This window comes from Panthera onca, chromosome C2 (assembly GCF_046562875.1).
Source record: "Panthera onca isolate mPanOnc1 chromosome C2, mPanOnc1 haplotype 2, whole genome shotgun sequence".
Classification (NCBI taxonomy): Eukaryota; Metazoa; Chordata; class Mammalia; order Carnivora; family Felidae; genus Panthera; species Panthera onca.
The window spans coordinates 85,179,211-85,323,389 of NC_138347.1; the positions used below are offsets into that span (position 1 = coordinate 85,179,211).

General features: G+C 40.5%; 3 long non-coding RNA genes and 1 pseudogene across 7 annotated transcripts in view; 3 read left to right on the forward strand and 1 right to left on the reverse strand.

The window, feature by feature from the left end:
• Positions 1-11,240, forward strand: part of LOC132682735 (uncharacterized) — an 11,689-nt gene extending 449 nt beyond the window's left edge. The window contains exons 2-3 of the long non-coding RNA XR_009611838.2: positions 8,775-8,916; positions 10,745-11,240. This is a non-coding gene — a long non-coding RNA (uncharacterized LOC132682735). The remainder of the gene's footprint in view (positions 1-8,774; positions 8,917-10,744) is intronic.
• Positions 11,241-26,759: 15,519 nt separating this feature from the next.
• LOC132683424 (uncharacterized) lies at positions 26,760-52,652 on the forward strand. Of its 2 annotated transcripts, none has more exons than XR_009612224.2 (4): positions 26,760-26,929; positions 28,445-28,490; positions 38,989-39,161; positions 52,314-52,652. It is a non-coding gene; the product is annotated as an uncharacterized LOC132683424 (long non-coding RNA). The 2 variants fall into 2 exon arrangements; XR_009612223.2 differs by lacking the exon at positions 52,314-52,652 and adding an exon at positions 46,410-46,489.
• On the reverse strand, positions 39,138-93,495 carry LOC132683425 (uncharacterized). Of its 4 annotated transcripts, none has more exons than XR_013557969.1 (6): positions 93,408-93,485; positions 92,439-92,574; positions 91,284-91,356; positions 71,618-71,759; positions 47,784-47,915; positions 46,464-46,540 (listed from the first exon to the last, which is right to left on the reverse strand). It is a non-coding gene; the product is annotated as an uncharacterized LOC132683425 (long non-coding RNA). The 4 variants fall into 4 exon arrangements; XR_009612225.2 differs by having other exon boundaries at positions 92,439-92,659; XR_013557968.2 differs by lacking the exons at positions 46,464-46,540; positions 47,784-47,915; positions 92,439-92,574 and adding exons at positions 39,138-40,419; positions 43,731-43,941 and having other exon boundaries at positions 93,408-93,495.
• On the forward strand, positions 41,066-42,680 carry LOC132683423 (glyceraldehyde-3-phosphate dehydrogenase pseudogene; annotated as a pseudogene).
• Positions 93,496-144,179: the final 50,684 nt, after the last annotated feature.

Below are 144,179 nucleotides of genomic sequence, written 5' to 3' on the forward strand. Positions count from 1 at the left end.
GAAAACGTATCTGTTTTCTTTTAATAATAACAAAATACCCTGTGAGATTTCACATCCTTGATTTCTCACTTGAAGAATCATTTGGGATACATCTAGGTTTTTTTTTTTTCTTCTTAAGATTAAATTCTTTAAAAGCAAATTAGCTTTTAATATGAATCTTATGACTCAGCATAAGAAAGCTCTAGCCACATTATAGTTGTGGAAATTTTTCAAGAATAAACTATTCTCAGAAATAGAAATGATGCAAACGTGAGCTTTTAGATAAAAGTCTATAATGGCTCTTTGGCAAGACTCTCTACTGGATTCTAACGGGCCAAAGAGGATAAGTAAAATGTTACCTAGTCCCTACCAGATACCAGGTACTCTCTCATAAACATGGGTCATTCCGACCATAGAGTAAATCTATGACAAAGACATTATTATTTCCAGTTCATAGATAGAAATACTGAAGGTAAATGATTTGTCAAAATTGCACTGCTGAGAAAGTGCTGTGACGAGGATGTAAAATTTGGTTTTCTGACTCAAAATTTGGTATTCTTTCCACTACACTGTGACACCCCTTGGACATGAATATTAAGTATTCTAGTGGTTGTTTTTAAAATGAGAATTACTTGAGTCTGCACTTTCCCATATCCTACTCCAGATACAAGCTTTAAAGATTAAACTATAATACAGAAAAGGTGTTTCCCCTAATAAAGGGGACTTCTTTTAAATCCCCCTTTAAAATAATGTGGCATATCCATAAATAAGCAAGGAAATAATTTTTTTTTAATTAATGAAAGTTTATAAGTTGTCTTAAAACAAAATGGGAGGGGCGCCTGGGTGGCTCAGTCGGTTGAGCAGCCGACCTCAGCTCAGGTCATGATCTCACGGCCCGTGAGTTCGAGCCCCGCGTCGGGCTCTGGGCTGACAGCTCGGAGCCTGGAGCCTATTTCGGATTCTGTGTCTCCCTCTCTCTGACCCTCCCCCATTCATGCTCTGTCTCTCTCTGTCTCAAAAATAAATAAACGTTAAAAAAAAAAAATGGGATTACATATTATCTGTGAATCATGAGAATGCTAGAGGAGGTTCCCAAAATGCTATCCCAAATGAAATATCATTTTAGAGTATTACCAAGAATCCTAATGCCAAGAACTTTGGAGAGACCCTGTCCCTTTAGTTTTTTGTTGTTGTTGTTGTTGGTTTGTTTGTTCGTTTGTTTTTTTTTTAGCATACACCTTTGAGATAAATATACCAATGCAATAAATGTTGACCAAAGTATCTTGGCTTTGCACTTATGGTTTGCCATAAAATCAAAGATAAATTCTAATGAACTGTGCAGAGGAATGACCTCATAACTAGGTAGGTAATGATACGGTCAATGGCAAAACACACAGTCCTCAGCCAGAGCTCAGGCTTAAAGTGACATCTTATTCCTTTGTTCCATATGTTTATTTTTAAAATTTCTTAAAGACTATTAAAGGAAGTAAATTAATATCCTTAAATATTCATTGGCTCAAAGGAATGGCAGTTTATGATCCACTAATATGTTTGCGTTGGTTTGAACAATACAAATAAAAGGCAGAATGTTCTACCTTGTCAACCATAGAATTTGCATGTTGTCTGGGGTTGTATCTAAGTGCAAAAGTAAAGGGTATTTGAAAATAATCGATACTCTTTAGAATATGAGTGAGGGTAGATTTAGTTGGGTTTGTGGAGAAAATGTATCCAGGAAAGAAATATTAGTAACAGGCACTCAGAAAGCAAACTGTGGTGCCTCTGTTATGACATTTTAAACATATATTTCAGAAGCGGGTTTAAACCGTTTAAACCAAGGCTCAAGTGTAACTAATATATTCCCTGATGAGGTTGGTTCATCAGCTGTCTCGTTGCCCTGGGTCTTAACTCCTCCCACAGATTTCACAGTTTGTGTGTATCAGGTTTAGTCATTTATCTAGTGAAGCAGTTATCATATTCCACCCTTCCATGGCTAATCATGGCATAAGCAGTTAGCACTTTTCATCTTCAAAGCTCTTAACAGCAGTTAATTAATATAAACAACCCCCTTAGGAGATAAATTAATCACACTATAACAGTTCCCATTTTACCAATTGAGAAGCTGAGGTAAAGAGGCTAAGTAATTGGCCCAAAGCCATCAAGAAAACAATATCTGAAGACGGTGGTGGCCTGAGGAGCCCTGAGATCTCAAACTTTAATAAAATGTTTGCTTCTCTCATTAGTCTTCTGTATATCGGGTAAAATGCAATGTAGCCAATAGCTCTCTCCAGATGTCACAATGAAAATGGGGTGTTTTGCTACCTACAATAAGAGCATCAGCTTGATTCTGCACAGTATCAACTAAATGGTCTTAAAGAAGCTAAGAATATCATCATCGCCAAATCCCAGTCTTCAGGTAGAATTTTACCTTCTGCTTCTGTGATCCTATCAAATCCGATCAAAGATCTGATCCCCAGATCCCCATGGCCAATATGTATCGTGACAAACATCTGGTCTCAGAAATCAAATGAAAAGGAAACTGAAAGCAGTGGGTCATTTGCCCACACCTTCAAATGGCTTACATTGAATGAAATTTGTACTGACTTAGCTAACCTCCCTAGATGTACTAACATTGTTTAGAGTTTAGATCAGATCACACTGGATAATTCCCAATAAACAGTATATACTTAATTCACTCTGTTCAATGTACAGTTCAATGTATAATTTAATTGACTAGCATCGGCCCGGTGAATGGGACACTTAAGATGTTCTTTTTTCTCACTGTTCACTGACTCACAAAATGAACATTTATTTTTCATTTCCTCTTCTAATAAAAAGAAATCTTGAAATATCTGAAGCTGTTCTTGGATATATATGAAACAAAATATTCATGGAAATTTATTCTTAAGGTAAAAAAATAAATTTGGGGTATACCCTACTAAAATTACTATAAATCTTACTCATAATTGACAATCATGACTCTTCCCAATTATTACTCTAAGTGGAACTGTGTGGATCCATGCTTGTATTAATCAATTCATTTGTTAGCCAGAATCATGGTCTTCTCCCTCCTTCTTTGGAAACGTAGGATATGGATAATGAGGATCTCATTTGAAACAAACAAAAAGTACCACATAGGCTTTTGTAAACATATTTTGTTCTAAAAACAAACACTGTACCCAGTCTTATTAGCACCTAATGCAAAAACAAATTTTTAAGAAAGAAAACATTTTAAAAACCATCCTAGAGAAGCTGGGGTAAAGATGTATGGGAACACTGTACCATCATTGCAATGTTTCTCTAAACTTAAAATTAGTCTAAAATTTAAAAAAAAAAAAATTTTTTTTAAAAGACAATGTAAAACTGTGTGGTAGTCTGAAAACTAGCCACCCAAAGATATCCACAACTGAGTGTTACTTTATTTGGTGGGGAGGGGTGACGTGCTCTCAGAGAGTATGATTAAGGATCTTGAAATAGGAAGATTATCATAGATATCTGGGTAGACCCTAAATTTGATCAGATATATTCTTATAAGAAAGAGGCAGAAGAATTTTATAGACAGGAGAATATGGTGTGAAGACAGAGCAGAGAGAGATTTGGAGATGTCGACCTTGAAGACTGAAGTGATAACAGCCATAAGCCAAGGAGTACTGCAGCCATTGGAAGCTGGAAGAGATAAGGAACACATTCGCCCTGAAAGTCTCCGAAAGGAGTGAACCATGCTGACACCTTGACTTCTGTCCAGTGATACTGATTTTAACTTCTGGCCTATAGAACTGTGAGAAAATACCTTTCTGAGTTGTTTTAAGCCACCAGGTTGTGGTGATTTGGTAGAGCAGCCACAGGAAACTAGTATGATTGGCAAAAAATAGAAAAGAGCCAACTGCAGAAGAAATACAGATAGCCAATAAGCATATGAAAGATATTCAATGTTACTAATAATTAAACAATTAAAGCAATTAATTGGGGTGCCTGGGTGGCTCAGTCAGTTGAGCATCTGACTTTGGCTCAGGTCATGATCTCATGGTTCGTGGATTCATGTGCTGCGTCAAACTCTGTGCTGACAGCTCAGAGCCTGGAGGCTGCTTTGGATTCTGTCTGTCTGTCTGTCTCTCTCTCTCTTTCTCTCTCTCTCTCTTTCTCTCTTTCTCTCTCACTTTGCTGCTCCCTTGCTCAGGCCCTGTCTCTCTCTGTTAAAATGAATAATGTTAAAATGAATGAATGTTAAAAAAAATTTAAAAAAAAAACAGTTAACTTACCTGTTTTCTATCAGATCATGAAATTAAAGGGATTGAGAATGTTTTAAGTCCCCTGGTGCAGTTTTTACCAAAGATATCAAAACACCCAATGAACTATCAATATAGACTAGCCAAGGTCTTACAAGCGAATACACTTTACTTTCTTCAGGAAAACATGGTATCTTCAAAATAAATCTCAAGGAGTGAGCGAATAATGGACATTTGACTTTTGCTTTATAAAAAATGTTTCATTACATAAAATTTAAAATATATACAATAGTGGAGGGTTCTTATGATCAATCTTGTTTCATCTATGCCCCTTCTGGTCTCTCCCAACCTAGATCATTTTAAACAAAATACAGGCATAATATAATATTTCAGTATATATCTCTGCCTAGAGATACTCATATTAATAGATATATATTTTATAAATTTCTATGTAATTCATATGTATAATTTATATATATATTACGTATTCATATATAATTAATATATATGTGCATCTACCTTTATTTCTTCTGTTTGGTACTTTGGTGGAATTCTCTTTCCCTTTTCCTTCATTTTTCCAGAATTAGGAATTTTACACCAGGATGTCTTAAGAAATAAAAGCAAGAGAAAAGACTTTCCTATGAGAGTCAAAAGATTCCAAAGTCTAATTCTCTTACACCATACGGGAAAGAGACGCATATGTTTGTTAAGGTGTGTGGAAGAGAGTGTGTGAGCATATCCTACATTGCTCCTCTTGGGTCTTGATCTATCAACATTTTCTCCTTATCTTCAGCCTCTCCTCTACTTCTTTGCTACTCTCAGAAACATGTGTAAGATGCTTTCAGCCCCCCCGCCCAACACACACACACCAAAAACAAATACCTCATCTGATTCCACAGCTTCTCTAGCCATCATTTCATTCCTACTCAAACAAATATCATTAAAGAACAGATCACGATTGTCCTCATTTTCATCTCCCATTGACTTTGCAACACAAAGCACTGAAACCCCTCTCACTGGTAAATGTTCATCAAATGAAAGGATGTGACAGAAAAGAAAGCACACTTGGCCCCTGTCCTCATTTTTCTGTGGCCTACTTGCCCTTAAGTCTTGATCCCCTGGGCAAATTTTGGGGAATGAATCTCTAAGCACTCTCTTCCCACTGTTCTTCACTGTCTCCTTTTGTTCCCTAAACTCTACTCTCAAAAGATTTCAGATGAGCCCTGGATTGACTGAGATTGAAAAACAATGGCTCATGTTCATTCTTCCTCCAGAAATCAAATCTCAGTGTGGCAGGTCAGTGAGATAAGAACGGAAGATGGCTATTTCTTTCTCGATATCTTTAAGATTGATATGGAAGGATCCTTTAGGTCTCTAGTGGTTCCTAAAATTGTCAGGACTGTTCAAGCTATATTCATTTATCTGCCAGGCACAGACAGAGCCAGGTTCCCTAACAAGCCATTCAAACCTTCAGGAAGGGCTAATTTCTCAGCATATCTGAATCTTCAAGCTCTAAGTAGAGTGAGCAAAAACATAAATGAAACAATAACAAAATGTTGAGTCACTCCAAAGATACTATTTGTATTTTGGACTTAAACTAAAATAAACTGGAAGTGTTTATCTGTTGCCAATGATAAAGTTTAAAGTAACAAAAATGATTGCTGAAGAATTAGATGATAATGCAATGTATTAAAATCTAGGTTTTTCCCAGTCAGCAAGAGATTACCTATTGCAAGTAGGAGAAAGTGAATGAAAAGGTAAAACCTGAATATTGATATTTAAAAAGACACCCTTGAGTGTTTGAAAGTAGTCAGTAATGACAAAGAAAATGTCTTCATATATAAATAGCAACTAGAGAAGTTATCACATGAAATAGTACATGTAAACTCTGACCATGCACATGTGTGCACATATACACATACATGTTCACCAATCTTGGAGGTCAAAAATTTTGCTAGAGAATATGACTTAAGTTTTGATACCTAACTAGGCTATTATTTTAGCTGATATATTTCAGAAGTTGATATAAGAGAATATAATTATTGACCTATATGGTCTTTATAGTAAAATGAAGTTTTCTTTTTGAGTGAGAGGATTATATACACAACTTGAGGCAGAAAGACAGAAAATCAAAGAAAATGAGAAGGAAGCTTAGTCATTCATCTCAGGACAGACCCAAGATAATTGTAAGCTCAGTGAGGACAGAATCTGTGTTTCTCTTGCTAACTTTAATGACCTCAGCAGTTGATAAATGGGTGAATGAATAAACTCCCATTTCCCATCTTACCCAATTCCCGCTTGATCAGAAGAGAGATGATAAGAACCAGAAATGGAGCAATTAAGGTACAAGTAGAGAAGAAAGATTGGAATTGAGAAATGTTGTCACCTGCTAGTCTCAACTGAGACTAGTAATTGTAGTAACAGCAAATATGCTGTCCAGTGATTGCGAGAACATGGAGTCAACAAGAGTAGTTGATCCTTTTTAAAAGTATAGATGTGGGGCGCCTGGGTGGCTCAGTCGGTTGGGCGACTGACTTCGGCTCAGGTCATGATCTCGCAGTCCGTGAGTTCGAGCCCCGCATTGGGCTCTGTGCTGACAGCTCAGAGCCTGGAGCCTGTTTCAGATTCTGTGTCTCCCTCTCTGACCCTCCCCCGTTCATGCTCTGTCTCAAAAATAAATAAACGTAAAAAATAAAAATTAAAAAAAATTTTAAAAAAAAGTATAGATGTGAAGGAAAAGAAAGGAAAGCAAAGGGAAGGGAAGAGCTGAGGTGGTGGCTGGAGAAGGTGCTGGATCAAGGAAGAGTTTCACTGGCTTGTTTAGAAGGAGTAGACACAAGGGCAAAGGTAAAGGGGAATGATTTCTGAGGAACCAGACCAGTGGTGGGTCCTACCCACACACATTTATATAGCTTAGAAAAGACACAATTTGATTGAAAGACCAGTGGAAGAAGAATCTAAAGGACCCTGTGCTAGCCCTGCCTTTAGTATTCATTTCCAAGTGGGCGAGCTTGGACAGGCCACTTGAGCTCTCTGAACCTCAGATTTATATCTATGCAGTATGAAGATGAGAAAATATGTAATTGGTTCATCAGAAGTTGACCAAGAGGAAAAGGGTTTAAGGAAACCCAGCACAGGAAGACTCACAAGGCACTGTTACAATGCATTTGAGGGGAACTGCTTGTGAGCTATCACCAATGACTATGTTTCTTGGGTAGGCCAGCGATTTCTGAGGTGGACAGAACCGCAGACCCAACCTGTCTTAGTAGGCCCATTATTCACTGCATCATTGGCACTGACTTGGCTGAGCAGGCCTCTATGGGAACTCCATTGTCTAAGCCAGAAAGAACAAACTGGGTCCTGTGCTTGGTCCTTTTGTATCAACATTTAACAATCAGCCAGTTAATAAAGTCTCAAAGATTAGTATCAGTTTGAAAGGGAAAATGCACACAAAACAATTAATTAAGAGCATTAAAACAAATGCATTGCTGAGGATGGCACTGGATCCAGGAGACAAAATGGGTTAAAAAAAATTTTTTTAAAGGAATGCTCTAATTGAAAACTGGCAGCAGCAGAAGACACAGTATAGTTAAAACAGTATCTTATCAGAAAATTAGCAAAATGTAATTTTTATTGGGTTTTACAGATGTTATTTTTAACCACATCAAAAATCCCACCTCATGGCTATTGGCACAAATTGTCATAATTACTATAATTTGAAGTCTGAGCGATGGAATGGCTGCTGAGATAGTTATCTCATCCCCAGACTAAGTCTGCATTAGTTGAGCAGCCAGAAGAAGGAGCTCATGTTTTTGTACTTGGTCTGGACTTCATTTGTGTCCTTTATCCAATCTCATTCTTAGGAATATTGAAGAATAATTTTTTTTTCTACCTGAAACACTGGAGAAAATCAGGAGGTTAATATTAAGAGTGCTGAGGTCACCTTTAATTAACATACCAATCACCTCACCTCCAATCTGCAAGTAAAGTGTTGTATTTTATTCTATTTTTACATTTCCTGGTGAACTCTATCATAGTTAATGCATATACTAAATTCTGGGCATAATTATTCAACTACCTACATAAGCATGGCTAATAATGCCAAACTAAGAAAAAAGAGCTTTTAATATCCCTAATACCAATTTAACACATGTCTTTGCTACTTCGGGAGTAAAAATATGACTATACATGTCCAAAATACATGTAACTTATAAAATTAGGAAACAAGATCAAGAAATTTGTTAGAGGAAATGCTGTGGATAACTTATATCCACAGATTCACATGCCAGATCAAAGAATAAAAACAGTTATGACTGTGCTATAATTTCGATTTGGGTTAGATTGGCAGAGGGCCTAAGAGACTCAGCTGATATAAAGAGAGGAATCTCAATAAGAGAACAAAGCTGATCAGACTTAAGGAAATACTTTGAAACAAGAAAGGAAAGGAAAGGTTAACATGCTATTTTAACGATCGGCCAATGCTGAGTCATCTCATTGTTATTTTAGATCATAGAACATTTTCAAAATGATTTCTTTCAAACTCTCAGCCATAGTTTATCTGACTTATTATAGGAAGAAGGGACCTGGATTACATTCATACATTCGACAGATATTATGTGCTGGTCCTGCTGTAGGCCCTGAACAGTTGTGAGCAAAGAGTACATACAGTAGAGTCACACAGACAGAAATAAAACAGACAACAGACACGTAAAAAGTAAGTATGTAATATAATGACACGTAGTATACATGTCTTGCAGGAAAGTCAAGCAGGGTAAGGCAATGAAGAGTGATAGAAGGGTGGCAGTTTAGACAGAAAAGCCCCCATCCCCACCCTGAATAGGGTGATAGATGGGCAGAGACTTGAAAAGTGATGGAGGAATTTGGGTGGATCTGTGGAGCAAGGGCATTCCAGACAGAAGAAATAGCGAGTGCAAAGACCCTGACATAGGAACATGTTAGGATAGAGTAGCAGGAGATGAGATGGGAGAGAGGCCTTGCGGGCCATGGCAGGGACTTTAGGTTTCGTTTTAAGTACAGTGGGAAGCCCAAGGAGAGTTTTGAGCAGTGGAGTAATGCAATCTGACTAAAGCTAAAAAGTGATTCTGCCACTGGGTAGAGAGTAAGAGTGAAAGTCACAAGAACAGTGGTGAGGCTGTTGTACAGCTAGCCAAAGGATAATAGTGGCTTTAGACCATCATGGTACTCATGAAGGGGGCAAGAAGTGTCAGATTCAGAATGTATGTTGGATATTGTACGAACAGGGTTTGCTAAAGACTGGATGCAAGGGACGAGAGAAAGAGAATAATGTGAAATGACTCCTAGGTTTTTGGCTGAGAAAATGAATGAATGTAATGCCATTCATTGGAATGGGGAAGACTTGAAAAATATGGGCTCCGGATATTGAGATGGGAATCGAAAATTAAACTTTAGTCATGTTAAATGTGAGATGCCCATTAGATGACAAGTAGATAATTAAATATATGGTCCTGAGTCCAGGAGGAAGTTTGGGCCAGAGTTATAAATTTGGAAGCCATTAGCTTATAGATGTTATTGAAAGCCGTGAGACTGGGTGCAGCTAACCAGAGAGTGTATGGATAGAAAGGAGAATCAAAACTGAGATTAGAAAAGGGGGAGAATTCCTCAAAAGGAACTGACAGAGATTACTTGACCTCTATGGGATCTTTTCAACACAAATTAAAATGAAACAAGCTGGCTTTGAATAGATAAAGGGATGGTGGTTAGGGGCTCACAGTAGACTACAATCTGGATTTAGTTATCAGTAGAATACTCGCCTTGTTGTTGTTACTTCTATTTTTATACAAAGTGAGATACTGTATAAATGAGTATGTGGAGTGCGATTTTGAGGTACTTTTCCTTTACAGTAAATACTATTGAGTAAGTCTGATTCTGATGCAAGTGATCTAAGGATCTTATTTTAAGAAAGGTGGGACAATTAAGGGGAAAAATTAGCAGATTTGTATGTAAGTCCTAAAAGTAAATGCTAAAAACTAATGAGTTTTTTTGCTCTAACAATTATAGGCTAGAGGAGTCATTAAGTTTTTAAAGGACTGCACTAGATTGGTACTAAATGAAGAATCTGTGTTTTCACTGAGAATCATGCAGTAAAGAAAAGGCAAAATCACTCTAAGAAATATTTGGGTTAACTATCTAAAACATGTTCTGATGTAAGAGTTATGAGTTACAAAAATAAAGACCATTGAGAGTCTTGAAAGAATTTAAAGGAAATGGACAAAGAACTCATCCAAGCAAAAAGTTTATAGAATTACTTGAAATGAATTTGATACCTTTAGAATATTCTACTTGCATTTGCCAAGCAGAATTACATTTATTTTTCTGCTAGATACAAATTAAATTGTAAGGAATCATTTGAGATGGGAATCAGTTGTAGTCACACCTCTATCTTCTAGAAAACAGATTTCTGTAAACATTAAACATTCAGCTTAAACATTCAGAATGAAAATGAGTCTGGAGTTTTGATTGTTTCTTTGGTTTTCTTGTCTGTTTGTTTGTTTTTTAATTAGGCTTTCTCTATCAGGAGAGAAGAAAAGGTAAACGAGTAATTGAAAATTTGAAAAACAAACATTAATGAAACTAACCAGAAAGATGCCATAAGATGGAATGGGAGTTGTTGGCTTCCACATTGTGAGGAAAGGATGGTGATTGCTCTGAAAACCAGGACATTTGGCACAAGAGCCAACAATTGCTTAAACTAAAAAGAAGAGAAAAGAGAAACAAAGGGACCATCGGAAGTAGCAGAGTGTAGTATAAGTACCTGGCATTAAACTTTTAATTGCATCCAACTCAAATGACATCCATCTTGAATAAACATATAGCTAGCTGTATGATAAAGCTACTAGCAAAACAACCATCTAAGGAATGGGCCTGCCCCCACCCATGAAGTTCCCTCCTTCAGAAAGCCCTGGGTGACCTACAGAACTGACCACCCAAGTGACCCCACTTCCCCCTTCCTGTGCCCTAAGTCCCACTCTTATGCTTCAAACTAGCCAATAGAGAACCCCTGGGTGGCTCAGTCAGTTGAGCATCAGACTCTTGATTTTGGCTCAAGTCATGATCCCAGGATGGTGAGACTGAGCATGGCTCAGTGCAGGGCTGGAGCCTGCTTAAGATTCTCTCTCTCTCTTTCTCTCTCTCTCTCTCCCCCTATGCCCCTCCCTTGCTCGTGCGTGTGCATGTGCTCTCTCTCAAATAAAAATTGATGATAGATAGATAGATAGATAGATAGACGGATAGACGGATGGATAGATAGATAGATAAACAAACTAGCCAATAGAGTGTACCTGTGAAACCTGAGACTGCTACCTTGGGGCCCTGCTAAAGGCAGAGCCCTGGGTCCAAGCTTTCTCTCTTTCTCTACCCCAGACTTCACTGTGCAATCCTTGGGTGTGTCTTATACCTTCCAGGACTTGTGAATAATAAATCTCATTCCTCAAAGTTCCTTCATGGTTTTTACTGAAATGCATCCTGCAACCACAAGGGCCTGTGAGGAACATGTCTGTGGGGGCTGGCTACCAGAAATACAGGTCTGGCAAGTGCCTCGGACATTTCTAGCCATAGCATCACTATCAAAAGGCTGAGACCGACATAACACAGAGATGAAGGTCAATTAAAGCATTGAGGAGCAGACACCCTGCTGTTAGGAGTTACCTCAACGGACCCCACAGGATTCTTCGATAACTCTAGAGATCTGGCACCAAGAGCCCATCTCATCCCAGGAGCTTGTAGAGGGCACACAGACCCGAGGCAGCTCGGCCGTGTACTGTGAGTCTGACGGACACATATTTGCAGGGTTTACAAACATTTTTGGCCTGTGGTGACAAGTCTAAGTAATTAAAAATGTTATGATTATTATTCACTATAAACTCTGTTTACGAAGGTAAGGAAATGTATGGTCTATTCACAAATGGCTTCCATCTCATGGTAAGAATCTACCGGCTATACATGAGACATAGTGTAAGGCATTGGAAATACAAAGATGAGCAGGACAGTCTCAACTCACACAGAGTTTACAGTTAATGGAAGGGGAGGAGAAAGGAGGCTGATAAGGACAGATGAGTAAAACAGATGCTTACAATACAAAATGGTGTGCGGTCACAAAAAAGGGAGCATAAACTCTGACTGTGGCTGGCAGAGAGATTAGGGAAAGCTTTCCAGAAAAGGCAATGTTGAGTTGAGCCTTGAATGATAAATAGGAGTGCTCAGGGTGAAAAACAATTTAAAGATTTGAACTTCAGCTATTTGGAAACAATCCATTTTTTGAAAACACCTCGTTCCCCCAATTGCACTAAATAACAGATTTTATTTTATGTAAGTCAATTCAAGTGAACATCCTGCAACTTTTATTATCATAGCAAAGTTCAGAATATTGAATCAACTTTGAAATTTAATCAACCATCTATAGCAGGCAGGTAATTACATACTAGAAATTATAAGTTTTTGTTCAATATAGGTAGAGTGAAATGCTTTGGCTTAGGGGAAAGGTACTATCAAAACAAGTTATCCTCAGGTTTACTATGAGTCAGGATTCTAATTGGGTAATATTTAGGGAACAGAAGTTATGCTTCATGTTTCATATTTTAATTTCTAATGAAACTAAGAACAAAATGCAGAGAAATGTAAACTTTTTCAAATCTCAGAGGTATGCTGTTTTTTGTTCTGTATTCTAATCTCTTTACCAGTTATCAGTTAAAGAAGATTGACTGACTGCCCCATTTTTCTTTTTTAATCTGGTTTACATGAGCTCAGAAATAAATAAAATAACACAAAGGAATTGTCCAATAAATTATGACTAATGAATTAGAAAGTGCTATTTGGTGCTTTGTGAACATTTCAAAATATTGTAAGCCTTTTTCCTCATTAAGATATCCCCCCCCCCCAAAACAAAAACAAAGAAAGAAAGAAAGAGAGAGAGAAAAAGAAGAACTTCACTGTAGAAGCATGAAATATGATAACTAATAAGAACAATTATAATCATTTTCTTTAGAATACAGCAACTATGAATGACACATGTAAATAGCTCCAATATATTCATTTAATATTACTGATAATTAACGTGAGCACTAAATTAGAATTGCCTTTATCAGCCCAAGTTGTAAAGCATTGCAACAGCTTAGAGATTACTAGGGGAGCTTGATACGTGGGTGAGGAATATACCAGACTGCTGATAATGAAGAAGTGTAGAGACTTTTAATTCTGTAAGTAAATAGAATGTTTTTAAGCATCGGACATCATCAAAATTTAGCTGAATTAATTGGTAAACACATCCTGCATGTTTGCCTAAATCCTTTTATTCCCTGAAGGAGCTAAATACCTTTCCTCATTTGCATCTGTTGGAATACAGAATTGTCCTAATTTTGAAATTCGAGCAAGCCCCACAAAATGCATTGGGAGTGATTTCTGTAGTGATTTTGCACAGTTTTACAAAGTGATAAAGTGATCTTCTGGATACACTTCTGGATACACTTCTTTATCTTTCTTTCCCAGATACTATCAGAAAAATGAACAAGATTTTTTTAGCTTAGGAAAAGTTGCTAAAAAACAAGTTATCCCGCAGCTCCCTTTGAAAACCTTTTCTCTTGCACTCAAAATAATATGAATTCAGAACAATCTGAAATGAAGTAAAACAGGACAGAAACTGACTTTGTGATATATCTAAAAGCTGCAAATGTACGTATTTTAAACAACTTAAGCTGACAAAAATGCTCACATCTGAACAGTGGTAGAATATTTGCTATAATCTGCTTACACCAGGTGCTCAATTAATGCTGAATGAAGGAGGTCCCATGGGATTTGTTTTAAGAGAAACTTGAATGAGGAGAGAAAAGTTCTGAATCTGACCACTTATTATTTCTTGAGGTAAAATAATGTTTTGTGCGTTTGCCATTTTAATATCACACAAATCAAAATACTTATTTTCCTTCCTCTAATACCAGCTTACGTCAAACCATCATCACCTCACTCCTCAGTGACTAAAACAGGAATGGTGGTCTTCCTGTCCCATTTCTTTCCCCCCACCCTGCTGCTCCCATCCATTTTCCATTCTATATGCTGACTGACCTTTCTAAAAGCTTTCCATGTCCCTGCATTCCCTTGGGTAAATCTCAAAGCATTCAAGACACTCCACACTGTGTCCATAACCAACCTCTCCAGCCTCCTTCATCTCTGCAACTGAAGCACCCACTTCTTGGTGTTCCAGCCATATTCTACCGCATGCAGTTTTTCTACACACCATGCTCTCACCCCAGGAACTTTGCACATGTTGTTCCCTCTTTTGGGAGGTTTTACTCTCTCTCCACTCTTGGCCTTCCATCCTTCCATCTGGCTTACTCCTACTTGTCTTGGAGATTTTCGTTGAGATATCATCTACTCTGAGAATCTTCCTTGACAGCTCCTCTCTTTCTAGACTAGATTAGTGATTTGCCACCCTGTGCTTTCATGTAACTAATGACTCAACATGGTGGCTTGTTTGTTATTACCTCTTAATAAATTCAAAGAATTTGTTACATCTAATGTGATGCCTGGCACATAGCAGGCACTCAAGAAATATTCTGTGAGCGAATTAGGGACCTTTGAAATGAGTAGTCTTCTTTGATGAAGGTGATGTAGCAATAACTTCTATTGTAAATGATAATACAGTAAAAAGAAAGTATACCAAAAATTGAGACCTGAATCAGGTAAGTGAAAGCACTTTAGAAAATACAAAGCACTAGTTATATATTATCATTATCATCATAATTCTCAAATGCCTAGATTGCCGTTTTGACTCTGCCACATTCCTGCTCAAGAGCCCCCAGCACCTTCACTCTCTTACCACCTCTCCACATACACCCACCCCCCTTCACCTTCCACAGTGTTTCTCAAAGTGTGGCTGTGTAAAGTGGTAATCAATCTCATGGTCATTTGCTCCAGGGGAACTTCTTTCCCCAGTCTTAGACCATGTGCTCTGGATGCTGCTAACTCTGCCTTGGGACCACAGACATAGAGCTTGTGACTCTAACAAGGCCAACGAGCACCTTGCATTCTCATAACCAGTGGACATGGTGCGTGAGGCTCCCTAAACTGTGATTAAGCCAGTCTAGTAAGGGTGACCTCAGAATCTCTGCAGGGAATACTGAAGCAAACATGGCCATGCTCATCTGCTGTGTCAACCAGGCAGCAAACAACTATAGGAGTTACCAGCAGCCATCTTGCAATTGTTAGCGAAGCATCCTAGGATGAAGCCAATACGTCTATCAGCAAACAGAGACATGAAAGTGTCTGGTCCTTGGGGTATTCTCAAGCTGCTGATGCATGCCTCAGTTGACACTACAACTATCCATCATAACCAAAAATCAGAAAGATGTAGTTCTGCATCTTGACACGGAATGTGACGCTTCTGGGTTTCTCCTCCTCGAAAATGGATTTTATTTTAACATTTATGTATTTTGAGAGTGAGAGAACAGGGGAGGGAGAGAGATTCAGAATCCCAAGCAGGCTCCGTGCTGTCAGTACAGAGCTTGACACAGGGCTCTATCTCATGGTTTGTGAGATCACGACCTGAGCCGAAATCAGCAATCTGATGCTCAACTGACTGAACCACCCAGGAGGCCCTGGAAAGTGGATTTTAAAACGTTTTTTTTTTTCTTCCTTATAATAATGCTTTGAAAAATAATTAAAAGTTAAGTCCATATTCAATTAGTGCTAACAAAACAATAAATCAAATTTATAAAAACAGTATTGAGATCTTTATAAGTGAAGGGTTTTATTAGCTCAAAATACTATTGAAGTAGAATTACCATCATTGATTTACTAGTCACCTGACTTCTAGTTCAGCTGCAGGTCTCCAATGTTATTAAAATATTAAGTTAATGCACAGGAAATACATTTTCTACAAAATCAGTATCTAAGGAGAGAAAATAAAGTCCATGTGATCAAGGAAGAGCAACATTAAGAAGGATGTTACTGTTAAAATTCCAGGCCAACTCTTCTACTAAATCTTTCAAAAATGTTGTTGGATCTACAGTTTTGGTCAGATCCAGGTTAACACAAACTTGTCAGAATTGCTTTCTTCAGAAGTAAGCAGTTAGATCAGGAAATAAACCACAAAAATTCCTTAATTGCTAGTCATCTAAGTAAGGTCTTATACTTTGGCTGAAACAGTAAACCGAAGGAAAAAAATACCTAGCAATCTTTTGGGGGTATTTTTTTTTCCACTCAAGCTAAGAAAAACACCCTAACTAGCAAAGGGGTCAAAAAGAATAGAGAGGCGATAGCTCTTCAAACCTTCCTTTCTAGGTAGAATTAGCCATTTAAGCTTTGTCCACATTAGCATTAAGCTAGCAAGTCTAGAAAGTGACTTAACTCCTATCACTTTGCCAGTGTGTTTATTTAATATTAATCCCATGTGTTTTAGGAATTGGTCTGAACCGAGTTATATTGGAATTGCCTCCAAAAAGGCTTAATCATGCCTCAGGAGCATCTTAAGCTATTTATTATAATAATTTATTATTTGTTTAAAATTTATAACGAATTCATTTATAATGGGTTCTCATTTACAGAAAGTCAATGTATCATTAGCTGGTTGACTGTGGGCCACTTCTTGTGTGTGCTCTTGGTATGGACAACTAATACCCAGTCCTAGACAAGATAACTCTTCTAGAGAATTTCAGATAAGTAATTTGTATTTAATGAGTTCATGGTTCAGACACAATCATCAACGGGATCAATCAGTTAACAAATAGAGACTAAAAATGACAATAATAAAGATACCGTTTATTACTTCCTACAGGAAGACTGGAGAGGGACTTTCCATAGTGTTAAGGTTCGAATTAAAATATCCTTACACAGTAGGAATAATACAGCTATACAGCTATCCCTTGTGGGAGAGCCAACACACAGACTTCAGCTCGCTATTATTGGCTTTTCTGTTTGGTAGGACTTGTTTCTTTGCTTTCCTTTTATAATGTGTATAATAATGTGCATTTAGATGCATGAAAAAATTAGCATAGTAATTCAATATTAGTATAGAATTTGAAATTAGCATAGAATTTCAAGCATAACTCTCGAGGAATTATTGATAAACCTGGAACTTTCTAAAGATAAAATCTTCTAGGAGGAAACCTACTCGTTGAATACATGATGGAAAAGAGGCAGGGAGGCACAGAGGAGAACGTGACACCCCTTTGCTAGCCACAGAGGCTTCCCAGCTGCAAAGGTGTTTGAGTGGCTCAGGAAGGTCATAGGAATCCTCTGATCTATACAGCTGCTCCTCTGAGATGGAGCATGCCAAATGACCACGGGTATTCTATGACAGCAGTTGGTGACTGAGTATCGGATATGATTTCTCTCTATGATGCATTAATCCTCAGGTGTGTACATAATCATCCTGCTTATCGTACAGTCCAAGTTTTTGTCGCATTAGAGACACTATAGGTACACTATCTGATTTCTCCATGGATGCTTTGCTGCCGGGGGATAACAGTGCCAGGGGCTACATAATGTCCAAGCTTTAAGGCATCATTTTCTCCAGCCGAGTGTTGACTGTTCCAACAGAGGCAGGAGTGGACTAGGAAACTTTTGAATGCTTAAGATGACCGTGTCTTTCAGCCACTCTCCTTTGTGCCCAGACTTCTCCAGGATAAGAGCATTTACCCTTCTGTGCCACCATGCTACTCTTGCTTGGCAAATAATCAATAGACAAGCATCAACCAACTCCAGGGGAAGCCTCTTCTGCTGCAAAGAAAAAATCTCTTCCTTTAAGTTTCCTCACCTCTATTTCAATGCCAGGCAAGAGTTTCACTGCATACACTTGGGTATCATTCCTAACAAAGACTACTTCCCATATGAATAAGCATATCTCTAAGTTGCAATAAGATGCAGTTTTTCAAAGCCCTTCTTATCAGGGCACTTGGTGTTGGAACTCTGGCATCATTAATAAAACAAAATATGTCTTGTGAATGAAAACCATTGCATACGTAAATATGCAATCTGCTACAAGAGAAGCTTTTTATGAGTTTATTTTCTACAAAACTTTTCAGTTAAAACCCCCAACCCTCCCCCCCCCCCCCACTGCCACATAAATTTAAGCTATGGGAGGTTTGTAGCATGCTGGAAGTATGAGGAATCTCACTGATCCTGCAGTCCATCGGCACAGAAACCCAGGTGTCCTTTGCTGCCCCTAGTCTGCAAGAGAGAACCCCGAGGCCTTGGCAGGGCCCTGAACCCACCAGCCAGAGCTGCTCTGCATTTATATCACATATGCCTTGCTCTTCTGGAGGGGATTTATCGGTTTTAAAAGGGCTTTTGCTGCTGCCTAAGAAAGACTTAAAGTAAAAAATTTATTTCCGCTAATGATCAGGATGACACTCTAATTTTCTGTAGGCAACTGAGGCCCTGGAAGGTGAGGTGACTTGCCCCAGAGTCTCCCCATTAATAAATGACAGAAACTTCCTGACTTCACCTGTTACTCTCCCCCTGATACTGTGACCAATCATTTTGTTCACAACTCACCTTTCTACATATCTCAAGTTTTTATTTAAAAACATTTCTTTCTGGTTCTGTTGAGCTGTAACTAGCATACAGCACTCTGTGCAGCACAATGACTTGACTTATGTGTGCTATGAAATGATTACCAAAATAAGTTTGGTTAACATCCATCATCTCATAACGTGTATCTCAGTCTTAAGCCGTCTTTGGCTTCCTGGACCTCATGGGTTTATGACCCTATATTTTTATATGAAGCTTAAAGGCACTAAAGGATCCCAAGGGCAACCTCCCCCTCATGTTTGCAGTCTTAAAATTATCAAAGGCAAATGCTTCCAGATGGAGCAGTTACTTCTAACATCCCTTGGCTGAGGAATGCGCACGTAGTCAATCAAAGTCACTGGCAAGAAGGAAAGTGTGCCTCCGATGTGCCCTGGCTTTTTGACAACAGGTGTATCATAGCAATAGCATTTACAACCAAACCTTTTGACAAATGACTGCTGGAGGTCTCATATCTCAGAACTGGTTTTGAAAGGACAAACCCCTTATGAGCCAGTCCTTGACAAACTGGACCCTTTGGACAGTTGTCTCTATCACACCAATCCAAATGAACTTGTTGCTGGTCCCAGAGCCCACACACCAGGCATTGTTAAGGCCATTCCTTGTGATCCCGTCTAGATCTTCAAGGCTCGGGTTCCTGGCATCCCAACCCTCCTGTAAGTTTCCCTGTGCTCCCGGACTGGGAGTGGTATCTTCCTGTTCTCACTCCATATGTACCACTCAGGTTTTTGACCACATTCTAATGACACTAGTAAAAAATAGCAATAACAACAATTAACGTGCATTTAGCACTTACTATGTGCCAGAGACAATAACTCTTCCAAGTAGGTATTATCCCTATTTTGTACATGATGAAATGAAGCCCAGTGAGAACAAGAAATTTGCACAAAGGGCAAGCAGACAATAAATGACAGAATGGGTGTTTGAACTCAGAATTCTGTAGCCTGAGCTTGTACCATTAGGCTGTGCATCATTGTCTCTGCCTTGGGTTACAAACTACCCAAAGATGTAATCATTTTCTTATTTATCTCCGGTCACCATGATTTCTCATGCAGCCATGAACAGAATGGGGCCCCACTAAGGATATGTCGTCGTAAGAGTCAGGGAGACCATGCTCTAAAAACACAAAATCCCTCAACACTGGAAACCACTGGCTACACACACAGACACCTCCAGTCACACTCAGCATTTGGCTCTTTCTGCAGTGTCTGCAACAGCTTGGCAGTTCTAATATCTGAAGGATTAGTGCTGATCTACACTGATTGCTCACACCTGCAATTCAAACTAACCCCTGTTCCGCTTTGTGCAATCAGCCATGCCCAGGTAAGACCATCAGCTTCCCAAATGACAGGCAAACAGAGACCCACCTGACAGGTCTGACCAGACACCTGTGAGATCTGCAAAGTAGGAAGGAAGGGGGAAGGGAAGGTGGAATTACAAAATTAAAGCACCGAATGTAAACGGTAAAAGAATGAGTGCTCCGTTTACTTCGCAGAAAGATTAGAAACTCTGTAGACTGAAAACATCAAAGGTCCCCAGCTCATGAATGCAGGGCAGTAACTGGCAATGGAATTTTTACAGGCACTAAGATCCGATATTTATGGTTTTATGTATAGGAAGCCTTAGAGAAGTCAGATAGACCTTAGATTATCAAAAGTGCCAAACATAATGGTGCTTTGATTTTCAATGCTGCCTCCTAACCAGGGAACTCTGCGTGCATTTGCTAACATTGTCCTGATAATCCTCATAAGGTCCCCTTCTGGAGGTCAGGGGTGTCGATGGGAAAATGCAGTCTGTGCAGGACTAGGACGACTCGCTCAGAGCATCGTAACAGAGCCAGAAAGATGCATTGTTCTTGATGAAAAGGGTCCAATTTTGTCAACTACATTTTCCATTCTGAATTTCTCCTCTTTGTTTTCAAGATGTAATAGCCAAAAGAAAAATGTGTGCTGTAGATATACATAAACATACGTCTGTATGAATGTATGTACACGTATGTTTGTTTTAATAGTCGCAGTCGCAGAAATAAAAGCCACATCCCCATTTATCACGTTCTTATCTTTGGTAATCCATATTGCCTTCTCAAGGGAATGGTAGTTCAATCCTGAGTGACTGGACTAGTTCCAATTACAACCACAAATAATTGGATTTTGGTTTATTTCCTTCTTTTTATACGTGTCAGATTTTTGCAATATAAGTTTCACTAAATTTGTTTGCACTGTATGACTAACCTTTTTTAAGGTGTAAATGAAGAAATATCAGAAAAGCAAAGCAGCAGGCCTGGTTTGATTTTAAAGGCATTCTATTCCAGGGGCACCTGGATGGCTCAGTAGGTTGAGCATTCGACTTCAGCTCAGGTCACGATCTCATGGCTCATGGGTTTGAGCCCCGCACCAGGTCTCAGCTGTTGGTGTGGCGTCTGCCTCAGGTCCTCTGTCCCCCGTCTCTCTACCCCTCACCTGCTCTCTCACTCTCTCTCTCTCTCAGAAATAAACATTTTTAAAAACCCAGTTTTTTTAAAAGGCTTTTTTTTCCAAATAGAGCCAAATATAGAAAATATACATCACAATATCCCCCATGATAAGTCACCATTTCTCCTGCTGCTGCTGATAATTAACAAAGCATTGAACCAGGGAAATTTTTCTTAATTCAAAGTTTAGTTTGGTGTTTGTTGAGGTCTATAAGCTTAGAAACATCAAGGTTATGATTTCTCCTTAGGAAAAGTTAGTGACAACTTGGGGCACCAGTCCTGGAAGTGACTTCCACTCCCCCAAAAATCATTCCACTGACTTTCATTAAAGGCAAAATGATGCAGGGGCATCTGGGGTGGCTCAGTCAGTTGAGCGTCCAACTGTAGCTCAGGTCATGATCTCATGGTTTGAGGCGTGGAGCCCCACATCAGGCTCATTGCAAAGCCCTCTTCCAATCCTCGGTCCCCCTCTCTCTGCCCCTCCCCTACTCACATTCTCTCAAAAATAAACATTCAAAAAAAAAAAAAAAGATAAAATGATGCAACAAATAAGCAGGATCTTCTCATGCTCTTATCAGTTTTTATCTTCAGAGCAGTTACATGCCCTATCTGGTGATATTTGTTAAATGTTATCATTACTTTAGCCAGATAGTCAAAGTTGGCTCATGGGGATATATTTGAACTTGAGTGGTTTCAGGTTCCAGTAAGAATGCCAAAGCTTGGCTCTAGTAACACACTCCCTTCTGGCCAAGCCCTGAGCCAATCCGGATGATGGTAGAAACTGCTTTGGGGTTGTGGGTTTGTCTCAACCCAAGAGAGTAAAATCTAGGGCTTTTTAACTGTGGCACATCACACCAGACAAAACGGTAGGGTGGAGCGTCTGAAAGCTGAGTCTCCCATGTCTCTCTCTGACATACCTATTTCTATTAAGCAAAGGAAGAAAAGAGGCTCAGGGAGCCAAGCCACCAGCCTGGCACCTTATGATAGAAGAAGCCACTGAGAACACAGGCACTTCATCTTCTTGTACTCTGTTGATTATTATTATTATTATTATTATTACCACCCCTGGGTTAGTTCAAGAAAGAACAATTCGAAATTACCACCAGTCGCTACGTGTATGAAGCGAGCCAAACACCATAATAGATACCTTACATATGATCTCATTTCATTTCAAAAGTTGGCATAGAGGTGTGGTTAAGAGCATAGGCTCTGGTCCCAAGACTTCCTGGGTTTAAATTCTGCCTCAACTGCTTCTTAGGTGTTTAACCTTAAGCAAACTCTCCATGTCTCAGTTACCACTTCTGTGAGAGAAAACCAACTCTTGTGAGGTTTCTTTGAGAACTAAATGATATAAACTTGTGACATAGTTAGCATAGTGTTTGGCTGGCATATGGTAAGCACTCAATACAAGTTAGATATTATTTTAAGCCTTAGCACCATTTCACAAATGAAAAGATTGAGACTAAGCTTGGGTTACTCGGATGGTTTTCAAAGTTGGGCCTCTGGGCACTTGCTACAAGTGGAAATTCCTGACCCCACCCAACACTAAATCAGAAACTTTGGGACAAGTCCCTGTAATCTGTATGCATATAGCCCTCTCTAGGGGATTCTAATGCATGCTAAAATTTGAGAACAAATGGATAAATCAACTTGCCCAAAGCTATACAGCTTTTATCTAAGCAATAAAACCAAGGTTTAGTCTGATCTAAAGGCCTATATGCTTTCCACTAGGCGTGCTATAAATTCAGTCCCAGACAAGAATCGTGTGCTGTGCCCCCATGTCTTGACCACATATTAGTGTCCTCCTTTCTCCATACTCACAAAAGTGGTTTCTACTTTGTCAATGCAGCAGCCCCGGTCTTAGCTCTGCTACAAGAGCCTTCTGTTTCCTTTCCCCAAATTCAGAGCTTTCATAGAGTAGTAAAATCCTGGGGGTGGTGAGAGCCAGGATAAAACATTGTACTGTGGTCAGAAAAATTCAAATTCTTGATTGGTGACATTTTTACCCAGAAATTTTAAATCTGATTTACACAAAAAATGAGGTAATTTGTATATAATTTTTCCTCCCCCCTCTCCCAAATTGAAAAGGGCACAGGATTGTAAATTTACAAATTAGTCTAGTTCTCTCTCTCTCTCTCTCTCTCTCTCAACTTTGCTATGGCAAGTATGGAGGTTGAGACAAAGGTCCCACTGAAGTCAAGAATACCACCAGGCACTGTGGGCAGGTAGACTCAATCCACATCTGCCATCTCAATCCTGAAGGAATCAGATCAGACAGTATGATTTTAAGAAGGAAGAGAAGTATTAGTAAATAAAAACAGCATTGGATGCAACTTTGTGCTATTCTTTCTGAGATAACAATAACCTGGACAAAAATTCTCTTCCTTGAATCATCATTCTGTCTCTTCGCTTTCGTTGGAAATGATGAAACATTGCCACACTAACACACACTTCATCTTCTGGACACGATTGCTCTTTGTTGGTTTGACCTACAGTGGGAGCTGGATGCTCTCTTTTCGTGCATAACAGTTGCAATTGTCTTCCCTTACTAGATCCTGATCCCAATGTTCAGAGGACTTTGGAGAATAGCTTAGCAATGAAGCTTACGAAAGAATAAGATCCCTTGAACAGGAACAACTAGAGTGTTGTGTAAAGTTTCATCGTGAAAATAAAGAGCACAACAAGCCCACTTTACCTTTTGGTTGAAATTTCCATCACCACCTCCATTTCCTCAGGAGTCATTGTCTTTCCAGTTTACCATTTTACCTTTGCCTAAACTCATAGATCTGATCTTCCTTGAAACCACCAAATGATGTCCCAAGTCTTTGAAAGATAACAACCCATGGTCCAGTGTGTGGTTCAGATACCAAGCCCCACGGCCAAGTCCCCTTCACACAGAGAAAGGCTAATTTCTTCACATTTTTTTTCTGGCTGACTTCCTTCTGCTGCCTCAGTAGAAAAACGCACCCATTCAGAAAAAGCAAATTCTGTTGGATCAGGTCACGTTCTGGGGCCCAAGTTTAATCCTCTGACAGGAATATTTTAACTGATAAAAAGAACCATCCATTAGGTGAAAGACCCTTACAAAGAAACCGCCCCAATACACAGCGTGTCCTAGACCAGCTACCATCAGGTTAGGCATTCCTTCTGGACTTGGGATCAACAGGAATGGACCTGATGTCAAGATCAAATCCCACGGCAGGGCACAGTGAGTACCACCAGCCTACTCTCTGGATATAGCTGATAGGGAGTGCTAGCATCATTTCTGATTCAACCATTAGTGATTCTGAAACTGCTGCAAACGCACGTTGGTTTGGGATATGGTACTAAATGTTCTTAGTTTTATACGGTGGGCAGAAGCCGGGTGAGATGAACAGGGATGTATACACGCTATGGAATGAAAGCCAGAAGAGCAAAGTACTTGCCTTCAATGGAGGAGACACGCTTATCATCCTGAAGCTTGATGTTGAGCCCCAAACTGAAAAGATGGCATGCTCTGCTAGAAACCCAGCAAGCCACAGGCCCCCGAGACCTGCTCGGTTCCATATCCACATATCAAATCTGAGAGGAAAATCTAGGTGATTCTTTCCTCTGGGGTGAGGGGGAGGAGGTGGGGGGCCCTAAGGTGTATGGCCAGATACCAGAAGTTACTGAAAATATCTCCCCTGTTAACCCAGGTGAGAGCTGAAGCCAGAGGGTTTTTGTTTTATGGTGTGTGTGTTATCGGACAATATCTAAAAAGTGAAATACCTATAGTTGCTTAACTAAGGTCCCTGTTGTAACATTCCAAGTGACAACGAAAGTTACTTTGCATTTTAAAATAACTAAGTACAAATAAAATTCAAGCTTAAAAACAACTATTGCCACGTAAGAAATGTCATAATTAACTGCCACTTGGTCACCAAAACTTCCTACTGATTTCTTCCCAAAGTCATAACTTTAGAGAGGTAACTAATCCCCTCAAAAAACTACTGTAGACATGTCTTACTCCCAGAGTCCACATATCTTCCCAATTAATTTAGGCGAAGGGTCTTATCCACTTTATCCTCCTCCTCCACTTACTGCACACAGCCTTCTTTTGTTACTAAAGGATTCCTGAATAGAATCGTCTATTCTGTGACCTTACAAAATTCAGATGTGCTGTTATGTTCTAGTCTCACAGTGACTGTCCCCAGATTTGGGGTGCCCTATTTCCTGTTTAGTTTCTGACACTGTCTACCTTCCTTACAGAGCTGATTAATCTCGGGTGCCTGGAATGAAGGCCATGAGGTCATGTAATATTAAGGCACCAAGAAAACTTCAATAAGTGGTTTAATGTATTTGCAGTGGCCAAAATTAGAACGGCTTCCTTTTCCTTTGATTTGACAGACTATTTTTGTGCTACAATTTACAGTTCTTCCCCCTCTAACAACTTGAGTTAATTTCTACTCTGCAAAAAGTCAGAAGCAAAGAAGCTAGAGCAAAGCTATGGATTGAGATAGATCTGGGTAGGTAAAAGTGCAACAGCAAAGAAAGGCAGAGTCCCTTTCTGGCTGTTTCTAGTGACTGAGGCACCCCTGGGTTATGAGCATCCTAGCAATGGCAACTAGAGAACTGAAGAGATGTGGAGACATGTTCCCCAGTGGTGACAGTGGGGAGAGGCCCAGGAGTGGACTTCCAAGATGTAGGATAAAAGAAGAACCAGAGGCTGTGATGACCAATAAGCTTCTCCTCCTGCCAGAGCTAGTTAATGTGCTATATAACCTTTCCAGTACCCTGGAAATAAGGCCTTTTTTTTGGAATGTGCATTATACATGCATGCCTTTTTTTATATACAATAAAATGTTTTTAGATTATACCATTCAAAATTACAAGCATTGGGGCGCTTGGGTGGTTCGGTCGGTTAAGCATCTGACTTCTGTTCAGGTCACGATCTCGCCCTTCCTGTGTTCGAGCCCCATGTCAGGCTCTGTGCTGACAGCTCAGAGCCTGGAGCCTGCTTCAGATTTTGTGGCTCCCTCTCTCTCTGCCCCTCCCCCACTCATGGCTTTGTCTCTGTCTCTCTAAAACTTTCTTTCCTTTCATTGAGGAAGTGACAGTCAAAGGCAGGTGTATCATGACACTAATGAGGTTTGAGCTCCAGGACCCCTCATTTGCACAGGCCCCTTCGAAGGCTCTGGGAGCGGCCCTGGTAGTGTTCACGTGGTCATGTGCTTTGGGCAATTTCGAAAAAAGATATCTAATCTTGATCAGTTAACACCCTGGTGTCTTTCCACTCTGACCTCCTTTCTGTCATGCTTCTCCTTGTTTCATTCAGCTGGCCTTAGAGTACGTGTATTTTTGAGATCCAGTTAAGGGGAAGTTAATCTGGGGAAATATTTTGTTTCATTTTAATAGGCTGTATTTATATGGTTTGGTGGCCATCACAGTATAAAGAGGGGCTTCCCAGTTGATGCCTACCACTACTGTGCTGACTCACCCCGCATCACAAAGCAAAGTTACAAGGCAGATATTGTTACATGAATGTGTCTTGCAGCAGCTGGCCCCAGCATTACCTGTGCAATGGAGGAGTAACACAGTTTCAAATTTATTAAACTAGAACGTGGCCTGTGGGAAATTTTCGATTGTCAAACGTGTAAAATTGTGAGCGGAGGATGTGCTTCCCTTTGAGGTCTCCTCGAAATGAACATTCCCTCCCATCAGCAATATACTTGACAAGGTATGGTGGGAAATGTTTGGGTTCTGTGTTTGGCAGATGTGTTTGGGTTTGAATCTTCTCTTTTTGATATTTATAAACCTCAGTTTACTCTCCTGTAAGAAAGGAATAATAATATCTTTCCGAGTTACGATGGGAATAGCTACCGTTGAACACTTTGTCTGCCAGGCACTGGGCTTTACAACAACTCTGTGCGGTAGATACTGTTATTCCCATTTTACAGACGAAGTTATCCAAGGTCATACAGTAAGTGGGAGGTGGCCTCCATATCTACCAGACTCTTCCATGAGGATACAAGATAGCATATGGAATGTTTCTAGCATAAACCAGGCAGAGTCATCATCCAATAAATGGTAGGGATTGTTATGAAACCCACCACAGATCTCTCTCCCTTCTGACTGTCTATTGTAGCAACAAGCTCAACTTCAGAGCTTGCAGAACAGAGCTTGCAGAACAGAGCTTGTCTCTGTTCCTTTCTCCTACATGGTTCCTTTCTCCGCTAGCAGAAGGCTTTATGTTCTTAATTATTACTCTTAGCCAATCTATCTTATTTTTGAAATTAGATAATAAATTATTTTAAAAATACAAAAACACTATTATACCACATTACTAAAACTATTATGATTGTTGATATATTCACTAACATTCTCTACATGTTCTAAAGTTTTGTTATAAATCATTTGTATGCATGCATCATTTAAAATATTACATGTTTTCTAGACCTGCAATGATATTTTATAATTGACATTTCCTGAGTCACTACATAGCCTTTAGTCTTATTAAAAGTCTTTCTTCAACCAGAATACACTATTCAAATTTTGTAATTTGTGAAAAGGACATAACATACCATGCAGAGTGTTTCTCTATTTCTGTTCAGGCAGTCACTCATTCAACCAATATTTACTATTTACCATGTGCCAGATATTGTCCTCAGTTTTTAAAACTTGTTTGTACATGCAATTGTTATATAATTGTATTCAAGGTTTAAATATAAGTATATATGTTTTATATATATGTTTTTTAAAACACCATTGGTTTTTTTTTTCATTGTTTTAAAACATTTTTCAGGTCTTCATAATTATCACTTTTGGTGGCTGTATAATGTTCCATTAAAAATATCTGCCATACTATGCCACTTATTAAACTATTCTTGGACATTTAAATAATGCATTACAATTGGAAAGAATGCTATAGTGAATATCTTCATACATAAAACTCTTCTCATCTGTTGGATTATTTCTTTACATTAAATTCCTTTAAGTCAGGGGACTGAACTTTTTTTGTTTGTTTGTTTTGGACAGCTATTGTCTTCCAAAGGACTTTAAGAATTCACGTTTTCATCAAATGTAAAGATATTGCAAACACTTGCATATTGTTACTTTAAAAATGTTTATTAGCACATATAAAATAGTGCCTCCTTCTTCTGTAGCTTTGCATTTCTCTAATAATTTGTGAGGTTAAACATTTTTCTACTTCTTTTTAAAACAAGTTTATTAACTCTTAAATTGTCTACCACAGGGCTGTGTTAAGAGGACCAACACCAACAGTAACATGGATCAACACAGTGAGTGATAAGTACTGAATTAGGTCCACGTGGTGAATCTTCATATGAAGATTGTGATGGGGACCATGATGGGGAGAGTGTGAGTTGGAAAGGCTGTCCAAACCTGGGTTCATATCCTTCTTCTTCACTTGCCTGTTGGGAAAACCTGGACTTCAAGTCCATTGTGTATAAGATTGCACGAACAGTATAAAACATCAAAGGTTGTGATGAGGCTTAGGTAACTCTGAGGCAGAGACTGTATCCTTAGCACACAGCACAGTGCCTAACATGCAGTAGGTGCCCGATAAATATGTAAGCTCGGTTAAGCCCTGATAACACAGAAGTCCCCAGTAAACGCTAAACCTTAAGATATTTTCCCTGATCTCCTGGAACTAATAACCTGGATATGACAATAAGATATAAGAATAAAATCATAAGTTCTTTATGCAGATATTTTCACAGGGAAGGCTTTCCATATAGAAAGAGTGCATGCTAGGAGAGTGCAGAGGACTCTTGATAGAAGTGAGACAAGAATAATCAACATGACTTGGTTTATCAAAAAGGTGGGAATGTCCAGAATAGCCATATCCATAGGGAATAGACTGTGAAGTAATTGTTGCCAGAGACGGGGGAAGGGGGAACGAAAACCAGCTGCTAATGGGTATGGGATTTCTTTGGGGAGTAAAGAAAATATTATACACTTAAATAGTGGTGATAGTGGTACAACTTAGTAAATATACATAAAATCACTAAATTGTGCATTTCAAAGGGGTGAATTTTATATGTGAATCACATCTAAAGAAAAAAATTAGAAGTATATTCTTTTCTGTGGCTTATAATTTAGAACCCATGCCAATTAAGCAAATTCTAAGGGAAGGTTAAATAAGGAATTTATTCAAAGGCTCTAATATTTCACTTTTGCATGTGACTCAGCCCCAAATTCAGAAACTAGGAGAGTGGTTGAATAAATTTTGGTACCAATTGCCCCTATCATCAAGAAGAAACTGTAAACATGTCTTGTTATGCTTTCCTACCCCAAATTAGCTACTCGTTTCCTTGAATTAAAAAGTATAAAGATCACTATTTTCAATGAGCCTGGGTCCGTTTAATGCTTAACAGTGTCTTAGGAGTTGCTGAGAGCATATCATAGCAGAGGGCAACAGATCACAGCACCTTGATATTATTCACATAAAAGCTGATAATTCCTTGGGTAAAAATGGTAGAGATGCCTTTACAAGGTCCCTTAACTACTCAATCAGAAAGCAAAAGAAGGCAGTTGAAGGTCGGACCACCACCAGCCTAACTATGTTTCTACTTTATAATTACCTTTTTTTCTGATGCTACCTTTTAAAATATCTTAGGTTACCTTTCTCTTCCTTCAAAATGTCTGAACAAATAATTTATTACTGCATAATTTAGTTATTTCAGTATGAAATGGTCAGAGAATGGGTATCTGTGATATTGCAATTTTATAATTAGACATACATATTTGGTTCTTGACACAGAGCTCCTAAAACCCATGGCATTTCATAAGTGAGGACAGTGACAAAGGTACCTTTTGTTATATTAATGAAGGGACTTTTGGACTGCCCTGTGAATTAGGGCTCGTTGCCTGTGGAATCAACCCTGTGATTCCAGGGTTACATCTTTTAGTCCCATCCCCCCACCCCCGACCTCCAGGAGGGGGGAGGGGCTGGAGATCGAGTTCAATCACCAAAGGCCAATGACTTAATCAATCATGCCTGTGTAATGAGGGAGGCCTCCATAAAAATCCAAAAGGACTGGGTTCGAAGAGCTTCCGGGTGTGTGAACCCATGGCAGTTTGGGGTGGGTGACTTGCTCTGGAAGGACACGGAAGCTCTAAGCTTTTTTTCCGAACCTCGTCCTGTAGGTCTTTCCATCTGGCTGCTCCTGAGTTGTACCTTTCTTGATAAAGTGGTAACCTAGTAAGTAAAATGTTTTTGACTTCTATGAGCAGCTCCAGCAAATTAATCAAAACCAAGGAGGGGGGACACCTGGGTGGCTCAGTCGGTGAAGCGTTCCACTTCCGCTCAGGTCAGGATCTTCCGGTTCGTGAGATCAAGCCCTGCATCAGGCTCTGTGCTGACAGCTGAGAGCCCAGAGCCTGCTTCAGATTCTGTCTCCCTCTCTCTCTGCCTCTCCCTCACTTGTGCACTCTCTCTCTCTCAAAAATAAATATTAAAATAAAATAGAATGAAAAAATGAGGGTGTCATGGGAACCTCTGAGTCTGTCAGAAGCAAAAGTAGCAAGCCTAGACTTGCCAAAAGCTATGCGAAGTGGAGGGCAGTCTTGTGGGACTATCTCTGTAGAGACAGCATGAGAAACCTATTGAGTTGAATTGTAGGATGCCTAGCGGGTGTTGGAGCATTGCTTGGTGTGAGGGGAAAAATTCACACGTTGGAACTAGGTGCAGAACCCTTAGTGTCATATGCCCAAAACAACTACACATAGTCTAATCGTATATTAATTGGTATTAACCAATAGCATTTTTCTGCTGAAAATTCAAAAGAGATTTATTTTAGCTGTATCTGTTCCAAAATGTAATAAGTTTATGTGAACAATCACGTGAAGAACATAATTGCATGATATACACACAGTACCGTGTATCAGACACGGCGGCAAACATCGGACTGCAATGTGTTAAGTGTCAATTTATCCTAAAGTTGTTCGGTAATAAGTGAAAAATGTGATTTGGTTCCTTGTGTGGTTTCTTTCGCTGCACGTTCTCCAGCTGTTACTTGCTTGATGGCACTCAGAATACCTGGCTAGACACTCTCGAAGTTATAAGTCAAACATGGAGGAATCAGTCTGGCTTGCGTTTCCTGCTTGAGCCAACAGGAAGTAAAAATTAGTCCTCTGCTGTTTTGTCCTATTTAAAGGTTAAAAAAAAAATCCTATATGTGGGAAGCAACCAAAAGCCTTCTGCTAAAACAACTGATAAAACCTACACAATAAGTAATGACTTAAAATGTTAAATGGATTTTGTCCCCTTAACAAACTCAGAGTAGTTTAATACTAAAGTGCATGTATCAGAGAGGAATAAACACGTGCTCAGTTGAATCTGAGGGTTGATAAAGGGTCCAAACTGGTAGAGAAAAAATATCCATATTGCCCTGTTTCCACTTTATTGCAGTCCATAAGATTCCTCAAAAAATTAAAAATAAACTACCCTACGACCCAGCAATTGCACTACTAGGTATTTATCCAAGGGATACGGGTATGCTGTTTCGAAGGGGCAAATGCACCCCAATGTTTATAGCAGTGCTATCAACAATAGCCAAAGTATGGAAAGAGCCCAAATGTCCATCGATGGATGAATGGATAAAGAAGATGTGGTATATATATGCAATGGAGTATTAGTCAGCAACCAAAAAGAATGAAATCTTGCTATTTGCAACTACATGGATGGAACTAGAGGGTATTATGCTAAGCGAAATTAGTCAGAGAAAGACAAATATCATATGATTTCACTCATATAAGGACTTTAGGACACAGAACAGACAAACACAAGAGAAGGGAAGCAAAAATAATATAAAAACAGGGAGGGGACAAAAACATAAGAGACTCTTAAATATGGAGAATAAACAGAGGGTTGCTGGAGGGGTTGTGGGAAGGGGGGTTGGGCTAAATGGGCAACAGGCATTAAGGAATCTATTCCTGAAATCACTGTTGCACCACATGCTAACTAACCTGGATGTAAATTAAACAATAAATAAATTTAAAAATATATTGTAGGCCATAGGAGATTATAGTGAATGTTCCTTTTAGTGGAAGTTTCTTTCAACTCTTGCTACTTAACAAAAGGAAGCTTACCTCTAAGAAGCCAAGATTTGGGAAAGGTTTGTCTGCTCACATCAAGACCCCCTCCCCTTGTTTTATTCTTATTTTTCTGTCTTTGAACACTCAGAAGCTCTACTCCCTGTCCAACACACTAAGAATGAAATGGTCTTAAGTAAGATCAGAAAGCTCTGGAAGCCAGGTCACTGATACCAGGCATTGGTTCCAGAAATGAATGGATGTGGTTCTCAGAGGGAAGTTACCCCAAGTTTGAGCTATTCTAGAACAGTCATTTCTAGACTGGCATTTCTCCTAGCAAAACCTAACCTTTGAATGGAGAGAGATTGTTCCCATCTGTCCCCACCTGTTCTTTCACTTCCCATCTCCTCTTCCACATCTTGAAAGCCGTGGCTGGGAAAAAAACCTCAAAAAAAGGGGAAGTCTTCAGAGTAAGGAAACCCTTCCAGTTTGCTTTTTTTCCTGAATGGCTGAGTTGGTATGGGAAGAGAAAAAGAAAACAACAAAACTGTCCTATTCAATTAAAGAGCTAAGGATTTAAACACTGGCTCAGTTCATTTGTCCCTGAATAAATTACTAAACCCCTCGGGCCTCGGGTTCCTGATCTATTAAATGGGCATAAAATATACGTCCTTGCTGGTTTACCCTGAAGAAAGTATCTGACACATAAGTGCTTAATAAATGGTGTTGGCCTTCCTGTGTGTTCTGGGAGGTGCTTTAGGCTGTGGCTGGGAGGAAAGGGAGGTTTGCCTCTAGCCTCTGCCCAATCACGGTGCCAGATGAATGTCCTGGGTGATTCCAAAGGCAGTTTCAGTTCATTAGGCACACCTTGTGAAAGGGGTTCACAAGAGCTCAATTAAAAATGTCAGATGATACCAGCTTGTTCAGGGATCTCTCCATAACACTTTGAGGGGTTCCTTTAAATCAGGACATTATAAAAATACTAGAGGATTTTTACGATGGACAAATTCACACTGTAGAACAAAGTATACCCAATTTTGAAATAAACTTAGATATAACTATATATATAATTATATCTGCAATTCATATTTTTATTATAATTCAGCCTTTACTGATACAAAGATGGCAAAAATGAAATGAGATGAAAAACTGTATAATCAGTAGGTGAAAGTAGAACAAAAATGTAAATCACGGTGGAGCAGCATCCCCAGCCACATGCTCACACTTCCGATTTTAGAGAATTGTAACGTTGCCAGTTTGAGCGAGGCCCCCTTAACAATCCCACAGTCCGGCCAATCGCCTGAAGCATGTCATCACTTTAGATGCACGTGAAGATTACAGTCACTTGTTTCCTGATTACCCAGGTCACTTTTTAAAAGCATTTTAGGGGCGCCTGGGTGGCGCAGTCGGTTAAGCGTCCGACTTCAGCCAGGTCACGATCTCGCGGTCCGTGAGTTCGAGCCCCGCGTCAGGCTCTGGGCTGATGGCTCAGAGCCTGGAGCCTGATTCCGATTCTGTGTCTCCCTCTCTCTCTGCCCCTCCCCCGTTCATGCTCTGTCTCTCTCTGTCCCAAAAAAAAATAAATAAAAAACGTTGAAAAGCATTTTATTTACTTTTTTGTATACATACCCGCCTATAAAGATAAATTGATATAAATGGCACCATACACATGCGTCTTCAGTCCCTTTCTTCTCTTACATTATGGCCTGTGCCAGCCCTTGTCTCCCGCCCACTTTGCTCAACAAAATAACTTAGGTTAGCAACTCCATCTATCCTTCTATGAATGAGACCACCTTACACAAAATCCAAAGATGCCCTGGTCTCTACAGCTTCAGCCTAATCTTTCTCCACCTTCTACATCAAGAACTAAGTTGTATGATGTTCGACATGCTACTAGAAAGATAAACCAATATACCGTAGAACTATTTTCAAAAGCGAAGTTGAGATAGATGGACTTATCAGTCTTTGGTTAAGCTTGGTGCTTTGCACGTAGCACGTTGTCAGTAAAACCTTGATTCTGGAACTATTTCTAGTTTTTACTTGTTCCCCCCCCACCCCCCTTCTTGGTACCACTCTGTCTACAAGGATGAATTTTCAGAGGTTTCTGGGTAAAAATTTTAGCCAAGACATATGTATGTTTTGGGGGGGTGGACACATAACACCCTGAAGGTCAAAGGAAAGAGTGGAGGCAGGGTGCGATTGGCCACCGTGAATGGATGTTTGAGTTACCAAGAAAAATGGGCTAGAGGTTCCATCCAACACCTGCAAACCAATTGCCACGTATTAATGTCTCAGTTGACATCAAAGATCTTATTTAGTGCCTTATTTTGCTTAGTGTCATAAGAAAAGTCCCAGCAAAAAGGGGTGCCTGGGTGGCTCAGTCAGTTAAGCGTCCGACTTCGGCTCAGGTCATGATCTCGCGGTCCGTGAGTTCGAGCCCCGCGTCAGGCTCTGTGCTGACAGCTCAGAGCCTGGAGCCTGTTTCAGATTCTGTGTCTCCCTCTCTCTCTGACCCTCCCCCGTTCATGCTCTGTCTCTCTCTGTCTCAAAAAAATAAATAAACGTTAAAAAAAAATTTTTTTTTTAAAAAAAGAAAAGTCCCAGCAAAGTAATGAGCCCCTCAAGTCTCCTGCTTCATATCTTTTTTAAAAAACCATTTCTTGTTTTTGTTAACATTTATAAAAGAAATAAAGATGGAGTGTGCAGACAGGGGACACAGAATCCAAAGCAGCCTCTGTCAGCACAGAGTCCGATGCAGGGCTCAAACCCACGAACCGTGAAATCATGACCTGAGCCAAAGTTGGTCCCTTAACTGACTAAGCCACCCAGGTGCCCCTCCCACTTCACATCTTAAAGCTTCTTCTTAGGGTCTCCTTTCCTCTCTGAGGTTGCCAGGGCCCAGAAGGTCTCTCCTCATTCCCCATTAAAACTGCTTCAAAGAAAAAACCAGAGGGACACATTCACACTAATATCATATCATAAATGAATAATAAGAGAACTTCAACATACATACCAGTATTGTTTGCGATTTTATAAAAACCAAAGCATTATTTTTAAAAAGAAAAATCCAATAGGGTAGTTTTCAAGCATAATAGAAACACAGGAAGAAGTCCTGCAGAGCCTTTCTAGCACTCCTGAGTGCATACATAAGCCTCCATAGAAGGTGGCCCTGAGAAACCATTACGAAGAGCACAGGGCTAGAGTCAAGAAAAGCTGCGGGCGTGATTCCAGCTCAGCCATGCACCAGACACTGGAACTTAACAAGTCACTTCACTGTCTAGGCCCCAGTTTCCTCATTTGTAAAGTGAAGGTCTTGAACTAGATCACTTCGAAGTCACTTCCAGCTCCAACATGCTGGGATTCTAGGATTATAATGGCCCTTTTGAGTGGACCACATTATCTGGATTTAAAAGAGATAGCATGCTTGCCATGATACCATAAAGGACTTCTTGGCAAATCCAGAATGGAAAGCTTCTTTTCTGCACGGAACCCACCCCTCCACCCCCTCCCACCCTTAAGGTGGAGAGCATGACTCAAGGAAAATTTGAACTCCAGTTCAACACAAGTATTGATCAATGACGTGCTATCTCATAAGACTGTTCCACTTGTTCTCAGTTTTCTGTCTATAAAAACAAAGGTTACACTAATGACAGGGTGATCTTTTTAAATATGAAAAGCTGACCATGCCACCCCCTGCTCATCACCTACTGTAGCAAACACTGTCAGTTGCCAACTCAGCAGCCATTTGTCCTGTTCCCCCTACTTTTTCTCAGAGGCCCAAATTTGTTCCAGTATTCTCTACCTGGCCATGTACTTCAGAAGAAGTGGGTCTGTCCCCTCCAGGGTGTGAGTCCAGGTTGGTCTGAGCCAGTCATGGTGGTTGCATTCCCCTTGCCAGTGAATGGTTTAGGGTTGGGCATGTAATGCAGTTTTGGCCACTGAGGCATGAGGATTAGTCTGTCAGGGGATCATCTTAAGAAAGATTTTCCTCCCTGATTAGAAAGACACAGATCAAGTCAGAAAGCAAACAAACAAACCTCTCTTCCTCTTTGGTCATCTTGCGATCCAAAGAAGCAGCAGTCTGAGGATAAAGGACCATACCAAGAATGGCAGAGCAAAAAAGTGGAAAGAGCCTAGGTCCTTAATGACAGAGTTGAGCCACTGAATTCAGCCATCTTAGAACCTCCCTGCCTTTGAGCACATTATATATGCTAATCAATGTTCTTCAGTGTTTAAGTCAGTAGTGTTGGAGGTTTCCATTCGTGCAGATGAACACATGCTAATACATCTACAGTGCAAAACTAGCATATAGTTTTTGATACACAAAGCCCTTCATGATCTAATTGCCTCATCTCAGTCACCATCCATGAGGCTCTAGTCACCCTAGCCTTTGCCTAGCATGCCCACCTCCAAATTGTGCACCCTCATAAACACCACTACTCATCTTTCAAGTTCCAACAAAAGTATCTCCTCCTTTTTAAAATTTTGCTTAACTTCCTCGGGCAGGCCCTGCTGTACCGATTTCCAACAGTGTATCGTACATGCCTCCATTACATTGTTACCATTTGCATGCCAGTCGACCACACTAGATTGTGAACTTCTTGAGGGCAGGGGCCTCCAGGGCTTGTTTCTCTTATATTACCAGTCCCTGAGCGTATTTCTGTCTCATGGGCATGCTGAATGAATATAACACCTGACTTTACCTATCATTTTAGGAATAGAGCTCACCCTTAATTTGGAAAGTTTAATTCCTGTCTATCTCAGTGTGGGCCTTGCCCCAACTCAAATGCACAGAGGTCTGAGTAATTGAAATGTCTGAGACAACATAACCACCAGTTCCTGAGACCTTCACAGACTATGAGTGGTGGCTCTGGAGTTAGTTATGTTTGACAGTCTGACAATCAATCATGTTCTCTTCATTAAAAGAAATGAACAATGGAGGGAAATGTGCCCACTCCATTTGGGGAGTACAAAAATCCTATCCTATAACTCAGCTTCGAGATGAAGAAGTGCTAAGGCATAGCGAGCTACCTCGGTGATCCATCCAGCGTGAGGACATCAGGGCAGGCTAATATTTTAGAGTGACCAAAATTCGTATGGAGGAAATGTGGAACAGGGAGACTTCAGACCACAAATCCAAAACCTAAATCGGTTGAGCTTAAGCTTTCCTCTATGTTGAGAAACTGCCTCGCGGAGATCGGACACCATCTTCCACACCAGCCTGCGCTCTGCTGTTCTCTGTCCCCTCCACACACACCACACATATACGAACGTTGGGCGCTACCTACCATTCAACGTCTTTCTGTAAATAGCAGCAGCTCCACTGAGTAACGATTTAAAAGTTCACATCTGCCCAGGGGTAAAACAAATGACACACCCTGCAATGCACAAGATAAGCCAGAGAACTGGAACACGCAATTTCAGCAATTCCCTATTCAGGCCCAAAGCATTCTTTTGGGAATGCAGATCACCTTTAGCGGGACAGGGGGCGAACAATTACACTAGGGGTGCGATGACTCGTTTAAACAGCATAATTCAAATATCTTATTCATGTTGCAATATAATCGAACTCCTGAGGGGTTGCTACACTCCTCGAAGGAAAGAAAAAAAAAAGTGATAAAGGAGAAAATGCAGAGCAATGACATGGCGGGGTAAGCAGGTACCGGAGGCTGAAGGGAGTCAGGGTGAGCGGGATGCTGGCTGCCCACTAGCCTTCACGGAACAAATAGGGAAATTCCCGGAGTTGTGGGGCCCCACTGACCGCTTACACTGTCTATGGGAAAAACATGAATGCTAGTCCAGAGTCATTCGATCATCAAAACGTGCTGAGTACCTACTATGCGCTAGCATCGGGGGTGCAAAGAGAAGACAAAATTCCTCCCCCGGAAATAGCTCTCCCAATAGTAGGGAAGATAGACAAAACAGCGTGGCCAGCGCTAGAACAGAGAGGGAGAAAAGACACTTGCTGGGAGACAGTGAATTCTAGCTGAGAGTGCTAACGCAGGCCTCACAGGATGCGTGCTTAAAATGCCTTGAAAGAGGAGTAAGAAGGGTCTCTCCTGGGCCTACACAAGGCTCACAAACAAGGTAATGTGTCAAACGACAAGTTGCTGGGAGTAGTCTGGAGTGTGTGTGTCAGATACACACAGAAGGGCAGGGTGAGGGGCCGCGTTTACATCTAGGCCCAGGTCCAACCTGTCTTATTTCCCCCCCTGGCTGCTCCTGACTCACTCTCACATCCCTAAACACCACTCCCAGGCCTTTCTGGGCCTTCCCTCCTGAACACGTGCCCTGCCGTCCATCTCCAATTTCCCTCACCCTGTTCCCTTCTCTGCCTGGACATTTCATCTCTGTGTGAAGCCTCCCCATATCCTTGGGCAGAGCAAGGTGCTTGTCCCTCTGTCCCTCTGCCCACCTCCTTTTGGCCACTTGGTAGGATGGACTATGTTTCTACTTTAAAAAGGCATAGACACAGTCCCTGCCTTCAGGGAGTTTGGGAACCAAAAGCCCTGAAACACAGAGCAAGACACAAGCCACAAGTGCAGGCCCCAGTGCCCAGATGACCACCACAAGCTGAGCTGGCTTGTTATGACAAAGGTGCAGGGACCGAGGGCCATATCCTTAAGAGAGCTCCACTCTGCCCATGGCCCTCAATCAACCCTTTTGATTCCAGTATCTCTCACTGCATTGTCTCAATCCATGACCTCAATTTTGTTTCATCCCTTTACTCCTCCATTTCAGAGATTGCTCTGTTCTTCTCCTGCCCCACAACCAGCTGTCCAGAAACAACATGATAACAAGTAAGAGCACAAGCTGTGACTTCACCCAGAGCTAGACTTGCCTCCCAGCTGCAGCAACCCAATGACTTGCTGTGAATTGAAGGAGATGACAGCATTTAACTGCTCCAAGACATGGTAAGCACTCAACAATCCACAACTCCCGTGGCTGTTGATTAGCCTTGGGGTCATCCATCATTGCATCCACCTCCAAGCTTCATACCTACTGTCTTTTGAGTTCCGACAATTTTCTCCCCTCCCTCTCCTCTCCAACCTATCCCTTATCCTTCAGCAAGAGTGACAGATCCTATATAACTGTAGGACCTCACAAGCTTCATAGAGGAGGTGGCTTGGATGATGGGTCTAAAAGACAAGTAGCCTTGGGATCTGTGGATCTGACAAGAAGAGGGCATACCAGAAAGTGGGAAATGGTGAATAAAGACAGAGACAGGAAAGTATGTATCTAGAGTTCTTGTAGAGGAATGTAGGGTCTCTGGTTTGGCTGGATGGTGGGGTCAATGCCAGAGATATTAGAGGTCAAGATAGACAGAGGCTGGGACCATCATCTGCAGTTTCGGGGAAACCACAAGCATGGATTTGTGGGGGTAGGGGAGGGGGGAGCAGGCTGAAGGGTGACTGTATATGAGATGCATTGGGAAGAAAGAGACCCAAGATACAGGTCACTCCTCAGGGGTGACCCTCGTGTCATACAAAACACACAAAATCGGAAGCCCTGAGCTCCAAGATCTGCAACCAATGAAGTAAGCCATCTTGGGACTTCAGTTGGCTCATCGGCAAAATGAAAAGCTGGACTTTCCTGTGGAGTTACCCAAGTTCAAATACCAGCCTGACCACTTATCAGAACAAAAAGATCTTAGGTAAAGTCTTGAATATTTTGATGTCTTCATTTCCCTCATCTGTAAAATGATGGCAAGGGCCCTACTTTCCTTATGGTGCTGCTGCAAAGACAAAGCATAGACAACCATATTGGCATGAGATAGGAACTTAAAAAGGAAAAGATCTGACTGTTAAAAGTCCTTCCAGCTTAAAAAGAAAAAAAAAAAAAAAGATTCACAGTCCCTCCTATGACAGTCCTATCCTATTCAGAAAAAATCCTGGAACCTAATCTGGGCTAGTCTGGGGTACAACATGAAAATTTCCTTCTGATCCATTAAAAAAAAAAATTGCATCCTTAATGATCCTTTCCAGATTGTCTTCAGAAAATGAAAATGTATAATTAGGAAGTTAGAAAAGCAATTGTAAAAGTCTTGGAAATAATAAAACTCAGTTAAGCCTTTGATTTCTAACTCAGACTTGGCCTGCATTTAGAAGAGGAAGGGCTATCCAACAGGTATGCAGGCACACCGCTTGTGTCTTCCCGTGACTCATGGAGGCTCTGGAAAGCAAACAGACCACAAAACTATAACCAAGTGCTTGCTCAAGTCCACCAAACCTTATATGTCCCCAAGTTTGTCTGTGACAGGTCAGTTTTGACCCCTTCCAGAATCTGAGGACCAAAAAGATGATCTATTTCAAGACTCTGACCAAGAAGGTCCTGTTTCAGTTCTTAAAAAAAAAAAAAAATCCCAAGAGTAAAAAAAAAAAAATTACCAAGTGTTACTAGTCCTATTCCACCCTTCACATACCTTGCACTTACTTACCCACCATTAGGAAAACATTTATCACACTAGCGGGTTTCTAGATGTCTGTCTCCCCAGAGACTGAACATAAGGATATGTCTACTTCATGTTTCATTCCCAGTGCCTCCTGTATGACCGTCACCATACCTACTATATTTTCAACACCTGTGATCCAGGGCAGCCTGAAACCACAGTGCATATTCTTGCAATTACACCTACCGCATCCCAAAGGACTGAAGGAAAAAATACCCGGAATACATGAGCGAATGAGCATTCACATCCCATGCCATTCTTTCCACCCCAGATACCCTTTCCTTTCATTTTTGAGACTTCTCAAGTCTCCTCTGGAAGACACTTCCTTATTGATCCCCACTCACTTCTGACTGTGTCTCGCCACCGTGCCTCTCTCAGCAGTTAGCACTCAATGCGTGTTAGAGGAATTCTCACCTCTTTCACTCTGAAGCAGTGTGCTACATTGAGTAGGCTCTCTCTGAGCTTTGCCCTTTTGGCTCTCCTTCTACTTCATCTACTCAAAAAGTCCCCACTTCTTAAGCCTCCTTCTTCCTGCCCTCCTTTCCCACAGATGAAACATCTTTGAGGTGGACAGAGCAGGGCACAGGTCAGAGATTCTCACCTGACTATTCATCACAATCATCTACAGAGGTTAAAAAATAACAGACGGGGGCTCTCTGCGCCTCCCCATTCAATAGACAGCAGCGTCTTCGTGTGCAGTGCCAGCTGCATCCTCCAGACATGATGGTGGAGGTCAGAGTGAACGGATTTGACCTTATTGGGTACCTTGTTACCACGGCTGCTTTTAAATCTGGCAAAGTAAATATTGTCATCCCAAATGACTTCTTTGTTGACCTCAACTACATGGTCTATGTGTTCCAGTATGATTTCACCCATGACAAATTCAATGGCACAGTCAAAGCTGAGAATGTGGAACCCGTCATCAACAGAAAGCCCATCTCCGTCTTCTAAGAGAAAGTTCCCAACAACATCATGGGGTGATGCTCGTGCCGCATATGTTGTGGAGTCTGCTGGTGTCTTCACTACCATGGAGGAAGCTGGAGCTCACTTGAAGGGTAGAGCTAAGAGGGTCATCATCTCTGCCCATCCTGCTGATGCCCTCATGCTTGTGATGGGCGTGAGCCATGAGAAGTATGACAACTCTCTCAAGATTGTCAGCAATGCCTCCTGTACCACCAACTGCTTGGACCCTCAGGCCAAGGTCATCCATGGCAACTCTGGCACCGTGGAGGGACTCATGACCACAGTCCATGCCATCAGTGCCACCCAGCAGGAAGGACTGTCAATGGCCCCTCTGGGAAGCTGTGGTGTGATGACTGAGGAGGGGCCCAGAACGGCATCCCTGCTTCTACTGGCACCGCCATGGCTGTGGGCAAGATCATCCTTGAGCTGAATGGGAAGCTCACTGACATGGCTTTCCATGCCTCCACCCTCAACATGTCAGTTGTGGATCAGACCTGCCACCTGGAGAAAGATGCCAAATACAATGACGTCAAGAGATGGTGGAGCAGGCATCGGAGGGCTCCCTCAAGGGCGTCCTGGGCTACACTGGCCAGGTTGTCTCTTGCAACTTCAACAGTGACACCCACTCTTCCACCTTTGATGCCGGGGCTGCATTGCCCTCAATGGCCACTTTGTCAAGTTCATTTCCTGGTATAATAATGAATTTGGCTAAGGGGACTGGGTGGTAGATTTTGTGGTCCAGATGGCCTCCAAAGAGTAAGAGCCCCCTGGATCACCAGTCCCAGCAAGAGTAAGAGGAAAAGAGAAGCCCTCAGCTGCTGGAGAGTCCTTGCCCCAACCCTTCCCCTCACACACTGAGAATATCCTGACCTCTATATGGTTTCCATCCCAGACCCCTTGATAAAGGGGAGGGGCTTGGGGAGACCTGCCTTGTCATGTGCCATTAATAAATACCCAGCCAAAAAGAGAGAGAGAGAGAGAGAGAGGAAAATAACAGATGGGCATGTGAGATCATTGCTTTCTAGAAGGAAACAGATCACAAGTCACTGTTGGAAGTGTTTGTCTGTGGAAGGAAGGACTGAAAGCTGGATGGAAGGGGCAGACACTTTCTTTTCTGTACTGTGAATTTTTACTTTGGGCATGCATGTCATTTAATTTTCTTAAAAATGGAAAAAACAGATCCTCAAGGTCTGTTCCCAGATACGATTATTTAGTATATCCAGGAAAGGGCCTCGGCATCGGTATTTTATTTAAAATTTGGGTGATTTTGATGCAAAGGCAGAATTGGGGCCCAAGGGAGAGAAAGAGGGTGTATATGTGTTGTGTAGGTGTGAATGCACATGTGATTCTGTGTGGCAGGGAGGGGGTTGGGGGCAGGATTCCACAACTGAAAAATTCCTTCAATATTCCTTGCCTAGAAGTTTCTTCAGCCTTCTCCCCAGAAGCCAGATGAGACAGTGGGCTCAATTGCTTCCCCCTTAGGAAAGGCCAGAATGAAGCTTGCTCCCTATTGGAGGGCGAGTAGTGAATGGTGACAAGCATGGACTCAGGAGCCAGGCAACCCATGTTTAAGTCCTGGCCCTAACTGTGCATCCAGGAACTTCTCTCTGCCTTCGTGTCCTCATTTAGTGTTGTGTGAACATGACACATGTTGCTATATCCAGAGTACTTAGAGCCAGGCCTGGCATGGGAAAAGCACGGTGCAATCACTATTAGCACAAACAGGTGACAGGTGAGCCCCTTCGTTATCATGAAAGTTGAAGCGGGTCACCCCCTTCGTCATCTGTGCCCCTGTGGTGCCTTATTGCTGGCCCCGTGGAATCACACCATAATGCCATTGTTTGGTCACATGCCTGTCTGCATTACTGGGATGTTACTGCCCTAAGGGAGACCCTGCTGCCCCTTTAATATTTTGTTGTCCCTTGGACATAGAGCAGTGGCCTTTGAGTGCCTGTAAAGCAGCCAAGGAAGTAGCCACTTAGTTACAAAGCTCCAGCATCCCTTTCTTCCAGAAAGCCATTCTTGACCTAGCTGAGTTTAACTATCTCCTGCTCTCTGTCCATGGACTCACCTCCTGGTAGCATGTCAACATTTCACCACCTTAGGCTGAGATTCCATCTCTCTTTCCAGGTGAGGGCTCCTTGGCGATAAGCCTTTTCTTCTCCTGTGTTACACACTTCCAGATTTCAGTGCATTTCTTGGCATACAGCAGGAGTGCAATAAATGTCTGTTGAGTCAGACTGCTGTTCTCATCTGACCCCAGCTGACACTCTCTGTGACCCCTACAGAAAGCAACCAAGGTGTTAACTTGATGTATAGTCTCCATATCAATGTGGGTGGGGTGGGGTGGGGTGGGGTGGGGTGGAGGTAGAAGGTGGGTTTCTCTCCACGAGAAGCATTTTTTTAGTAAACAGTCTGCAGATACTTGAAAAAGAGGAACATGTTGTGCCCTGGTTCTAAAATCCTAGGTAATTATACTTCATCGGCAGCCTGGCCCTTTGTTCTTTACCAAAACTGCATAGGAATAATCTTGCCATACTATTGCTACTATTAATAATGTGTAGACCTTATCACATTACAAACTGTATTATGAAAATTGAGTGCCAACACAGGGGAAAACTGATAGGACAAAGCTACCTCATTCTGTTGATAAGGGAGCAGACTTCCTTCGGACCGAAGTTAGGTCCCTTCTGGGCATGGGAACAAACTGCAGCCTCCTCAGCCCCAACCCCCTCCGTCTGCTCTGCTCGCACCAATCAAAGGGATCAGTGAGGACTTTGTGCCAAGTGCTGCCTCCTGAAGAACCCCCTATGCCTGCACCATGGCCAGCAGTTTGCATTCAGAGCAACAAGCAGGCCTTTCAAAACACAGGGACACAGCCCAATCCACACAGTGTTCGCTTTGTATAAGGACGTCTTCCTGTACTTTCCACTTCAGTCTCCCAGACCACACCTGTAAATAGGGTGCCGTCCTCACTTTTGTGTCTCACCCTCCTCCTGTGTGAACTGTAAATTCTTCTAAGCCGAGAATGGGCGGGGGAGGGGGAGAACCCTCTCGCTAGATTCGCCCCTCTTCCTCCTTGGGGTTGCCCAGGGCTCCTTGGGAGGGCCTTGACTCCTTCGGATTGTGGTGCTCTGTGAGCATTCAACGTACAGCATTGCATCAGCAGGAAGGAGAAGGTTTCCACCTACAGTTCATTAAACACAGTTTTGCCGTGCACATCCTCCATTAGGAAGTAGAGCATCCAAGTCCAGCAATCTGCCGAAGGACACTGAGGAAAGTACCTCCTCAGGGCTTACTTTTGCCTACAAAAACCAAAAGAGGTCTGAGCCCAAAAAGGATGTGGTGTAACTTCCTAAAATCACCTCCTATTCTTTTTGGGAAAAGACTTGCCCAGAGACCCAAACTGATTTTCCTTATTTCAAATGCAAATTGCACACACACACACACAGGCACACACAGAGACACACACTGTGAGAGTTTTTATGAGGTAAATGGTGGTGTCGTGATCGTCCAAGTTCAGCACCACTTTTTAACTTTCCATCACCAGGCCTTATCTTTCCAGAAAACAGATGAAAAGGTCTGAGGGAGGGAGGTGATCATAGAGATGGGAATGGCTTTTATTAGAAGAGTGTTTTCCCAGACCTTAACTAAACCTCATCCACTTTTGTCAGTCAGGGCCGACAGTTGAGAGCAATATTAGAGGAGGTAATTGCATGTATCAGTCAACAGCTTTTGTCCTGCAGCCGCTGAGAATTACAGTAAAACGGGCACAGGAAAACAGCATACTGGATTAAAGGCAAAAAAGATCTTTCTCCAGTTTCTCTCTACTCACCAGCTGTTATGTTCGGCTGTAGAGACAGAAGCAGCAATAATATCTGGGGGAAATCTAGCCTACCACAGTCTGGTTTTTTTTTTTCTCCTTCTGTTTTTCCTCCGCCTTAAACGTGATTAAGCTTCGACTTTAAAGAGAAACTTTCTCAAAAAGCATTCTATCTCACCATAGCAACTAAGCTATTGACCCTATATGAATTTTTCCCCCCATTCAAGTATATGAGCACATGTAAACCTGAACCTTCTACCATTGCTTAGACTGACTATAAAACAACCACCTCCAAGTTTTTGATATCACTTACTAACAGGGCCCAGTAGTTGCTTAAATAAACAGTTGGCAAGACACAGGTACGTACGTGGATGAAAAGTTCACATAGGGGTCCGAAATTCACCCCCCTGAAATGCCTACGCCTATACACCAGGCACAAATCCCCACAAGAGAAGTGTGGTTGTCACCAGGTCCCTGGTGCTGCGGACATCACACACTGGCCCCCATACCCCAATACTAAAGGAACTTTAGGAACTTTCTCTCAACCAGAGAAAATAACCAAGTCTGTCCAAAAGCAGCCAGAGACTTTGGACACAAAAGAGGAACTCTTAGGGCCGAGGTGGCGACGGTACCTTAGAGGGGGAACCGGCTGAGCTGGGAAGGACAGAGACCAACTCCAGCAGGATAGCAGTGGTCCCAGGTCATTACTGAGTGTGTTAGTGAAACCAGGGGCAGCGCTGAGTTTGGCCAGCTCCACCATGACTCTGGCAAAGGTCAATTGGGATATGGGTGTGGCGGGCCACAATAAAGTTGTTGTTATTAATGAACTTGATCCTTAGATACTTTAAATCCTATAGCCACGATTGATTTCAGATGCAACAGTAAACACGCCTTTTTTTTCTTAATTTTTTTTTACTTTACTTACAGGTCAGAAACTGAGGTTTAGAGAAGTAAAGCAACTCAGCCAAGTTAACATAACCAGTGAATAATACAGGCAGGATTCAAATCCAGCTCTGTCGTTCACAAAGCCGTGCTCATGCCGCCACAACTTCTTCTCCCTGGGGAGGGGGCACGTCCAGCAATAGTTGAGTATGGATGCCGGGGATGAGGGGAGCTATAGGATAAACCTGTAGCATTTTCCTGGGACATCAAACCCGTTCAAATATTAGTGAGTGTCAAATGGAACAGGAGGAGTAAGGTGGTGGGGGATTAAGTAATTGCATTAATCAATATTTTATAGCATTTTTCACATTAAATCCAATGGCTGTATTAGGGAGCAAGATGCAATATTGCTATTTTTAAAAAAGATTGAATAGGTAATGAATTAATATGATTCAAATTCAAACACTATAAATAGTACAAAGTGGAAAGTTTCTCCCTCCCTTATCCCCAAGCCCCCAATTCCCAATTCCCTACTCACTAGGCAAATTATTACCTATTTTAGGCATATGCATATACATATATCATATATATATGTATATATATATATATATATATGATAGCAAGTATATATATAGTAATTTTTTTTTCTTTTTTAAGCAAATAGTAGCCCACTAGACATGTTTTTCTGCACACTGCTCTTTTTCATTAAACAGGAAACCTTGGAGTTCATATCTATAAACAACTCCCTCATTCTTGTTGACAGCTGTTAGTATTTCATTAAATTGATGCCTCATTATTTATTTAACCAATCCTATTAGTGGACTCTCAGAATGTTCTGAAACTTTGCTACTACAAACAATGCCTCAATTAATAATCCTTTACATGGATCGTTTCACACATTTGAGAATATGTATGTGGGATGCATTGCCACAAGTAGAGCTGCTAGGTCAAAGGCATTTGCATTTACATTTTGACAGATATTAACAAATTTCTTTCTCTGGAAGTTGTACCAATTGGCAGAAAGCCATTTCTCAGTATTATCAAACTCTTTTCAGTTTGCCAATCTGACAGGTGAAAAATGAAATTTCACTGTTGTTGTAATTTGCATTTTTCTTCCTATGGGTGGGGCTGAGTAGCTTTTCCATGTCCTTAAAAGCCATTTCTCTTTTAGTGTCTGCAAACTGTCCATATCCTTTGCCTACTTTTTATAGGGTTTGGGGCTTTTTTTCATTGGCTTGCAGAGTTCTTTTTAGAGTACAGAAACCGTCCCTTTGTCGGAGACTTGAGCCGCACAGTTTCCCCTCACCCACCAGTCTGCCTTCTCCCGTCAGTTTCCACTGAGAAACCCAGCCCCACAGTGGCAGCATGGCACTGGCAGCCTGACTGTCCCCATGCTGACCCATGTTGACCCATCTGCACCTGAACTCTCCTGAAATCTACTTGTGGCCTTGCCAAGCTCCCATCCACATCTTGGGTTCATCCCCCAGGGCCTGTTCTTGTCCAACGGATGTCCAAGTCACCATGATCTGGCTATTGCATCTCCAAGCTCCTCTGAAGAGGTGAGGAAGTAAGAGAACGGTGAGAGCTGGTGCATATTCTCAACACCAGACCCCTACCAGGATCTCTACAGGCCACTGTGTCTTCTCCACTAAGCATGTAAAGTGCCTTGATAATAATAATCGCTCTCACGTATTGAACGTTTACTGTGTGCCAAGCACCAATTGAAGCACTTTACATCTATTTCCTCATTTCATCTTCAAAATGTCTCAAGAAGGTATTATTATCATCAACCTCTTCTACAGATGACAACACAAGTGACAGAAATGTTAAATAATTTGCCATGGGTCATATAATGCCAATATGAAGCCAGGACTGAAAGTCAGCTATATATCAACCTAACCCAACCCTGAAATTGCTGTAATCTTCAGCAGATATCCTGGCCACCACTCAGGTTACATATATCACATGCACGTACACACATATACACACACTGTAATACAGGGAAATCTCACTAATATTTTATGAGATTAACAAACACTTTATCCTAGTACCAACATGATATGAGGTCCTGTGGGCTTACATAAGCAAATTAAAGATGTTTGGGGCCTTAGCTTGCCTAGTTTTAACCGAAAGTCACGTAAGTTGTACAAAAATCTAAGGAAGTATCCAACTTTCCAAGAATCAAGGAAATAATATCTAGGAAAAGATGGCTTAAGAATTATGACAGGGGCTGGTCCCATGGGTCTACTTGGAAGTGATGCTGTGTTACTGAAACTTACACAACTCTCATATCCAAGGTAGAAGGTCATCCCAACCCTCAGCACATGCAAATGAAAAATCTTCCTACAATAAGTTGCTTAGGGATGCCTACTTCCACCTTATAGTTCCAAGGCCTAGGGCTATAAAACCAAACTTCCCCAACTCAAACCCACATCTCAAAGCCAAATATCCTGGGAGAGACACCAGAGTGACTCATTTGGCTATGTCTCTGCCATGCCAGATGAGGCCAGCTCATGTCTGTGCTCTGCCCCCCTCTGCCTCATTCCCTCGATGTGACCACAAGGGAAACAATGATCCGGTTGCATCTTCATCTTGACAGTATCAATGCAGCCCAAAAGGACAACTTCTACGCCATCTACCTCGGACAGCTGTGGCTAAAGGACACAGTCAATCCCCTGACTGAGTGAGTCTATGCAGGAACTGGTAAAACACGACTCTCTTGCGCTAGTTCTGTAAGGGATTCCAGCCAGTGTATATGTTTAACTATACAGTCAGATTTTGGACACCCCAGCTCAAATAATCCAGATGGCAATCTAATCCAATTTTTAGTTCCTCTACCCATATTCCTTTTGATCGGTTGACTGTTAATTCATCCCTTGGACTGAAAGATAATCTATTCATTTATCATCCCCAAAACATTCTGAGTCCCTGTTGTGCTATAGGCACTAAAAATAAAAGGATCACACAAAAAAGTTCTTAATTATAAGGAACTTATTGTCTATTAAGTTACAGGAATTAAACTATTAAAAATTAAAAAACTATTAAAATTAAACTATTAAAAAAACTATTAAAAGCAATTGCAATGCTAGGGAACTTCTGTTTGGATGGAAGTAAGAGTCCACGGGATGACCCTCAAGAGCTGAAACCAGGCAAGATGGCAAAGGATAGCCAGGGGAAGCGATGACTGAGCTAAGGCACTGGCAGGTCTAGAGGTAGTAGGGAAAATAATCCAAGTAGAGGTGCACCGTGAGCAGAGGCCTGGAGATGAGAAAGCCATCACTCACTTGAGAGGCGACAGAAGTGAAGTATGACTGCAACCAGAAGGGCTAAGTTTGTAAACATGAGCAGGGGCCGGCTGTGAAAGGCCTTGCATGCTTTGCCAAAAGTGTCTGACCGAAGGTGGGGATAACCACAGAAATAAGTGTATTAAGCAGAAGCATGGTACAACCACAGCAAAGCTGTTCAGGGGGTTAGTCATTTCATCATAGATTGTAAATGACTGTTGAGGCTTAACTGGTTAGTGTTTCAATAAGAGACAAAATCTTCAGCAAAAGAATGAGTCCCAGTGTAGAACTAGGAGAAATCAAATGAAATTGGTGTTGGTGGGCTAAGTGCCCAGATGTGAGAGACCCCATTGGTCTTTCCCAAATCACGCTAAACGATATCTACCATTTCTTTCATTAGCACAAAATTTCACACACACACACACACACACACACACGCACACACACATGCAATATCACTTATACATCAGATTATTCATTATAGTATTAGTTATCACAAGATTGAAAACCTAAATATTTATCAGTTTGGGACTGTTTAAATAAATTATGGTAAATATATATATTAATTGTATATATATATATATATATATATACACACATATACATATATATATATATAATGGAATACCATGAAGCTATAAAAAAGGCTGAGGGAACTCATTATTTACTATGTAAAAAGAGCTTCAAGATAAAGTATTGAGCAGAAAATGCAGAACAGTGCATATACTACACTATCATTTTTCCCTGAAAGGTACTGGGAGCAAGTGGAAGGGAAATACATATGTATTTTTGTGTGCGTGCATAAAACAACCCTGGAAGGAGACACAAGAAAACAATAATATTTGGTGGCCAGTAGGAAGTGGGTAGCCAGGGGAAGGAGGCTTCACTATATTCCTCTTTTGTTCCTAAATGTATTTCCTATTCAAAACCGTCCCTGTCCTTGAATAGCTCACGGCCCAAACTGATAAACACACGTACAACAGGCAAGAGCTCATTAAAAATATCTAATAGGCTATTAAAAAAAATATCTAATAGGCTATAACACAAAGGTAAGAGAGGGGTTAAACAAATACTTGGTCCTGGGCCAAGAAAAATACAATTGGAAAAGATCATATTCCTCCTATTTCAGCCAACGTTTCTGTTGAACATTTCTCAATTGTTCTCCAGGCCCACATCTTGCAGGCGTATCTTTACACCTGCGTAAGTTCAATCATGACTGAACACCCAGGGAGCTTTTTCCCCAGTCCCCTCACCTTACAGATGTGGAAACTGAAGTACAGCAGGGTGAAGGTGCTGGCTTCAAGCCAGGTGGGTGGTTGGCAATGTCCTACGTGAACCCATCATGGTGTCCCTTCCATTGGCAGACACTGACACTACAAGCACAGAGCCAGCGATGTTGGCTGAAACACAATTTGGTCTGTGGAGATTCCACTTGCCAAATCTCTTTGGGGACCCTGAATAAACTGTGTGCCCACCAGGAAGTGAGATGCCACCTCCTCTCCCCTCAGCAGGGGCAAAGGTCAGCAAACTTGTCCAAGGAAGACAGAAGGCATCCTTTCCTGGGGAGTGTTCTTCAGTATCTGAGCTCACTTGGTCCTGGCCACCTCGTTAGACCAGCCCCCAAATCTTGGAACCTGTAGTTCGGTTTTTGTGCAGAACAGAACATGATCCTCTGTGCAGTTAACAAACTGAAATCTCAGCATTAAGTTGCAAATCTTGCTTTAAATGAAACAAAAGAATGGTCCATCAACTCATCATCCCCAAGCTTCAGCCTTTAATGTCTTGATAACAGTAGAGTGATCTGCTCTCATTTGCAAATCCGCACACACCCTGGCAGGCAGCCTATGAGCCCGGTTCAGCACCTTGTGGCTTCAGAAACAGACCAGGGCTTAGCCTGAGGCAGCTGGAGTCCTTAGGGATTTCAGAGCCCTGACTTGCTCACATTTCTTTCCTTTTTCCACAGAAGTGCTCTTCCTGTCCAGGACCTTTCCTTGCTCTTGAAACTCCACACAGTTAACCGTTGATCTCCCCTCTGCCCTCCTCATCAGCCTCTTTATTCTTCTTGCTCCTTCCTCTGAGCTTTCCAGCAGCAACCCCATCCTAAAAATAGCTCCCCCCCCCCTTCATCCTGCCTGCTGATTCATGGTCTTTCATGATCTTCCACAGTGCTCTTCCTTTTTTCCTTTCATTTCTAGGTGCCTTTAGAGTATGAGGGGGAAATCTCACTTCAGCAATTTAAAAATAAAACAATCATAATGTAAATCGCAAAAGTGGTGAATATTTACTGAGCATTTACTTTGTACCAGGCACTGAGCTAAATGTGTGTGTGTGTGTGTGTGTGTGTGTGTGTGTGTGTTTGTATCCAGCATGCATGATCTCAGAATAAAAACATCTTCTGAGCTATTTTTGTCTAGAAACAGAATATGATTGGTTTCATACTGTCTACTCTCTAAGATGACAATAATCGATTGTGTTACCATCTGACTGCTTTCAAGTAGCCCCTCATTGTGTGACAGCCACACTCGAACAAACCATCTGGCTGTATGATGCTTGCACTGTAGCCAGAAATGTAGCTCCCTCCCTCCCGGGGAGGGAGCCATGAGACAGAGCTGCATCAATTTTATTCTTATGCTACAAAAACTCAGATTTCAACATCTCTCACCAGAACCACATCACTCCTGCTTGACATGCTACCTCAGTTTGAAGCTACTCAACATGACAACCCAACAGCCTCAGTCTGTCTGAAGAGTTTGGAAAAGAAATGAGTGTGAAGATGAGCTTTGAAAATCTCTCACTTCTACCTACAAAGATTTTATCAAATGTAACTGCCTGGGTTGGGGACTTGGATAATATCTTCCTCATAAGGAAATTCCACTAGAACTAAATATCTAAATAACTCATGGAACTTGTGACACTATATTTTCTATGCACCAATTGTCACTTTTAAATTACTCAGTTGAACGTTTAGCTTATTCATCCTATTAAGATAGAATGGGAACCAGCCTCCCTTCCTCAACTCTTTCCCCCCTCTAACTGGTCTTCCTTCCACATGCTGTCAGAGTGGTATGACCAATAAAAATACTTGAGTGGAATTAGTAAACAGACATACGATCGCTTACTTATTTTGCCCACTGATATATTCCAAGATAAATGAATTAATCAGTGGTCAGGAAAAGCATATTAAAACAGGAAGTTCATTATTGCTTATCAATTTACATCTTTGGTTTTGTTTATTAATGATTCTTCCCAGTGCTGGCAGGGATGTGGTCAACCGAGAGCATCCTTATATTCTTGACAAGAGAATTTGACAACACGGTTTTTTGAAAAGCCTTCCTACTCTTTTGTTCCTAGGAATTAACCTTAATAGCCTAAATATTGGACAGATAAAAGAGTTTTATATAGAAAATGTTTTTCAAATCTGAAAATATGAAAAGTTCAGCGATCATGAAATGTGTAGTAATGGTGGTACAGCCACTCAACGAAATCGTATGCAGTTACCAAAAATGATTACTAAATTTATATAATGACGAGTGGAAAAAGTAACAAAACATGCACATTGTGATGAATACCTATGTCAAACATTCAGAGACACATGCAGAAAAATGCTAACAAGAGAAACTTGGCTTCCCAATCCTGGCTTCCCAGATTGTAAATTGTGTAAAGTTACGTGGGTTCATCTCTGTTGACCGATTTCCTCATATTAACTATAATGTGATGATAAATTTAATAACAACAACAAAATAGCTGATGCCTTAGGAGTGCTGTAGGGAGGTAAATGAGTGCTGTGGCTGACAACATAAGCAGCGAACAGATAAGCTTACTATACCGATTACTATAAGGGTGATGGAACTGTGGTGCTCTTTGTTTTCTAAATCCTCAGTGACGTGCTAATAGTACACACATCAGGATGGGGATCTATTTATCTTTCTCCTCTCTCCCTGGGAGAAATGCCTGGATCTGGATGACTTCAGCCATGGTGCTATTGTCCTCTCCTTCCTAGAAATTCCTATAGAGCTTCCTGCTTGAAGCTATTGCTTGGCAGTGTTTTTATGCTGCCTGGAGTTCTTCATTACATTTTATATGTACATAATGATCCCTGACTCCCCACAACGTGGCTCTTAGGAATATGGCATTTTAGGTACCTCCTTATGGACCCTTTGGCACAGAACCTAATGTGCCACAAGCTAATTTGATTTTTAAAATATGTTGATTTGACAATCACACAGATAGAAGCATGCATATTGCCCATAATTTCAACATTAGTTCTTTTTCCATTTCTTCCTTAATCATATTTTATTTCCATAGTCACACAGGAGCTAAAGAAACAAATAAATGCTGGCGTGGTTTTCCTTGATTTATATTTCACATCCACTTAGTTTTACAGCTCAGCAGAACCTGAAGTTAGTCTTGTTTCTAAGATTCATTCTGTATCTTTCCTGCACAGAAATAAATAATCTAGGCCAATGGTAATTAATTCCTAGAAAAAAAGATGTACCCAGTGGAAAGCTGGAGGATAGGCCATATAGGACTTCTAGGAGGGAACCCTTTGGAGGGTAGGATTCCCTTCAATGATTTGAATGATGCTCTCCATCCAAAGGTAGGTATTTCTGCTTAAAGGTTTTTGTGATGCTATTTCCCTAGGGCAAGAGCCCTGTAAGCAAATACCTTTAACTGTGCCAGCTCCTTTTTTGTTTTCCGCAATTAGCTTATCTCCAATCATATAAACACACACATGATGACTGTCTTCGGTTATGGAGGTAAGACAGGAAAAAATAGGTTACTTTAGCTTTTAGAGTTGGTTTGAGGACAAACCAGATTAAAGCTTATATGGATATACAAAATAATAAGCAAATGCTGTTGTGTGCTTTCCTTAAATTATTTTATTACAAAGAACATATTAATTATAATAGAAGCAAACTTGGACTCTGTGGGTTTCGAAAAAAAATTCCTTTGTAGCATCACGGCAGGATTTCCCACCATTTCACTCTTTATGATGAAATTAACTCCCCATGGTTGGTCAGCAGGATAATCTAATTTTAGCCAATCAGCTTGGGAGCTGCCGTTGACCTCACAAAGGGAGAGAAAAGTATCTGCAGTCATAGCAACCACCCGCTCAGCTCTGATCATCTCTGGACTCTTCCGCTTAATGACAGACACCGGCTTGCTTCTTAGATGATTAATCTTTTCCCCTGTGAACCTCCTTGAATACATTAGCCAAACAAGTCTGATAAATTTGTTTATCCCAAGACAATCATTAGAAAATTACCTGCAAAAGTAATTCTCACTAGAGCAGTTTGTGAATGGAAAGCCATATGGCAGATGAGAACAGAAATAAGCAATAAAATCTCTTGCTGTACGTTGCAACAGGTCAGGAAAGTTTTTCCTCTTTAAAGTTTATCATTTTACATTAAATCACTAAGTACAGCAGTGTAAAGCCCATTTTATATGAGCAAAAGAACCTTCTATCCAGTCAGTAGCTGTTCCTCCAACATCGCACCTAATAGGTGTTGGGTTCCAGGGATGGCCTTCTGAATCTGAGCTATCTGTGCCATTCTCAATCCCACAGTTCAGTGAGAGGAGGCACACGTGTAAATACACCATAAGGGCCCTAACAGAGACAAAACAGAGAACTCTGAGAGCATTGAGAAGGAGGGGATAATTCTTTGTTTTTCCAGAGTCAACAAAGAGTGCCGTGGCTATGACTTTCAAGTTTGCCAACGAAGGATGAGCAAGATTTTTCCAAAATGGAAGAATATTCTAGGCAAAGAGAACAACATTTGAAAGACATGGACTTACGGACAACTGTGATAAACTCCTGGGCAGCAAAATGCCTGGGGCAGCTGGATACTGGCCACATCTCCTTCCAGGAAGTGAGATGGGAAGTGTGAGCTGGGACAAGATGGCCAGTACTTTGTAAGGTGGCATGAGCACATTTATAGGGCTTCAAGAAGGCTAGACAATAAGGATGGATGGGAAGGGCCAATCTGGAAGCTCCTTCTAAAAATTTTTTTTAATGTTTATTTGTTTTAGAGAGAGAGAGAGAGAGAGAGAGAGAGAGAGTGAAAGCAGGGGAGGGGCAGAGAGAGAGGGAGACACAGAATCCAAAGCAGGCTCCAGGCTCTGAGCTGTCAGCACAGAGCCGGATGTGGGGTTCAAACCCATGAACCATGAGATCATGACTTGAGCTAAAGTTGGGTGCTCAACCGACGGAGCCACCCGGGCACCCCTGGAAGCTCCTTCTGAGATTGAATTGAGAGAATGTAATTGTTGTCCTATCCTTGGTAATGCTCTTCACTTGTGGAAAGAATGAGAAGACAGTGAGGGTTTGTTGCAGCCACACAGCCAAATGGGCCATTTCCTATGCAGTCACTGGTTCTGCTACTAAAGGGTCAGTTTGATGAGTGGGAGAGAGGGCAGGGTCTCCATTTGGTTGAGTGGTTTAAAATGAGAGAATGTGTTTAAAACAGCTGATGAGACAACACAGTGGTCATAAATGTGGGCATAGCCTAATTGACCCTACAGACTTTTACAAATCAACATTCGACTAACCTCGCCCGAACCTGGGGTCAGGCAGGAGACGGCCGGATGGCAACCCAGGCAGTCTGAGTGCAGATGCGGACTCTAGCAGCGGCAAGACAATCAGGCCCGTGCCAGAGGTTCCAGAGCAACACTCGGGTTCCATTAAGACAGCTTCGGAAATACAGACTGGATTGAAAGACATCATGTAGCTGGGCCCCTCACTGATAATGTTCTTCAAAGCCATTCAGGAATCCCAGCAGAAAATGTGCTCCAAGCCCAGACCAAGGCCCTGGGCCAGAGGGCTTCTACGTCTACAGGTCTGTCTGGGGATCCCAGTTCTGGCCTCCGATTCTCTCATGTCTTCTAAGATGAGTGTTGCTCACCCAACTCCACGAGAGCCTCAAAAAAGAAGCCCTTCAGTAAGCTGAGGAATCAGTATTGCCTGTATTTTCCAAATAATCAGTAGTGAGCATGTTATTAGGTTTCTTAACATAAATGTATCTTCTAAAAAACAAAAATTATAAATCAAGCGACCTCAAATGCTATTCTCTATAATAGCAAATACACAGCTAGTTGAACATAAATGACCACAAGTGCTTACTGAGCACCTGCTCAGAACTAGGCCTGTGCCGAGCCCTTCACAGACCCTGAGTCATTTAATCCTCACAGGGACCCCAGACAAAAAGAAGCTCTGTGAGTTTCTCCTGTTTTTTATGGGGAAATGGCGTTGGAAGTGTACATCTTAAAAAAAAAAAAAGAACAAAAAAACACGTGTAAATGCAATTCTACTTTTAGATAGCCTCTTCTTTAAAAAAGGAACGAAAACTTTATTGATTCAAGATTTAAAGAGAATATTGCCTTGAAGCTATTATTAAAACATATATGTATATATATTTTATATGTATATACAGATGCATATATAAGTATTATATATGTACATATGTATATATTAATATACATGTATTATTATATATAATATATTATATATATATATATATATATATGTATGTATATATATATATGTAATATGTTCTGAGCACCTGTATGCCAGGCTCTGGAATACAAGGAGAAACGAGTGATATGATGGAGGAGGCACAAGACAACTAGTATAAGATGGTATGATACGTGCCTTAACAGTGGGTTGTGCAGGGGCACCGGGGTGGCTCAGTCAGTTAAATGCCTGACTCTGGCCCAGGTCACCATCCCACGGTTTGTGAGTTCGAGCCCCATGTCCACCTCTATGCTGACAGCTCAGAGCCTGGAGCCTGCTTTGGATTCTGTGTCTCTCTCTATCTCTCTCTGCCCCTCTCCCATTCCCTCTCTCTCTCTCAAAAATAAATAAACATTAAAAAATTAAAAAACAAAAAAGAGTGGGCTGTACAGAGTAGTACAGGAGCATAGAGGAGGCAGAAATCAGCCTGTGAGTGCCTTGTTTGAGCAAAAGCTGCCCTTCACTGAGCACCAGGCTCCACACTCCAGACGTGACAAACAGCACTTCATTTACATGGCCTGATGACCTCGGGGGCGCTGTTTTCCCCTGACAGTTTGTAGCTACAGAATATAGAGCTTAGAGGTTAGGGATCTTATCCAAAGTCCCAAGATCATTAAATGATATTTCTAGGATTTGAGCCCTCATCTGTAGTATTCCAAGCTTTGGGTGCATTTCACTACGTTGTAAATCACACGAATACACTCTACGCCCATCTCGCAAGCTCAAGTTCTTTATACCTGGACCATCAACTTGCATTCAGAGGCAAACTCCCACGTTCACACCTCAAGGGCTCTTCCCTAAATTTGCTTCATTTATTCCTCAGTTTCCTTGTTTCTTTTATTCTCCTTGAAAGCAGACCAAGAGACAGTATTTTCCCAAGGTCCAGGGCACAGAATGCTGCTTCATGAAAAACCCTGTGTTTCAATTCCAAATGACACAGGCTACATGTTTAATTTTTTTTTCCTTGGATCTCTTCAGACCCTGGAGATTTGCTGGAGATACATTCTTTCTCTCTCTCTCTCTCTTTAATGCTGCAAGTCCATAGTCTACCTTTTTACAAAGGAGTTCTCCATCGATAATAACAGGTCCTCTATTAATTTTCCCCCTCTGAAACCCACATGATTAGAACTATTGACCTTAATCTTAACTCTGTAAAGGTAACGCAATGGATTTAAAACCCCAGGCAAAAAGACAGCAATAAGGACCTACATGAGGGTAGGAGGCCTCATCATTTAACCCAGGATTGCTGTAAACTCTGAGGAACATAAAGCCAAAAACCCTAGACCTTTCATACAAACCTTTTCCATTTACTTTCTTGCTTTAGCCCAGAGGGAAATGACCTTTAGGACAAATCTGTCCAGGCAGAAACCCTGAGTGTCTCATGGCAGGTGTGCATCCTCACACATCCTCCCCTTCATGTTCATGCAAAAGTGTCCGTGGGGACAATTACAAGGCCCTGCAGGGCCTGGGACACCCCATGGAGATGCAATGTTCCAGGGAACAGAGCCAGGATATTTTGGTTCTAAGGCAGAGTCCACTGGTTAGATCCAATGGTCAGAAGTACCTGGACAGAGTTCTGATCACCTGGAGACAATTGGCTGAGAGCTTCTGCCAAGCATGCTGCGGTCCAGAAAGGATGACTATTTTCATAACAATGAACTAGAGAAAAAACGAGAAGCCAGGACAGAAACCCAGACACATCACACACTGTAGCGCTAGAACAATCTACTATCTGCTGTTCTCTCACCTCCAAGGCTTCTTCTTCATCATGTTGCGTACCAGTGACAGAAGAATTCTTTCACGCCCCTGCTCAAGAACCTACTATAGCTTCCTGTTGCCTCTTATTACTGCGGTGATCATACATCCTCATTTGCTACAGTCTTGGCTTACACTTGTTATCCTCGTGTAATTACTAATGGCCTCTCCTACCATCCTCAATAGTGTTCCAATTTGAACAATCAGTTATGTGGTCACTGTATCTCCTGACTACTTCATACTCCTCTGCCCACTTTACCATCTTCTGTTATGCTCTGTAGACTTCAAATCATTTTGTATTTATAGTGACACATTTCAGGGATTAGATTGGACCCACCATTATAACTTGGTGCTCCCTTCAACACAGAGTGGAACTACGTGCTGCCCTGTCTGTGCTGAGCCATGGTTCCTAAGCATTTCAGTCAATTACACATTTAGTAAGGTACATGTGCCAGTATGCACAAACTAGTTTTTGGAGCTAACTTTGACTTTAAACACAAGTGTGTTAGAATCCTGACTGTGCAACTTACAAGCTGTGCGATCACAAACAGGTAACATACATACATACATACATACATATACTCTGTGGACCAGATTTTCCTCATCTATGAATATATATGAATACAGGCATTATCACAGAACCTAACTTGGAGGGTTAGTCATAAGCTTTAGGTGCAAAGATGCAGGTACAGTGCTTAACATATACATGCTGGCTGAAGGTGGAGGTCACCATCACCACTCCCACTGCTTGCTCAGCACAGGCTGCCGGACAGGTGATGGTTGCACAACATAGTGTTAGCACTTGCAGCAGTGATAACACTGCGCATCCCAAACACGATTTGAGACCTATCTGCTGAATGATTGTGTCTTAGTAAGGTTTGATATATCAGGGGAGTGCTCTTGGCAGAAAGGGAGTAAAGGATGAAATACAGAGTGTATGGAGAGGAGGGAGGAGAAGAACGCAAGAATGTGATCTCAGCTTCAGATGAGCTTCAGTCGGAGCCCATGAAAAAGCTCTGGAGCACAAAGCACATCACAAAGTGGTTTCCAGCTTGAACAAAGGGGCCGGCCTTTTGTACCCCATGCATAATGGTCATTAGCCAAGGTCTCGAGGGCTGTATCCTCCCGGGGAATGAATGCAGCTGAGGGATGCAGCTGGCAAAGTGGATGCTACCGTGGGGACCAGCAGCATCCATTCATTTGTGATTCCCACTCAGACCTACATACGCTCCACTACGCCTAGACAACCTCTGGGAGACTTTGGAGGCTGTGCATTTAATACGTGTGACTGAAGGCAAGTCACTTAATTTCTCTAAGACTCAGTTCCTTTATCTGCAAAATGAGGCTGGTAATGCTTAATATTGTAGGTTATTCTCAGGATTTAGAAAGAACACATTCTTAATCCTGGCAATAAATGGGATGGAACTGCACATCTTTTTCTCACAGCCAGATTTTTCTTTGTTCATTATGCACGGAATCTAGGTTCCTCACTTACATGCCTTTGCTCATGCTCCCTCACCGCTCCCTGCAGAAAGCAGTGCCTGATCACATACACGCAACACATGCTTACAACCTTCCCCTCAAATTGCATCCCCCCCCAAAATAACCTCCAATGTATCCTCTACTTCAAATTTCCATATCCAAATTCTTCCTCCTCCCTCAGCCTCATCCACTTCCTCAAGTTTACACTGTTCTTGCCCTTCTCTGAAATCCCTTTTCACTTAATTCCATATAACTTAACATTTCATTGATTTCTAATTGTTTGGTATTTGTTTGGTCTCTTCCAACCAGATTTTAAATATCTACTCCTCCATCCCCACTCCAGAACTCAGGCATCCAGGGCGAGGCATCTAGTGGGGATTCAATTTACCCTTTTGGTTCAATTAAGAAATTTGGAAATTTCAACTCTCAGGATTCTCAAAGCTAGCAAAATTCTTCCCTCTGATCTAGAGGTGCTCGGCTGACACCCCAGAACAATAGTGCATGTAAAATGAATGATAATGGCTTCCCTGTAATTTAGCTCACAGATGAATCTTAGGTGAGATTTTTCTATTGGGTTCTAACAGTCGCTGAAAATTGGTGCCCTAGGAGGTGCAAAGTGGAATGCCCAACACAGCTCTGATTATCAACTGCAGCTGATGCATGCATCACAATAATGGCAGGCCTAGACCGCTCTTAGCATTTGAAATCTTTGAATAAATCAAACCTCGAGTATTTAACAAGTGCGGGTGTGTCCTGATTTATGCAATAGGTGTGTTTCTGAAGAGCTGATTTATGCAAATTGAAATTTGGGGGGGCGAGGGGATCAAATTATAATTGAAATTCCCTTGGAGTACTCTCTAATTGATGGCATCACACTACTGGGAATTTTTCCTATAAATGATTACCATTCACTTATTTAGTTTTAACACAGCATTTTTGGTCTTTTCAAGTCAAGATATACATATATTTTCCCTCTCAGACATTTAGGGAAATAAAATATAAAAGCCACCATGATTCAGTACTATTTTTTGCTCATCTCCCCTCCCTCCTCCCATATGAAATAGGTTATTTTATTTGTTTATTTTAAAGTACCACCCATTTTAGGGGCGCCTGGGTGACTCAGTCGGCTAAACGTCTGACTCCTGATTTCAGCTCAGGTCATGATCTCATGATTTTAGGAGTTTGAGCCCTGAGTAGGGCTCTGTGCTGGCAGTGTGGAGTCTGCTTGGGATTTTCCCTCTCTCCCTATCTCTCTGCCCCTTCCCTGCTCATGCTCTCTCTCCCTTTCAAAATAAATAAATAAACCTAAAAAAATAAAATAAAATGCCACCAATTTTTATGTCATAATCTACATTTTAAAGATGAGGAAATGAAATTCGAAGAGGTTAAATTTAGAGTTACACTGTACATTAGTTTGTTAGGGCCACCATCACAAAGTACCATGGGCTGGTTGGCTAAACAACACAAATGTATTTTTTCACAGCTCTGGAAGCTAAAGTCTGAGATCAAGTTGCTGGAGGGGCTGGTTTCTTCTGAGGCCTCTCTCCTTGGCTTCTAGATTGCCTTCCTCCCCTTGTGTCTCCACGTGGTCTTCCCTCTGAGCCTGTAGGTGTGCTAATCTCTTCTTCTAAAGACATCAGTCACATTGGATTGGGGACCACCCTAACGACCTAATTTAACTTTAAATATCTCTTTAAAGACCTTATCTCCAAATTCAGTCACATTCTGAGGTACTGGGGATAGTACTATAATTTCAGGATACACAAGTCAGCCCATGACACACAGCCAACGGGAGAAGAGCTCAGATTAGAACCCAGCTACTCAAAGGTTTAAACCAAGGTTCTCTCTCACTACTTTCTGTGTAAGGTATCAGGTAAATATCAGGTTTCACTTACATTCCTACGTTCCATCTACAGCATTTCTGTTATAGTACAATGTATGTGTAATTGAAGAAAACCTTGTTTTCTGCAAAATTGCACGTGAAAAATAACAGACTTGGGGCATCTGGGTGGCTCAGTCAGTTAAGCGTCCAACTTTGGCTCAGGTCATGATCTCACCGTTTGTGAGTTCGAGCACCGCATCGGGCTCTGTGCTGACAGCTCAGAGCCTGGAGCCTGTTTCAGATTCTGTGTCTCCCTCTCTCTCTCTGATCCTCCCCTGCTCGTGCTGTCTCTCTGTCTCTCAAAAAAAAGAAAAAAATTTAATTTTTTTTTTTAAAAAGAAAAAAAGAAAAATAACAGACTTTATGCGGGAAATAAGGTTAGGCAGACCCCTCAAAAACTGTAGAGCTTTGTATCAGAGCACTAATAAAAACATTAATGGTCCTTTAAAAATCCTTAGCAGTTAAATCTCTATTAGCATTAGCACCTAGTCTCAAATCAGTCTCCATCATCTGCAGCCTTAAACCTCAGAGTTTGGGTGTCCTCTTCCTTTACGATATATGTATCAAATAACATTTGCTTCCAATAGAGACCACTTTCATCAAAATTTAAAAATCTGATCCTGAGTGCAGTCTTCATAAAGATGGTGTCCTCATACTCCTCTTAATCTTGTTTATATGTACCCTATTCCTGGGGACCAGTGAACTATGAGGGCATCCTAATCTGTGAAGTCCACACATGATTCTATGGCCCAGAACCAGTGAAATGGTCATTATTATACTAATAGCTACTATTTCCCAAGCACACACCTGGCAGACCCTGAGAGAGGTCTCTTACACGTCAATAATCCTCATGGCAACTCTTCAAAGCAGGTATTTTTATCTTCACTTTTCAGCCAAGGAAACTGAGGCTAATAAAAGTTATGGGACTTCTTCAAAAACACAGAGACACCCAACAGTCTAGTTCAGGAATTGTTCCAGAACATTACTTGTTCAAAATCCTTTGCCTGTTCCACACTTTCACAGGTAAGTTGGCCTGTTGGATGTAGGTCCGACCATTCATTCAACCAGCCACCAGTTTTAGTTAACTATAAGAATCATCCCCATCCTTACTACTTTCCTCCTCCAAAGTGAACACTCTAATCAAAATGTTCTTTCTGACCATTGTAACACGGGGTGACTTGACTTTTCAAAAGGAAACAGAGTAACTGAGATGGTCCATCCACATTTCCCACGAACTGTTGCCATGCCCAACTCCCAACCCCTCCTTTAGGCTTTGATTTTTTCTTTTTTTAACCTAAACCCATAACTTTATAGTACTCTTTTTTAATTTTCATCATGTTAATTTAAACCCATAGTTCCAGGAATTGGGTATCTTTTTACACTTGTCATCTGTTTCCCTCCCAATCTGGACTTCTCTGCAAATGTGATGAATATTATATATGCCCTCATTTAAGTCATTAATAGACACTGAACAGAACAGGATCAAGGTTAAGACCCTTTCATCTTCTAAAGAATCTCTCTCCATAATCACAGAGACATGCTGTTAATCCAACCAACTTTTCTGCCATCCAGGTTTTTAATGACAGACTGTATCATCTTGAGGAGAATAAGGTAACAGCTTGTCAATGTATTTGGTTCTTCTGTATTTGGTTCTGACAACTAATAACTCAGCTTTTCCATTAGGTGCTTAGAAATCATTAGATTTCTAATTTTTTTCAATTCTTGCCCAGGATCAGCATTATAAGTTCGTAGCTCAACAGTTTCTCCTTTCGTTAACAGCAACAGCATGTGCTCCATTTCTTGTCTCCTGGCCCCACTCCTGGCAACATCTCCTTAAGTTCTGTCAGAATGGATTGGTAGTCACATCTGTAGATCTAGTGATCATCCTGCATATTATCACTCAAAAATTGAGGCACAAATCTACTTAAAGGCATGGACTTGTTTAAACTTTTTATCCTATCCTAAGTCATGTGTTCTGTCTAGAATATTTACCCTACATTTTTGAATCTGAATACTATATTCTTTAATAAGGAAGAAAAGCGTTTATTTTATCTGTCTTCTTTCCACCTTCTATTAATATTACAGTTGAACTTTTAACAATGTAAGGGTTAGGGAGGCCAACACCATCTCCCAACCCCTCCCCGCCACAGTCAAAAATCCACATATAACATTTGACTCCCTTAACTACTAATAGGCTACTGTCAGCCAGAAACCTTACCAATAACATAAAGAGTCGATTAACACATATTTTGTATGTTATGCGTATTATATACTGTATTCTTACAATAACACAAGCTAGAGAAGACATGTTAGTAAGAAAACCATGAGGAAGATAAAATATATTTATAGTACTGTACTATAAAACAATCTGTGTATAAGTGGGCCATGCAGTTCAAACCCATGCTGTTCAAGGGTCACCGGTAGTCTGTCATTCCCAAGCTAGACATCTTTTTCTTCTTGCTTTCAATGTCCTTTTTGAGGTCTTCGGTGTTTCATGAGGCTTAATGCATTTTAAAACTAACCCTTCTTTTAGCCTCTAAACAAAACTGTGCCCCTTTTGCATTAATCCTCATTTATTCGGCCGTTCTTCCATGGCTCCTTACCATTTGAGCTCACTGAAAAACTCTCTGGGCAATCACATTTTTCTCTTCTGACACCTCTCCTAATATTTTGAATGACTTCTTCAAGATTTTTGAACAAGATTTTTTGTGTTTTTGTCTCAAACCACTTTGAATGTGAAAGATAGATTTGCTTCACAGGTTTATGAATGTTTAGGAAATATTGTAACATATATCTCGGAATTTTCATGTTTTCTTAATTTATGCAATCATTTACATAACGGCTTAATATTTTGAAGAGCTTACAAGGCCTCATAAATAACTAAACTTGGATCCTAGTTTTGATGTTTTCATGTTACTAACACATTAATTATGAGACACCTATAATTAATCTATGAAACATATAATTCCTTTTGTTTTTAATTTAGTAAACTAAGATACTAACTTTATCATATCTTCATAAAAGTGGAATAATCAATTCAATTAAAAATTCGATATTGTTTTAACAGACACTACGCTGGCTAAATAACAGACACTATGCTGGTTAAATAGTCCATTAGTAGTTTCAGTCACATTTTCAGCTCAACAAAATGTTTCAAACTTCTTAAAAAATCTGGAAAGTTGGCAAAAGCCACAACATATTTTGTCAATATATCTAGCTTAATTTTTAAGCCCATGTGAACTCCAGAATAACTTCATTCATCTGTTTTTTATTAATTTGTCCTGAACTCATCAAAATATAACTTTGAAAGAGTACTTGATGTCTCAAGAATTTAAATTTTTAAGTAGTCTTCTTGGTATTACGGTAAGTAGGAATCAATTCCCAAACCTCTAAAATTTATTTCAAAATGTATAATTCTATAGGTGAAAACTTAATTAAAATTGTTTACTTAGAGACGCCTGATGAGGTTATAAGAGCTTATAGATAAACAGTGGGTTCTGCTACTCTTTATTCTGGAAGGCTAGAGCAGTATTTGCTAAGAGAAGTTCATGCTTATAAACAAAAGCAACCAACCCATGCCATACTTCTGGCCACATCTTCGCCCCCATTTAGTTGACATGGATGTCATAATGCAGGAAGATTAGGCTGAGGCACATTGGGCCTTAGGAATACAGCCCAACGAATGATCATGCCAAGTGGTAGAGAGAAGGTACACTGGAGATTAAAACTGACTTTTGACTTGTTAGATGTCCTGTTCTTGGTCATCTGTGTTCTTCCTGCCCACCGTGCTCCTTGGTCCATATTAGGCCTTCAAAAATATTCATTAAACAAATGTACTAACAGATGAATGAATGATTTTATGGCCCACTAGTGAGTAGACTTTGAGACTACCAACAGACTTCTTGCAGAAGTCATGAGTGTTTCTGGATCTCAGCAAGGCTGAGCTTACAGAAGATGGGTATGATGGATGCTGGCAAAAGGTAACAAGTTTCTACCAGAAGGAAGATCACTGGTGGTGTGTTGGTGAAAGTTTAAGAACTAATGTGCCAGGGGGCACCTGGGTGGCTCAGTCTGTTAAGCCTCTGACTCTTGGTTTTGGCTCAGGTCATGATCCTACAGTTCATGGGATCAAGTCCCATGTCGGGACTTGTGCACTGACAGCGCAGAGCCTGATTGGGATTCTCTCTCTCTCTCTCTCTCTCTTTCTCTCTCTCTCTACCCCACCCCCACTCATGCATGTGCACTCTCTCTCTCTCGCTCTCAAAATAAGTAAACTTAAAAAAAAGAAAAAATTCTCCAGAAAAAAAAATCCCTGATTTGCAGCATTAGTCGATTTTCATAGTGTAAATATTCCCACTGTGACCAAAGTGATATTACTAAATATAGAGTTGGGAGGAGATGCATACAGTCTGCAGTCCTTAACACAGCCTGAGTGGCTTCAGTGCATGGGTAAGCTACTCAGCACGTCAGGAGTGTCCAATACTTACATAGACATTATGACCTCTTTTTCTGGCATATGTGTATGTATGATTTTATGCAAATAAAAAATGAGATTAAATACTTTAATCTCAAACTATACAGAAATGCAATAATTTAACTTTTTTCTAAGTTTATTTCTTTATTCTGAGAGAGAGAGAGCACAAGTGGGGAAGGAGAAAGAAAGAGAATCCCAAACAGGTTCTGCACTGACAGTGCAAAGCCTGATGTGGGGCTCAAACTCATGAACTGTGAGATCATGATCTGAGTCAAAGTCGGATGCTTAGCCGACCAAGTCACCCACGGGCCCCAGAAATGCAATAATTGAATTTGACAGAGTAGACAAATATTTATAGACATGGGAAGATGTTCTGTATCAATACTTATTGTTTGGGGGAGATGTCAAGACAGTTATCACAGCATAGCACTTTACTGAAAATATAAATGCATAGGGGCATCTGACTGGCTTAATCAGTAGAGCATGCAACTCTTAATATCGGGGTCGTGAGTTCAAGCTCCATGTTGGGCATGGAGTCTACTTAAAACTAAGTAAATTAGTTAAAAATAAATAAATATCAATATCAATATATATGTAATCAAATTCACACCCAGAACATTTCAGAGTGAAACTGTAGAGTGTCAAAGAAAAATATCAAATATCAAAAGCAATCAGGGAAAATAGACATCTTAGCTACTTAGCACTATCTGGACTGCTCATCAGTAGCAAAAGAAAATCATTGAATAGTATCTTCAAAGTGTTGAAAGAAAATTCTGTCAACCTAGAATTCTATAACCAACAAAACTGTTGTTCAAAAGTGAAAGACAAATAAGGATTAGAGAGGTCATAATATGCAAAAATCATCACTGAAAAAAATGCTAAAGAAATCTGAAAGAACTACTGAAATAAAAAGAAATACAAATGGAAGAAGTAGAATGCCAAAGGTAAACTAAAAGCATATAAATTAGGTGTTAAAATTTTAGGAGTAGTGACTAAAACTCTAGAAATAGATTCTAAAACTTTTAACCCAGGTAAGAAGAATTTTAAAAATGTAGTCGACTCAAAGGAGGGCAAGAAATAAGAAATTAGAAAAAAGCATACAAAGCATAGTAAATAGGATATACAAGTAATAAAAATAAATTTAAATAAATGCAATTAAATGAATGCAATTAATGTAATTAAATAAATAAATATAATTAAATAAGTTATAAATGTAATTAATCAGTGAAAACACAGAGGTTGTCAAGTTGGGGGGAAAAACAGCTATATGCTACTTATAAGAGACATATCTAAAACAAATTGTTATTAGGAAAGATTTTTAAATACATACTGGCTTAATACTGAGGCTGAAGTTGTTAAAGCTTTGTCAGGTCTGACACTGACATTCTAAGCAACCACTTTGGAAAACTTGATCAGAGCTGCCTTTAATGCAATATATGTAGTACTTTTACATATATGAGTATATACACGTGTATATATATTTATATACCTATACACGTGTATATATATACCTATATATGCTATGTATGATGGAACTGGGATTTCCAGCCATGTCTCAGCATCAGAGCTTTTGGCCTTCTAGAAGGATTTCTAAGCATATCCTCGTCAGAATCTTTCCTTCAAATAGGCCAAACACATTTTTATAGTCTAGAAGAAAATGTGCACACACATGAACACAGACAGCCAATGGCCATAGAATGTTCCTACTGAAAAGATTTGAGTGATCCTCTAAATGTTCTTTTAAGGATCTCAGAGCCTTTGGAGACTCTGAATAAAGTTATGGACCCAGTGGGAAAAAAATAATGTCCAAAAACAGAATTATGCATGCTATTTATGGGGATTTACAGACACCCATCCCCCAAAACCCAATCCTTGAAACACTAACAGCCGTAGATGGACCCCATTTCATAAGCCTACATTGTCAAGACAAACAAAATGAGTTGCTAGGAAAGAGGGATGTTAAGTATGCCCAAGGCTGCCTGACCAGGTTGTAGCAGAAGCAGGACACAGAGTCAGAGCCTGCCTCCCTCAACCCCTCAGTGTTCCACCAGCCAATGCTTGTATACATTTTCATGGCCACACTCCTGGTGCCATTCCTTGAAAAAACACTTCTAAAATAAATGGAGGATATCTGACAAAAAGGGCCAAGTAACATCTCCTTCTATTCCTTTTATCTTCAGAACTATTTTAAAATTTTTTAAGTTTATTTATTTATTTTGAGAGAGACAGAGACAGAGCGAGTGGGGAAGGGACAGAGAGAGGGAGAGAGAGAGAGAGAGAGAGAGAGAGAGAGAGAGAGAAAGAGAGAGAATGTCAAGCAGGCTCCACACTGTCAGTGCGCAGCCCAATGTGGGGCTACAACTCACAAAACTGTGGGCTTTTGACCTGAGCCAAAACCAAGAGTCGAACACTTAACACTTAACCAGAGCCACTCAGGCACCCCAGAACTATTTTAAATGAAATTCTTAAGCCAAATGATCAGTTAACTATTAGCTCAATGGGTGCAGAAGGGTCATATGGCCCAAATTATGATGAAGGAATCATCATAAATGTATGCTGTGTTTAGAGACCTTGAAGATCTATTGTGCCTTAAAAATCAGGCATGGACATAAAGAGAAAACATGGATCAACTAGGGTAAGGCAGGTTGGTCTCTTAAACTATAATCCTTTCTAGTAAGAGGTTCCCCAGGTTTTGGAAAGTTGCCTGTCTTTTAAAAGTACCTTGAACTATCAGAAAAATTTTCTTTAGAATTATAAATCATTATTAATAATTACATGTAGATTTTGAACTAAGTGGAGATGGAAATGTTCCTTCACTAATTCATACAAAGCTGATCATGTGTTCCTTCAAGACACTTGGGTTGAGAGCCGTGGTCGAGAGACACAAACCAGAAAATCTCCTTTGATTTCAAAAACTGCATTATATTTCTTTCTTATCCTGCTTCAAAACTAAATTTTCTATACTTCACTTACATTATTAAGAAATATAGTTGTTTGATAAAAATGACCCAAACTTTTTATAAGAACTGAGGTAAGTATGGAAACAATTTTGTTTTAGCTATTAAAGTATCCCCTCATTCAGTCGAGTGCGTTAAAGATGGGGGAATAAAGTAACATTTATGTTCCCCCATAAATATGAAGGACACTGTCTTGAGTCACTGCCTATAGGCTTATCAACACTGACATCTGGTCCTGAAAGCCTATCCCATTGTCAAAAAGAGACACTACATTTGGGAATTCTATGAATGACTGGATGCAGAGACAAATTCAAATTCTAATACTGCTACTCCCAAATGAATTTCTGAATTTCCCATACTGGATGCGTGATTCTGAAACAGGCAAGACTGATTCAAAAAATGTGTGTGATAGGACCTGGGAAAGAATAGAAATAGTTCACCCTCCCCCACCGGATTGTAAACCCTAGGAGGACAGGCCCCTTGACTTCTTCACAGCCATGTCCCTTGGGCTTAGCGCAAAGTCTAAGAAAATATTTATTGAACCAATGAATTAATGTATGAATTTTCCTGGTATACTTGTATTTTTTGTTTGAATCATCGAGGCTTTAGCATCTGGAAGAATTTATTTAAAGCTCTTTTTTTAAAAAAATACAGTCTGTAACTGTGTAATCTCGTGTGAGCACAAAGAGGAAAAGAGGGAAAAGGGGACTATACATCAAAATATGGTCCAAAAACCCAATTCAATGTGTAGTTAATGTCTACTTAATAAAGTTATCTCTCTCATAATGTTTGGTTTTAAAATATGTATATCAAGAGTTCTCAGAATCACCTGGGCCAGTATCTACCAAGTCAAGCCCTAACAGGACCAAGAAAAGAATGAGAAAAGAGCCAGGAACACAAAACAAATCTCATGTACGAGAAGGTCATGCTGGTCAATCGCCTCTATTTCCCTCTTTGCCCAATGTCATTCTCCCACCTTTCACAGCCTTTGGCAAGCCCTGCTACTCTCCCCTCGTCATTCACTGTTATACCTAATGTGTCACACCTTGCTTAGCTTTGGGTCTCTGCATTCTCCTTCCACCCCACCTAGAACCTTTTGATCCCCACATGTAGGCTGCCTCCCTCTTCCTGTTTTAGGTACCTTAGGCATAAGAAATTCCAGCTTTCTTGTCAGTGCTCTGTCTACAAGGCAACAGTAAGTTTTGATTGATTTTAAGACCCTACAACAGTTTTCTCATCTGTATCTCTTTGGTCAAGTCATCAGCTACATGTAAACATGCACACATGGGCATATGCATGAGTATACATGTTAATGTATACACGTACATATACAGAGACACACATACGCATACACACACATCTTGCATAACCAATAATGGACGCTGAAAAACCATTTCCTTGATATCAAATGTCTAGAAACTCAAATGACTATTTGTTATACTACAGCACTATGATGATTTCCATTCATATTGACAGCCCTTGACAATGCAAGACATTCATGTGTTTTACGGTAGAGAAAAGATTAATCATTTCTGAACAGTTTTAATGGCCAATGGTTTTGAATCAGGTGAAATTTGGCAGCTCAATCCTGAAAGATGGTTAACTGGTTAACTCCTTCTAGGCACATGCTTAGTGACTGAATGTCCACAGATGCTTGAGAACTGAGATTTCTCTTCTCAATGACACCTGAGTGAGGTCTTTAACTCATCTCTAAATGGACTTTATTGGGAAAAAAATGAAAAAAAAACCCTTGTAAAACTAACTTAAATTCTCATCTATCTATCTACCTGTGTACCTTTCTTTATGCATCCACCCATAACATATATAAAGTTGTAGAACTTCCTGGAATCTACTACATGCCATGTAAGAGTTCACTATTGTAACACAGAGTGTCATGGGCAAGACTTACCGTTCGGGAATGTGGCTTTTGCCAAGGCCTGAGTTTTCTCCTCCTGTTGTCTACTTCTGTATCTAGTGCCGTCTCTTTTTTCTTTTCCATGTTACTTGATCTGTACTAATTTTGTCTTCTGTATTCACCACTGAAGTGCTAACTGGAAAATCAAAAAGCACATAGCAAATACTATGAAATGGCAAGTGTTATACCTCCCAGGATAAATGAAGGCCCCACTTTGTAACCATTACTTAGTTAACTATTCCTTAGTATTCTAGGCAAATACTCTGAATTCAATTAACAAAACGTTTAGATTTTTTAACCTTAATGATAAGAATGTATTCACTGGTTTTCTTTTCACTGATATTAATGTTATATAAATTTCTGCACCCAGAATGAGCTCATCTGACACCTTGCAGTGATGCTCCTCAAACTTGTCATGAAGAGTTTCTCAGGACACCCTTGCAAGCCTATAAATGAGTCTCCAACTGGCAGTGGAAAACTATTTAAGAGACTTCAGCAGGCTTAGACAAGGAAAGAAGAGCTTCCCACAAAGCGCTTTTCCTATCTCTCTTATTCCCAAATCATGCACCTGAGACACATAGTTTGCTATCAGCAAGAGGGCAGAGGAGAGAAAATATAATTTTAATTATCATATATGTGCTATAAATTGCACAGCTGTCAGTTATTTTGGTGATCTTGAATCTCAATACAATAGTAGGTTCTCAATAAATGTTTATTTCATAAATAAATCAAAGTCAGTAAAGCAGATTTCATTCACCAGCACATCTAATCTTGCATCATTCTAATATAAGTGGAAGTTTGTTGCATGAACTTCAACTGCTTTATACGACTTCACAAACATAAAGAGAGAAACAAGCATTCTAAGGTATTCACCACCTGAAGCAAATACAGGCTATGATCTTAACAGGATCAGTTTTGGAACTGAATGGTTCAGAGAGGACAGTGACATTAAAGTCCATTCCAGCATGATTTGATCCTACTGTTAGGGTCGTTTTACTCAACACCTAAATCAAAGAGCCGTTCCCTCCTATGGCAAGTGTTATACCTCCCAGGATAAATGAAGGCCCCACTTTGTAACCATTACTTAGTTAACTATTCCTTAAATAGATACTACCCAAAATAAGTTATTTCCTTTCTTTTTAACTAAAACAATAGGCAAAGTAGCAAATAAAAATCACAATATATTGAAATCAAAGGCATCCAAATTGGCAAAGAAGAAGTCAAACTTTCAGTTTTTTCAGATGACATGATACTCCACATAGGAAACCCAAAAGATTCCACCAAAAAGCTGCAAGAACTGATACAGATATTCAGCAAAGTCGCAGGATACAAAATCAATGTACAGAAATCAGTTGCATTTCTATACACCAATAATGAAGCAAAAAAAAAAAAAAAAAAAAAGAGAAATCAAGAAATCGATCCCATTTACAATTGCACCGAGATCCATAAAACACCTAGGAATAAACCTAAGCAAAGATGTAAAAGATCCGTATGCTGAGAACTAAAGAAAACTTATGAAAGAAATTGAAGAAGGTACAAAGAAATGGAAAAATATTCCATGCTCATGGATTGGAAGAAAAAATATTGTTAAAATTCCAATACTACCCAAAGCAATCTACACAGTCAATGCAATCCCAATCAAAATTGCACTGGCATTATTCTCAAAGCCAGAACAAACAATCTTAAAATTTATATGGAACCACAAAAGACCCCAAATAGCCAAGGTAATGTTGAAAAAGAAAACCAAAGTGGGAAGCATCACAATCTTGGAGGTTAGCCTCTACTACAAAGCTATACTCATCAAGACAGTATTGGCACAAAATCAGACACATAGACCAATGGAATAGAACAGAGAACCCAGAATTGGACCCACAAATGTATGGCCAACTAATGTTTGACCAAGCAGGAAAGAGTATCCAGTGGAAAAAAAGACAGTTTCTTTAGCCAATGGTACTAGGAAAACTGGACAGCAACATACAGAAGAATGAAACTAGACCACTTTCTTACACCATACACAAAAATAAACTCAAAATGAATGAAAAACCTAAATGTGATACAAGAAACCATCAAAACCCTAGAGGAGAAAACAGGCAACAACCTCTTTGGCCTCAGCTACAGCAACTTCTTACTCGGCATATCTCTGAAGGCAAGGGAATAAAAGCAAAAATGAACCATTGGGACCTCATTAAGATAAAAATCTTCTGCACTGCAAAGGAAACAATCAACAAAACTAAAAGGCAACCAACAGAATGGGAAAAGATATTTGCAAGTGACATATCAGATAAAGGGTTAGAATCCAAAATCTATAAAGAACTTACCAAACTCAACATCCAAAAAACAAATAATCCAGTGAAGAAATGGGCAGAATTCATGAATGGGCACTTTTCCAAAGAAGACATCCAGATGGCCAACAGACACATGAAAAGATGCTCCACGTCACTCATCATCAGGGAAATACAAATCAAAACCACAATGAGATATCACCTCACACCAATCAGAGTGGCTAAAATTAACAACTTAAGAAACAACAGATGTTGGTGAGGATGTGGAGAAATGGGAACCCTTTTTCACTGTTGGTGAGAATGCAAACTGGTGCAGCTGCTCTGGAAAACAGTGTGGAGGTTCCTCAAAAAATTAAAAATAGAACTACCTTACAACCCAGCAATAGCTCTACTAGGAATTTATCCAAAGGACACAGGAATGCTGACTCATAGGGGCACTTGTACCCCAATGTTTATAGCAGTGCTTTCAACAATAGCCAAATCATGGAAAGAGCCCAAATGTCCATCAACTGATGAATGGATAAAGAAGATGTGGTTTAAATATGCAATGGAATACTACTTGGCAGTAAGAAAGAATGAAATCCTGCCATTTGCAACAATGTGGATGGAACTGAAGGGTATTATGTTAAGTGAAATTAGTCAGTCAGGGAAAGACAGATATCATATGTTTTTACTCATATGTGGAACTTGAGAAACTTGAGAAACAGGATACCATGGGGCAAGAGAAGGGGAAAAAAAATAGTTTCAAACAGAGAAGGAGGCAAACGCATCAGAGACTCTTAAATACAGAGAACAAACTGAGGGTTTATGGGGGGCAGGGGAAAATGGGTGATGGACATTGAGGAGGGCACTTGTTGGGGTAAGCACTGGGTGTTGTAGTTAAGCAATGAATCATAAGAATCTATTCCCAAAACCAAGAGCACACGGTATACACTGTATATTAGCTAACTTGACAATAAATTATATTAAAAAAATAAAAAATAAATTTAAAAAATCACAATATATGTTCATTGAAAAATAATGCCATGGACTATGTAGTAAACGCTTTCTTTCAGTTTAATTTAACCAAAAAATTGAAATAAAACAGTGTAATGCATTTTAGTCATGCCTTCCTTTTTATTTAAGTACGGGTCCCTTCTTATTCTTCAAAACATAAAAAGGCTGAGCAGATTAAGTAATGAAAAGGAGCATGTTCCACCTTGTGTTTCATAAGCATTGACCTCTAAGGAGACTAGTGAAGTCTGGCTTTTTACCTAGAAAATGAGAGCTTGGAAACCATTTACTCAGAGGTCACAGACCAACACCCTGAGGCTGAACTTGCCCAGGTACAACAGGCCAACATGTATATATGAGATACCAATATTTAGAAATCATAGATTTCCAGAGAGCCTGGGTGGCTCAGTCGGTTAAGCGTCCAGCTCTTGGTTTCGGCTCAGGTCATGATCTCTCAACTCATGAGTTCGAGCCCCACATAAGGCTCTGTGCTGACAGTGCGGAACTTGCTTGGAATTCTCACTCTCTCTGTCTCTCTCTGCCCCTCCCCTGCATGCTCTCTTTCTCTCAAAATAAATAAATAAACTTAAAAAAAAAAGGAAATCATGGATTTTCTATAAAAACTATACACTTCTACTAGTTTCTCAAAAAACAAAACAAATGAAAAAGTGGGTTCTGGGCTCCTCAGACCTGGAGGCTTCCCCCCCTCTAGGTGGGAGGTCAAAACTGAGGAAGCCTAGGTGTTCCCACGTATCTTCAGTTACACACATTTCCTTCAAGCTACTGTAGAAATAAGTAGGCCAAGCCCAACTTGTCATTCTTGTCAATCCTGAGACCTAGACCAGGAACAGAGAAAAATCCAGACGCAAAAGGATACAATTCTACCATCTTGAACTTTTGCTTACTTATCCATTTTACAATTGGTAAGAGCACATGACAAATCTCTAATGCCCAAAGCTGTTCTCAGCATAAATGGCCACATTTTAATCAGCCCAATATTCACACTGAAACAGAATTATTCTTTGTTCATGTTTGGTCTGCTAGCAAACCTCAACAGGTTGGGTGATCTTTGAGAGGAGGGAAACATTACACCAGGCCTATTCGTCCAGCACCTCGCACCACAACAGCCCTGTGGGGTGATGAATACATGGGAGAAGGGGAGGTGGGCTGAGCCTCTGAGGGAAGAGTCCAAGTTGGAGCAACTACAGTTACTTTTGTTTTCATGCATAAGTGAATGACTCCTCGCAGCATCGTTTAAGGACATACAAAGGAAATTTGAACACTGAGGTCAATCCCTAAAATATTCAGATTACATTGCTATTTCACAAAATGGATTTCAGAGCCCAAATTAGCTTAGTAACCGGCTCCATGCATTTCATAACCTGCATTACATCAACCACCAATTTAGGAAAGAAATATTTAAACAGTAAGAAATGAAATGTTTCTTCACCGCAATTGATTTTCCTTATCAAGAGGTTAAAATCACTGATACTTTTCAGTGAGTGAAAAAAAACAAATGCAACTTTCGGTGAATATAAATATTTTTAAGAACAAAAACCACTTAAATGTAAAACTGAAATTGGCTTGAAGTGATTCACGAAGGCAGAAATAAAAATCACAAATAAGCATTCAGAATCTGAAACAAATTCATTTTATGAAGCAAAACACATGGAATCAAATATTTTTCCATAGCAGTAAAATATGATTTTCCTTAGGGAGCTTGGAAAATTCCCTCCAAAGTTCTGATTGATAAGCTTTTTAAGAGAAAGGCTGCTTTTTGAGGTAGTAAATCGCCTACTGACATTCTCCACAAAGCTTCAGTGTTTAATACCAAGCTGCTGGGATGCAAGTACAAAGACATCAATTATCCCAAAATAGATTGGGGCAGAGTCCAGTTCACTTATTAGTCCTTTAGGCTATGTCCACAGGGGACAGAGAGAAATAGAGATTTGGCAATCAGCTGGTTAATTTGATCATCGCAGACAACTGCGTTGTATAATTTAGGTCGGAAACATACCCTGACCTGGTATTCCTAATTTGGAACATTCATCAAATTAATCAAATAATCACCAATTCTCAATTTCACTATACCCTGTAAACAGAGTCCTAGCATCAAGACTTCACTTACAATTATAAACAAAATGCAACATAATCTGGGCAACTGCACCTTTTAGGGGTGTCCCATTTTCTACATAGCCCTTCCAAGCCATCTTCATTCTCCACAGCTATCAGCCTAATTCTTCTTATCCCTACTCCTTTCTGTACAGATGCACCTGCCTCCTAGCGTACAAAGAAAATGGAGTCCATCAAATAGAAACTCCCTCAGCTCCCCATTTCTCAACACATATACAGTCTTTGTAGCACTCTTTGTACAACACATATACAAACACCCTTCTTAACTCCTGTCTCAACAGGAGAGCTTTCTTCTTTAAGAGTACCTTCTAGCACCTTCTCCAGATCTCATCAACACTACTTCTCAGGAAACTTGTTCCATCTTCTTTATCTTCAAAAAGCATCCCTTTATACTGGCTGAGTCAACTTAGCATATAAACAAATGACCCCTCTCTCAGGTGAAAAAGGTAACTTTGTCTTCCACTGTTAAGAGTTTAAATTAGTGGAGGGGTGCCTGGGTGATTCAGTCGGTTGAGCATCCCACCCAACTCAGGTCATGATTTTTGCGGTTCATGAATTGGAGCCTGGCGATAGGATCTGTGCTGGGAGCTCAGAGCCTGGAGCCTGCTTCAGATTCTGTGTCTCCTCCTTTCTCTGTGCCTCCCCCACTCACACTCTGTCTCTCTCTGTTTGTCTCTGAAAAATGAATAAACATAAAAAAAATAATTTTTAAAAAAGTTTAAATTAGTGGAAACCTCTCTGGAAAGCAATCTCACAATAAGTATCTAAATACCATAAAAAGTTCAGGTCTTCTGACTCGACAAATTCCTCTTCCAAAAATTAATTCTTGAAAAATAGTACAAAATATGGACCAAGCTTAACTTCAAATACACTTCTGAAGGTGTCATTATAAGGAGAAATATGAAAAGAAAAGCTAAATATTTAACATTAAGAGGAAACTTTCTAAAGACTTTTTAATGTTAGAGGAAATATCAAGTGGAAAAGTTATACAAAAGAAATCGAAAGCCTGTCTGTAAGATCTAGCAGGTGAGTGCAATAGGGGTATGCCACAGGGTGAAGTAGAGGTCCTCTGCAAGTGACACTATTCAAGCATCATGAGATAAGTGTCTGTCTGCTTCACTGCTCCATCCCTCAGCAACTAACGCAGTGCACATGGTAGACAGCTAACAAATATTTGTTGAATGAATGAATGAGAAGTTTTATCTCTGTCTAATTAAATAACTCCATATGGAGAAATACCCAGGGTGCAGTGAGGGAGGAAAACGGTCTAGCCAATTAGACTTGCCAAATCCACCCTGGTAATTAATGCAAGGACAGATGCTAAAGCCAGTCCTCTGTATGTGCAGAACAGAACCTGTAATCACTAATTTGGCCTCTTCCCAGCTTGGTTAAAATGCATGGAAAAGACTGTAAGGAAATGGTTAAAAAAAGCATCAGTGTTGGGGTGCCTGGGTGGCCCACTCAGCTGAGTCTCCAACTCTTGATTTTGACTCAGGTCATGAGCCCATGGTTCATGGGTGGGTTCGAACCCCACACGGAGCCCCCCCAAGGAGTCCCACATCGGGGTCCACACTGATAGTGCACAGCCGCTTGGGATTCTCTCTCTCCCCCCCTCTCTCTCTGCCCCACCCTCTGTCTCTCTCTCAAAATGGATAAATAAACTTAAAAAATATTTCTAAAAAATTTTTTAATGTTTATTTATTTTTGAGAAAGAGAGAAAGAGAGAGTGTGAGCAGGGGAAGGGCAGAGAGAGAGGAGGGCACAGAATCCGAAGCAGGCTCCAGGCTCTGAGCTGTCAGCACAGAGCCCGACACAAGGCTGGAACTCACAAGCTGTGAGATCATGACCTGAGCCGAAGTCGGACGCTTCACCTACTGAGCCACCCACATGCCCTCCCAAAAAATTGTTTTAAAGAGCAGCAGTGTTTAGAGTGGTAGGATTATAGATCTTTTTGGCTTTTTATTACCCTCCCATACTGCTCTAATATTCAGTAATGAATATATATTCTGCCTATAATTAAAAAAAAAAAGCTTAAAAATAAAACCCTACATTTACTCTACATACATGCACCTCTTCTCCCTACAAGGAAGCATCCTCCCAATCCCTGGCCTTCCTTTTCTCACCCTGAGAGTCACCCCACTGCACTAAAATTGGCCTTGCTATCATCACCAAAGAGCTCAGAGTTGTCACATTCAATGGTTACTTCTCTGTCCTCATCTGGCTGAACATTTTGGCAGCAAGTGACACTGTCAGCCCCTACGCCATCTGCTTGAAACACTTTCCTCCTTGGGATTCCACGACAACACTCCTACCTTTTATCTTTCACTTACCGCTTGTTCTTTTCCCCTTTCTCACTCACCAAGTAATGATCGTGTCATCCGGGATTCTCTCTTTATCCATCTTCTTACTATAGATTACCTTTAGGTGATCTCATCACACCCTGACTTCAGCCACTCTGTGTTTATAACTCTCTGAACTTACTTCTCTAGACTATTCTAAGCTGTGACTGATACATACACAAGTATATGACCCACCAAATCATATATGTAACTACAGAATGTATAACCCACAAATTACCAGCCCTGAAGAATGAAAACCTGTTCTTCTACCTGGAACCTGGATCTCTGTTCATTGCATCCAGCCCCAAAACCGGGGATCCTCTGAGATACATCCGTCTCCCTCACTGCTCCAAAACATACAAAGAGTCACTGAACAGTTTACCAAGTGAACTTTTTTCTGGACATCTATTCTTTCATATTTTCATTTAGCATCCATTATGTCTCTATGGGTAAAACATGAGATAAATACATCTCTGCCCTCAAGGGCCCACAGTCTAGTGAGAGAACAGACAAATCAGTCATCATGACATGTTCAGTGTTGTGGGTATATACAGAATGCTATGGGAATGAACAACTGGGTGAATCATAATGAGTATCTTGGCAAAGGGTTCCTGAAGGACAAAGTTCTTCAATCCAGGCAGTGGTGGTAGGAATGAAGAAAAGGAAATGATGGGCCTGTGGATATTCTGGATGACACTGAAGGAGTGGTCAGAGAGGACTCTCAGGTTTCTGGCTTCAGTGACTCGGCAAATGGCCCTAACCCCTCCCTACTGCCACCAACACCAAGTGTGTGAAAGACTGTAGGAGAAGCAAGTTTGGGAAGTAATGAGTAGTTGGAACAAGATAAGCATCAGATGCCCAGCATCCATGCATGTGTATTGTTTTTGTTTGTTAAATGAAAAAAGCACAGAGATGAAGAGGATATGTAATATTCTACTCTTTGTGTAAGGAAGGGGAAAAAATAAGAACCCACATTCCTATTTGTCACTAAATACAAATAAATTTGGAATTGCTGAAATATGCATAAAGAATGTCTGGAAAGATACATAAGAAACTAAGAGCAGTGGCTGCCGGTGGAGAAATGAGAGACAAGGATGGGAAAGACACTACTCACTCCTTTTTACGCTTTCTGGGTTTGGATCATAAATGAAGTACGGTTCAAAAGATACTTGGGGGCACCTGGGGGCTCAGTCGGTTAAGCATGTAACTCTTGATGTCGGTCCAGGTCATGATCTCACGGTTTGTGAGATCAAGCCCCACATCGAGCTCTGTGTTCGCAGTGTGGAGCCTGCCTGGGATTCTCTCTCTCTCTCCCTCTCTCTGCTCCTCCCGCTGGCCCTCTCTGTCTCTGTCTCTCTCTGTCTCTCTGTCTCTCTCTCTCTTTCAAAATAAATAAATAAGCTTTAAAAAAGAAAAGATACTTTAAGGGGAATATGGTGGTCAAGAAGTCCCACAAAACAAAGATTGAGACTACAGCTGGATAAGGAGGTCACTGGTGAGTGTGGTGACAGTAGTGTAAGGGCAGGGGGCATGGGGAGAGAGGGGCTACAGGTCTGGAATCGGAGGAGGGGAAGCCCCTTGCAGCAGGTGAAGGAGGGAATGGACAGAGGAAAGAGATTGTGGGGACAGACCGCTCCTCTGAGAAGCGTTGGTGACAGGTGAGGAGGTGACAGGAAGAGACTTAGAAGAAGTTAAAAAGTGTGTCTGGTATGGCTCTGGTCTTCTAAGCAGCCTCCCTAAAGTCTCTCCCTCTCCTCAGTCTGACATTCCTGTGGCCACCGCGCCCTCCAGGCTCCCCACCATCTCTCAGCAAATGCCACGTTCCTTGACACACGGGTCCCTTTACACCACAGTGTGGCTCACTGCATCCACTGTCTCTCCCCTCTCACCACAGAGCCTCACTCTTGTAGCAGTGTCAAAGGAGTGGCATTCCCAATATTCCCATTCTTCCCTTTGCACGCTGGCATGCTTTTCCCCACCTGGCGAAGGTTCAGTCAGACATCAGCCCTCTCAGAAGTTTCCCCTGACCGCCTTCCCGCCAGGGTCAACAGCCTCTGTTCTGTATGCCAGTAACACCAGGACCTCCTCTAATGAGGGGTTCCTCATTGGTTTAACCACTTCACCGCAGCTGATCTCTTTCTCTTCATCATTTGGCAAACACTACATGCATATTGTGTGCCAGACATCGTGCAAGGTGCTAGAAATTTTTTTTGAATGAGCAACACCGATATGGCTCTGTCCTGAGGATGCTTACAAGATAAGTGAAGGAAGCACAAATGAAACCAAACATTAGCTACTCACAGATGCAGTAAGTGCCAGGAAGAGAAGGTACAGGATCATCCTGTAAGCTGCGTGACGGCAAAAACAGGGATTTTTAAAATTGAATTGCACTGTAAAATTTTAAACATTTAACTGAAAAGTTAAAATGTAATCAGGCTATTGCTATATATCTAAATAAATTTGTATTTCGGAAAATAAGGCAGGGCAAACAACAATTACTAAATTATGTCACATGGGGGTGCCTGGGTGGCAAGTCGGTTGAGCATCCGACTCGATTTCAGCTCAGGTCACGATCTCACCCGTTCAAAAGATTGGGCCCCACGTCCGGCTCTGCACTGACAGTGTGGAGCCTCCTTGGAAGTCTCTGTCTCCTTCTCTCTCTGCCCCTCCCCTGCTTGCTCTCTCCATCAAAAGAAATAAACTTAAAAAAATTGTTTCTTAAGTAATAAAATAAACTATGTCACACAGAAAGAGGAAAACAAAGTATTCACTAGAAGAAAATCATGACTGTCACTTTTCTGTCAATCCTTCTAATTAGTGGCAATCCTTTAAACTGATCATTTTTCTGCATTACTACATAAAGTTCGCTAAAATGTTTATTGAAGCTTGAAAGATTTTTTTGGTCACACCAAAACATCCAGCTCTGCTGCTGGGTTAGCAGTGACTTAAGCTCTCTTAGCTCTTTCACTGGTTAAGTTAAATGTTGGAGGTGTATTTTCCTCACTGACCTCTGACCCTTTACGCTAATTCTGGCCCTGCACACTTGTCCACTTACCTGCCTGGGGCCCTGTGCACAGACTGCTTATGTTTGGTCTTCTGGCATTTGAGCCTCCCCTCTCCCTCTTAGCCTTTGGCTCTGCTCTGCTTCTGGACTATCATGGGGAAGTCCCTAGCATGGTCACAGCCTCCTCCCAACCCAACACCAGATTCAAATGTTGCTGAAATATTTTGGGTTTTTTTAATGTTTATATAGATGTATATGTATTTTATTTTATATAAATGATATTTATTTTATACAAATATTTATTTTATATAAATATATATTTTATATATATAATTTTTTTTTTGAGAGAGAGAGAGGGAGACAGAGAGAGCGAGATGGGGAGGGGCAGAGAGAGAGGGAGACAGATGATCTGAAGCTGACAGCAGAGTCAGATGCAGGGCTCAAACTCACAAACAGCGAGATCATGACCTGAGCCAAAGTCATACACTCAACTGACTGAGCCACTCAGACACCCCTGAAATATTTTAAAACAAAGGGCAAGACTTCTGAGGTTTTGCTGGTTTGTGAACAATCAGGGGCTCCTGTCCAGGCTAATAAGCTCCGTATGTTAGAACATAAAACTAATGAGACCAAGATCACAAATTCTTCCTAAACAAGTCTGTCAGCTCTGACGTTGCCTAAGGGACTAAAAAATTTTGTAAGTTTCTCTATATCTCCTCTTTGACTTCAATCTGAGGTACATTTGCATTGGGAGAGATAAGATGTCTATCCAAGAGCCAAGTGACTAGAAAAAAAATGAGTGGATTTTTTTTTCTTACTTTGAGACCTAATTGTCAAACCATGTGAATCTATTACTTATTCCTCAAAAACTCCATTTTAAAAATAAAAGTGAACATGCTCACCTCGGTGCCAGTGTTAGAACTTGGAATCTAGATAACCAGGAGTTCTGATATGAATCTGTGGTCATCATTTGCCTTGCCTCCCACCCTCTCTCTATTTTTTCCCTCCTTTCCTCCCCCACCCCCAACCCAGGTTCCCTGTTTCCTTTCATTCCTTTATGTCTGCTGCTTTCCATAATATGGGTAAGTCCCCAGTGCCTAGAACAGTTGTTCTGCATTTGAATTGCACATGTGTTTCTTAATAAATGCTTACTATTAATCCTTTTAAATCATTTTACAGATACAGAAAATATATACCTTTAATCCTGGCCAAACGGTTTACAAATATATCTCTTTGGTCACAAAGGTGACAGGGTAAGAATATAGAAAACAGGGCAGCACAAATCATGAGATCATTAAATCTGGAACATGAAAGATACCAATTTGTTCATTAAGTTAACAAACATGCTAGCATCTCCCATGGGCGTGACCATGAAGTTGGGGAAATCTCTGTTCGATATCCATAGATTATACTTAAATCTACCCCCTTTAACAACATGGATTCATTAATTCCACAAGGATTAAAGGTCCACTTTTGTGGCAAGCACTAGGCTGACACTAGGGATACAAAGTCAAACAAGACATGGTCCGTGTCAGGGTCAGGTAGTTTGGGGGAGCTGGTGGGCTTGTTACATCCTTGGGTGCATGTTTGCCTAAGGAATGTGTGTGGACAATGTGTGTTTCTCTAAAGGAGAGAGTAGTAGTAACTACCAGGGACTGGAGAGGAAAAATGGGGAAATATTGGCAGGGACATGAAAAGTCAGTTCAATTTCAGTCCATTACCCCATCCCACCTCCCTCCCAACCCCCCCCCCCCCCCCACACACACACACAGGCACTGGTTTAGATCCACATGATGAGGGAGATTTTAGAGTGGGAATTTGAAGAACATTTCTCATGAAAGTCACTCATTGGAACACTCGAGGCACAAGCAGAGCACCTGTGGGGTCAAGGGAACAAAGTGCTTAGAGGGTTTGGGAGAACACAGTTCCTCCCCAGACACTGCCACAGACTCTGTGCCTCTGTGGAACCCTAGAATCTCAGCAGAAGAACCCTTTGCCAATGAAGCATGTTATCACAGGTACCTGCAGCTGGACCAGAGACAAGTGACGTGACAGGTTACCAGACGAGGAAAACATGCATGAACTTGTTCCTACTCTGGAAACTGGAAGAGACATTAAGAGGAGGTATGGTTCTACAGTCATCGAAGGGGGCATCAAGGGTCATCACAATTTGGTCCATAATCTTAGTAAGGCCTCATTTATACTCAAAGGTGGACAGAGTTTGGATCCATTTGGGTGATATATAAATTGTGCCCACTTGTTGGGATGAGCCCTGGGTGTTGTAGGTAAGCATATGAATCACGGGAATCTACCCCCAAAACCAAGAGCACACTGTACATGCTGTATGTTAGCCAACTTGACAATAAGTTATATTTAAAAAGTAATAATATATAATATAATATAATATAATATAATATAATATAATATAATAAATTGTGTCCAAAGCTTTCTCCATGGAATTTCATCCTTTGACCCTGTTTCTGTCCCAGCATTACTGGGTTTTTAAAAAATAGCCAAAATATGATCTACTCACTGGTAATTTCCTTGAGGACAAGCGCTCTATCTCATTTCTCTCCGGACCCGTAGTTTCCACTATAGCGCCTGTGTTCGACAAGTACTACACTGTCTTAAATAATATTTAGTAGCATCAATTCTATGGGAAAATGCTGCATATTTACATTTAAAAGTTAATAGCCATTTTTTTCCTGTTCAGAAGGACAACCTGTTTCTTAGTTTGGCTGCATATCTACCAACTGACTTGTATTAGTAAAAATTATGAAAATAAGGTCAGATCACAGGATATTTAAAGCTTCTAATACCATCACATTAGGGGGTAGCATTTCAACATACAAATTTAGGGGGGGGGGGGACACAAACATTCACTCCATTGAAGGAACTATTTAAATAATAAGTTTCCTGTAAGTTTCTGAGATTCATATCTGAACAAAATCTTTCAGGTCTCAAAATAAGGTTATTTCTATAGTACCGTGTAGCAGCAGAATTGCAGGATCAAAAGGCATGAACATTTTAAATTTCAGTAGATATTGTCAAGAGCTCTCCAAAAAGCTTGTAACAATGTACATAACTGAAGGCAAGTTCTTACTTTATCTGACCTGTCCTATATATGGGAATAAAAGAACACAACACTCAGTAGCTAGCAGACAAAATCAAAAGTATCAAAGGCTGTAAACATAAACAACTCTCCTCTTTGTATGCCCCCCATCCTCACGGCAAGAGACACCATGTGTCCAGCAAAGATGACCAGTGCCCCAGACGGCTTTCTAGATAAACAGTAGGACAGAGGACAATGCTGACATTTATTTAGGCTGACTAAAAGCAATTGTTGAGAGTAAGACCTTAGAGATAAACCAAAAACCATGAACCTTTTTCTATCTAGTCCATAAAAATACACATATATGCACAAAAATAAATGAATAAAGGAAGGTTATTAAAGCATAGTTTATAACACCCCCCAAACTGCCTACAGGTTTTTCACTAGGGGACTGAATGTTCTGCGGACATCAAAAGGATAGTAGCGTCCAAGAGATGTCTCTGAGGAATCGCTAAAAACAATCTGAAGAGTATGACCCATTTGTTTATAGGTATGACCATGTGTATTTGTGTGTGCGTACACGTGGTGACAAAGGAGAGGTCTCGCGTGACACACACCAAATTGCTATCATTGGTATCACCCCTCCTCCTTGAGGAGGATAGAAGGGATGGAATGGGACAGTGGCATTAAGGGGCTTTTCCTTTATTTTTTACCTCCGTATACTTATGGAAGCTTCTATCATTTACTTGTACAAATATTTCATGACAGGTAGGTACTACTCCTACAATTATTTCATAAAGTGCCATTTGATGAGTCACTATGACACGTCCTATTCATGAGGAAAGAAATTGTGGGCACAATGAAGCTCTCGTTTTCCCCAGGGACATGGGCCAAAGATTTCCACAAGTGCTGTCAGGTCAGCAACACAGCGCTTGGTGATTAAAACATGCTTCTGAGCTGCCATTGACCATATAATCTAGTTCTCAATAGGATTCAAATATATCACAGCTTGACTCAATTCCATTTTATAGGATATAATTTCACCCCAAGCCAGGACTCCAGACCCCCTAGATAACAGATCTGAGAGGCTGTGCCGTGAGGCAGATGGAATTAATGCACTGGAACTAGTGGGAGATGAGAAGGTATTTTTTTTTTTCTAGCACATATTGATTTTGAATGGCAAAATACCTCCCCCTAGAAAATAATCTCAACCATAGTGTGGTCCACAGTGGAAATTCTTTCTCCTTAAAATGTTCATTCAGAAAACTCAGGCTGAAAGCCTCACCAAGGCTTGCCAAAGTCTGTCCGTGTGTCCTGGAATGTGAACCCACTTACCGTGGCTCCAAGTAATATCCATGGATATTAATATATCCATGTTATTTAATAGTAGTTATCTTGACCCTCGAGAGAAATTATATTCATTCTGGAGATTCAGTATACTATCTTCTAAGAAAAAAACTTTTTTAACTATTCACTCAAAAATATATCTGGCTCAGGGCACCTGGGTGGCTCAGTCGGTTGGGCATCCACTTGGGCTCAAGTCATGATCTCACGGCTTGGGAGTTCGAGCCCCAAGTTGGGCTCTGTGCTGACAGCTCAGAGCCTGGAGCTTGCTTGGGATTCTGTGTCTCTCTCTCTCTCTCTCTCTCTGCCCCTCCACCACTCATGCTCTGTCTCTCTGTCTCTCAAAAATAAGGGGCGCCTGGGTGGCTCAGTCGGTTAAGCAGCTGACTTGGGCTCAGGTCACGATCTCACAGTCTGTGAGTTCAAGCCCTGCTTCGGGCTCTGTGCTGACCACTCAGAGCCTGGAGCCTGTTTCACATTCTGTGTCTCCCTCTCTCTCTGACCCTCCCCCATTCATGCTCTGTCTCTCTGTCTCAAAAATAAATAAACGTTAAAAAAAATTTTTTAAAAATTTTTTAAATATATCTGGCTCTAAGAGTTTCCAATAAGGGATGAAGAACTATATGTGCTCTGATCAATGAAGCTTGGAAAGAAATGAGATTGAAGTTTTCCTAATAATCAAGAGCAATATAGTGCTTGAACACTCACATGCACACACACACACACACACACACAGAACCTTGTTAAGAGCTAACAGATAATAGCTTCATTACCCAGAGAAATAAAATGAATTCCAAGGAATAAAGAGAAGCAAGTGGAAATATGCCATATCAAAACAGCTAGTAATAGGAAATGACTTTACTGCTTTGGTACTGAAAGATATTGCCCTACATTTGTTAAATGATGTAACAGAGAGAATATTCTATTCATGGTATAGGAAATAAATACAATTTCCTCAAAGGAAACCTATCCTGATCCTGCTAAATGAATATGATCTTACATTTTCTCTTGGGAAAACATTTTAAGGAGTCAGTAATAAAGGCCACAGTAGTTGATTCTGTAGATACACAATGCAACCAAATTGTAAAAACTACTGTGAAAAAGTATCAAAGACCTGCTCTGTAGGTTAAACTCCATGGACCCATTAATTTCAGTCAAGAAAGAGCCGATAGAAAACATTAGTTTCATCTAGTCTTTGAAATAACTTATAAAATCACCTTGTTTTTATAAAACTTCTAGAAGAAAATGTAAGAGAAAATCTTTGTGAGTTTGAGGTGAGCAAAGATTTCTTAGATATGATACCCAAGGCATCATCCATAATAGAAAAAATTTAAAAACTTAGACTCATCAAAATTAAATACTTGTGTTCTTCAAAAATCAGCACTTAAGAAATGAAATGAAAAGATAAGCCATGGATTAAGAAAAAAAATATAGGGGCTCCTGGGTGACTCAGTCGGTTAAGTGTCCAACTTCGGCCCACGTCATGATCTCACGGCTCCTGAGTTCAAGCCCCACGTCAGCTTCTGTGCTGACAGCTCAGAGCCTGGAGCCTGCTTCGGATTCTGTGTCTCCCTCTAGCTCTCTGCCCCTCCCCCACTCATGTTCTGTCTCTCTCCATCTCTCAAAAATGAATAAACATTAAAAAAATTTTTTTAAGAAAAAGAAACTAGAAACAACTAACGTTTATCAACAGAGCAATGGTTAAACAAGATGAAGCATCCAGATTATGAAAGATCATGCAGATGTAGCTGTAATGAAAACAATGAAAAGATCCCCAAGATATGCTGTTAAGTGGGGGGAAAAAAAGCATAGTCATAGGGACATAAGGACAATAACGAATAGTATAATTTACATCTGATATACACACACAAGTACATATATACTAAACTACATTAAGTTTCCTTCTAGGGAAGATTGAGACAATGAAGACAGAGTGGACTTTTATTTTTTAATATGTTCTTCTGTAATATTCTAATTTTTTTCACAAAAACATGTACCACTTTTGCCATCTAAAAACACAGTTTAAATGCACCTGCTAGCCCTTGACTAAATAATCATTTCTCAGAAATACCTGCTTCTGGGAAAACCATGTTTTCCTTAAAAGGAGACTAAATTACTGTGAATCGTGTTGGAAAACAAAAACAAAAACATATAATAGAATTGTCTATCAGCCAGCATTTTGATATCCTGGTAGCTTACCAGCAATGATAATAATTACAACATGCACATAGTTTTCTACTACGACAGCCCTATGATGTGATGTTACCACCCCTATTTTGGACAGGATTCTGAAGCTCAAGAGGTCAAGAACTGCCCAAGACCACCCAGATAGGCAGAGTGAGAATGAGGCCTATAACGTAAAATCTTATATTTTTATTCAGCTGCCTGCCTCATCAAGGATGATGATATATACATAATGGTGACCCTGAGGCACTACAGGATCCTAAAGGACTTAAGAATCATCAAAGAAAGATTTAATTATATTTAGTGTAGTTTGGGTTTTACCCATACTTTATTGTGTTATAATCCCTGGAAAAGTATTCAGCCACACATAGCACACACCATCACCCTAGTTCAGAATATGTGATTAACCAGAATGCCTCTGGCATGGCTGAAACATGGAGGACTTACTCCACATTGATTCACTTCATGATTTAAGTCTTTACTTTCCTCTGACAGAGAAAATACTTCGCTGCCCTACCTCCCCTCAACTTTACCTCAGAAAACCCTCAGTTCTCTCTTCACCAAAGACCATGTCAGCCCAAACTTCCAACAGTGGGAAGGCAGAAGGGTCAGGAGGAGACAGCCTGAACTACCGCCAACAGAGGCCTTAGGGTGCGACAGCCTTGAGGCTCTCTTCCCAGCTCCCCTCCTACAGCTCCGGCTCTGGTGAAAATCTCCTGGTCACCACACCCTCACTCTGGCTGGGCATTCCCACAGCCCATACATGGGAACACTCACAAACGAAAGGCAGTGGGTGAGCAAGTGAAAGTGTATCTGAGCTCAGGCGGAAGGCCTGTTCTCATATTGGATTTGCCTATAAATTTGGAAGCGGGCTTCTTCATGGCACCAGACTACCCCAACAAGAGGACTATAATTTGGGGGTTGATCTGTTCGGCTAACACAGGTTAAAAACAGACTTGTATTATTTAAAATAATTATAATTTAAAATAATTAAGTGGCTAGGAGAGATAAAGTTCTAAGACTGAGAATCAGGTAACCCATGCTGAAAATAAGGCAGAACTATGTACAAGAGCCTATTTTGGAGCCAAACAGGTAGCCCGCCTTGGACTCTGGTTGGATAATTTGAAACAAGCTACTTCATAGATGAGGAAGTTGAGGCATAGAGAGCTTCTAAATCTCTATGCCTCAACTTCCTCTATAAAAATCAAGATAGGGGTATTACATACCTACCTTAGTAGTATGATTAAAGATTAATCCGCATAAAGTCCCCAGTACCATTCCTGGCACATAGTGGATGCTTACTGAAAGATAACATTACTATCAAACTCTCATCCTGGTTTTGCCACAAAAATGAGAACACATAGTAGATGATTCTTCAAGATCCTTCTAGGTCTAACACTTTATGATTCTATCATTGCAATTAGCAAGCTGGCAGCGTAACTTCATTATCATGACAAGTCCACAGGACTCCCTAGCTAAGGACTTCATTTCGGGGAGTTATCTTGGGACCATTTCCAGGTCTCCAACACACCACTGTTTCTGTTGCCCAAGGAGCACTAGAGGAGACCCCAGATTGTCTCCATAGTAAGTCACAACCCACGTGCCAGGCCAGGTGTCCACTGCAGAAGACATTAACCGCAAGAATGAAATGAAAAAGCACAATTCCTACCCCTACATTGTTTCCCTACGCAATGCTCTTTGTGGGTTGGGAAGTACAAAACACAAAGAAGGAAGCTATCAACTATAATCTCACATGCAGGTATAAATGCCTCAGTTTACTTTAGATCTTTTGTCTATACATGTTCCTCTGTGTGGAAGTGAACTCCTTACTGATGTTCAACTGTTTCCCTTAACATTTTAGCAACAACCCATCCCCCCGCCAGTGGCCAAGCTTGAAACTTGTAGCTCTAGGCTCCATTCACTAGCAGACACGCATTTCACTCAGCCCATCTCCTAAGTCTTGAGGGTAAAGGATTTCCAGAGAAATCAGTCGTCACCGTTCTTAAACTACTTGACCCAGGATTTTCAGAGTCCAAGGTTATTCCCAGGACACGGTTCTCCTTTAGCTCTTAATGGCCTCCTTGGGGGAGGGAAGGGAGCATAGAAGGGAAAATTCCCCTCTGCCCCTGGGGTTCTACATCTGACCTTCAGGCAATGGGTATAAAAGGCTGAATGGGTATAAAGTGGGTTGGGGGGAATTATGTCCATGGAGCAGCTGGAACAGAAAAGATCCTCCTAATACCTACTGTCCATGTGGTGGCCACCTGAAATGAGTCAGGGCCCATTCAACAATATTCACCTGGTGGTCCAAGTCATAGGCCACACATACCTCTGAAAGCCTTGACCTCATAAGGACGCACCCCTCAGGCTAGGTGATTCCAGGAGAACGTCATCTGAGATTTCTGTGGATTGTAAAAAAAGAAAAAGAGAGGGTGAGGAAAGGGAGGGAGGGAAGGAGAAAGAATTGAAGGAAAGTATGGAAGGAAAGAAGGGAGGGGAGAGGGAGAGAGGAAGGATGGATTAAACTATCTTAAGGCAGAATATGAAATAAATTAGCATAAATTACAGCTTAATATTGCCAGTATCTTTGATAAACCTGATGGAAACCCCAGAAGCCTGTTTGGGGCTAACCTTTAGTCAGGAATGGCAGAGTTGAGATGCTGGTAATGCTATTTTTATTTTTAAAAAATAATACCAAAGAAACACCTTTCCTTTCAAATATGACATCTTGGTCCAAACATGAAGTCAAAACTCAAAAATACCCACCTGCCAGCCTCTGATATTTGGTTGCTAAAACTCCAGATTCAGAAGTGTAGCCAAGAAGGGGGTGCTGTTGGAAGTCAGAGGTTTGCAATAGGAGGCAGGCTTTTAAGCACCTGCCACTTCAAGGGAACTGAGAGGTTGGCAAAGAATCAGTGAGTTCATGTTGCACTGAAAGCCGGCCTGGATCATTCAGGGAGAAAAACTTCCAGTGCAGGACAGTGTGAGCACCTAAGCAGGCTGCCTGGGAACAGGTGTCAAGCCATATACCTGACCCCTTACTTGTCACATGGTGCTTGCTAGACTTGGACAAAGTGCAATGATGGCCTTGAGAGAAAATTATTTTTGTTATTTTCATTTTATTCTCTTTTCTCCTGGATTGAGCAAAGAAGTAGAATTAGCCTTCCAGGAATATTAATTCTCCAATGCATGTTGAAGTGATCCTCATTTTCTAGTAGGGCCAGGTCAAGGATAAGCACCTATCTGAAAATTCTCTTAATCTTGTAATTAGTTTGCATCTTCCATTTTATAACAGCTTTGTATACCAAGATAGAGCCAAAAGCAGACCAAGGTAAAGGAATTCATCTCAGGTTGTAAATGTGCACTCACATGAATTATACAAATAACCACACTGACAAAATTCATTAACTAATTAATGTCCTACTACCTCAGGTAGAGTTTATTCCCTTTAAGGATATAACTTCATAATACATACAACTCTTACTCTAAATCTTTAGACTTGACTTTCACCTTCAATTTTCAATTTATTGTTTATGCCTTTTGGTTTTCTTTCTCCTCTGAGGCCCAAGGGTAATCCTCCCAAGGGATGGCCATCTTGAAGGAAAATGGTAACCAGGTATCTGTGATGGGGACAAGGGTTTCTGTATGAGTCTCCTCAGTTAGTCAGGGCCCCTCATAATGACTTCTAGAAAGTTGAAGAATACTCTTAAAAAAAAAAAAAGTAAGCACAATGGTTAAGATAGGTGGGATATTGAAGGTGCCCCAAATCACTCATAGAATCAAGGTACATCTCAGCTCCTAGGACAGTTTCTTGCCCCCCTTGTTTCTCCCTCCAACTACCTAAATGTTGTCTCTGGTTTTTTATTAAGGTTTCTCTAATCCCCCTCTAAATGACTTCCCAGAAATCCCTTCTTCCTTTGGATCCTTAGTGCTCTTACTATTGGTACTAATATAAAATGTCAATGCCCTATGTTGGTCATTATGTCCCACCCTTTCACATAGGTTATTCTCACTTTAAAATTAAGAACATCCTCTTAATTCCAGAAAATTTCCACAGCCTCAGAGCAGTGGCTTGTAATGGGAAGATTAGTACCAACTGAAAGCCCCATGAGGGAGTACTGACCCACTCCTGACCTCCAGTGACCTTGCTTTATCTGTTCTCCCCCTGCCTTTATTTCTTCATCACCCACCACCTAATCTCCAGTCCTAACATCTCTCTCCATCCAACATGGAAACATTGTCTCTTTTAGTGCCCAACTCTCTCAAATGACTGGAAACCCAAATGATATTTGTTTTGTTTTGTTTTCCAGTTTTATTTCATAATCCTCTCATTCACAAGGCACAGAGCCCTCTCAGGTATGGTGTCTAGGTGGGGTCAAGTCCTTGGAAATACCACATCTTTCCAGTGACAAGCTCTGATGCCGAGTCTAGTCTATCATGCAAAATGCCTTACTTTGGATGATTTTTCTCTCAGGAATGTGAGGTTCATCAGCAGTGCCCAGCCTAGTCCATCAGTTACAACTGTCAGGGTCTGAATCTCAACCACCTAGAACACTCAAATTCTTTCCCAGAGTGCTTCTGGGCACCAAGCCAATCAGATGGTGAGATGTCAGTTTTGTCACCCGAGCATTCTATGACAGTTAGGAGGGTCTTCCCCATAGAGCACAGGCAGGAACCTTGAGGGAGAGGGGCATACTCCTCAGACCAATGAGTTAGAATCTTGGTGCTGACATATTCCAAACTTTCCAACCAGGAAATGGAGAAATTCCAGGGAGATTAGGGCAAGCAGGCTTCCAGTGAGGACTCTGAAACTCATGTTACACAGAGTGGCATTTGGCAGAACACTTTTTGTTTAAGTTTATTTATTTATTTATTTTGAAAAAGAGAGAAAGTCTGAGCACGAGCAGGGGAGGGGCAGAGAAAGGGAGACAGTGAATCCCAAGCAGGCTCCACGCTGTCAGTGCAGAGCCAGAGGCAGGGCTCGAACTCACGAACTGTGAGATCATGACCTGTGCCAAAATCCAAAGTCCCACGCTTAACTGACTGAGCCACCCAGGAGCCGCCAGAGCACTTTTTTTAATAAAGAGGTTTGCTTCTTGTAAAAGTGTTGGTTTAATACTAGAGAGCTTTCTTAAAAAGGTGCATTGGCCAATTCCTATTAGGAATCTTGCTTTTTTTTTCATGTCTGTCCTTGGAAGACAGTGTCAACTCTAACAACACATGTGCATGTGTGTGTGGTCACCCGCCCTTCACAGGTTGCCTTGAACAGCTTGGTTTCTCTCCCCAAACCCCACCCTTCCCCATGGACTGTAAGTTCTAACAATAACCAGTCTCCAATATATTATTGCTGAATAATTCCTTCTTGGTGGCTTTATAAAACATTTTTAAAAGAATCTGTATTGTTCTGCTTGACTCTTTTGAGATTCCTAGTATCTCATTACGTCAGGGTAGTCTTTGTTTCCTCAAGGTAAAACACACACACACATACACTCACACACACACACAACAGAAACCCACATATTACTGGCCTTTTTATTTAGCTGTCACAATACCAGCAGTGGGAGAGTCACTATGTGGAGGAAACAATAGTAACATGGATCACTTCACATTAAAAAGTGGTACCTAATTATTGTTTTTAGGGGCAGCTAATGAGTGGTACTTGTAGGTGATTAAACACATTTGGGTTTGGAAGACCAATGGGGTGAGAAGCAAGCCTCCCTGCTTGGTAACAGTGTAGGGGGAGAGAGACTTTGAGCCCCGCATCTGCTTCAAGAGTCCCATCCCACCCCACCCACAGCGCCTTCTCATGGGGATTAACAATGGGCGGAAGATGCCTGGGAAGCCACCCAGCCAACAGAGCCCATTCACAAAGAACATCCTGATTTTGCTGTGTATCATTGCAGGTTCAGCTCAGCCACCACTGAGGACAAAAAAAAAGCGAGTATATTTACAGCTGGTGATGCTGAATGGAAGAGCCCTGAAAAGGTCAAAGTTCAGGAGTCCCTACTCTATATCATGTGTTGTGCCAGATATTGAGGACACAAAGATAAATAATAACCCTCCTGGCCCTCAGGGAATTCTACCTGGCAGCCAAGATAGACCCATATACACTGCTAGAGACTGAATGTTCGGGTCCTCCAAAATTCCTCTATTAAACTCTGGTCCCTAGTGTGACGGTATTAGGAGGTAGAGCATTTGGAAGGTGATTAGGTCATAAGGACAGGCTCTTATGAATGGGATTCGTGCCTTTATAAAAGAAGCCTGAGAATTAAGGAGTGCACTTATGATGAGCACCGGGTGAGGCATGGAAGTGTTGAATCACTATATTGTACAACTGGAACTAATATAACACTGTATGTTAACTAACTAGAATCAAAAGAAAGACTTAAAAAAGAGAGAGGGAGAGTGAGAGAGAGAGAGAGGTCCAGAGAGCTCCCTTCAACCTTGTGAGGATACAATGCAATGAGAAGTCTGTAACCCTCCCTGGACATGCTGGCACCCTGAGCTTGAAATTCCAGCTCCCAGAACTGTGAGAAATAAATGTTTGCTGTTTATAAGCCACCCAGTCTGTGGTATTCTGTTATAGCAGCATGAACGGACTAAAACATACACTTCACACAAAAAGCACAGTGATGTGTTAAAACAAAGACATGAACAAAGCATTATGGGAGAACAAAGATGAGAATGACTCCGTCTGGCCAGTTTGGAGACACCGAAGGGGAAGGAGATAAAGGCTCCATGGAGGAAGTGTCATTTGAGCTGGGCTTTCAAAGAGGAGGAGGAAGTTTGGAAGGTAAAGCCTGGACCCTCTGGCAGAGGAAACACAACAAAATAGCAAGGAGACATTGAAGTGTGTAAGCAACAGAGACCAAATTGGCAAAGCACTTTCAACCTTATATGCACAATAGCAATGTGTTCATGCTTTCTTGAAGACGTCCCTTTCTTTAATGGTTCAAGTTGCTACAAAGATAATACATGTTAAACACCTTTCCCTGATTCAGCCAGAGCTTGAAAGTCAAGTTTATACTGTATCAAAACTTCCTATTACCCAACTCTACCACCTACGTCTTTTGCTCAAATTGTTAACATCAATTTAAACAGCAACTTTGGGAAACTTGAAAGATAAGGTGAAAAGAAAGCAGTTCCCAAAACAAGTGATGCTTTCTCATTGGAATCCACTATTTAGCACGTCCCCTCAGCCACTGTTTCATTTACTCTAACTGCATGCTCCTCAACACTGAGGTTAGAAAGATGAGTTAGAGGGGTGCCTGGGTGGCTCAGCTGGTTAAGCCTCCAACTTCAGCTCAGGTCATGATCTCGCAGTTCACAAGTTTGAGCCCCTCATTGGGCTCTGTGCTGACCACTCAGAGCTCAGAGCCTGATTTTTTTTTTTTTTTTTTTTAATGTTTAAAACAAAGAAAGATGAAGTAGATATGGTCTCTGCCTTCTAGGAGCCCACAAATCAGTGAGCAAAAAAAAAAAAAAAATGGCTGAAAAGCAAAACATGTGTTTGCTTTGGTGACACTGAGGGGCCAAAGCTGCTCAATGACCATGTTTTTGCCAGTCTGAAGCAAAATGAGCAAACTTCTCAATATTATCCTTCGTAGTCTCAACTCATCTTTTGCAATGGCTACACACCATCTCACTGCACAAGCCTGTGATTCTAGGGTGACACTCATCAGAGAGCATGTCTTAATTTTCATAAAAGTAAATGTATTTTATTTTTAAACTTTTTTTAACATTTATTCATTCCTGAGAGACAGAGAAAGAGCATGAGCACGGGAGATGCAGAGAGGAAGGGAGACACAGAATCCAAAGCAGTCTCCAGGCTCTGAACTGTCGGCACAGAGCCCAATGTGGGGCTCGAACTCAGGAACATATGAGATCATGACCTTAGCCAAAGTTGGATGTTTAACTGACTGAGCCAACCAGGTGCCCCATATTTAAAAAACAATTTTTTTAATGTTTATTTATTTTTTTGAGAGAAAGAGAGAGCATAAGCAGGGAAGGGGCAGAGAGAGAGACACACAGAACCCGAAGCAGGCTCCAGGCTCTGAGCTGTCAGCACAGAACCTGATGTGGGGCTCGAACCCAAGAACCATAAGATCTAGACCTGAGCCCAAGCTGGACACTCAACCTGCTGAACCACCCATGTGCCCCAGTATTTAATTTTTTTTTTTTTTTTACATTGAAATGTCACTCCTTTGGTGATACAGTAGTAGATGGCAGTTAGGTTATTTAAATACCTTTACTCATGTCAATTCCACACTGGTCCCAAAAAGGTATTTACCAGTTTTTTTAAGTACAAAAATTATGAAAACTTTCAATCTACACCTTGCCATACAAAATGTTTCACTGATTATTTTTTAATGTGTTTGCTAATTGTTTAGGAAATATTTAAATTCAGCCATCAAAGGAGATCCTTATTGAATGCAGATTTAATAGACTAGGAATTAATTATGAACAGGCTAGTAACAAAAACTGGAAACCAAGATTTAAAACACTGATTATGGTACCCATAAAGAGGGGGGAAAAAACAGATTATAAAACACTATGTTTAGATATGTGTCTAATATGTATTTTTCATATAATATTCTATATATATACCCATGGAGGGAAAGAACTAGATGGAGAATGTTTACATCCCAAGATGTAGAATTATAGAAAGGTTTTTTTTTTCCTTTTTACCTATCTGCAGTTTATAATTTTCCTATGATGAACCTATATTGCTCTTGAAAATTATTTATTTTAAAAGAAAAAGAAATATGTGTTGATTTCTTAAGAAGGCACTATAAACTCTCAATATATTTTTAATTAAAATTTTAACCTGCTAATTTCTCTCTCAAGTTTCTGTGTTAAAGAAATAGTAACCAATATCAAAACGTGTTGAACAGTGTGTTTGACGTGGATTTAGTAAGTATCCACTATGTGCCACGTACTGCCTGGGACATGGGGACTCCAGCAGTGCACAAGCCAGTCTTCAGGGAACTCAAGGTCAGTGGTCCTTCATCTCTAACAGGAACACCTAGAGAGACCAACCCCTTTTTGTTTGTTTGTTTGTTTGTAGTGCAAGTGGGGGAGGGGCAGAGGACAGAGGTTCCAAAGCCAGCTCTGAGCAGACAGGCTGACAGCAGCAAGCCTGATGTGGCACTTGAACTCACGAACCGCTACATCATGACCTGAGCTGAAGTCAGATGCTCAACCGACTGAACCACTCAGGTACCCTACACTAACCTTTTTATTTAACCCCCTTAAAAAACACCTCCCTCCCCATAAGCCTACTGCTCAGGATCCCCAGGGTGGAAGACAGAAAGGTCCAGTTCAAAAGTTACCCAGGTAACTTTCTAATGTTGTCAGCCCGGAATCAACCTCAGAGCACCACTAGTGAGGTGGTTTCTTGCCATTTCTTGACAATCCTGAAAAACTGTAAAACAAGAAATGGTTCAATAATAAAAAAATGTTTCAATGATGTAAGGATACTTTACATAATGAAATTTTAGACAGACATTCAAAATCCTGTTTTCAATGACTAGTTAAGGTCTGGGGAAATTCTCATAATAAAACGGTACTTGGAAAAAAACAGGTTAGAAAGTTTTATATTTATTATATTCATTTATTCATTCATTTACATTACATAAAATATATTCAGACAGGAAAAGCAATAATTAAAGTTTGGAAGAAGATTGCCCAAAACAGTAACGCTGATATCTATTATCTTACAGTGACATATTTTTAATTTTTTAATTTTTTATTTTTTGCAATCATTCATTTTTATTTTTATTTTTTTCAATATATGAAATTTATTGTCAAATTGGTTTCCATACAACACCCAGTGCTCATCCCAAAAGGTGCCCTACAGTGACATATTTTTACTTTCTATCTTCTATTCTTAACTTCCCTGAGTTTTTCCAAATTCTGTATAAAATGAATGTGTATTACTCCAATAAAAAAAAAAAAAATGATCTTTTGAAATAACAACCAGCCAGGAATTATCATTCCCCCCTAATCACCAAACTCCTAGAAAAGCAAGATACTGTGGCACAGGCCTCTGTCTCTAGTGTGGGCCTAGAGTATTCACAATTTTTTGGTTTATGGGAGGCAGGACTTTATGCAATAAGCTTGATGATCCTCATTTTACAGATGAAGAGATAAAGGCTCAGAAAACTCCATTCACTTGTTAATCAAAAAATTCTTACAAAGCTCATTAGCCAGGCATTCAAGTGTGACCAGGTCTCAGCCTCTCCCCGCTTGATCCCGGGGACCAGTGACTCTTCATTCAGGAATTTGCTCCAAGCTACAAAGTGGCAGAGCCAAGATGTGAATCCAGGTCCTTCTGGTTTCAAATTCAGACTCTTTTTGCTGGAGCACGAGGCCCCCTAAGCAAGCACACAAGGATACAGCCACACTGTTGAGACAAAAATCCCATTTTGAACGGAGGAGTTGCAGGATAACCTAGTAGTGAAATGTTCAGGCTGTGGTGTCAAAATACCTGAATTCAAGTCTCTGCTGTACTCTTCACTGGCTAAAGGCACATCACTTCACCCAGAGCTGATGTCCCATCATATCAGGCTGTCCTGGAGAGACACCATCAGACTCACGCCTCCTACCCCCATCTGAGTCTGCTGCACATCGTGGCTGGGCTGTCAGTCTAGTCCCTGAGCCCTGATTTGGGTCACAAGGTATTTTAAGGATATATGAGGGATAGTTAGATATTCAGAGACTGGGAGTCCCCAGACAAAAACAGCCACTAGTCCTTTGAAATCTTGTACTGAAATATCAATTAAAACTTGTGATGCAAGGTCCTAAATTGAAAACTGTTATGTTATAAAAAGTAGCCTCAGTCGGCTTTACAACAAAGGCCCACATCTTTAATTACATTAGAGGACAGTCTTGTGACCAAAGAAAGCAAAATTAATTAAAAGGTGGTTTTTGTCTGAAAAGGCCTTGGCCTCATATGGAGTCATTCATATCCCCTACTAAGACATATATGTTTATGTCTTGTCTAAAGCCCCATGCACATAGTAGGTATACAATATATGCTAGTAATTGATTTATCAATTAAAAGATGAGTTTTATTGGAAAAAGATAGCAAAATTGACATCTTTGACCCAAAGATTCTACTTGTAGAAATTTCAGCGAAAAATACATTCACACCTGTGGGAGGGGTTGGGGGGAGAAGAGAAAGTGTTTCACTATAATAGAAAAAAAGAGAGACAGCCTCACCATCCATCAACAGACGGAGGTGTAAATGAGTTAATGGTAACTCCACACTAATGCAGCCATTAAGAAATGCAGAGGCTCAGGGCACCTGGGTGGCTCAGTTGATTAAGTGTCTGACTTCAGCTCGGTCCAGATCTCACAGTTTGTGAGTTCGAGCCTTACATCAGGCTCTCTGCTGTCAGTATAGAGCCTGCTTCGGATCCTCTGTCTCTCTCTCTCTCTCTCTCTCTCTGCCCCTACCCTGCTCTCACATGCTCTCTCTCTCTCTCAAAAATAAACATTTAAAAAAAATGGAAAGGATCAAATATGCACTGACTTAGAAAACTCTCCAATACATGTTTTAAAGTAAAAAAAAAAAGAGAGAGAGAATTTCAAATAAAGTAGATATATTTCTATTTATGCTTATTTTTTTAAACCTCTGAAGAATTTATATTTATATGTAAAAATAGTGAAAGGAAATTCAAATGACACAGAGCAAACTTCTAGCAGTAGTCACGTACCTCTAAGGGGAAAGACAGGGTGCATGATTATGTCTGACTGGGCAGGGCTGGAAGAGGTCAGGATAGAAGCATTCCTTGAATCTTTTACAATAATGCTGTATTTGTGTATTACCTGTATAATTTTAAAAAAATGAACAGACTGTCAAAGGGGTGGGGGGATAAACAATTTAAATTGTGTTAGAAGTAATTGTTTCAGAAATGATGCAGTCAAAAACATATTTGCCAAAGTCTGGCCACCAGATTAAAGAAATTGATCATTTCAAATCTCTTATTCCCAACCCCCCCCCCCCCCCCCCGTGGTTTAAAGGTTGCTTTCCTTTAGCTCATTATGTTTACACTGCCACTTCAAGCTGCCTTATCTGAGAATAAATTCCTTTGCTAATGTGTTTTTAAAAATTAGAAAGTTTCCTTACTTAAAAGGCACCAATCAACAGGATTGACTTTGCTAACAAGTGTGCTGAGCAAGATCTGATTTGGGTGGAATGGCCGGCCCAGGAAGTGAGAAATCAGCATCGCATGGCATTTCAGGACGTGACAGTAGTCACTTAACAGATTTGCCTTTATCTTTCCAAAGGAGAGCCTTTACCGATAGAAGTTGCCTAATTGTTTCAGGACGTCCAGCTGAAGCCAGGCTGCGTTCACCTTCTCTCCTTCCTCCTCATTGTTCCCTTGAACGCTTACCTGCCCACACCTCTGCCGTTTACCTGCAGCGGCTTAGAGAGCTGGCCCTGGGGGCTGTTTCTCGGAGCCAGCGTGCCGCATCATGCTCTGAGACCCTAAAGAGGCTTTGTGGTATCATAACTTTCAGACAGACAAGCCGCTAACGTAAACAGGAGGCGAGAGCAACGACAGGCCACACACCTAAGACACCTCCGTTTCAACCATTAGCGCATGTCAGATGGTTTAAGACTGATTGAAATACCTAGTCTCATGCCGCCTGAAGTTCCACTCTCCATTCCTAAACGGTTCCTCTGTTTTTCCACTTCTTCAGAAACACCAGTAATCAGAGTCAACAGTTTCAGAGAACTCCAAAGTTCAGGGGCAACAGCAAAGCTCCCAGACTAGGAATGGTGCAGGACATCAAGGAGGAAATATGCCACCGACTGAAAAACATTCAGCTGGTTCACAGAATATCGAATGATAAAGATCAGGAAATGTGTTCCGGATAGCAAGAGACAGCACCATTATCAAAACGATATTTGAGCAGTCTTTTCTAGAGGCTAGTTTTACAAAGCGTCTTCATCTGTCAGATAAGTTCTAAACATCGGAGTATGAGTTTGAGTCCAAAATTCAGGAAGAGCTTAGTGATAAACATGATGGAAATACATGGCTGTGTCTCCAGTGGAAGAGAAGGCTGACAATTGTCTAGATAAATAGGGTTTGGAAATCTGAGTAAGGTAGTCTTACTGGTTAACAGACTTCTAATAACTCTAGATCTGCTTTTAAATCTGTGTCTTGGAGTAGATTTCTTAGTGAGAGATTCTTTGCTCAATTGTGTACTGCCTGAAATAAACACAAGCACAGAGGAGAGGGAGTATATTTTGCTTCTCTTCTCCTGGGATCTTTTGGGGGCAAAGAGAAGTCAGATTGGGAGACTTTGGCATGGAGCCCCTTCTACTTTCCCCTCACCCCCAAATAGAAGTCTCCATACAGTATTATTTGTACTTCTTGACAAAACTTGGGACTGACCTTCTCAACATTCCTTCTGCGAAAAATGCTGAGAGAACATGCTAGTCTCTTCCTGTAACAATTCTTACACTAAACCTCCCTTTTAAGAATAAGATCTGGAATGAAACTGGGAACATGAATCTGAGAACATGGGGCTATTAGATTTCCATTTCGGTCTGTTTCTGGCTTGATTTGATTAAAGTCCACTCTGGCTATACATCCAACGTCTTACTTTCTCATTCTTCCACCACTATTTAATCCTTAATTTCCTCCACTACTGGAATGCTTCCTGCTGAATGATTGGATTAAACTCCAGCCCTTCAGGATGGACCTAAGTCAGCGTGGTGGTCCAAGACTCCTTTAATTGATACGTGGCTTTTCCACATTTGCCGATAATAAATGTTTCCTCCTCCTTACTTCTTTAGTTAATACAAGCTGTTTTCAAAGAAAACAGAATTTTGCAGAAGACGGGCTACCCCTTTTCCAGGGAAGGGGATGCTGGGAGCACACCATTTACACACATCTTTTTTTTCCTCTTCTGCTCAAAACAAACATCGCATTTATTCTTTGTCTCCAGCTTTCATGGACTTTTTGTCTTTTCTCTCCTTTAGATCTGTGTATGCTCACAACACCTGTCTCTCTGGAAAGCACATATCCCGTTTCTTCAGCTCACCAGAAGTAGACATATATATTATTTCCCTGAGGGTTAGAGAAAGCTATCAGAACTTGGCAACATATAAAGTAAATACCCACTAATTGCAATACATTCATTTAAATCAGGTCTTTATCCTCCTTAGGCATTGTAGTAGGTGGCTTCCTTTGAAGTCTTGTTGAATTTGTCCAAAATTACCTTGCCTGAGGCAGACGGCTGTTTGGAACATTTGTTCTGAACCGATCCCCAAAGCAGTAAATCTTAGCATTGGTAACGGCTCACATGCCACAAAGAGGAAATGTCCTGGGTAGGGCATGGATCCAGGCTTAGATCCCCCATTATATACAAAGAAAAGAAAGAGAAAGGGAGAGATAACTGCACAACTCTCAGGGATATAATGCTATTGTATAACTCTGATGATGTTATAAGCCACAAACCCTGTACATTATTGAAATACATAACCAAAAGCCTACCAATGAATGTCTTTCCTCTTTTCTTCTGCAGCATCCATGCATGCATGCATCTCTCGTTTTACAATAATCTTGCTACTGTTATTTGTTTGTTTGCTTACTTGCTTTAAATGCAAGTAGCTTATGCCCTCTCGTTATTTCAAACTCAACCTGGGAATTTCATTGCACCTGTATGAGAGAATCATGCTCTGTGGGCATGAAGATATCACACCTATCATTGACTCTCATCATCCCCACAAAGACACTGATAATCTGATGCAAACAATCACACTCTGAGATCCTTGGACTTATTCAAGGCTTTGTTTAGGCTGTGTCACATACTTCTACCATGTACATAAAACAGCTTTCAGCCAATTATATCAGAAACTGCTCAGCAGTAGGCAAAGAAGCTTATCTGAACTTAGAGCAAATGACTCCCTAGTTAATTGTCATGGACACAGCCTTAAGTCATGGCCTTCTGGAGCAAGGGTAGAATCTAAATCAGGTTGTGAAACATTTACACATTACATGATTTAAGTGAAAACACAGGATGGGTCAAGATGATTCCTTGGGATAATCTCCAGTGATAGCCCCAGTTTTGGGTGATGGGAGATGAAACAGAGTGAACAATACTCATGAACCTCATCACAATATCAAGCCAAAGGAGTTAACAACACTTTATCAAAATGAGGGAGGAAAACGAGAAGGAAGGCGACAGGGGAATCAATAAGCAGGTGATTTTACTCAATAAAAAGGAGGAAATTCCCAAGATGGTAGTGAAGCGAGATGGGAAAGGATGGGCTGGCAATTGTGCAGTAGGCTGGAGGAGTTACCCAACCAGATAGCCATCAGAGTCTGATGCCTCTGGGAGAAAGACTCAGAGATGAACTTGATGAAATACTGGATGTGCTTAAATACACTGAGGAAAGATTTAGACAATTAGGGAGTGTGATATATAAATTGGTGTTAAATACCTAGAAAAAGTAAGCAAAGTAAAAAAATAAATAGGTAAAATGGAATATTGAGAACTAAAAACTTCAAAGAAAACAAAAAGCTACAAAAGATGCTATAAAAAGAAATAAAGGATATCTTTACCTCCTACTATGGTGTGATCTCCATAATATTTTATGTGCTTCCATTTCCCTAAAATACCCATTTGATTATATTAAAAATAAAACAAGGGGGGGGGCAGGCGGGTGGTAGGGCACAAAACTTTAAAAATTAAAAAATAAAACAAAGGAAAAGCAAATCAGCAAATAAAAAAATTTAAAGGTTACTTATAGGGCAGGGGACATTAGTGCTTAACATTTTTGGATATATATTGTTTTATAGCTTTGACTTTGGCACCGAGTTAATATTTTGCATAAATAAACAAAACTAAATTTTAAAATGCCATCTTTGAAGAATCAAAAGTAAGGTAAAACAAATGAACCTCACTGTGTGGCCAGCTGACAGCCTAACATCACAGAGAGGAGCTAGTTCAAATGACTTTTACAACAGCTATTTGACCATATGTTCTTGGGAGGACATACTCTAAAGACAACTGTTTTCACTAATTCTAACTGTTTTCCATAATTACATTAGTAGTAGCAGTGTTGGTATTGTTATTGTGAGACTCTTATGTAATTATGTTATGAGAACTGGAATTTCCAGTGTGAATAAAAAGAGATAAACATGTAAGATCAGTGAGGTTAAGAAAAACCTCTGAATCTGAATTGAAAATATCGGTATTTTTTTTTTCCATTTGCATACAGTATCTTTTTCCATAGTTTCATTTTCATTCTGCCATGTCTTTAGGTCAGAAATAAGTCTCTTGTAGGCAACATATAAGTGGGTCTTGCTTTTTTATCTTTTCTGCCACCCTATGTCTTTTGGTTAGAGCATTTAAACCATTTACGTTTAAAGCAATTATTGATAGAAAATATCAGTATGAACTCATGTGTATTTTACCATGTAAATAAATATGTATTATACACACACACACACACACACACACACACAATTTCCTAAGTATGTTCACTGAAAAGGTTTGGAAAAAGCGACCAACCCTGTAGCAGTAAGTACCACTAGTGTCCAGACATCCTCTCTAAACACCATCTCTCAGTAAAACAGACCAGTGCTCTTTGGAGAGAAGTCCAGTTCCAGATGTAGGGTAGAAAATGTGCAAGATGATCCTGGAATATCTTGCAAGAAACTATCAACGATTACCAAGGTTATATCAAAAGGATGTGGGACCCAACTTGAAGAGGCTTCCACTGGCTTAAGAAAAGATAATTTGAGAATCGATAAACATAATAACTGCAATGGGGGTGCCTGGGTGGCTCAGTCGGTTGAGCGTCCAACTTTGGCTCAGGTCATGCTCTCGCGGCTCGTGAGTTCAAGCCCTGCTTTGGGCTCTGTGCTGACAGCTCAGAGCCTGGAGCCTGCTTCAGACTCTGTGTCTCCCTCTCTCTGCTCCTTCCCCGTTCATGCTCTGTCTCTCTCTGTCTCTCAAAAATGAATAAACGTTAAAAAAATTAATTAATCAATTAAAAAATAATAAATAAATAAATAAATAACTGTAATGGATAGAAACATCAAATATGATGTTAGCACCGTTCCATAAATGGAGTAATTATTAGAGTAATTATGCAGGAGCTCATTTACTGATCTCTCTCTCTCTTGAATTTCTGTGATGCCCACTGAGTATAACATCATTTGATAATGAAAAATATACCACCTTATTTTATTTTAAATATAGTCTGACTTTGCATGCCTTTTAGAAATTACTTATATTTTTAAAATAGATCAATATATATGGTAAAAAAAATCAAAACATACCAAAAGATACAAATTAAAGTAATTCTTTCCTTATTCACACATTCCTGTCCTCCCATAATTATCCCCAATCACCTAAAAATAACTACTATCATATTTCTTATAGAACATTAAGAAAAAGTAATAAACATACACATTATTTATAGACATCCTTTTCTTTAAAAAAAAAAAACCGTATGGGTAAGCTAATTCTATATCCTTATTCTGCTTTTTTTTCTAATCTCAAAGATAGATCTTGAGGCTCTTTATATACTAATGCAGACCTACCTAAATTTTCTAATGGGTACACAGTATCCCATTCAGTATATGGATGTCCCATAATTTATTTATCAATTTCCATATTGATGAATAGCTACCCTTATTTCAGTTTTATTCTATTTGGTATTACTATTTAACTCTACCCATATTTATATCTTATTTGATTATGAATTCTTCATCAGGGCATGAAGGCTATGGCATATTTTTCTACATCACACGCTGTAAACACTAAAAAATAATGTGTGCAGAGTCTCCTTGAAAAATGCTCGTAAACAGTTGGGTACCACGAATTTCCACAGTTTGACTTTTGAGGTCAGTGAATAGATGCTAATAATTCACCATTGTTCCTAGGGTAAGTGAGAAGCTCTTTACAAGACTACAGACCATTTAACACTTTATCAATCAGAGCTAACACTTGAAATTACACCCAAGGTAAAGAAACAGTCACCATAGTGAAGGAGGGCATAAGCTATTTTGTGCCCTGAAGATTTGGGTTGATTTTGTCTTTATGGATCTTGTTTCTACTTAGGACCATTAGATTTTGTTTGAAGGTGGAAGATAACGTTGTGATTGAACAGCACCCCAAGTACCAAAAAGGCAACTGTAGTCTCTCATGTTTTCCTCTTCTACATCATTGGAGAGTATCACTACAGTAGGTTTAAGGGCTTAATCAACCCTTGGCAACAAGTAAATTCAATGAAGAGTGTACATCAGAGGTTCATACTCCCTGGCATATTAAAGGATAATTCCCAGGACATTAAGGAAGTAAATAATGCAACAGATTAAAATTTAAGAATAAAACCATTTTATCAGATAAAACAGATTCTGTTTTTTCCCCTACTTTTGAAGTAAAGGGTAAAAAAGCAGTAAAGGTCAACTCAGAGGTCTTTAAAATTATATTTTTAAATAATAGGAAATATCGGTATCCAATTCTGTGGTCATTTGTGAGGTTATTTCTTTGAAATCTAAGTGGAGCTCCCTTCACACTCACTCATGCTCACACACACACAAACAAGTGCGCACGCACAGGTGTGAGAAGCCCAACCACTCCAGGATTAGCTGTTCCTCAGAAAGCTCAGTAATGATCTGAAATCCGAAGCCCTACTTGAACTTTTCTACTAATTCAGTAATTACTGCTGTGCCTGAAATTGGCCCCTTTCCTGCAATTACTCAACATGCACTTTCAGTCAAAGAGGTTAACACCTGAATTTAGATTCTAATTAGCACCTAAGGTAGAATTTTTTGTTTAAAGCTTATTAAAATGGGGACTTTTCCCAGCATAAGATTTCACTAGTGTATACAGGTAAACACATGGTTTATGGATCAATCTGTTTCTGCTTATCTTAAAAGCAACAGAGGATAGAGGTGAAACCAAGATCAACATACCATCATTTAAGATACTAACCTCCAAATAAATCAAATTCAACCAATATCTGGAGTTGTCAAGCTGGACAGACCCTCGATACAGTCAAAGACCACTGTTTCCAAATCCCCATTTAAATAAATGGTTTATCTCAAAGGAAGATGTAAGTAAACGGAGCTAAAAATCAATTAATATCGGTGTCATTGGCTTTCAGGGCTATCTCCATTTCTCTCCACCAGCTTTCCTAAGCACTAATATTTAAAAGGTAGCAATGCCAAAAACTCAGAATTATGTGGGGGCAGGTGGTCTTGAATTCCTCGGGAAGCAATTAGTGTGAGTCTAACTTCAACCACCAGTGTGTCAAGTTAACTAGGTATCCTCTGCCACATCCCTGTGGCTGCCCAGTTATTGCTTGGACACCTCCAGCCATGTGAAATTCATAGTCCTGCTTCCTAAGGCAGCTCATGTTCTTACTAGGCACCCCTGAAAACATGGAATCCATAAATGATAGCTTATAAGAATACTGGGTATGAGGGCATTCTCATGATTCAAATGACTCATAATGAGCTTTCAATACATACTACTGCTTAACAATTTCTCTCCTACCTTGTGCTTATGCAATTGACATTTTTAAATCCAAGTTCAAGAGCTTATCCTTATCTTTTTTGAATTTTCCTCTACTTCCGTTCAGCTCCTTGTTCAACCAACCAAGATGATTCGGGTTGGCCCGTACCGTCTGGTTTCTTGTTAGCTACAAATATAATAAGCATCTTTCTCTGTTCCCATTCAAGGATAAACTTGAAGATATTTACAGGGTCTCTCAGCATCAAACTTAGCTAACACGGCATTTCCGTGTAGCAATGAAATTCTTGTGCCTCATCAGCAATTCTGAGAGTCACATCATACTCAGAGCCAAATCAAGTAGAAGTGAAACAATGCTTGTGTCTTCAAAAACAAAGCAAGAGGGTCAAGGGGTGAGAAGTGGTAAAAACCACTTGTATAGTTTCCTAGGGCTGCCATAACAAAGTACCCCAGAATGCGTAGCTTTAAAAACAAAAACCAAAAACCAGAAATGAATTTTCTCACAATTCCAGACGCTAGAAGTCTGAGACCAAAGCATCTCTTGGTTGGGTTGATTTCCTGTGAACTGTTTCTCCTTGACTCATAGATGGTCTTCTCTCTTTGTCTTCCCCTGGGTCTTTTCTTTGTACATGTATGTATCATAATTTCCTGTTTTTATAAGAACATCAGTCATGTTGGATTAGGGCCCCCCTAATGACCTCATTTTAACTTAATTATCTTTTTGAAATTTACCTCTTCAAATATGATCACATTCTGGGGATTAGGGCTTCAACATGTGAATTTTGGAGAAACACAGTTCAGCCCATAACACCACTTAAGAGACATTTCCCTCCATATTCTGAGTTATAGATTGCCTCTGCTCCTTCCACATCAGTTTCTGTAAATGCTTATGTTAAATCTCACTAAATTTGCAATCTTATTTACTTAGTACATATGTCTTTTCACATTTATTTTTAGGGCCTCGTGTCAGTACTTCAGAATCTGCCTTCAAATGGATAGAAGCCTGAATATATTTAACTTCTTTAAATGCTGCAGCTACTTGATGAAAGGTACCCTTTGCTGATGGACTTATTTACTGCAATAATTTCTACTTTAATCCAAACTTGAATGAACACAAATATATACACATACATAGATTTATGAAGTTACAGCATATTTATTTATATTCCTGCCACTATCCTGAATCTTTCTTAGAGAAAACACGATATGAGTATGGAGGTAGCTGGCCTCAGTTATTCTGAGCTACATGTGACCAAGGAAATTTGGTTACATGAACTCCAGTGAAGTCAATTACGTGCCATGGACTGGGCTTTCGACCCAACTATTTATCTCCTTTAGATGTGTCTCATCACAGTAGAGCCCTATATTATGCCCCAAAAAAGCTCAAAACCTATAGAAGTAAGACTGTAGGAATATTTTAGGATAATGGATGTTAGCCACATTCAGTCACTAATATGGCTTCTGTGTCCCCAAATTCTTATAATCTAGAAATCATTAGTGTCTAGTAGATACTTGTGAGTATGTGGACCAAGAGAAACTGAACAGAAGACCATGGGGGAGGAGAAGTGGAAAAATATAGTTACAAACAGAGAGGGAGGGAGGCAAACCATAAGAGACTCTTAAATACAGAGAACAAACAGAGGGCTGAAGGGGGGGCAGGGGAGAGGGGAAAAATGGTGCTGGGCATTGAGGAGGGCACTTGGGATGAGCACTGTGTCTTATATGTAAACGATGAATCACGGGAATCTACCCCCAAAACCAAGAGCACACTGTATATACACTGTATGTTAGCCAATTTGACAACAAATTATATTTAAAAAATAAAAATAAATGTTTGATAGAATTCCTCTGGGAAAAAAAAAATTAAAAACAAAAAATAAAATATTTTTTAAAACACTGGTATAATTCCCTTTTGACCATACTGTGAGCTGGAATGTTGCTCTAAAGTCACTGTATACCTTCAAGCACTTAAACAAAAACTCTTCCTGTGATGTAAAATTACTTCAGTTATACCGTATAATCAAGATAATAATATATCAAATAAAGCAAAAATCTGGCTTGAAGACAGCCATTAGACTCAAGAATTAACTTGACTGCTAAACTTACTTCAACAAGTGACTAAAAGATGTACCTTCTCTCCCCCTCCCCTCCTCAGTATGCTCAGTTACTCCAAAGTAACTTCCAAAGGGCTGAACGTATGTAAGACCAGGCCACGTGGAATCCAACTACACCTAACAGATAATACATCAGTAACATAAGAAGGAAAAGCCAAGTAAAAGATAACATGAACACTGGCATGTTATTTACTTTTTTTTTTTAATGTTTTTATTTATTTTTGAGACAGAGAGAGACACAGCATGAGCAGGGGAGGGGCAGAGAGAGAGGGAGACACAGAATCCAAAGCAGACTCCAGGCTCCAAGCTGTCAGCACAGAGCCTGACGCGGGGCTGGAACTCACTAACTGTGAGATCATGACCTGAGCCACCCAGGCGCCCCTGAAGATAACATGAACGGTGGCATGTTATTTTTAATAGTACCCGTTTGTTCTGTAAAAAACTTAACAGCACATTTTCTCTGGGCCCTGGAAAATAAGAGAATTCATGTAAAATAAAATAAATCCGTTCAGAAATGTTTTGTTGGGGGGCCTGGGTGGCTCAGTGGGTTGAGCATCTGACTCTGGGTTTCAGCTCAGGTCATGATCTCTTGGTTTGGTGAATTTGAGCACTGTGCCAGGCTCTGCGCTGGCAGCATGGAGCCTGCCTGGGATTCTCTCTCTCTCTCTCTCTCTCTCTCTCTCTCTCTCTCCTTCTCCCTCTGCCCTTCCCCTACTTGTGCTGTCTCTGTCTCTCTCAAAATAAATAAATAAACTTAAAAACAAAAAAGAAAGAAAGGTTTTGCTGATTTTCCCCAATACCAGAGTAGAAGGTTATCCACATCTTCGATTAAGCTTACCCCCAAGGAAATAGCACAGTGACGGCAGACATAGACTCTGGTGCTAACCTGGGGGCAAGGCCCAGCATGTAATAAGCACTCTAGAAATCTTTGCCATTATTATTTTTGGTTAACAGCATTAAAAGTCACAAAAATCTATGAGTTGGCTATTGTTTTCTTTATTTATACGTGAGAAAATCAAGACTGGCCCACGGTCAACAAACTACTAAAAGCTGGAATTGAGAGTTCTGCCTCACTCCTGCTTCTGCTGTAACTTCCTCTATAAATGTAATCTTGTATGGAAATTGCTTGTCGCCCAATGGTCAAGGGCACATAGCAGTGGGGAGTTAGTCGGAACGTCCTTAAGAAAATTTAGTCATTAAACAATTCTTTGCTCATGCTAATGAATGTAGCAAATTCAGGCTTAGTTTGGCCAAACACCTGAAGTGGAAACAGGCAGGACACCGAGTGGGGGTTAGAGGCGTGGGCAGTTCCTGAAGTCAGGGCATCAGTGGCATTGTGATTCTGAGCCATCTGTCCATAACAGCAGGATGCCAGCAAGTGACAAGTTAGGTTAGGGCAGTGGTCTTTGAGGGCAGAGGCCTTGTCTTCTCCAACTTTGTGACAGGCCCAATAGAGCATAATAAATACTCAATAATAACTGTTTGTTAAATTGAGTTGTCTTGAACTAAATTGAATTGGCCATCCATCCTCACTTATATTGCTTAAGAAGCATAAAAGGCCCCACCCCTGCCCTCACATCCACACATGCCAAAATAATTCATTTATTCATTTGTTCATCAGATATTAATTGAGTGCTTTCCATTGGAATACTCCGTAATAAGAAAGACAGGGTCCTGCTATCATGGAGCTTAGAGTCTGATGATGGAGGAAACGGATAATTAAGCAAGTAATTGCATACAGTTCAATGAGTGTTCTGAGAGGGAAGCATGAGGTGCCACAGGAGCACATGGCAGGGAGACCTAAATGCAGTGGGGGGCCCGGGGAGGAGAGTGGTGGCAGGGTGTCACAGGGGACAGGGGCCATAGAGCTGAGGCTGGAGGACTAACCAGGGCCTTGCTGGTCTTGATAAGGAGTTTGGGCTCTTCCAAGTAACAATAGGTAGGACCTTTTATTCTCTTAAATGTTTTTAAGCTGGGGACTAATATGCTCTAACTTACATTTTAACAAGATCAGTCCAGCTCCATTATGGAGAATGGATTGGACAAGAACGGTCTGGAAGGGGAAGCTTGTGCTGCTGCAGTAGTCGAGGCAAGAGATTGTGGTGGCCTAGGTTAGGGGAAGGAGAAAAGTGGAAAACTTGGAGATATGTTTTGAAAGTGGAAGAAGGGTATGGAAGTGGAGAGCTGAGAGGAGCTGAGAGTTTTGGCTGGAGAAAATGGGATGGTTGTGGCTCCATTCACTGAAATGTAAAAAGAAGAGGAGTCCAGTTTGAATAAGCTAACTTTGCAATGCCCCTGGGACATCCACATTAGCAGCTGCTCATAGGAATCTGAAGCCCAGGAGTAAAGATAAAGATACTGTATGCTGACATGCCATAAACAATAAAGTGGTCGGCATACACGTGGCCATTGATCGAGTGAGACCAAAGTAAGACTAAGAAGTGAATACAGGGAAGGATATTGAGGTATACGATTATTTACGTTTCTGAATCATGGGGCAAATTGTTAAAAATACGGGGCTCCACTCTATGAGTTTCAAATTTAGAAAGTCTGCCCTGAGGCCTGAAAGTTTGCATTTTGCTGGATGTCTCTGATGCAGACAGGCCTCAGACCACACCTTTAGAAATGCTAATTTTGGGGCACCTGGCTGACTCAGTTGGCAGAACATACAACTCTTGATCTTAAGGTTGTGAGGTTGAGCCCCACATTTGTGTGTGGAGATTACTTAAAAATAAAATCTTTAAAAAAAAAAAAAAACACTGATGTTACTGATGGGCGGAGGGAAAGAAACACAATAAAATCTAAGAAAGAGCAGCTGGAGTAGAGAAAGTAAGACTAGAATATAGCTCCCGGAGACAAATAAGACAGCTTCAACAAGGGAAGAATGGTCAGTCACACCGTTCTCTACAACAGCCTTCCCAAGATGGCTGACCCTAAATGTTACAGCCGTGAAGGTCCCCGTCACAATGGAAATGTGTTGTTATCTAAAATGAGTTACACATTTTTGGCCCCTTCAAAACTCTTGGGGCTATATGTGTTTCAGAATTCAGAATTTGGGGGATATTAGAAGATTGCTTATGCCGTATATTATTTAAACCTCCAGGAGGGTCTGAGATACCATCTAACTGTCAAATACAAAAATATTTTTGCAGCAAAGTGTATAAATATTCACACTGTGCAAAACAAAGAGCCTTACGTCAGTTTAAACCAGGTGCTGACAAATGAACCTAAACTGGATCAAGTTTTCCCTAAGCTAAGTTACCAAAAACATTTTAGTTAACCTTTCTTGTAGCATTTCATAATAACTCACAAGAGCCAACCCTCCCAATGCATACTTCTCCAAGTAAACATCAGCTCTTTTTTCCAGATATAGTGCCCTATGTATTTTAGTGTTTATACATTTCATCACTGTTTGACATGGGTACAACTGTGCTACCACTTTATTGGGATTCTGTCTTCTTATGTGTCACTGACAATGTTTTTGAGTGTTTTCCCTTTAATCTCATTTTCTCATAAGGACTACGGTTTTTATTGTACAGTTGTGCTGAACATGTATATTCTCAGAAGTGCATATATCACATTAGAACAGAACTGACTGTACCTCTAGCACTCAACAGGATCTTAAAAGAAGGAGATACACAGGCGCCTGGGTGGCTCAGTTAATTAAGTTCAGACTCAATTTCGGCTCAGGTCATGATCTCATTCATGGGACTGAGTCCTGCGTCAGGATCCGTGCTGACAGCACAGAACCTGCTTAGGATTCTCTCTCTCTTTTTCTCTCACTTCCACTCCCCCAATCACGTGTTCTCTCTTTCTCTCAAAATAAGTAAATACACTTTTTTAAAAAGAGAGATTCAGAATAAATAAATCTTATTGGGAAGAGGGTAAAAAATAATCTTAAGGGCCAACTGTGATACCCTCACTCCTACTAAAAATGTATGTGACATATAATAGAAATAGAATAATCAGAAAAGCTAATGTGATCATCTCTGAGTAATGGGTGGAGAGTAATCATTGTCTTTATTCTTTATTGAATATTCCAGGTTTTATGCAATTAGTATCCACTATTTTGTAATCGCAAATACATAAATTGTTGGCTTCTGTTTTTGTTTTATTATTTTCTTGCTTCTTTTGAAATCTGGATCCCAACCAAGCGATCTAGGCTTAGGGAGGAAATGACAGTGTTGGCACCCGCTTTGGAAGTTACTGGATGCTTGGGTTGGGAGTGCGAATGCACCTGAAAAATCAAGATTTCCCTTCTTCACAATTTTGCCCTGGGCTAGCCCCGCCCAACCCTTAACCTTCAAGCGCATCCAGGCTCCCAAGGGGCTAGTTTCAGGTCTTCCTCTCAAGTAGATGAGAGCTGCCTACACTTCCTTTCCAGATCTACAGCCAACTACTGAACCAATCGCTAAAAGGGTATTGTGTACGTCAAAACCAAATACCAATCTCCAAATCTTAGATCCTATCCTCTTTCTTAGAAAATCCAGCCTTAATCCAGTTTGCATTTTTCTGCAAAAGCAGCTTATTCACTAATGGAACAGTCAGATTCCTCCACTTGTTCATTTGTTCACACAGAAAAAGCTGTCTGGGAGACCACCTGTATGGGAACGGCAGTTGAATAAGGGTTGTTTTTTCTGAAAACAGATTTTCAGGATAATTCTCGGGATTTCACACATGTCAAAGTCTCACTTCTCCATATGACCACGTGTGGCCTCCACAAGGAACCCCCTTGTATTCTGTAGCAGTCTCACCAAATGTAGGACCGAAATAAAATGTGTATTACTATCTGAAGCTAGGAGGTTCCATGTCCCCCTCCCCAACCTGACACACAGACACCAAAATTTCACACATTATCTAGAATTTTCCCACTCAAAAATCTGCTTTGGGCCTAGTTCTAAACTAGTTACTGAGACATAACTTCCAGTGATGTTTAGGGGAATTCGATCAAGCAAGGAACTACTAAATCATGCTGCAAAGACGAAGTAAGTTAGGTAGTTAATTTATAAACAAGAGTGGTTTCTGCAAAGTAGCTAAAAGCCTCCCTCCTCAGAGAGATTAAACTTTCAAAATTACCAAATAATATTTAAGAGGCACCATTTGCTTTTACTTGATAATGTTTTATTCTGTCTTCTTTCCTACCCTGTCAATGTCTAATAGTGAAGCTGTAAATAAGAAGCTGTTTTATAATATAAAGGACTTAGAATATGAAAGGCTTCCTACAAGGAAAAAAAAAAAAAGTCTGTTTTAAACAGGAAAAAATTCTTTCACCAGCTTCTTTACCTAGGATGTCCCAAATTTAATTAAGTACTTGACCTATTACCACAAGCCATGTCCACATCATGGCAAGCCAAATTTTGGAGTTGAAGTGAACTGCAGCACTTGGAAATAATTATGTATTGCTTTCTTTATATGGGAAGAAAGCCTGTCCAACAAAGTGTCTGAAAATGTTTGTTCTAGTCCTCAAAGGAGATTCGAAGAAAACCCTTTAAATGCCGATAGTTAAGAGCTCATATCTAAGTAACACAGTCCTGGCTGGGGATCGTGGTGAAGGAAGAAAAGTCAAGAGAGGTTCCTGATGTTGTAGATATAAGCACGGTACACTAAGAAACTTTCATCCTCTGTCTTTCACACGTTCTTCTTTTTCACGTTCTTATCAATTCAGCATGTGGCATGACACATTTAAGAATACTAAGTTAATTTTACTTTCTTTAGCCTGGTCTGTAGGGGTTATTGAGTTATTGTTTTGATTAAATTAGTTATTTCAAACAACTTCTGTGGCTAATCTAATTTTTTACTGAATTAACCAATTTGGGTGGTTTTTATTCATTGGAACAGTAAGTATAAGCACATTTAGCCACTGAGTAGGTAACTGTGACCATGCCACTCACTATGTCCCCCCAAATTATCTGGGGCTCATAGGAAGAATAAGAAAATAATCAAACCCATCCAAAGAACTGCCAGACTTCCGAGGAATGCTCAGGTCAGCCCTGATGAGCCCTTGCTCATCTTTCTCCCAGTAGTGGAGAGATGATTCAGCAGCAATAAGATGATTCACCATTGTCTCACAAGCAATTATAAAAATACCGCTGTGGGGCGCCTGGGTGGCTCAGTCGGTTAAGCATCCGACTTCGGCTCAGGTCATGATCTCACAGTCTGTGAGTTCGAGCCCCGCGTCAGGCTTTGTGCTGACAGCTCAGGGCCTGGAGCCTGTTTCAGATTCCGTGTCTCCCTCTCTCTCTGACCCTCCCCCGTTCATGCTCTGTCTCTCTCTGTCTCAAAAATAAATAAACGTTAAAAAAAAAAAAATTTAAAAATACCGCTGTGTGGCTGATGAAGTACATTTCACGTAGACCTAGACTCCATATTCTATTAATATAAGGCAAGGTCCATTTTTAAGCCTCTTCTCATGGTCAAAAACTATTCTAAAGTTCACTCATTATGGTCTCTTCTACCATGAAAAGCTGCTACATTGTGGACACCCACTGGAACGGAGCCAGGGCATGAAAAGAAAATGATACGTGTGCTCTACACCGAGTGCCTACTCTGTGCCTCTGTACCTACTGTGTGCTGTTTTACAGATGAAGGAACTAGGGCCCAGGAGTGCTCCATTTTGCCTGAGGTCACGTAGCCTTAAGCTACAGGTGTAGGATTTGAGGTGAAGAAGGTCCAGTTCAACAGTGTTTCCACTGCACTTTGGTGGATATTTTTACGGAAATGTACCTTCATGACTCTAAATGAGGAGTGCTTCTCACCTAAACTCCTTCACCCTGCAGGAGGCCATTGTAAAATAGCCCCTTGCTTGGGACCTGGGCTCTGGTTGCAGATAATCTGCCATTTATTGATGTGTGACCCTGGGCAATTCACGTAAACCCTCTGAACCTCTGGCCTTACAAGTTTAAAAATGCAGACCTTGATGTGCTGCTTACATCAAAGAGTGTTGTGAAGGCTAAATAAGGTAATGTTCATTCGGTCCCAGTACATGTTAAGTATGCTGTCAGAGACCGTTATTAGTAACTATTATTGTTTTTCGCTGATTCAACCAGTGGCTCCAGAGATGTGGTATTTTTCCCACGTGATTGCAAAAGGTTAACTCACCTCTTTTCCTCCTCCTTTCTCCTCCTCTTCCTCATCTTCCTCTCTCTTTCTGTCTCATTTCCTTTTATATCTTTATCACTCTTCTTTCATTGAAATTTTACATTTTTTATTATAAAAGATTTCAAACATACAAAATTTAGAGAAAATAGAAACCCCCAAATATCCATCACTGAGCTCCAATAATTATTAATGTGTAGCTAATCTTCTAAAGGTTAACCCTAAATTTTAATAAATTCCTCTTCAATGTACTTGTCATATAGGATCACTTGAGTTTCTCTGAATAAAATTTCAAAAATACCAGGAATTATTTTCAAACGTACAAATACGGCTCACACTTTGCTTCCCTTTGGCCGGTTTTAAAAATAAAAATTGAAAAAAGAGCTCCATCTTTTTGGAAGCATGGTTTATAATATTACATGGTGCAATAATTTTACAAAAGATATATGATCCATCGAATTCTCAAACTCAGCATGGAATCAATGTACATATATGAACTTGAGTAGGGCCTGACATTTGTAAAGTTTACAAACACTTTAAGAAGTTTTTTCCCCAAACCTGGTGCAAGGGTTGGAATCTAAACAAAATAAAAAGAAAATGAGTTAAACCAAGCTTTATCCCCCAATTAGAAGAATTCCCCAGAGCTCTATCATTGAAAATTGGGCCTTTCTCTTCAAATGCAGGCCTCCAAAGTCTACGTCGTTGGTGCAGAACCACTGAAGTTATTGCAAACCACATCTCCTGGTCTCTGAAAATGATTTCTTAGTAATGGCAAACTAATTATGTGATTACTAAACTCCCTTCATGTGCCATTAGTCATAGGAAGCTGGAAAATATGCCTGTTTTCAAGGCAAATTGCTCATTTTGAATTGTGCCTCAAAATGTAGATTCTCATCTGTAGGTCCAAACTGAAAAATCCAAGCCAACTTTTCAATTAAAACTTCTAAACAGCCATCCTTAGCCAGGCCAGCCAATGGTCTGTGATGACTTGGGGAATCTTTTAAATGGAGACAGAAATGAAAAGACTGGAGTCTTCTGCATATTTTCTTCCTTCCCTGCAAATGCTTTAGGGGAATTCAAATCACAACCACTTTTTTTTCCCATAACTCAAAAAACACAGCATAACTATTTCCCCCCCTGACAAACCCATGTTTCGCCAAGCATTTGGCTCCACTTGTCTGATAATGACAACTGGCCTCATTTTCAAATCCAGAGGCACAGGCCCACCCTCCCAATGCTGCTATTCCCTAGAACTAGGAAGACTACCGCAGAGTTAGGAATGGGACTGGGGAGAGTTTTATCCACAGCAGAAGGGGGGAAACCACCCACATGTGGTGTAAAGAACAGAAACAGCACCCACACACACACCCAAAGACCGGGGGCGGGGAGAATGGAATACGGCTGTAATGGCAGCAAGGGAGAAAGACTCCAAAACTTGCTCAATGACGAAGAACTCCTTCAGGCACAAACCGCATCCCATCCATTTTTGTAACCACAGTGCTTGGCACACAGTAGGAATGCAATGAATGTTTGGTAAATTAAATTTAATTGAAATGAGAAGAAACAGATTGACCCAATGTAGCTTGCAGTGTCTCTAAACATAATTAATTCTGGAGGTTCTCAAAATCATCTGAGAGTTGCTTGCAGGCTCAGTAATAATTTTCATCTAATGACAGCTCCAAAGACCAGATATGAATTTCATTAAAGGAGTCAGCATGCCAGCAGCTAGAATATGAGCAAAATGTTAAAGATCTGTATATCACCAGGGTCAGGGGACAGAACAGGATATAGGTTAATTATGCTCTATCAAGCTTTTGCTGGATGGAATTTGTTTCTGAGAACAGGAGCAGATCTGTTTTAGATCCGAATCACCGTGATAACAAGTAATATTCTGCGAGAGTGCGTGCAGCCAGGGCCTGAGCTGCTAACTGCTGGGATGCCCAGCTTGGCCAGTCTGGGCTCTACAGGCACACCCTGGGCTGTACAGCACAAATAGGTGCACGCAACAGGCCCACAAGAAACATCCGCCAAATTGAAGTTAATTTGCTCCAATGGGGCTTTAGTCCCCTTTAAAACAATTCCATGAGGCTGTTTCACTTCTACAGTGATGTTTGCTGTTTTAAGTCCCAAATAACACTCAAGTTCGATCTTGTTTCAGCCCCAAACTTTTCATTCAGGTGTGGCCTCAGCAAAGCTGATAACAATTACGCACTTTCCCTGACCTCCTTCCAACTTTCCTGTAAACGGGTATGGTATGAAAAAAAAATGCAGAATGGTAACCTAATACCAATTCCAACTCTGGAGTGGCTGCTAAGGTGCTCTATTGTGTCTCGAGGAATGCTTTCTGCTACCACTTTACTGTAGTCAAAGGAAAGGGTGTGACACTGGAGGTCTAGGAGACAAGACCGGGAATTGCATCTTCTTTTCATAAGCCGAAGATGAGTGCCGTGCCAATAAACAGCTGGGCTTCCCATTGTCCCATGTCTACGTATCAGGAAGTTTTGGTAGCAGAGACAATGTGAAATGCTAGAGACAAAAGTAATTACTTGAATCAGTACAAGTTCCCCTGGCTGTGTTGATTTAAGATGCTCTATTAACTACTGTACCAAGTCAGAGCTTGATTTCTTTTTGTTGTGTTTGCTTTCTTCCCAAGTGAGCAAATAAAGTAAGTACAAGACCGGAAACTAGAGAGTACATAAACTAGGTAGGTGGGATTCAACGAGTTAAACCTTTAAGCTTCACAGAAACGTAGACTTTGAGGCGGCCAAAAAATGGCTCACTGGACACTTAAACTCCATGCTTCTGTCTCTGAGATGACAGCTAATTAAATACCAGTCTTTGTAACATCTTACATCAGGTGCTCTGCATGAAAAACCACAGCCTGACATTGTTTAAATATAAGTTCTATATTTCCAAGTGCTGTTTGGTGAACATATAATTCTTTTGTAATAAAAAATTAATTTATATTATGTTCACTATTTGAAAAGTGGCCCTTGAGCAAAGCTGTGCGGTACAGATGAAAAATCATTCGATTCGAATTGAGATGGATTTGGGTTCAAGTCCCAACTCTGTCACCTCCTAGCTCTATGAAAGTGGAGAATTCCTTTACTTCTCCAAACTGCAGTGTCCTCTCCTGTAACACCGTGAGTGATAACACCTGCTCTTTCACAGAGCTGTGACAGGGATTAAAACGGTAAGAAGGGCCTGACACACACTAGCCACTCAGCATGTGACAGGTATTGCTGTCATTAACTGAGAATGTAAGTTAATCATATTAACTATTGCTAACATTAACTAAGAAACTTCCTTCTCCCCACAAATGCTGTAGAGAACAAGCCACAAGCTAATTCTATATGACCATATATTTTTAAAATGCTAATTGAGCAGCACTGTACTGATACGAAAGACTATTGTAAAGCGTACATTTGTGGTGCGATCTTAGACAAGGCTCCTATACCTCAGTCTCCCCATCTCAGTCACTCTGAGATGATAACGCCACCACGGCCTACCCCATGCAGTGGTTGCAAGGATCAAATAAAATATACACACGCGCGCGCACACACACACACACACAGACACACACACACAGGAAAAAGCTTTGAAAGTTAAAAGATCTGTATTCACAAATGGTGGATGTTATTATAATTCCATAGTTTGAAACTATGCATATTAATATCTACTCTGGGTTCAGTTGTGCTTTTGAATCATGACCTACCTAACCACAGCCCCCAAACAAAACAAAGCAAAACAAAAAAGATCTTGACTGATCAAAAAAAAAAAAAAAGATAAATTCTTGAAAACTAGTATGAGAACTCCTACTTCTATATATGCTTGTATAAAAGATTCTAGATAGTGGCATGTATTGGTTCTCTGTAGGTTCCAGGAAAATTGCAGAAAATATCACCAAATCTGTAAAATCAAACAGGCAAGCAAGTATCACATTGAACAACCCTCTGGCTTTTCTAGAATCTTAACTAAAAGAACTCTTCATTTATTCAGCATACACAGTCTCCTTGTTTCATCTACTTATTTCTTATGAATGAATGAGTCAGAAATGGAAGGTCCTGGCAGACAGGGATCCTGGGACATGCCTTCACATATGGCTGGTGAATAATTGATTTGAAATAATCACTGTAAATGACACACATTCATTGCTGGTGTCAGGTTCATTGTTACTAGCCTTTGGAAAGCAATATGGCAAAATCTATTAAGAGCCATAAAAATGTCCATATATTTTCACCCAGTCATCACACCCCTGGGAATTTATTCTAAGGAAATAATTCATGTACAAAGATGTTCGTGGCGGTTTCCTGTGTAAAAGTGAAATCATTTAAATGTTCAACTGTGGTTATAACAAAGAAACAATAATTATAAGGATAATGCAGCAACTGAGTCATATTAACAATAAAATGTTAACTACAAATGCAAAATATCCAATGGTATTCTAGCAGGACGTCAAGTCTGTAAAACTTTGGCATGTGAATAATGACCAGAAATAATACACAACAATAAAAAGGTGTTAAGGAAACCAGATATATATATATATTTTAATCTTTTCCTAATTTTGCTATTTTTCACTATTAAAAGAAATAAATATTCATTGAAATATTTTCATTTAAACAAGGCTATAAAACTTTCAAAACAGTAGCATTATCTTATCTGATTTACATAACAACCCTGGAGAGGTGGTGAGGGCATATTTATCACCACTTAACAAATGAAGAAGCTGAGGCTGAGAGTCTTCCGGTCTATAGTCCCTCTTAGGAAGTATCTGTCCCAGCGCTTGAACCAAGTCTGCATGATGCCCTTACTTCTGTGTCCTTTCACTCAAGTTTCTGCTTTATGCTCACCTCAAGGAGACTGGTTCCCCCAGCCTGGACTGATCAGGACTCTGGGTGAAGTGCTTTAACTCAACCCAGCCTTTGAGGTGCCCTGGCTTTCTTTAAAAGTTCATTTTCCTAAAAAGGTCCCTTCCTCCTCACATCTGGGCCCCACCTATTCAATAAGGACTGAGCCCCCAATCTGCACAGATTTTTTTTTAAAGTCCCCCAGACTCTGTGGACCAAGAGCAATTTTGTGGGAAATCCCAGCAATCTTTGATTTGGTTTTGGAGACCATCTTATATCAGACAACTATAACTACAAATATTGATTTAAACTCTGAAAAACAACCAACTTACTTATATCTACTCATAAATATCATAAATGGGCTGAAAGCAATAGTGAGTCACCCCCAAAAAAGGTAAAATTGAACACATAAATTCCAGAATGAGCTTTACCCTCCAAGTATCAGAGATTCTGGTAAAACCTGATCAGAGCAGTTACATCTCCAGCTGCATGTGGCAAGTGCTGTTGGGAAAGGTTACATTTTCTTGAACATTAAATTTTCATTTCTGCACATTCAGAATCTTGAACTCTCCTCATGATCCAGTAGTGACCACTGATGTGACTATGTCCTTGCAGAAACAAATTTCAAGGGGGAAAAAGAGGAGAGCCTGTGGGACTCAGTCAGTTGAGTGTTCGACTTCAGCTCAGGTCATGATCTCATGGTTCTTCTTGAACATTGGGCTCCCTGCTGCCAGAGCAGAACCCACTTCAGATCCTCTGTCCCCCTCTCTCTCTGCCCCTCCCCTGCTCTCTCTGCCCCTCCCCCGCTCATGCTTTCTCTCCATCAGAAATAAATAAGCATTAAAAAGGGGGTGGGGGGAGAGTTCCCCCCTGGAAAAAAGTTCTCCAAAGAGAACTGGAAGAAAGGGAATGGGGAAAGGGAGAAAAGAAGGATGGAAAGATGAAGAAATACAGTGCAACCAAATGAAATATGCCTAAAAATTAATTTTATGGGAAAACCGGAATAATTTTATGGGAGAATTATCAGCACTTCGACTTAGGAAACATTATCTGTAAAATACTCAGCGTATGGTGGCAGTTCGATAAATAGGAGCTGAGAGTGAGTTTCTTTTTATAGAAATATTCTGACTAATAAATATATATGCTGCCCACAGTAATAGTATAATAAATGAAGAAGGAATAATAGAATCCAAGTACCACCATTTTATAGCCACTAATGAATTAATGAATTAAATGAATTAAAGATTGTCAACAACCGCTAACTTCACAAAAGAGAGAGTCAGTCAATATGTACTCCTAATGAAAGAACCAACACCACCTGTGAAATAAACTTGTCAAAAAAAAATCTAATCTGAATCCGACCAAGCCTCTAAATCCAAACACTACTTTATAAGAACTATAGACAGAAGATACAGGAATATGTGAAGTATGCTACAGAGATACAATCCACAAAATCCAGACTGTTTTGGTCTGGTCTCCTTTCTTCAACAAATAAATCACATCACATGGAGAGAGAGAGAAAGAGAGAGACCTACAGATTAAAAGATACTTAAAAAACATATCAACAAATCATAATGTGTGGCCTCATTTGGACACTGATTTAAATAAACCATAAAAACAATAAGAAATTAATGAGATGATGAGACAATTGCAAATTAAAATACTGACGAGGTATTTGATGATGATAAAGAATTATTGTTAATTTGTAAGATTTGATAATAGTATTGTGTGTTTTTGTTAAGAGCCTTTATTTTTTAGAGACACATCCTTAACCATTTGTGGAGTAAATGATATGATGCCTGGAATTTGCTTCAAAATAATATGGGAAGTGGGGGGTTGAGATGAAGTAAGAGTGGTCTGAGTTGAAGCTGAGTGGTGATGGGTATGTGAGGGTTCATGATACTATTCGTTTGTATATGTTCTAAAATCTTCCTTAAAGAGGGTTCTTTTAAATAAATAGTATCAATAAATGTTCGCTCTTCTTTAATTAGTAAAGTAAAAGTCTAATATGATAGCCTGGATTTTAAGGGAAAAGCTATAGACACATAATTTTAAAAGAGAGCTTTAGTAGGCTGCAGAGTAGAGATCAATGAATGAAATCACCTTTGCTTCTTCTTAAATTTACATGTCGTGTCTCTTTGCTTAAAAGATACGAAAAAGAGAATGGAATAGATGAAAGGAAGGAGGAGACAAGGACGAGAGTATAAGGCTCAGGTAAGGAGAAAATAATATAGACTAACAGCTGGATCTGAATAGGTCACTTGAAAATAATCAAGTAAAGCCATAGGATTGGGTTTATAATGAGTCTACTGTATTGATTATATAAGCATCAGGTTTTCAACCAGACAGATGTGGGTTCTCAAGCAAGTTTCAAGCCTAATGACTTAAGTTCTCTGAGCTTCAGTTTCCTCCTCTGTTAAAGGAAGGATAAACCTAGTCTGTGTGGAGATGAGACAAGCTATGTGAAATGCCTGGTCCACGTGGGCCATGAGTAGATGACAGCCTGCCTCTTCATGGAGGGAGGCCAAAAGCCCTGCTGACTCAAGCAAATAACGGAAAGACAGAAGATGTCAGATTCGAGATCACTTGGCTGAGGGACACTAAGGAGTCCTGCATTTGTGTTCTGTGGCTTATCTAAAACATTGCTGTTCATTCATGAGATCTGAAGCCCAATTGTCCATTTACCTTCCTCACGTCCATAGGGCAAAGAGTTGGCAAAGCTCATGAGCAAACCCAAAACATCTGTACACACCAAATTGGACCAGCACAGCCTCAAACATCTAGGCTCGAAGTTTTGCACCCTCAGATTTTATTGGCAAAAAATATTTGACTAAAACATTTCCTTTCTGTGATGAAGTCAGTTTCCCCTTGACTTATGAAATCTCAAACCAGCACGCTTATGCTAATACCCTGCCAATATACCCATTTACCATAATGTGGCAAATGAACATGTGTGCCAAGTTCCAACATACTCAGGCCTAGAGGCTATGGCTTTGTAGGGGAATTTCTGCATGTTTCCTATCATTTGATCCTTCCACAACTAGGCCACACATTTTGCTCTTGTTAAATTGGTGCCAGGCAACAGGCACAAGTGGGAAGCTCAAAGAACACCATGTAATTTGTTTCTTTTCTTAAATTATATTATTATCGTGATAATTTTTACCAAAGTAACACACATTCTCTGTATCCCAAAATTCAGGTACACAAAAAGAAGAAAATTAAATTCCCTGCCATCTTGCCACCCACAGATAACTAATGCTAGCATTTTAACATCTTGAAATATACCTTCCAATTTTTCTCTGTGGAGCTTTTTCTCTTCTACACTTTTCCTTTCCCGCCCCCCGCAAATGGGATACTATTGTACCACAGTTTTATAATCTGTGGAGGTTTTTTTTTGTATAATATATCTTCAAACTTTTCCATTACCTTCTGCATCATTTTTACTAGCTACGTACTATTCCATCAATGGCAGTATTATAATTTATTTGGCAATCCCCTATATCGGATACTAGGAGGCTTCCAATTGTTCACTAACATAATCTGATTCCTTATAATTAACAATAAAAAAAAAATTAGTGAGAGTTTGGGGAATTTCTGTTTTAGTAATTCCAGACCTAAACCTGTTACCAAATAGACTAAATGCAGCTAAAAGGCCTAGACCTAAAGTTCAAAACCTCTTTGAACTCTGGCGATTCCATTCATGTGCCTCAGGAGACCTGCACCTGTGCCACCACCTCCCCAGCTCGACCGGAATTCCCAAGGTTAATGGTGCCATGCAATGGAGCAGGAAGCTTTGTTTCTCCAGAATCCTGTGGCAGCGTTGATCTAGGGGTTCAAGCAATGTCTTGTTTGCAAAGCCTGAGTCAGAACCTCCCCCACCCACTGACTGAAAAGCACTTTTACTCTAGCTTTGTTTCAAGTTTTGCCACAAAAATAAAAGGGACATAAGGGAGGGTAAGAGAAACCACCAAACCTCAGGCATCTTTTCATTTTCCATTGGGTGGCTGGTGCTACACCTCCTTTTGCTCCTGGGGTTCTCAGCACCATTTCCCACCAGCCACTGGAGCTGCTCTGACTCTCACGCAATCCTAGACATCCAGTGTCATGCCCTAGATGGTTTTGTCCAGAAGGAAATGCCTCTTGAACAAAAGCAGCAAACCAGGAAGCAACTGTGAAAGGAAGTCAGACCCGGTGGGGGTAGAAAGTCATTCCCAGAATGCTGGCTTCTGCCAGTGTTGATTTTTCTGTACAAACAATGTAAAAGCACAAAAGCTGGCAGCAAGGATTCATTCTAAGGATGAGGGAAAAATACGTGTGTGTGTGTGTGTGTGTGTGTGTGTGTGTGTGTGAATATACACTCATTTCTTTACAAATATTTTGGAAACATGAGGCCCAAAGGAATAGCTAGAGTCTTATGGGGAAGAAAGAGAATAAGAAAGACCTAGAGACGGAGAGATCGAGAGGGCAGGTCACAAAAGGACAATTATTCTTTGGTGGGGGTAGGAAAAGACTTCGAGGATTCTCCTCTAAACCTGGATTATCTCTCTGCTTTTGAGTGTTTTCAATAAATACTTTTTTTTTTCCTTCAAGCAAATTAGTTACCAGAAAAATATCCTGCCTCCCAGCCCCTTGCTCTGCCTGACAGTACCTGTCAAAAAGATAAGATCTTTCAATGAACTAAAGAAGGTGAAAGGCCAATCCCTCCCAGGCATCTTACTGTGATTTACATCAGTATAATTATATCTTCTATTGCTCTGGGAAATTGACTATACCTACAGGGAAATGCTACTAGTACATAGGAAGTTTCTTTTTTAATTACTATAGAATACAGAACTGCGACTTTATTTCTGGACCACTCTGACGCTGTGCTTCGGAGGGGGGAGTGTGGCCCATAAACACAGAGATCTTTTATCTTTATGAATAAAAACCTCCAGATAGAGTTGGGTTAGTACTAAAGAGAAAAGGAAACGAAACCAAAGGATCAGTATTAATGTGGGTAATCATTTAATTGTGAATATGAGCATGTGCATGTGTATGCACTTACTCTGGCAGGGTACTGTGTCTTTAATCCCACAAATCTTTCTATATGTTTTCTTTTCTTTTTTATTTTATAATTTTATTATTTATTTTTGAGAGAGAGAGAGAGAGACAGAGTACAAGCCAGGGAGGAGCAGAGAGAGAGGGAGACACAGAATCCGAAGCAGGCTCCAGGCTCTGAGCTGTCAGCACAGAGCCTGATGCGGGGCTCAAACTCACAAACTGAGAGATCACAACCTGAGTGGAAGTCAGATGCTTAAGCGACTGAGCCACCCAGGCAACCCTATATGTTTTACTTTCTTAAACAAGATTGCTTACCAAACAGGTGGTTCTCTTGCAGTTGCTGTTTAAATCACATTTAATTTGCACCCTCAGTGAATATCAGCATCCATTTGAGGTTTTGCTTCTTTGCATCATCTTTACTTTTCTATTCTAGGTGCCCTAGAATGTCATTAATTCTGTGTGTATCACACACATATATGTGTACACAAAGATGTGGATGTGTACCCATGAATACATACTTATATACACATATAAAATATTTTTATTTAGCCAAAGGCGTGACTAAGTTTACCTTCAACTGAAGGAGTGAACCAACTTTAGTTATTAACTGGTTCATCTCAATTTAAATATTAATCTTATGTGACTGTTAATTTTTTAAGTTTATTTGTTTAAGCAATCTCTATACGCAACTTGTGGGTCAAACTCTCAAAGAGTCACATGCTTCTCCAACTGAGGCAGCCAGGAACCCCTGATGCATTTGTGTTAAAACATAGGCACATGCTGCTTACTGCCTGGGATAAGTTAGTACTAAAAACAAACAAACAACAACAACAAAAACCTATAAATATAATTAATACTAACTCAGCTGCCCCTCTTTTCTCACAAATGGTCCAATTTTATCATATAAGATTGATCCCTAAAATTTAACTTCATAAACTGAGTTAGTTTAAGAACTGAACTGATGTTATTTGTATTCCGAAGCTAAATTAAATTACCGATTTAAATACAGTATATTTTCATATCCAGATTATCTCCATGGCATCATTACAGGAACTTTTCATCAACTTTTTTAAAAAAATTCAGTAAACCTGAGCCTTAAGCTTGGGGAACTTTTTCAGAGTAAATTTCAGAGTGAATTCAGAGTAAATTTGTCTCAGCTACAAATGCAACATGGTGACGCTGAACTCACCCCCAATCTCTTGTCATCAAACATTATTTGATCTCTATGTTGTTGATACCAGACATCACAAACTGTCTCAGGTTAATGCAAAGAGATGGCAATCTGGAACATATGGGCTAAATTTGATTTGTCTTTTTCCAGATTTATAGCTAGAAAGCATCTTATTCAATCTCCTTATTTACAAGTCAGAAAACCGAGGTCTGAAGATGTCACAGAATGTGTCCAATTTCAAAAAGGTAACATAATGGTAGAATCAGGACACAACTCAAGTCTCTTGAATCTCAAACCATTGCCCACACTATCTTCTCTGATGAACTATTTCACACATCGAGCTTTCTGTGGAAAGTGATCTAGAGTGTCACTCTACTTTTTAGAAACAGATTTCTCACAGAAATTTCAGTGTCTCCTTATGTGAGATATATTCTGGCAGACTGTGCTTTCCAAAGATGGCTGCAATACTATCTCCCATCCCACATGCTCATCACCATGTATTAATGCTCTTCCCAGTAAGAGGTGGGGTTTATGTTCCATTCCCTTAAATCTGGGTTTTTATCTATTGTGGAAGTGATGCTATGTAACTTCTGACACTAATCTTAAGTGGTGATATAGCTTCCCTCTGTTTCTTGTAGAATAGTTGCCCCTGCGACCTCACTACCATGCTGTATGGAAGTCCAGGCATCCAGAGTGGCCCCATGGCGATGTGACCCAGCTGAGTTCCCAGATGACAGCCAGCATCAACCACTAGATGAGTGAGTGAATGAGCTTCCAGCAATTGATTCTTGCACCCTGCCATCAAGTCACCCCCTTTCTGGATTTATCGATTTCTGGCTGCCACTACAGCCTTCGCTGCTCACAGGGTATTATTGGTAAAGAGATTGGAAAGAAGCTGGAGTCCATGGTGAGGACAGTCCAACCTTTTCCCTATTCCTTCCTCATCCATCCTCGTGCTACTGAGGAGAGGGTCAGCAGGAGCCCACTTGGGTCCCCCTCTTCTTCCTTCTCCAACCATTGCCTTATGCTTTTTCTTCCATAGGCTACCTTTTCTCTCCCAAAAGGTTCAATTCAAAAGACCTCCCTTTCCAAAGAGATTCCTCTGAGCCCTTCGCCTGGAATATCACCCATTCGTACCAGCTCTTGGTTGCAGACGATGCCCAGGGACAAAGCACATTTGACACACTCCGAAGTCAGGGGGATTACTACTCTGCATTATGTGCATATTGTTTTTACAAATGCTATTGTGGCCACGGTGGCTTTAGTTGCTTCCATTATTGGCGTATACTGAGGCAGCAACCAACTTAAACCCCAATGTATTTTTTTCCTAACATGGACTTCTACCTCAGACTTGTATCTAAATTCAGAAACTTCCCTCCAAGCTTTTTGACAGCAGGGACACATCTTTCGATCCCTTTTTAGTGTGTACTGAAGGGGCATGATAGCTACCTGATATTGTAGGCCCTCCAGAGATCTTTATCTTGGGAGACTTTTCACCCCTGTCCAATATTTTAACCAATAAAACTATTTTGAATCTTGAATCAATCATAGTTACACTAACTGTTTATATTTTATATTCTGCCAATTTCCCGAGCACGCCTGCTATGATTTCACAGAAGTCATTTATTTTTATAAGTCCCAAATAGAATAAGGTCAGAAATAGAGACTAGAAATAGAAATAGAAACAGAAATACAACGTTCTTTGATTTCAGTATCTTTTAATATACCCACAATACCATTATTTGGCTCAATTTTATTCCTATCAATCAAAATCATATTATGGTAGACATGTTTAAAAATTGAAATTGTTCCTGAATCAATTTATTTACTTATTAATTAACTCATTCATTCATAAATATTTGTTAGACACTTATATATGCCAGGCACTATATTAAGTGCTAGAAACAGAGAAATAAATAGAACTGAGTATTGAAGAAACATTGGATAAAAGGACTTGGCCAAGAAGTGCAGCTTTGTTTCTGTTAGCCAAAAAATTGAAAACAATGTAAATGCCACCAATATAGAAATAATTAAATAAGTTATAATTAACTTATTACTAATTATAATTAATTATATTACATATATTATTTCTATATTATATTACTTATTACAATTAAGTTATTACTGCCGTGCAGCAAAAAGAAAAAATGAACTACATTTATGATTCAATGAGACAAGATTCTCCAAGACATTATATGGTTAAAAAAAAAAAAAAGCAAGTTGCCAATAGACATGGCACAAAACTACATAAATAATTTTTTTCTTAAAAATCTTATGTTTCTGGGGCACCTGGGTGGCTCAGTACGTTAAGTGTCTGACTTCAGCTCAGGTCATGATCTCACTGCTCATGAGTTGGAGCCCCGTGTCCTGCTCTGTGCTGACAGCTTGGAGCCCGGAGCCTGCTTCAGATTCTGTGTCTCCCTGTCACTCTGTTCCTCCCCTGCTCATGCTCATGCTCATGCTCATGCTCATGCTCATGCTCTGTCTCTCTCTCTCAAATATATAAAAAAAAAAATCCTTATGTTTCTCTGGGCTGCCTGGGTAGCTCAGTCAGCTAATTGTCCAATTCTTGATTTCAACGTAGGTCATGATCTCACGGTTTGTGAGTTCAAGTTCCACATTGGGCTTTGAGCTGATGGCGTGGAGCCTGCTTGGGATTCTATCTCCCTCTCTCTCTGTCCCTCCCCTGCTTGCTCTCTATCCCTCTCAAAATAAATAAAAACAAACTTTAAAAAATTTTATGTTTTTATCCATAAGAATGAAATCTTGCCATTTACAACAACATGGATGAAGCTAGAGAGTATTATGCTACGTGAAATAAGTCAGTCAGAGAAAGACAAATACCATATGATTTCACTTGCATGTGGGATTTAGGAAACAAAACAAACTGGCAAAGAGAGAGAGAGAGAGAGAGAGAGAGAGAGAGAGAGAGAGAAAAGCCAAGAAATAGACTCTTAACTACTGAAAACCAACTAATGGCTACCAGAGGAAAGGGGAGGGAATGGGTTGAATAGGTGATGGGATTAAGGAGTGCACTTGTCATGATGAGCACTGGGCCATGTATGGAATTGTTGAATCACTGTATTGTACACCTGAAACTAATATAACACTGTACGTTAACTATACTGAAATTAAAATTTTAAAAACCATAAAAAAGTACATGTTTCTATAGGTTTATATATTTATAAGCACATGATAGGGAAGGTCTAAAAGGACATATACCAAACCAATGACAGAGGGGAACACCTGGGTTGAAAGTTGTGGTCCAGGGGCGCCCGGGTGGCTCAGTCGGTTAAGTGTCCCACTTTGGCTCAGGTCATGATGTGATGGCCTGTGAGTTCCAGCCCTGCATCGGGCTCTGTGCTGGCAGCTCAGAGCCTGGAGCCTGCTTCAGATTCTGTGTCTCCCTCTCTCTCTGCCCCTTCCCCACTCACAGTCTCTCTCTCTGGAAAAACAAATAAACATTTAAAAAAAAATTTAAAAAAAAAAGTAAGTAAGTAAGTAAGTTGTGGTCCAGGAACCTGTATCATTATCTGCATTGTTTGGATATTTTAAAGAGAATTCTTTCCTGTATTACTGGTATTGTTGTCAATGGATTTTTACCATTAATAAGTTTTTTAAAAAATTACAATACAGTGTAAGCACTAAAATAGACATATGAGCAAGATACTATATGACCCAAAGAAAGGCAAAAATGATCTCTTCTGTAAAGTTTCCCATCCACCATACCTTTTTTTTTTCCAGAAATGGGACACTATATCTCAAGTGTTCATAACATAGATACCCAGAGACATAGACTAAAAAACTACTTTGGTAATTTATGACACCTTTGGAATGCTGGTTAAGTTGCAGACATTAGAACCCAAATTATGAAGCGCTCAGATTGATTGGCAATTCCTGCCAGGAGCCTTCTATGGTGTCAGCGTTGTGAGCCTCATCCAATAGGTGAGGGAACAGGAAAAGGAACAATTAGTGTCTTGTCCGTAATAACTCAATAGTCGGTGGCAGGAGCAGAAATTTCAAACCAAAGGACCCACTGGGATTGATCCTGTGTTCAAATCAAGAGTAAGATGACAACAGATGCTGGTTTAGAAGCCTCTCCCATCTTCAGGAAACACAAGGAAATATGGCTTGCCCCACCCATTAGATTTCTTTACAGGGCAATGGAGTTCATGCCTATAAGGTAACCAGGGCATTTTGGTCTTTCATCCACAGCAAAGCCACAGAAAGAGGCAGGTTTCCAGGAACATTCTGAGCCTGATTCTCCAAGCTCACTCTTCTGCTGCATATCAAACATAAACTCAGCCACCACACAGTGTGAACCGCTAGCCTTAGAGGGTCCCTTTATGTAACAGAGTGGCTGTCCTTACCTCAACCTAGAAGAAAATCCAGTGATTTGAATAAATCTCCTAGCATCGCTTCCCTGATAAAGAAAAAAGTCCATTCTATTCCCCACTTAGCATCACAAGTAAAAAGTCTCCAGAAGCGTCTGTGCCTGTGACATTTAAATTCGTGGATGAAGCTGAAGCTCCTGTCACCCTCATTTATTCCCAACAGGTGAGTCAAGAGTGCATGCCGGCAAGATGTAATGCTGAGTAACTTGGCTTTTTTTTCTTCCCGATTTCACTGAGACCCTGTAATGTTATTTGATGCAGTTTTCTGTATTTAATTAATTTAACATTCCAGATTTTTAATTTGCATTTAATTTAACATTTCAGGTTTTTAATTTACCAGATATTGTTTATCAAATATTCATTTCGGAGACTTTCACCGTATATACAGTGCATACCCCTCTTTAATTAGTGTGTGGTAAATTAATTCTTCTATCCTTGCTCTTTCATCAGATATTGGATTAAGGAAGTTGCACTGTTTCAACACAGCACATAAACTCGTTTATTAAACCAAGATGGTAAATCTTTCCATGTATGTGCATTGCTATTCCGCTTTCATGCTTAACCTGATAAAAACTGTTGTTGTTACAACCAGAAATCTGTTATTGCTTAAAACCCACTGCTTGGTTTGACAATGGAAGTGTTACATTTTGTATTCTCTCCAATTATTGGCTCCAGTTCTGTTCTTATCTTACTCCTGGCGCTGTAACTCTTCCACACACACCCCCACCCCACCCTGAGCCTTCTTTCCCTGTCTCTGTCATCCGTGTTATCACCCTCTCCCTCCCTGGGCTACTTGTTAAAATGAGATTATACTTGTCAACGCTCTCTGTTAACTTTTCTCAATGACTCAGATATCCCGGGTTACAAACTTCAGCTTCTCATCCCGAAGTTTTACAGTTTACTTCCCTCTTACTCTTCCCTCTCTCCAGGCAAATAATAACCAGTCCCCAAAGAGATATTATATTCAAATTTTGTTGGAAGAGACCATTGTGGAAGGAAGGATCTTAGCTCTACTGTTACACTGTAAGATATTTGAGAACACATTTTCTTCAGTTCTACACCCCAAAGCAGCATCCTAGCATACTGCCTTGTACAAATAGGAAAATGGTACCTGTTTGTTGGATATCTGAATAGATGGATGGATAGGTGGGTGATTGGGTGGATGGCTTCATGCATGGAGAACAAGATTTCTCCTGCGTGCCTGGCACCAAGCTCATTCTTCAAACTCTGTTTTCTCATTTAAATGTTTCTCTTAATGGAGAAGTATGTCCGTTTAACTGATTAGGACACCAAAACTCAAAGATGTGAGTTAAGATTTGCTCATGAACTCACAGCTAGCAGGGAGCTAAACCCAACTCTGAACCCCAATAAGTCTGATCCTCCTGTACATGTTACACATGGGCAGGACTGGCTACATAATTTGTAGGACTGCTATTCTCTGAATGTGCTCTCCCACTCCATATTCATACATGGAAACCCTAATGCCCAATGTGATGGCACCAGAAGGTGGAAGCTTTGGGAAATGATTGGGTCATAAGGGCAGAGCCCTCATGACTGGGATTGGTACCCTTATAAAAGAGGTCTCAGAGAAATTCGTTTCCCCTCCTTGTGAGGACACAACAAAAAGTCTGCAAACCATAAGAGGTCTCTCACTTGACTGTGCCGGCTCCCTAGTCTCAGACTTTCCAGCCTCCAGAACTGTGAAAAATAAGTTTCTGTTGTTTCTAAGCCACCCAGTCTATGGTATTTTGTTACACCAGCCCAAACAGACTAAGACAGAGGCCCAGAGCAAAATCAAAACCCCTGTTTTTTTCAAGACAGAGACAGCAGAGCATTAAACCTAAAGTGAAGTCCTTCTAATCATGGAGTCTATGGGGCATCACAGGTCACATGCCCATGAAACCAGCGGGATCCACCTTCCAGCTCCAGCTTCTCACTCCCAGGTTGTCCATTAGAACCTCTGAGTTCCTATTCTCAGAGACACTGTTCCAGCCTTGTTGTCAGAGGCAGAATCAGACCAGGGAATTTGAACCTTGCCCAGATGCTTGTGGTAGGTTAGGTATACCTTCTAAATAGACTGGAAAGCCTTGAGGGCAAAGAACACCTCAAAATATGATTCTGTCACATTCTTTATTCCTATCAGCACCACCGTCACCCCATCACCTTGATCAGGGATGGTGGGTGGGGACTGGGGAAACAGTGTACTTTGCTCTGCGATACCTCACTGACCAACCAACTAAAGCACACTCTAAGAATGGGTATGCTGCCTTTGCTACTCTGATGAAACAGATTAAACATGTACGCAGGTAAGGAAGAGCCAGATGGTAGACGGGAACCATAAAGAGTACAGTGGTAACAGTCCTGCCTGTGAGCCTGAGAGCCAAAGCTGAGCGTGGCACCCCAGAAAGAATTCTTCTCTTTGAACTTCCACGAGCCAATCTCGGGGCCAGTCTCGTGTGAGCCGAATCTAAGGAGCCCTAGTGTGAAACTCAACACTTTATATGGCTGAAACTAAATGACTGCTCCTCCCCACCCTCTATGGCCTTCTTATGTGGCTACTATTCTTTTCAAAGGAAAGATAATGATGTTGATGGGCTTTTAAAGAAGTCCTTATGACACCAATTTCAGAGGTGACAGCTATCCATAAAATATCACAAAGCAGAGACGGGAAAGTCTTTGAAATCCTGTGGAACAGCACAAGATGGTATTGGCAACTCTGCTTGTGACCTAGGAAAGCGTGTTAAAAACCAACAAATAATAGGGGCGCCTGGCTATCTCACGTGGCTGAGCGAGAAACGCTTGATCTCGAGGTTGTGAATTGGAGCCCCATATTAGGCACAGAGATTACCAAAAGAAAAAAAAAAGTAAAACCAGCACTGAGGGCATTCAAGATGAGAGAGAGCATGCGCCAGGTTAAGGGCACTTACTCTTTAACTACTGAAAGCCAAGTTTTCGTGTGCTTGAGGGCAGGGCTCACAGCTGTCTTGTCCCTTGAAGAATCCTCAGGGTCCAATGCAGGCGCTCAATGAATAGAGAAAGGCAGAAGGAAAGAAAGATGGCCCAAGGGGACATAAAAGACAAGTTTAGAAGGACGCACCTGCAGGTTTCATTCCTTGGCCATTTCCACGTATTTCCAAAAAAAGATGATGGCACTTGTCATTCTTTGTCGAGTTGTGTTTTCGTGGTTTATACCACATTTAACTTCATCTCTTAGGAATTTAGGGGCCATGGCTGTCACCAAAAGTCCAGAACTTGAGTGCAGGCACTTGATCTTCCCTTTATCATCTACTTCCAGCCACCAGAACAGCCACAGCATCCCCGGCAGTGCCCTGCTTGAGGGAGAGCACCAGCACCTGGGGGGTTGTTAGCCAGGAGGCCTGACTGTCGCTTGCTGGGAGGCATTCTCTTTTAAATAAACTTTTCATTTTGGATTAATTTTAGATTTACAGAAAAGTGACAAAGATAGTACAGAGAGTTCTCATTATCTCCTCACCTAGAGCCCCATAACGTTAACATCTTGCATAACCATGGTACATTTGTCAAAACTAAGACATTAACATTGGTACATGACTATTAACTAAAACCCAGACTTTATTCAGCTCTCACCAGCTTTTCTATTTATGTTCTTGTCATTTAAAAAATAATGAATAAACTAATTTGGGGTGCAGATTTGGATTTACAGAAAAATTGAGCAGGTAGCACAAGTCCGGTATAGCAATCCCATCCCCACCGTGCACCCCTAGCCCAGTTTCTCCCATTGGTAACACCTTCCATGACTGTAGTACATTTGTTAAAATAATGAGCCAATATCAATACATTATTTTTTTTTACTTTTTTTTAATGTTTATTTATTTTTGAGAGAGAGGGAGAGAAAGAGCGAGTGGGGAAGGGGCAGAGAGAAGGAGACACAGAATCCCAAGCAGGCTCCAGGCTCTGAGCTGTCAGCACAGAGCCCTACACGGAGCTTGAACTCACAGACCACGAGATCATGACCTGAGCTGAAGTCAGACGCTTAACCGACTGAGCCACCCAGGTACCCTTCGATACATAATTATTAACTAAAATTCATACTTTGCATTAAGATTCACTCTTTGTGTCGTGCAGTTCTATGAGTTTGGACAGACACCTGATGACATGTATCCACCATGACAATATCATGCAGAGTAATTTCACTGCCCTAAAGATCCCCTGTGCTTCACATATTTATCCCTCCCCTCTCTCCCCTAGAACCTCTGGCAGTGATTCATCTTTCTACTGTCTCTTTATTTGTGCCTTTTCTGAAATCTCATCTGGTTGGAATCATACCGTATATAGTCTTCAGATTGGCTTCTTTCACTTAGCAATATGGATTTTAAGATTCCTCCGCATCTACATGGCTTGACTAATGAATGTCCTTTTTCTATTTCAGGATCCAACTCAAGGTTAGTGTGGAGGCATTTTTTTTTTTTAATTTAAGTATAACTGACATAAAATATTCTTTTGGTGTCTGGTGTATAACATAACGATTCAACATTTGTACACACTGCATGTGGTGACATTTTTAAAACTTCCCTTTCTATGATCAGAATTCTTTTCAAAGGAAGAGATCAGTGTAATATCTTCGGGTGATTTTTTTAAAACATTATACTTATTTCTGTAACAAATATTAATTGAACTTTTATTATGTACCAGGCATTGTCTTAAGCAAGGAATACGCAGATTTGAACAAGCTTTAAGAGATCCTTGCTCCTATAGAGTTTAAAAACCTTTCCTAAAATTACTATTAATGGCTATGTACTGTTCCATTTTATCAATTTCTTTTGAAAGAGATCAGTGTCCTAAGAGACAATGTTAAATGTAAAAAAAAAGAGAGGTCCATTTTTGAAGTATTTGCTATAGGGGGTCATATTCTTCACCAGAAAGGACATAGCTATTGACACTGCCTCTAGTCACGAAAGTTCCTATCTTGTTTTTACTGTAACTGTTATCCCCCTCTGCTTACATTTTCCCCCTACTCTCTGTATACTCTCTGTATAGCCCTCAGCCCCTTTGTCCTCTTCCAATGCAAGCAATCTAAGCAGTCAGCCTCCAGTTCCAAGCTGGCCTGCTGGCTGCAGATTGCTTCTTGCCCTCTAACTCCCACCAAAAATGCTTCCTCTGTGTGTGTACTGCGCACACGTACCTCACTTCTGAATATCCATTCCAGCAGGGGCCTGCACTTAACTTCCGTAAGCCCAGGTTCCTTGCTGTAAAATTGGCACACTCTCACGATGAAGGCTAATCTTTATGCAGTGTTTGCATATTTACAACCGTTAATTGCTCCTGGATGACCAAGCCGTATTTCCAAGAGATCAGGAAGTGATGCTACACTATGAAAAGTAGGTAAACCAGGGGCAATTTTTGGTGATTCATCTCAAAACGCATTCTTTTTAACCACCTAGCGTTTCACCTTGTTCTTATATGAGTACAGGCCTAAGATATAGCCCCTCATTCTGAAAAGCATATTGTCTTTATCTAAATGAACACTGTGATATATACTAGAAATAATATGATCTTTGGAAGTAGGCAGACCTGGGTTTAAAAATTGGTGCAACCATTTACTAACTGTGTGACCTTGAAAAGTGACATAACTTCTTCAAGCCCAGATTCCTTATCTCTGAAATGGGGGCACTAGTAATAGCTAATCCTTGGAAAGAGTTTACCATGTGCCAGACACTGTTGATTTGATCCTCACTGCAATCTAATGGGGTAAATTTAATTATTATCATTCCCATTTTATAGAGAAACAAACTAAGGCAGAGATAGGATAAGTGACCTGTCCAAGGTCATGCAGCTAGTAAGAAGAAGCAAAGCTGGGATCCAAATCTGGGAAAACTGGCTCCAGAGTTTAAATTCTTGACCTTACATACATATCCTTTTGCTGATACTACATGAGATAATTAGGAGGATTAAATTAAACCTTATATTAAGGACCTATTACATAGTATTCATGGCCCATAATAAATTTATATTCCCTTTACCCACTCCTACTGTAACATTGTTATCTTCCTGGTTCTGGATACTAAAATCTCAGCCAAACAGGTATAGTACAATCAGACCATTTCACCTATGAACCAGACACAGGGTGGCACATACAGGGAGTTTAGAGCAGTTTGGCATTCCTAGAGGGAGGCATGAGCACAGAGAGGTGAGGTTGTTTTGATGGATGGAGTGATGTCATAGAGGATGCTGAGTGTCCATGGGGAGGCAGTATAATGTAGGGTAAAGAATATGGGCTTTGGAATCAGCCAGGTTCGAATCCCAGCTCTGTCTATACTGTAGTCTGGAGAATTAAATGAGATATAGAAAAGGATGCTCACCACACCTTCTCTTCTTAAATTCATGCACACTCTTGGGTCTCCTGGGTGGCTCAGTCGGTTAAGCATCTGACTTCAGCTCAGGTCATGATCTCACAGCTCATGGGTTCGAGACCCACAACAGGCTCTGTGCTGACAGCTCAGAGCCTGGAGCCTGCATCAGATTCTGTGTCTCCCTCTCTCTCTGCCCCTCCCCTGCTCACGCTCTGTCTCTCTCTCAAAAATAAATAAACTTAAAAAAAAATTCATGCACACTCTTGTTGAATCACTACATCCTACACCTGAAACTAATATCATACTGTATGTTAGCTACACTGGAATTAAAATTTAAAAAAAAAAATAGGGGCACCTGGGTGGCTCAGTCAGTTAGGCATCCAACTCTTGGTTTCAGCTCAGGTCATGATCTCACTGTTTGTGGGTTTGAACCCTGATAGTGCAGAGGCTCCTTGGGATTCTCTCTCACTCCCTTTCTCTGCCCCTCACATGCACTCTCTCTCTCTCTCAAAATAAATAAATAAACTTTTTAAAAAACCTCAATAAATAAATAAATAAGAATTCATGCACATTCACACAACTGGACACTGCTCAGCAGCTCCAAAGAAATATAAAACTAACCTCAGAAAAGGGGGCACCTGGATGGCTCAGTTGGTTAAGCGTCCAACTCTTGATCTCAGCTCAGGACATGATCTCACAGTTCACAGGATGGAGTTCTTAGTCGGGCTGTGTGCTGGCAGCACGGAGCCTGCATAGAATTCTCTCTCTCCCTCTCTCTCTCTCTGCCCCTCCCCCCATCCCCCTTACCTGTACACCCCCCCGCCCCCCACCGTGTATAGCCCTCAGCCCTCCATGTCTGCTCAGGTGCTGGTGCTCTCTCTCTCAAAATAAATAAGTAACCTTAAAAATTAAAAAAAAAAAAAAAAAAAAGACTAACCTCAGAATGAAAAGTTTGAGAAGTATGTAGTTCTATATTTGATTTAGTGAGCAAATGGATTGCATTTCAAGCTGTTGACACCAAGCTTCCAAAATGGCAGACTTTTGGTGGTGGGGGAGTGTCAGTAAATGTGGTAGGTGATTGTATGTCTCTCCCCAAAACAGTGTGCTTTTTCAGGCTTCACCAAAACCTGAATGAAATAACCGTCAAGATTCTCAGCTATTTATTGCTCAGACTCTACATTCACCAAGTAACCTTCTGATTAATACCTAGAGCCCCAGAGCCCCAGAGAGTGTCCAGGTAGAAGAAACAGAAATATTCCTGGCTCTAGAAGAAAAGATCTCCATTACAAACACATATAAATCAATCTTATATAAATTAAAAGGTATTGCTGTCCAGAAGGTAGAAAACTCTTCAGTCTCTTTGATTCTAGCATCAGGAAAAATTTGGAAACCCCATCTTGAATCCCAGACTGCCTAAGCACCTACTATGTGCCAGGCATGAGCTCAGCGCAGTGAGGAATTCAAAATGACATAGTCCTTGCTAAAACAACTTAAATGTGGTAGAGATAATGAAGCAAATACACCAAGAGCTAAAATAAGGCACAAGTTGAACAAAATGCTACCTCATTACCACCTTGAAAAACCCCCAAGGCCAAGTCTAGGCCTCCTAGTTCTATTCAACTTGAGGAGGTGATAATGAGGAGAAAATGTTCTTGCCCATTAAAGAGTTCTTAACGTGGAGACCGAGGCTAGCTGCTAAATAAATGGTGGAATTTTACCTTTCAAGTTACATAGGTAATACCTGTTACCTTTTATGATACATACTTTACAAAGTCTATTTCTACAAAAGGAGGGAAAAAAGAGAAATGCATACATAGGGGAACAGAAGCATAATTTATTTATAGATAAAGAAAGGACAAGAGGAGCCGATGGCAAAGGCCATTCGTCGGAACGGTGATAAATGAGTGAATCAACATGCAAACTCAGTGGCTGCCAAACCAAGTCAGTGCCTGTGTGGCTGATGACAATGAGGGTCCACACTAGCCCACACTGCACCCCATACATGGACAATACACCCCATATATAGACAATACTCCCCAGAGACCCAACATACCCCTCTATCTATTCCTGTAACATCTTACCCTGCCTTCTCAGCCCAGATTCCAATAGTGTCTCTGCATTAAGCTTTTGCCACCTTCCACTAACAGTACCTATTCCTTCCTCCTCTAGCTTCTCCCATATGTTGTCTCAAGGGCATTCCCTGAGACATGGGCATTTTCTCCTTCAGGTGGATGTGAGGCAGCAAAAAGAATATCAGAGATTGAAATTGAGGCATCTGGGTGGCTCAGTTGGTTAAACATCCAACTTAGGCTCAGGTCATGATCTCACGGTCCATAGGTTGGAGCCCCGAGTGGGGCTCTGTGCTGACAGCTCAGAGCTTGGAGCCTGCTTCGGATTCTGTGTCTCCCTCTCTCTCTGCCCCTCCCCTGCTGGCTCTCTCTCTCTCTCTCTCTTTCTCTCAATTTCTCAAAAATAAAATAAAACATTAAAATTTTTTAATTAAAAAAAAATAAGAATATCCAAAATTGATTCAGAAAACCTGGGTTGGAATCTGGATCTTGCCACCAACTAACTGTAGAACTGTGGAAAAGTTACAGTTCCACATTCCAGTGAATGGAGAAGACACGTCCACTTCAGAGTCCAGAGTGCTGACCATTACACCATGGGACCTGCACGTCCACTTCAAAGAGCACCTAGGAGATCTCAACGAAACAGTCTAGGACAGAGATGAGCCTCCTGAAAGCACTGCCCCAAACTGAACCTGGCAGGACCTCGGGAGGACGTGCACTTCATCAAAGATGGTTTCCAAGGGAAGAGTTCAGTTTGTAAAGAAGAGAAGGAGGAAGGTAACTGGATGGATTCACAGAGGGAGTACTTACCCATGATCTTCCAGCGGCAGAAGACACTCTAGAAGCAAAATTACAATAACTGATGTCCCTTCTTTTTATGACAGGGGCCGGAAGGGACCTGAGAAAAGTATAAGGAAATGTGTTTGTAAGCTAAATCACATTTTAATTTGAATATAGAAACAATAGAAACTCCACTTTATTTTCACTTTTTTTGTTGTTGTTTTAGTGAGGTGGAGAGGGGCAGAGGGAGAGAGAGAATCCCAAGCAGACTCCACGCTCAGGGCAGAGCTTGATGCAGGGCTCGATCTCACAACCCTGGGATCATAACCTGAGCTGAAATCAAGGGTTGGACAGTCAAATGACTGAGCCACCCAGGCACCCCAGAAACTCCACTTTAGATAAACAAGAATAATCTCAACATGGGTCCCAAGCAAAACCTTTACTTTGGTCTGTTCTGTACACAAGACAGTGGAGTCTTCTGGCTCAGTTCTATTAGTACTAAATGTAGGCACTTAGGGACCAGCAGTGACTGCCTCAAAGCAATCCAAAAGCTGAGGATAGTGAGTGGGAGAAAAATCGGACTGAGAATCTGGGCACCCAGGTTCTAACTTATTGTCATTAATGTTTGTGAAGTTGCCTGGGGAGGGTCTCTGGGTCTTTGTCTCCTCATTTCTCTAGTGAGACAAAGCTGTGAGTGCCCTCCTAGGCTCCTTCTGGCCCTGTGCTTATCAAATTAAGAAAGCTCGAGAGGTCAGTAAGGGGCCAAGGTGAAAGCCATTCAGCCCACTGCCCCACCTTGAAGCTTTACATTGTGAGATCTCCATTTTACTGAAAGCATTCAGCATCCCCTGTGCTGGGTACTAGGGCTCAACTCAGGTCATCCAGGAGCTGACTGGTGATCAGGATGACCAAAAAAGAAAACCCAACAGCTAGAGAATCAGAAAATACTAAACAGAAAAGAATTTACAGATTATCTCGTGCTAGCCCTTTCTTATACAGAGGAAGAAACCAAGCATCAGAGGGGTCAGAAATTCTTTTCCCAAGAATGCAGCTAGAGGAAGATAGCTTGGGGGTGGGGGGGGGGGTTGGGGGGTTGCGGTTCTTGATGTATGAGGAAACAACTCCTCCCGCCCCCCCCTCCCAGGCGGTCAGCAGCAGCCTCTCTCCAGGCCTCTGCCTCTCCTGGGGAATCCATGCAGCTCAACCACTGTTTCTTCCGCTCCAACCCTGGCTGTAGCTGTGGAGTTGAGACTGGCACCAAAGCCCCCTGATCCCCTGCCCTGGACTTTTTCTGTTCCACCAGAAAAAAATAAGAGTGCTGTACAAGCACACCCAGTTGCAACAATCCTGGGAAGACACGAGGGATGGTAAAAGCTGACTTGTCCTGGAGCCCATCAGCTCCCCCAGGGAGACCCACATGAGAATATGTTTATGCTTTTCTCAAAATACCTTTTACCTGGGCATGGGAATACCTATATTCATTTTTTCATTTAGAAATGTATAATTTTTGAGGGTAAGGAATAAAACTAATTGATAGTGCAAATTCAGAAGACAAAACGGTGAATGCAAGCAGAGATTGTTTACAATAAAGCTGATAAAGTCTCAGCTTCAGAGTCCCTCCCTTGCAGGGGTTCCTTCCAAGATGCTGGGAGGGCCCTAGCAATGGGTTCATGTGGTCATACAATCGTAAAATATTTGCAGAAGTGAGATATTTTTGCATTCTTTTTCTTGTCTTTTCTTTTTATTTTAGTGAGTGAGAGAGAGCTGGGGAGAAGGGTGGAGGGAGAGAGAGAGGGAGAAAGAACCACAAAAGCAGCCTCTACACTCAGCTTGGAGTCTGACAGGGGGCTCGATTCCACGACTCTGCAATCATGACC